The sequence below is a fragment of the Pygocentrus nattereri genome, chromosome 27 (assembly GCF_015220715.1).
Source record: "Pygocentrus nattereri isolate fPygNat1 chromosome 27, fPygNat1.pri, whole genome shotgun sequence".
NCBI lineage: Eukaryota > Metazoa > Chordata > Actinopteri > Characiformes > Serrasalmidae > Pygocentrus > Pygocentrus nattereri.
The window spans coordinates 18,970,001-19,090,000 of NC_051237.1; the positions used below are offsets into that span (position 1 = coordinate 18,970,001).

General features: G+C 39.1%; 5 protein-coding genes and 1 long non-coding RNA gene across 14 annotated transcripts in view; 4 read left to right on the forward strand and 2 right to left on the reverse strand.

The window, feature by feature from the left end:
* Nucleotides 1–16,873: 16,873 nt before the first annotated feature.
* Nucleotides 16,874–21,561, forward strand: npvf (neuropeptide VF precursor). The gene is made up of 3 exons (XM_017693608.2): nucleotides 16,874–17,005; nucleotides 18,582–18,976; nucleotides 20,196–21,561. Exons 1-3 carry the CDS (start codon nucleotides 16,874–16,876, stop codon nucleotides 20,272–20,274), a joined length of 606 nt encoding a protein of 201 aa, XP_017549097.1. The 3' UTR covers nucleotides 20,275–21,561.
* Nucleotides 21,562–44,225: 22,664 nt separating this feature from the next.
* On the reverse strand, nucleotides 44,226–46,701 carry LOC119262568. Its single transcript, XR_005129759.1, has 3 exons — nucleotides 46,662–46,701; nucleotides 45,822–45,915; nucleotides 44,226–44,555 (listed from the first exon to the last, which is right to left on the reverse strand). It is a non-coding gene; the product is annotated as an uncharacterized LOC119262568 (long non-coding RNA).
* A 793-nt stretch (nucleotides 46,702–47,494) lies between these two features.
* Nucleotides 47,495–51,378, forward strand: LOC108425131. 2 transcript variants are annotated; one of them, XR_005129758.1, is made up of 9 exons: nucleotides 47,495–48,086; nucleotides 48,623–48,663; nucleotides 48,790–48,849; nucleotides 48,962–49,039; nucleotides 49,145–49,246; nucleotides 49,351–49,398; nucleotides 49,492–49,572; nucleotides 49,687–50,054; nucleotides 50,539–51,378. XR_005129758.1 is itself a non-coding variant. In XM_017693568.2 (8 exons), the coding sequence occupies exons 1-8, from the start codon at nucleotides 47,888–47,890 to the stop codon at nucleotides 49,834–49,836; spliced, it is 759 nt and encodes a 252-aa protein (XP_017549057.2). In that variant the 5' UTR covers nucleotides 47,495–47,887; the 3' UTR covers nucleotides 49,837–50,277. The 2 variants fall into 2 exon arrangements, 1 of the variants encoding a protein (XP_017549057.2); XM_017693568.2 differs by lacking the exon at nucleotides 50,539–51,378 and having other exon boundaries at nucleotides 49,687–50,277.
* A 5,611-nt stretch (nucleotides 51,379–56,989) lies between these two features.
* osbpl3a (oxysterol binding protein-like 3a) lies at nucleotides 56,990–94,649 on the forward strand. Of its 2 annotated transcripts, none has more exons than XM_017693861.2 (22): nucleotides 56,990–57,204; nucleotides 70,025–70,226; nucleotides 72,195–72,314; nucleotides 72,617–72,670; nucleotides 73,610–73,723; nucleotides 75,378–75,506; nucleotides 75,700–75,784; nucleotides 76,965–77,068; nucleotides 77,161–77,244; nucleotides 77,529–77,679; nucleotides 79,586–79,677; nucleotides 80,033–80,164; nucleotides 80,414–80,507; nucleotides 82,060–82,295; nucleotides 83,094–83,231; nucleotides 83,315–83,378; nucleotides 83,455–83,533; nucleotides 84,669–84,819; nucleotides 85,759–85,903; nucleotides 86,689–86,815; nucleotides 89,282–89,404; nucleotides 89,499–94,649. In XM_017693861.2, exons 2-22 carry the CDS (start codon nucleotides 70,092–70,094, stop codon nucleotides 89,593–89,595), a joined length of 2,454 nt encoding a protein of 817 aa, XP_017549350.1. In that variant the 5' UTR covers nucleotides 56,990–57,204; nucleotides 70,025–70,091; the 3' UTR covers nucleotides 89,596–94,649. The 2 variants fall into 2 exon arrangements, with proteins under 2 accessions (XP_017549350.1, XP_037391326.1); XM_037535429.1 differs by lacking the exon at nucleotides 56,990–57,204 and adding an exon at nucleotides 61,261–61,394.
* Nucleotides 94,650–96,085: 1,436 nt separating this feature from the next.
* On the forward strand, nucleotides 96,086–110,677 carry gsdmea (gasdermin Ea). The gene is made up of 10 exons (XM_017693867.2): nucleotides 96,086–96,256; nucleotides 100,885–101,100; nucleotides 102,084–102,276; nucleotides 103,615–103,789; nucleotides 104,660–104,780; nucleotides 104,884–105,021; nucleotides 106,249–106,376; nucleotides 106,498–106,888; nucleotides 106,990–107,063; nucleotides 108,511–110,677. The coding sequence occupies exons 2-10, from the start codon at nucleotides 100,893–100,895 to the stop codon at nucleotides 108,733–108,735; spliced, it is 1,653 nt and encodes a 550-aa protein (XP_017549356.1). The 5' UTR covers nucleotides 96,086–96,256; nucleotides 100,885–100,892; the 3' UTR covers nucleotides 108,736–110,677.
* A 1,210-nt stretch (nucleotides 110,678–111,887) lies between these two features.
* The window catches only part of mpp6b (membrane protein, palmitoylated 6b (MAGUK p55 subfamily member 6)), a 35,654-nt gene continuing 27,541 nt past the window's right edge, over nucleotides 111,888–120,000 (reverse strand). For all 7 annotated transcript variants that reach the window (XM_017693865.2, XM_017693862.2, XM_017693864.2 and 4 more), the window contains 7 exons: nucleotides 117,706–117,837; nucleotides 117,529–117,625; nucleotides 117,140–117,208; nucleotides 116,863–117,024; nucleotides 114,812–115,014; nucleotides 113,214–113,342; nucleotides 111,888–112,064 (listed from right to left, as the gene is read on the reverse strand). In XM_017693865.2, coding sequence (XP_017549354.1) covers nucleotides 111,888–112,064; nucleotides 113,214–113,342; nucleotides 114,812–115,014; nucleotides 116,863–117,024; nucleotides 117,140–117,208; nucleotides 117,529–117,625; nucleotides 117,706–117,837 — 969 coding nt within the window. The remainder of the gene's footprint in view (nucleotides 112,065–113,213; nucleotides 113,343–114,811; nucleotides 115,015–116,862; nucleotides 117,025–117,139; nucleotides 117,209–117,528; nucleotides 117,626–117,705; nucleotides 117,838–120,000) is intronic.

The following is a 120,000-nucleotide window of genomic DNA, read 5'->3' on the forward strand; positions in this document are numbered from 1 at the left end:
AAACAACCACAGGTGATTCTACTACCTATTGGACTCCCTGAATGTCTCAAAATCAAATTATTGGGGGTCCCTGAAAATAAACGTATTATGTCATTATGCTGTCATTGTTTAGCTGCTTCACTCATGGTGCGCTTCTGTCTTTAGTATTCTTGACTAACTCAAGATGCGGCATTGGTCTGCCTCATGGTGGTGCAGTAGCAAACTTAGTCTTCCACAGCCTAGCAGCTGTAATTATGCCCGGGACACCTCTGAAATACTTTACAATATGCCGAAACATGAATATAAAAGAGGAGATGTATAAGAGTGTAATGTGTAAAGTTCATTATTTCATAAATATTGGGTAAAAAAATGCACAGTGTGCACCTACAAAGCATCTATACTGGACCATGAAACCAAAGCTATTTTTGGTGATGAATAGAATAAACATTAGTCTCTGTTATTTACCAAACATTTTATACTGCCGATTCAATTATATACATTACTTACGATTGATGGTTTGCTATTGTTAACTAATGCAAAATAAATGTCAATTAGATCCTAATGTATGGTGTAATTTTTATTTAGCAGGAAAGATCCTAATACAAGACCTAATCAGCCAGCACAGCCTTAATCAACACTAAAAGTTGCTCAAATTTAAAAAGACACAACAAGACTGGACATCATTATTGAGAACCAAGGCCACCAAAAGGGTGAATGGAGGTAGGAAAGTTGTAAAAGAGAGAGAGAGAGAGAGAGAGAGAGAGAGAGAGAGAGAAAGAGAGAGAGAGTTGATCTAATCTTGGCTTTTCCCGATAGCATCTACTGTTTCAGCCTGTAGACCCAACACATCATCAGTCATAGCTGTCAGCCACTGATTCCCTCTCTCTATGCTCACACACAGACACACACACACACAGTTGTCACACAGTGCTCTTAGCTCACATATGTGGCATATGAGCTGTTTCATGTTGTGGCATATACAGTACTTCTGTGCAGAAGTCAGAGACCACCATTCATTTGCTTAATTTCCAGTTAAAATGGCTACTAATTACAAGAACTTCATGAGGTCTGAGCACTCCAGACCTCACATCATTAAATGTGTTTGGGATTACTTGCATTGCAAGAAGCAGAAAATGCAAACAACTTCTAAGACTGAACTTTGGAGGTGTGGAAAAATCACACTGGAAAATATACTGAAAAAATTTATATTTTATTTAGCTGGTGAGCCTGAGGTGTTGAGTTTCTGTAATTTTCTGTTCAGTATATGTGCTCTGCTTTTTTCCTGACACTTAACAATGAATACCTTGTACTTAATCCACTTTGACTGGAAATGAAGTAAGTGAAGTGTGGTCTCAGACTGTACATGCGTAGAATCCTCTATAACAGAAATATGTTTAGAATGCTTTATATTATGAAGTTAAAATAATGAAACAAGAACTCCTAACTTTTCATCTGTTGTGTGTTTTACATGCCTGTGTGATTGTGTTTGATTAATATTCTTATATGACTGTGTAACTGTGTCCATGACTACGTTGAATTTTGTACCTCTATATGATATTCAAATTATAAAGCCCTCTGTCTTCTAACTGACAACAGTACATAGGGGTGCGAATCTCTTGGTACCTCATGATTTGATTCGATTTCGACGCAGAGGGCCACGATGCGATTATAAAACGATTATCGATGCATCTTTTTTCCCTACACATCTCTTTTTTTCTCACGATGTGATGACTTGGTACTTTTAAAGCAAAGTATTTGTAATGATCTATAATGAATTTACTTCCAATATCTTTAATAATTAATAAATCAAATGGAAGTGATGTGGCAAGTGAACTGGAAGACTCATTCACTGCTTTTGCTTGGAGCACATGAGATGCTGCTGCCACTCATCTGCGATAAAATGCGCTGTTACAGTGAAATAAGATCCAGTGATAATGGATGTCCACGCAGCACATGTTACAGCCGTCCTGCCCGTTTTCTTTAGTGATGTTATAACTCCGGATTTGGTCATGTTGTAGAGAGTCCGGGGCCACTGTGTCAGTAAAATATCTGCAAGACTGGACATGCGCAACACAGCGCGAAAGCCCTGTTTCTCAACGAGACTGCAGGTCACTTAGCAACACAGTCTGTCCTGGCTAGTAGCTACGACAAGGCCGAGAGAGATTTAGCTCAGACGAACATTTGGAGACTTATTCGCATTTATAAGCAGTGTAGTTGGTTTCCTGGAACGTTAAATCTGCAATGAGAGGCTGTCAAACACTAAAAAGTTGTGAAGTTGAAGTCACTTCTCTTTCGAATTTTCCCGTTCCACCTTAAATGGAACCACATTTACATTCATTGTCTGTCAGAATTTAAGGTGGAACGGAAAAATTCGAACAAGAAGCTGGAGAATAAGAAGCGACTTCAGCCTCGTAAAACAGCCGAATGATGAGAGACATTTTACAAATGAGCTAAAGCTTAAAGCGGAGCAAAGTCAGTCTGCGGTTTTCGTTCATAATGTTTTAGCCTATATTAGGACATCAGCACACATTGAGACATACTGGGCATTAAATGTTGTGGCTCTCCAGGTGGTCTGATTTTTGTGGAAAGCACAAAATGGCTCTTCTTGACATTTGGGTTGCGACTCCTGACCTAACTTGGCTTTAATGTAGAGGCTGTTTCTCGCTCATCCATGTGTGTTTTTGTTATGTGCCGCCAGAGACGGCCCATGCGCTGCACTTAGCCACTTCCAAGTTCCGCCCTTTGCGTTCAGTCAACATCTACCTTATAAATTAAGTATTTAGAGAATCGATTTTTGACATTTGTGAATCGATTCAGAATCGTTCACGTCCGCATCGCGATGCATCTAAGAATTGATTTTTTTCTCGCACACCTAACAGTACATATTATTTTTTTGACAAAGTCTAGTCCTAGGTCACAGACCATTTAATAGAAGGATCTTTTGGGCACTATATGGAGAGAGATGGGAGGTTAGAGCTCAGGGGAAGGCCAGAAAAGATGCCAGTGCTTCAGATCAACCCCAAAAAGGCCAAAGTGACAATCCAGGCAATATAGTGAAACTCTGGGAGGTTGCTTTCATTCCCCAAGTCAGACAGCATGGGAGGAAGCTAAAGAGAGAGAGAGGGAGAGAGAGAGAGAGAGAGAAAGAGAGAGAGAGAAAGAGAGAAAGAGAGAGAGAGAGACCTTAAATGTATTAGTGTCGTAAAACACATTTTACAAGCATGTCAGTCTACTGAGCCCTTTACAGTGTTCTTATATCTAACACTTTCTAATCCATACAAACTATATCTGACAGTCACTTGCATAACTATTATTATAATTCTGTTACCCGACGCAGCCCAGAGGAGTTTGTGTTTTATTTTTGAGTTTTGGCTCTTCTCAGAGCTTCTTCCTCATGTTCTTAGAGGGTTTTTCCATTTACTGTTACCATCCACTTGTTAGTTTCCCAGCTATGTGGAAGCTGCTTTGTGGCTATGTCAGTTGTAAGAGGTGTTGTTTATATAAACTTACATTGAATCAAACTGAATATATAATGGTTATTTTGCTGTTTGTTTAACTTGGTTAATATATGGTGATTTTATAATATGTGGTGATTTCACAAGCACACTCTCAGGATAAATGGCTTTGAATAATGTGTTTAATATGTTAAGACTGCTGCACAGTACTTTATATTTGGAAACAAGAACAAGGTGTCATTGTGGACCCATTATCATATATGATCCACCCTGATGTGTCATTCACATCACTAAAGTCTCTTCACCTCTGCATTCTATTGATAAACATCAAAACAGGCCAAAATATTAACAGAATCTTGAGACTCCAAATGTAAATGTTATATGATATTTGCTATTCTGTGTTATTTAATAAAGAAAGTGATGACATTTCAAGACTCATTTTGCACATGTAGAAGTTCTTATTAGTGACCATTGACATTTTCTGTGAAAATGTCCCTTTCTCTGACGCAGCTACCTGGACAGTGTGACTGGCAAAACAGTGGTCTGACTCCAGCATTGTCTTGCCTGTCTATCGTCTACTCATCTCAGCTTTCAGCATATCTTTCTGCAAGGATCTGACTGAAGAGAAACAGACAAGATGATGGACAATAAACGTGATCATGTTGTCATGGTGACAACAGAGGGAAGGTTTCAGGGTTAACTTTGAAGCAAAGACACACACTTTCATTACTCCAGAGCACGAGCGGACAGTGTTCATTCTGGAAACTCAGGAAACAATTTCATTAAAATGACTGCAACAGTGCTACATTTTACAAACGCTGCAAATACAGAAAACTGTGACGGAGATGGATCCATTGGCAGGTTTATTAAAAGAAAGGCAATCCAGAACATGTAGTCATAAAGGAAAAGCAAAGGGGTCATAACAGTGAAGCAGTCCAAAAAACACAGGTAGCAGTACCAAAGGGAGAAACGTACAAAGACGAAAGAGAGTCCAAAAACTCAGTAAAGGTTCAAAATACAAAAAGAAAAACCCACAAAGGAACTGGCAATACTTCGCACTGAAGTGCTGTGTTTGGGGAGTATTTGAGGTGAGGCGCACTGGGGCAGTAATGTGCAGATGACATGATCTTGGAGGCTGACTTGGAAATGGGGCTAGTACTCAAGGGAAAGAGACCACTGGTGGCCAGGTAGGGAATTACAGACAAAAACACATGAAGCTTCAGACAGGAACGCTGTCAAGTCAGTCACATCACAAAGGAAATGTTTCCAGAGAACGCTTAAATGGGATAGAGCCATTCAACCTTTTGTGTAGCATAAACATTCACCAGTAAAAGTAAGTTAACTTTTATTTGAACAAATATCATTATATCATGATTAGCTGAAGGGTGTAACTGTAAAATTTCAAAATGACAATAGCACATATGATAACTATTGTAGGAAAGCTATGACACGTCAGAAAGCTAACTAGCCAGCCATGTTCACCATGAACTTTATGGAACATAAATTTATGGTCTTATCATCTTATCAGATTTTTCAACCCCTCTTCTGGGTCTTATCAGCCACTGTACAAAAGAGACAAAGAGACTAAATGACAACAAAAGTTATATTTCTTTAAATCTGTGTAAGCAAAGAGTAAAATAAACTTACAAACTTCTAAACCTCTTGTTATTCAGTGCTTTTCTGTGGCGGTTTATCTGCTTCCAGTTGGCAGAGACCCTTTTTCCGAGTGGTGCTGCTCAGAGCTTCTCTCCTAGTATTTGCAGTCGCTTAGCCGGCTGCAATAGTGTTTATGACTATTGGATTATCCATATATTCCAACACACCCCTGGACAAAAGTACATTGCATGGGTAAAACAGTTGCGGCCATCGCAAAGCTGGAATTTTGCCTGTAATTCTGTTTATTTTTGTAGATAACTGCATGTCATGGCGTGTCAGAAACCAAAAAAGCAAGTCTGTTTCAGACTACTTAACAACTTTACACAGTTTAAGGCAAGAGTGTGATTATTTAGCCATGTTTACTGTAATAGCTTTCAATACTAAACTACATTAGTACCAACTCCAGTGGAAAACAAAAGAAGCAAATTCCAAACACCGGCTGATTGATTATGGTGAAGGGAAAATTGTGTACACTTGGCTTTGTATTACTTTTTAAAGCATTACGTTAAAAAGTCAGCCAATTACACACCTTTATCATTCTAAAGTGCTGAGTTAAGATTAGAATAACCTGCTTAGTCTGAAAAACAACAGGACAGAACAACAGTAACATTTCATTATATTCTTGACACCTTTGAGGACTTTTCCTACTTCGAAAGGTTTTATGATTGCCAGTTTGGTTTTATTTTCTTTGAATATTCACCAAGCTTATGGTCTATGATTTATTTGCACATTTTAAGTGGCGTTCAGATGTCAATCAGCACCAGGGTTTTTTCCCAGTGTGCTTTTTATTGGTCCCACTTGTTGGACCCCACCCCTGTTTCAACAGAGAGAGCAGAACTGTTTTCATTGGAGCGTTTGACAGGTGCCAAGAGTTGTGACTTGGCTTTTCAGCACCTTAACACACGGCAGTGTGTGTTATTCCTGCACTCTTCGCCTTCCCCCACACACAAACGCCTACACACACAGACATACACACACAGGTGTGGGAAATGCCAAGCAGAACCTTGGTTGAATGCACAGCCCAAACCTACAAAACATACACAGACACTCCTACTCTTTCAGAAAGCCTTGGTATTTGCTTAAAGGCCTGGTCACAAAAAAACCACTAAGCACTGTGTTCTAATCACAAGGATTTTGCACCATAGAGAAGATTAGTGTTCCATGAGGGGACTTTCTTTTCAAGTGTGGTGTGCATAAACAACGTGAATCATTGAACTTATTTGAGTCAAATGTGTACATCGCCTCTACAGGAATAAAAAGCATTAATCATTATTACCAGCAGTAAACTGAAAGACAAAAACATTTAAATGTCACACATTTTTAAATGAATTTTATGAAAGTAGAAATGTTATTCACATTTCAATCAAGCAAATTCAGTGCTCACTTTTTTCGCATTAAATTCTTGAGAGAATTTTCTGGCAGAAAGCAGCATCTTCTCTCTCTACTGCACTTTTCATAAACATGACTGTTTATTATGTTATCTTTATACACCCCTGTTGATTTCCTAAGGAAAATAGGTGAACACATCCTCTCCAGGGAACAAACCCTAAGCATTATTCTGCAAATGCCAGCACACAACTTCTGTTTTTTTGCTGAGTTTACCTAAAAAAATGATATATCCTCTGTAAAGGATGTGCTAACATATTTCTGCTCAGAAAATTATTAAAACGTACTTTTCCCAGGGATAACCAAAGTTCTGCATACCACTTTATAAACAAACAAACAAACAAATAAATCAATTATATTTATTATAGAGTTCAAGATTAAGTAGTCTGATTTTCCTATTTGCCTCTTAAAACCTGTAACCAAATAGCATACTTTCTATTCCTTTTGGATTAACTGTCTTTTTACGGTTGCATGTTAAAATAAACACCACTTTAAAAACAGTTTTAAAGAGTTTTTTAGGCTAACAGTGAATCTGTACTGTTTTAGATGAAAAAAATGACATGTACATCCACACACAGGGTCCAGTTTTACACTGTGCGAGCTGCTGCACTTTATGCGGTATTGCACGGTTTGTGTTGCATTAAATCATCCAATATTTAAATTTTGCTGTTCTGGAATATCGCGGGTAAAGTTGAACTGAACTGATCAGAATGCTCTCCTTCCTCTTTCTGTTGACTTATTTTATATGCTTTGTATCTTCAGCTCTGCTTTCAAGAGTCAGAATATCTTGTGCAAAGCTTTTGGTCCAGATTAGACATTTGATCTGCCTCTAGTGGCTGTATGTGGAAGCTTAGGGTGATATGGTTAGTTTGCGTCTCAGTCGACAAGAGTCTGCTTCCCTCTATGTTACGCTCTGTCGGCTTCTCACACACAGGAACACACACACACATCCCCTATTTTTACTGGCAGGAAAGTCATGATAGTTATGCTGAAGATGTCTTTATTGTGGAAAGTCCTGCAGTGTGTTTTCAAAGCCCCAAAGTGTGTGTTTGACTGTGTTGCCTGCTTCCAAGCAACAGAGAATCATTGCATAGCCCCTAACTCTGCCCTCTCTCTCTCTCTCTCTCTCTCTCTCTCTCTCTCTCTCTTACCTGAGTAGCACTCTCTGCTGTTACATAAGGAGAAGGAATCCAAGACCAAAGATTCTGTCCTCTGCTGACTTCACCTGTATTAAATCACAACTGTGCATGTGACAATGTGGGAGTGTTGTGTATTATCTGTGCTTGTGTTTTTCTGTGTCTAACTGTGCGCGTGTGTGACCGCAGTCAGAGTTATGCTTGATTCCCGGAACCCGTCTGGCTGGAGTGCATATCTCAGTTACAGGCAGCGGGCTAGAATCACACAGAGACAGCCAAACAAGCATGATGTCATGCACACACAACCCCACAGCTGTCAGCACCAATCCACACTGATCAAACTATCAGGCTGTGTGTGTTCACCAGTGTGTGTGTTTGTGTGTGTGTGTGTGTGTGTGTATGAAACCTGTATGTATGAGAGAACTGATATACATCAATGTTTGAGTGTGTGGGTGTACACATCACAGTGTGTTCAAGAGTGTGCACATCAGTGGTTGAGAGTGTGTTTACCATGCAGTCTTACTAGATTACTTACTAGATTACTTACAGTTTTGTGCCCAATTTAAAGATGACAATATACTGTTAACTACAACTTCTACTGCATTGCGCTTTTTTTCTTTCACAAAAATAAACTTTCAGTTTCATATTCTATCCTAGTTACTGTCACTGCTACAGTGGGTTTACATGCACTCAATAATCCGATAACTGCAGAAAATCAGATTTTGTCAGTAATCCGATCAATGCGTTAACATGCGCTTGGGTAATTAGATGATAGTAAATTCTGGGTCTATGTGAGTGAGGCAGTAATTCGATTTCTGCTTTGCAACGGGCCAATAAATTCACAGAAGAAGATGTGATGTAAACGTAAAACTCACACTTCATTTTTTTGAACATCATGGCACCTGAAAGTATGAACATATGAACATTATAATATGAAGAAAATTGAAATCCTTTATTTCATCAAGCATGTACTTGGTTTCAGTGTCGCTCCAAAAGTGTTTTGCTGCCATCTTGCTTATTTCCGGCACCGCTGTCCGCTTTCATTCATGTGCAGACTGAGAAATCTGAAAGAAATCCCAGTAAAAGTATACATGCACTGAGAAATCTGAGTACTGAGCTAAAATCCATCAGATTTTTTAATTGGATCTCTAGACCTTACTCCTTTATAAGGAATTGGAATATGCTGTTTACATGACCATTTATATAATCAAAAAACTGTTGAAATCTGATGAAAATAGGTAAGACAGCCCCATGTTTTTCTTTTTAGTACAGTAATGACGACTAGACGACTCTTAAAATGAATAGCCGGGCAACCCCTAATTTGTATGTGGGCTTCCTCATTAAGACCCTTATAGCTCAATATTATTGAAAACGTAGTATCTTCTCTGCATTTTGGCCTCTTGTTCACATGAAAATAGTGTTTTTGTTCACTATAAATCAAGATTTTTGAAAACTTGTTCCAGGGTGGAGATTTTTGAAAAGTAATTTTCATGCCTTCATGTGGACAGGCAAAACACACACACACAAGCCGCTTTTCTAAGCCACTTACCCTTCTGAGGGAGCAGTCACTGTGTGGTAGGCTGGGCAGAACACAGCTTTATGAAAATGTTTTTTGACTTCACCCTGTTAGCACATGTCTGTAGTTGTATACATTTATTAATATAAAAGCAATTTTAGGATGATTCGGGACTGATTGGTTAACTTGTTTATAATTCAATGTAGTGTTACTTTGAAACCCTAGTGTGGAAACATGAGATTGTACCAAGCCAAGATTTTATAAATGATGTCACCTCAAATGAAAATATTTAAAAAACATCTCATTGATTATAAAGATTCATGTATGACTTGATGATCATTAACCAAAGCCAGAATAGAATCCAAATTTCATAATTCAAATAAGGTAATAAGGTAGAAAAACTCAGCTTCTCTGCCTCATCAGCATTGTGTGAGCGTTTCAGAGATGGTGGAAGAACCATGGCAGAGCAAGCAATGATACGTTTTCTTTTGCTTTTCTAATCTTTGATTTTTTATTAAAAAACCGACATCGAATCTGCTGGACATGCTGAATTATGGAGGTCTGATGACCTAAAGTTTAATGTATTTGTAAGACATTGTAAGAAAATCTCTGCTTTAGCTCTGTGGCGCACTATATTTCATGCAGGGTACACACTCAAAACATTCTTCTAGAGTCACTTTACATCAGATTTTATGGTATATTATTAGCCCCTACAGGGCTAGCACGCTGAACACTGTGAGTGCTCTGCATGTGGTTTTTGAGATGTTATATGGATGTGGACAAAGATTTTTTTTTGGAAACGGGGGGAAAACTATGTTCTGTCAGACAAACATCTGAACATGTATGGACGAGGCCTTAGACGACTGAGAGCAGGGTTGTGTGTGCGTTAACGACAAGCAAAAACACTAAAAAAACATTTCCAGATCAAGAGATGGAGTTATGTAGGTATATTGAGAGAGAGAATTGGGAGGTCAGAGAGAGAGAGAGGGGAAACAGTGTTTTATTTGACTGGTTTTATTGGGTGTGGGGGGGGCGGGGTTGCTTTAGTAGGCCTCCTCCAGGCTGAGTGCAGCGGTCATAGTTCATCTCCTGAGAGAAGTCAAAGGTCACTCAGTCCTCCCACACTTACCCCACCCAAAATGCCCTGGGCTCTCAACTTTGACCCTTGAGGCTCTGTCGCCTACAGCCACGCCACAGAAATCTGAGGGAGATCTTTAAGGTTAAGGTTCAAAAGAAAGTGCTGGGCAGAGCTTCTCTCTCTTTCTCTTTTTCTCACTTGTGTTCCCCCCAATATCACTCTACACTTGTGCTCCTATAGAAGATTACAGTGCCAGTCCAGAAGTTCAAAGGTGCAGATAACGCACACAGATAAGTGTAAACATGCGTAGCAGGCTCAGCGCACAAATAGTAACAAACCAATCCAACGTACATCAACACACCCCTCTGTCATTAAGGGCAATTTTCTCGGCTTCCTGCTCCTTCATCAGCCCCTTCCTGTTTGCTCCCGATTGGCGGAAACACGCCAAACTCAGGAGCCAGCTCATTGGCTGGCAGCTGGGGTATCTAGAATATAGGCCCCTCCCCCCTGTCTGAGAGGGACTAGCTGTTTGCTCTGATCTTTGATCCACCAAGAGGTTGGGGTGAAAAATGGTTGCCGGAATGGAGTTGGGTTCACTGAGGGTTGGAAGGAAGATTGGGTTTAGCCATAAATAACACGTGCTTAAGGTTTTTGGGGGCAGTCACTCAGCGTTTGGATGAAAGACAATCAGTCTCCCCTCAGAGTCATAACTCTGAGCCCATCTTACATCAAACACTTAACAAAATGCTGAGAAGTGGCTTTTAGAAGCAGCGCACATGAAAATGTTGAATAAGTCATTGTAAAAAACTTCAATCTTATTCACTTATTCATCACAATGTACTGGAAGTATTTATGGAAAAAATGAAATACAGACCGGTCCATGAGCAAATGTAATATGTTTGTATTAAAATGTATTTTAGTGTAATACTCATAAAAGATTTAAATTATTTCCAAAAGTATGTAGTGGTATTTTACATAGCCTTAAATTATAGTGCTACTGTTACTGCTGCTACTGCAGAACTTCAGGTTTTAGACACCTAAGAAATAAAACACTGTTTATCTGGCAAAGTGTTTATTTGCTCGGAAATAAATACAAATAATATTGATACAATAAGCAGTGATTTTACGTCAGTCAGTGTGCTCTTTTAACCCTTTCCAAAACCCTCTATTACTTGTAGTGAATATTCAACGCCTGGTTCGGCTAATCAGTGACTCAGGTTACGTCAAGTTAAATCAAGCTTTGTGTTAAATTAAGTGTGCTGATGATGGAATTGAACACATCTATGCAATGGCTCTCAGGGGCATTGAGGAGACACCTGGAACCAAAAATTCGTCAGGCTAGCTCACAACATACCAATTACTTTTTAAAAAATAAGAAATTCTTGTTACTTTTTACTGTATTTATGTTTATTTCCACTTATTCTAATGGCATTCACAGTTCGTACCAGCAAAAACTCATATTGCCAAAATAAATAACTTCTGATAGGTGCCTAAGGCTTTTGCATAGTACATAGTAAAGATGGACTGGAAATGCTGAAATTTATAAAACAAGTTAATACAAGCTAATCTAGAATGTAATACTATTTTTAATACGATTATATAATGTATGTAAGCTATATGATATTATTTCTTATTTTACATTTTATGTTACTATAAGTTGTAACACTGTTATATTATCTAATATACTCTTCATTTGGATAACTACTGGCAATATTTCCTTTGTTGCAAATGACTATTTTTGTTATAGTCAGGTACAGAATAGCAAGCAGTACTGTTTCCCTCACATCCCACACAGCTGCTTGGAAAGTACTGGAGACCAGGATCAGACAAAAGTATATTGCTTCATTGGACTAATAAATCCAGATGGGCATTCCAACAAGCAATTGCTTGGCCATTTTGTTTCAATAAAAAAAGACTACAGTCTGAGTTTAAACATCTACTCTGTGTTTTATTAATGGCACATTTTTGTTATCAGATGTTTTCAGTTTACAGGTAGATTTTAAGGCATACTGGGAGGTAGAAAAAGACTTCACAAAGACAGGTTTGTAATGTGTCCATCTGGCAAGGAAAGCTTTTCTGTTTCAGATATCAGCATTGCACTGCCACCTGGTGGACAAGCAGATATGGTACAACATAAACCACATGATTGTTATGTCAGAAGTGACATTTAATTATAAGAGAAATCCGAGTGCAAAAGTACTTGACCATCAAAAATCATCACACATAAACAAATATAAACACAAACGTTGCAACAGTCAGAACGGCTGAATTAAGTTATTCGTTTGTTCACAGCATCAGGCAAAAGCATAAAGATATTTATCCACACATATTTTTCTCAGTATTTAGTGTGCCTACCTTCTGCTTTTATTATACCACTTCCCTCCCTTTTTTCTTCTTTTCATCTAATTCCTTTTCTCGGTACTGGCTTCTTGAGAGCTAGTGTTGAGCTCTCTTCTCAAAGTAGACGGATAGACAAAAGCACCTGTGGATTATTTTTTCAGGTCTGAAGCAAGAGTGGAGTGATTGCAACTAGTGGCATGTTAAGAGTTGGCTGCAACATAATTTCTTTGCACCTCGATGTAAGAAATTCAAATATAATGTTGTATGCAATCCAAGAATCTAACTACGTATGACATGTTAATCTTAAGTCAGTCAGGGGGGTCTCCTTTTTACCTGCCCCGTAAACCATCATCTGTTTTATTTTCCTGTCTACTCATTCATTGAAATGAATGGTTTGAAAATCTGCTCAAAGTGATTACATGACATATTACTGCCGTTTGAATCGGCTTTCTAAAAAAATGTTTTGCAACTGTTGCAGGATGCTTTACATTACGCAACTCAAGTGCAATTTAGTGTGAATACATATATACACATATATATGAAAACTGAACACGGTGATGCTAAAACTGAAGTGTCATTAATATATTGATACATTGCTTGTCAGTTGTGTTCACGCATATCAAAAATATCAAATGGTATGGTCATATGAAACTTGGCCAAAATGATGGAAGTTTCATGTTTACAAAATATTTTACAATCAAGTAAATTTTGCAACAACCACACAACACAACGGGTTAACTGGCATCTAATCTAGCCAAACTTTATTTTCTAAAGTACTCCACAATTCTACCTGAGAGGGTCCTGTAATGTAATCTGAGAAATATGTGACTGGGACAAAATATCTGTGTAAATTCCCCAAAATACCTCAGGTAGCCTAGATTGAAACATCATAGCTTGGACGCTCATGAAGATTAGAATTAAAAAGAATGAAACAAACAAACAATTAAAAATAACTTCCAGTTGATATTGATTGGAATAGCATTATGCTAATAGTGGCTCATTCGGGCTTAAATCTTGTGCAAAAGGATATAATTCACACTACCCTGTGAAGGCACACTACATGTGGATGTGTGTGATATTGGACGAGAAGTCCTGGCTCACAATCAGTGTTACAATTCATCGCAAAGGTGTTTAGTGAAGTAAAGCTCAGAGCAGTTTTTTACTTCAACTGCTTTTTAGTGATAAAAATGTGCTATGTAAAGATACCATTTTCACCAAAAATCATTATTTAGGTTTGTAAATAAATATAATTTCACACTTGTCACAGCTGCCATACTGTTGACAATACCACTGGTTAACATGACGACGACAACAGCGACAGCGATGTTTGTAGAAACACCATTTGTACAATGTAAGCTAATAAAGCGTACTGACAGATAAAATACAGCCATGTTGTGTTCAAGGAAAAACTCAATGTTTTTATAGGTTTTTGTAAGTGTTCATCCTGTTTATCATTGATTACTTCATCAAACCTGATTCACTCCATCAGACATACAGTCGCTGCTCACTTCTGTGACCAAAACAACATTTGATGGTGCAATTGATGGAAAAACACCAGATTATCGCTGACCCTTCCTCATAGAGTTTGCATGCTTTAAGCTCCTGCAGTGTGTGGCATGACTACTCTCCTTTAAAATCTGTTGGAACTTTTCCTGATGATTGGGCCCGTGCGAATGTTCAAAAATTCAAAACCGGACTTACATTAAAAGGAAAGAACATTTTACCATTTTGAAGATTTTTTGGGCAGTGGCAATTTACAAAGTCATTTGATGATTATAGATGCCTGGATATGTTATCATGTGCAATAACTGGGAAATAAATCAGAACTCAAAGATCATTTTAAGTGATAAGTGACTTATAATAACATTATGCTGACGGAACGTCAACAATACGGCCGCGGGACACTTCTTCCGGGTTTTGCAATTACTACCTACAGAGCAGATTGAGTGCTTTGTATTTTGAAGAGCTGTAGTCTTTTCTGGACATCTCTCTTCATAAGTGCTGAAAAGCGATGACATTCTTTTTAAAGGAAACTGACTGAGTCTCTGCTTTCGTAGCTTATACATTTTGTATCATTCCAAAGGAACACGTGTCTAATGTGTCCTTGTTTTCTCACAAAAGCAGACAGCAATTAATACGTTCTTTTACTTTAGAAGACATGAACAATCATTATAATTATTTCAATGTGATTTGTCACCTATAATAGCATATTTTAACATTCAGTGAACTACAGAAGTTGCTTCGGATCTAAAAATTACTGCTGAGAAATTTCGGCCTGCTGGTTAATTAAGACTTACTTTGAAAAATCTAAATCATTGACTCACAGGTCTGCTATTTATTTTCAGTATCTCTAATCATTAGTAATAAGCATTCAGAAATCTGTATTATGGCTCTGCTACATTGAATAAAGGAACAGGCAAGAGAATCATGGGCAAGCAGCACTGTCCACAGACTCAAACTATCTCTACAGAATGCATGGACTGATATTTATTTGAAACAAATTGCAATTAAAAAATAACTGGTGGGGGATGAAAATACCAGTCTGTTGAGAGGGCTGACTCAGTGAACTCTGCTGCCCCAACAGGGACTTCATTACTTGAAAGAAACATATTCATCTATTCCAGACTGAATGCTGCCAGGTTAATTGGACTGATGGTGTGAATGCCTTTCTCTTTCAGCAAATTTCAGCTGCTGATCAAAGGTCATCTGCCCTAATTAAAAACTGATTGCTTATTCTACGTGTGCATGCATGAAAGAGATAGGAGAGTGGGTAGCAGTCTGTTATATTCAGCCTTACACCCCCTCCTCTTTTTAATAGCTTCCATCTTCTCTCACCGACTGCTACTCCATTGCTACCTTTGTCTCCTCTAGTGCTGCTTGTGCTGAATTCTAGGCATGTTTTATCAGTCTTTTACAGTCTTTCCTGCTTTTGTCAAATATTCTCTTCTTTAAGGTACAACATTAAGTGCAAATAGGTATAGGACAAGCAAACGTTCCAACAGTTCTATCAATCTATCAATTAGGAGTGTTAAATTAATTTCAATTAGAAATATTTAGGAAATTATGAAGTGATTCATGAAATTTGAAATTTAACCATGGTTTTGATTCAGCTATTGCTATATAATAATTATTTTTACAGTACAACATATACAAGTGGGGAACTGTTTACACAATACTATACAATCATTGAGAGAGTATCAATAATGTAACTTTTTTTTCTTAAATTTTTAATCATAACTGCATCCATAATCGACAGGTCATAGAACACTCAGTATGCAACAAAAGGGGTTGACAATACTTTACAAAGTTCTAAGCTAAAGCCCGGGCTTTATATGACAACTGCCTAATACGGTATAATGAAAAACAGGTGTGACAGTTTAGAATTCTGGTGAAGATGAACGCTGAAATGAATGTTCATTGGTTTATGGCGATGGAGTAAGAGTCACATGGTCTCCCACTGATTCAAAGGAGTTAAAGTCCTGTGGTCCATTCAAGGACTCAAGAAACAGGTGGAGGAGGTATCCTCGGCAGAATGTGTGAAAATTCATTTATGGTTTTCAACCTTTTCCTTTATGCAGAGATTCAGGTGTAGAGATTTCTCTAGGTTCCTTGAATCAACTGATGGTATTATGCACCACAGAGGGTGAAATACCTAAAAAGCTTGAATGCTGAATGTTATTTGCTGGATTTGTTGCTGATGCATTTTGCTCATACATGACTTTCCTGGCTGTTCCTTTTATATCCAAGCATCCAATTGCATCCACCTATGTCACATTTCATAATGTTCCTGATCTTAAGTTTGCCCTATCCCACATTTTTTGAAAGTGCTGCAAGCATCAATTTCAGAAAAAGCATATATTTACAAAAACAATAAAGTTGACAAGATGAAACATATTTTCTCTTTGTATTCTCTTCATTCAAATAGAGGTCTAAGAAGATTTAAAAATCACTGTATTGTTTTTATTTGCATTTTACTTACTGTCCCAACTTTTTTGGAACATGGTTTGTATATTTCAACCATTAAATTATGCAGACATTTAGAGAAATTGGTGGAATTCCACTTTAAAAACAATACAGCTCCACATCACAGGACTTTTTAAATGTATTTCTTGCCAATATAATAAGAGATCCCTTACGAAACGTCTCCTGTCCCTCGTTGCTAAGACTCACCAAAAAATGCAATTAGTGACTGGAGAAAAAGGAGCTGCATTTGGAATTCCTGTATTAAGCATGTGCAGTTCAGTGAGGAATCTGTGTGCGTGGGGGGATGTGTGCATTTATGTATAAATACGGTTTAAAATGTCTCTGTGGACATGAAGATTGGAAGATGCCTTGCTCTACGCTTTCTCTAACACTAGGCATCCTGAGTAGTTTGCTGTTCCAGGATGTTGGTGCTGTCAGGCTGCCACTCACTGGCGACGACGACTCCAACAGAATCATAAACGGAATATTTTCAGAGGTAAGTCCAACTCTGCATCTCAGAGAAACACTCTCATACAGCTGTATTTGTTTGTTTCTGGAATTTTTCATGTATCACAGTGCATATTGCTAGATGCTTAATCATAAGGACTAGATTTTTACTCATAAAGAGGAATTTTGCAGATTTTTCAAAATTTCAAAATCAAAATATAAACAAAGTCATTCAGAGTGGTTTTATGTGAAGTGCTCCATCATAGAGAAACATGCAGAGTCAGAATTGTTCATAGAGTTGGGGTGATAGGAACCAGACACCTGAAGCATTTAATGCCATTAAAATCTCCCTCACAGAAAGCTATTACATGAAATGATTACAAATACACTGATGCTTGAGATATTTAATTACAATGGTTTTGTGATTAGTTTTTGGTCTTCAACATATTTTTAACCTTATTTTTATATGGAAAAGGTACATGCAGGGTGTTATAAGGCAAGTCTAGACAGGCAAGAGAGATCAGTCTGATCTCTGGTTCCAATAACCAGTGCTGTGGTGAGTTTCTTTCCAAGGCACCATTTCATATTAAATCACTCTGAATGTCTTTCTTTTCATCTCAGCAGTTGAATTCTGCAAAACAATTGAAAGGTATTGAGATTTTAATCAAATTTAAATGTAAATAATTTCTACAAGTATGAATAAGTTAGAAATAGTGCATTAAATCTTGGTTTGAAATACTAGTCAAATCTAAAGATTTTTCAACATTTTTCAAACATTTTCATATCTATCAATATTGATGTGATTCCAATTTTGCCATGCATCCCTAATAAAACTTTGTATCTTAACATTTCCCAAATATATCGCATTATATATCGCATTATTATGGTATCAAACTAAATTAAGTTGACTTCAATAAAGTAAATGCACACATACTTTAATGTAATGGTTAAGAAAAGTTTTAATACTCCCAGAATAATTCCATACAGTTTTGTTGATTTTCTCAGTAAATTCATCTTCTACAGGAAAGAAACTTATATATGTCATTTTCCTGCTAATGTAAGTACAAAAAATTCAACATGTTTGGAAATGGACTTCCACAGAGCAGGTATTATTTCAGTGGTGGATCATTTGTGGTGGTAGAGTCCAGACATAGCAGTGCTGATGGAGTTTTTAAACACTGTGTCCACTCACTGTCTATTCTATAGACATACTTATCTTGTTGGTTCACCTTATACATGTAAAGTTATTGATGATAGATCATCTAATGCTGCACAGTTTGTTTTAGTCATCCTCTGGTTTCTTATCAGTGATCACTGGACGCTGCCTACAGGATGCTGTTGGCCGGACACTTTTGATAGACCATGCTCCAGCAGTGACACTGATGTCTTTAAAAATTCCAGCAGTACTGCTGTATCTGAACCACTCTGTGCAGAACACATACACACTGATATGCCACTATCACATTCGTGTCACTGCATTGTTCAGAATGATCCACCAATCAAGTAATATCTGCTCACTGACCATTATGAATGGGGTAAAGGGGGCTAGCAAATGATGCAGAGAAAATGTATTTCATTTTACAGTGTCTATATCCATTATTAATCATCTTTTCCACTGTTTACAGAACAGTCAAGATATTCCACGGAGTTTAGAAATGGAGGAGTTCGCTTTCAATGTGGTCCCAACCAGTGGCAGAGCAAGTTCACCCACAATTCTGCGACTGCACCCAATATCAGCCAAACCATCACACCTGCACGCCAACCTGCCACTCCGCTTCGGCCGGGAAGCATACATCGAGCGAACACCCAAATCATCCATCAATCTTCCACAGAGGTTTGGCCGCTCTCAGGAGGGTGACCTGACCTCCGGGCAGCAGTGTAACGAGTGCCGGAGGGCTGAGTCCCCACCCTCTGCCACATTGCCACAGAGGTTTGGACGACGGAACATATTTGTTGAGGACCCTTTTCGTGCACTGGCCATATTCACACGCACCCTTGAATCACCTTTTCCTAGAGACAGGTAGGGGGTGGGTTTAGGGTTTAAAATCTGATGTACATGGTAGAAATGAGGAAACGTAACTTTAAAATGTTACATTAGTTGCCTTTTCTTCACTAAAGACCTACCAGTGGGTCCAGACTTTCATTTCTCACTTTCATAACGACATACCTTATATACTGCATTGCATTTAGTGATCTTAGGCTGCTTGGTCATGGAAACCCATTTCATGAAGTTCCCAACACATACTAGTCTAGTACTGATGTTGATTCCAAAGGCAGTTAGGAACTCAGTAGTAAGTGAGGCAACAAAGAATAGATGATTTTTATACACCACAAACCATGCAAAAATTCAAGTCTGTACAGTAGGCCATACATTACATCGAAAGTGAATTTGTCTGTATAAAATGGGCAGTTCTGGTCTTCTATCTGACTGAGCCAAGTTCTAAAATACTCGTGCCCATATTCAGATGTTCTGCTGAAATTTGAAGTGAAAATAACAGCGCAAACTTACATATTGCATTTTTCTGCACATTTTAGTGCACAGTTTGAAAAAAAAACTAAAAATATGTTGTTGTTTTATTTCAACATGTTAAAGTTAGTAAATAAGCAGTAACCATGCATTACATGTACAGTTTAATGTGCAGAAGTGTGTTCTCTGTAATGGAGGTGTTAACTTATTTTCACTTAGGACATCAATAAACATGTAATTTGACCAATGGGACCCAAACTTTCATATCCCACTATATGAACACCTCACAACAATTTAATTCTGTATTAATGTGCCAAGTCAATAAACACCACTGTGCTGTGAATGGACTGTTATGCTGCTCACATCGACCACTGATTGGAGAAATAGAGTAAGTATAAGGTATAGATGAAGTAAGGACCCAGTTTTAAACTGAACTCAGTATAAAAGTGGTAAAAACTCTTTCAGAATTAAAAAAAATGTTTTGTTTTGTTTTATGAACACTTTTTATGAATGTTTTAAAAACATTCTTTTATGAAAAGTGGTTGGTTATGTGGTTGGTGTAGTGTAGTGGGTAACACCTCTGCCTTCCACGTTGTAGACTAGGGTTCAAGCCCCCTACACTACACCAATAAGAGTCCTTGGGCAAGATTCCTAACACCACCTTCGCCTACTTGTGTAAAATGATCAAATTGTAAGCCGCTCTGGATAAGAGTGTCAGCCAAATGCCATAAATGTAATGAAGACTAATTGCTTTGTCTACTATCTTTTGCAGGACAGAAGACTATGACTACATGCTTGAAACGATACAAGAGGACGACAAAGCTTTAAAGAGCAAAAAATACATTGACTAAGACTAACAACACACAACATGTTCCTGCAAAATGTGTGTGCCTGTTTCATTCATTTTCTTACTCGCTGCATGTATTTGCATCTATACTTGTGTGCTTGTAATCTGCTGTGAGATTAGCCGTCTGTGTGAACATATATTTAGTACATCTTTTTTTCCTGAGCAGCTTTCAGCACCAAGGACAATTTAATGTGTCCTAATAACAACTATATTATACATATTAACAGTAATAATAACAACAAATCAGTAAATAGAAATAATAACAAAATGTAAATAAAACTAAATGTGTAAAGCTTGTCTTTGTGCATAAATGGGGACAGAAACATTTATTAGTGAAGTTCTGCAAACTAAAAGATCTTTGGTGAAGGTTCAGAGCTTTTCTCTTTTATACTGTTCGACCATCACATGTAACAGTAATTCAGCGAAAACGTTAACACATCCTCTACAGAGAACCCACTTCTGTACATTTTAATATACCATTATCGTTTATTTGCTGAATTTAGCACATTAGAATAAGAACCCATAAAATGTGGTCTGTGCAAAAGTTATAACATTTTATATTTAATGTTTTGTTTTTTTCCCAAAATATAAAGATCAGAAATGGTGCATTAACACATTAAAATGTGCAGAAACATACTAAGTAATATGCAAGTGTGTTTCCTGTGCAGGGAGCATTAACATAGTTTCCCTTAAAAAAAATCAGCAAAGCAGAATGAGACTCTGTGTGTTCACACTTTTGTATTTAACTGTACAAAGGTGACATTCAGGCCTGGGCCCAGACAATTTAAAGGGCAGAGGCTCTACAAAAAAACTCATTTACACCATATGGCAGATGCTCTTACCCAGAGATATAATGTAATCCTATGTCTCATCCAAGACAGACATAGACAGCTAATATCACTATTGCTAGATATTTGTTAAACGTTTTAGCAGGACCAGATAGATAAATAGACATGACCAATATTTCAATACGCATTTACTATGTACCAGAAGTGGTTGGATAGTGTAGTGGTTAACACCTCTGCCTTCTACACTGTAGACTGGGTTCGATCCCCACCAGGGTAAGCACCCTACACTATACCAATAAGAGTCCTTGGGCAAGGCTCCTAACACCACCTTGGCCTGCCTATGTAAAATGATCAAATTGTAAGTCGCTCTGGATAAGAGCATCAGCCAAATGCCGTGAATGTAAATGCAGAACAGCAAAATGTTTGTGACAGTGGTTACTGTGCTAAAAAGTCTGCATTTGACTTATTTTACTACATCCTCTACAGTTGTAATGCTCTACAAATAAACGGTATAAACGTTATTCTCTGTACTGTTATTCTACATTTAGAGAAAGAGAGAGAGAAAGAGAGAGAGATTGAAATCAGCTGAGAAATCTCATGTTTCTACCTAAAATGCTGAAATTTGAAATGGTAGAAGCAACATAAAACACAATTACTAAACATGCTGTAAACATGCTAAACTGTATGGTGACATACAGTCATATGAGCAAATTTAAACAGCCCCAGTCAAATGACATTTTGTTGATTTTTTAAGTGATAATAAGTAACATATCTTCTGTAGAAAACAAAGGTGGAGGATACTATTCTGGAGAAAGATTGTTGATATTTGAACTCAACAGTAAATCAAATACACCCCTCCCTTTAGTGCTCCTTCAGAAGCTCTGCCCCCAAATTCAGGACAGCACGTTACCAAAGTGAAAGTCATTAGGCTAGCAAACCTGTTTTCCAGACCTTCATGGCCCTAAACACTTTGCAAACACTGTACAGACAAATAACGTAACATTACATTAGAGTGAACAACGACACAGGAAGGACTGTAACTAATGTTAGCTAGGTTATGGGTTGGCAAACGTTTGCTACAGTTGCTGCTTTGAAGCTAAGAACTTCTTCCTCAATATTTGTTCTTCAGATCTTCTCTTCTTTGGCTCTTGTTCAGCCATCTCTTCTTATTGACAATGTTTAGCACACAGCCCCTTCCCTTGGCCCCACATCCTGGGCACAAGCACGAATGGTCCTTGTTGCTGATTGGCTGGAATACAGTGTTGTGCAAGTTATCCTAAACCACGGTGTTTGTTTCCCTTTTACATAACCAGGCCTGTCTATGAACACACACTCACATTTCTGCAAATATTTTATTATATCTTTTCATGGGACAACACAATAGAAATTAAACTTGGGCCCAATCCCATTTCTTATTTTTACCCCTACCCCTTGTTTTTGAGAGTAACCCTGCCCCTTGAAACTGAGTTACAAGGGGTAGTGGTGGAAATCTTCCCCCTACAGCGACTTTTAAGTAAACAGACGAGACGAGGTTTTCCAGCCATTTCCAATATGTTGCCTCCAGCTGTGGTGATCTCACTTGTGTCGGCTCTAGGCATCTATTTGTGATAGTTAGATGGTTGTATGCAGTGAAGCAGCTTTAAAACAAATGACTCACTCCCAAAGTGGTTTTGCAGCACTTTTTGATTTTATGCCTGATTTTATAATCAATACGGAATTTAACAGGCAGCCAATGAAGTGATGATAGCACTGGACTGATATGATCAGATTTTCTAGTTTCGTGAGGACCCTGGCTGCAGCGTTTTGGACTAGTTGGAGTTTGCTTAAATTCCTGCTCGTGCATCCTGACAGTAGCGCATTACAGTAGTCTAGCCTAGAAGTAATAAAGGCATGTACTAGTGTTTCTGCATCACGCAGGGACAGGGCATTTCTTATCTTGGCAATGTTGTGAAGATGTAGAAAAGCTGTCCTAGTGATGCCGCCTGTGTGTTGATCGAATGATAAATCTGACTCTATTATAACGCCAAGATTTTTTGCTGCTGATCCAGGTGTAACTGGAAAGTCAGAGAGATTTAAAATTAAATCATTTATTTCTTGCCAATTTTGGACGCAGAGGGAGAACCTCTGTTTTGTTACTGTTTAATAGGAGGAAGTTACGTAACATCCAGCATTTCATGTCATTTACACAGCCCTCCATTTTCTTTAACCTGTATTTGTCATCAGGCTTGGCTGATATGTACAGTTGAGTATCGTCTGCATAACAATGAAAGTTTATGCCATGGTTACTTATAACTGTGCCTAATGGTAACATGTATAGAGTAAATAATAATGGTCCTAAAATAGAACCTTGTGGAACTCCAAATCTCACTTTTGAATAAGTGGAAGATAAATTGTTTACCCTAACGAACTGATAACGTTCTGATAGGTAAGATCTGAACCATGATAGGGCCGTCCCTGTGACTCCAACCATGTTCTCTAACCTTCCTAGGAGAATATTGTGGTCTATTGTATCGAAAGCTGTGCTGAGGTCAAGTAGCACTAACAGGGATACATAACCTTGATCAGAGGCAAGAAGAAGATTATTAGTTATCTTAGATAGAGCCGTCTCAGTGCTGTGATGTGGCCTGAATCCAGATTGGAATTTTTCATATATATATGGTTCTTGTGTAGATATGAACCAAATTGTTGGGCCACAGCTTTTTCTAGGATCTTCGATATAAATGGTAGGTTAGAAATAGGCCTATAATTTGACAATATGCTAACATCAAGATTTGGTTTCTTGATCAGAGGTTTGATAACTGCTGGTTTAAAAGCTTTGGGTACACGGCCCAGACTAAGGGACGAGTTTACCATAGTTAAAAGAGGGTTTATAATAACTGACAGTAGTTCTTTGAGTAATATTTTGCATTGAGTGTGCAAGTTATGCAATTTGCAGAAGAGATAATCTTCTCTAGCTCTAGCTGTGGGAGTGGGTAAAAAGTTTCCAGCCTTTTTTCTACAACTGTGGTTTGTTTTATATCAGCCAAGTCACATGACAGACAAGTTGGATTAAATACTGTGGGTTGAATTTGTTGGCTAATATTTTAAATTTTATTATTAAAGAATTCCATAAAAACTTCACTGGTGAGAGTTGCCAGAATGTGTGGTTCAGTCCTGCCTGAATTTTTGTGATTAGGGAAATCACACTAAACAGTACTCTACCTCATTATTTGTAAGTCGCTTTGGATAAAAGCGTCTGCTAAATGTAATGTAATGTAATGTAATGTAAGGTAATCTCTAGGATTATATTTATTATTATATTATATTATTATTAAGCTTGTCTATGTTAAGACCTAGTGTGACAACAGTAGTGTGTAGACTGTGTTACATTTTGCGTAATACCAACAGGGTCTAGGATTGAAGTAAATGCCTTTTTTAGTGGGTCATCTGCCTTCTTAAAATAAATATTAAAATCTCCTACAATTATTACTTTATCATTGCACACAACCAGGTTTGCAGTGAAATCACTAAAATCTTTTAAATATTCAGAGTCGCCCCCTGGTGGTCTGTAAATGTTAAATAATGAAAATGCATTCTTTTTTGTGACCAGATTTGTAACGTGAATGGAAAGGACCTCAAAGTAAATGAAAGTGTCAGTTGTGTCAATTGTTTCTGACTAATATCTAGAGTATTTTTGTAGATTACACAGACTCCACCTCCCTTGCCTGATAATCTTGGCCTATGTGCATAATTATAGCCTACAGGCGTGGCTTCATTTAAAGCTGAATATTCATCTGGTCTAACCCACGTTTCAGTGAGATGTAAAATGTCAAATTTATGATCACTTATAATTTATGATGAGTCCTTTTGAGTTTAGTGATCTTATGTTGAGTAATCCAAATTTTAGATCTAAGGTGTTAGTGCTATCATCTGAATACGGATATATGTTGATTAGGTTGTTTAAACAGGCTGATTGAGTTTTTCTACGATTAAATTTAGTTTTAATTCGGGGCAAAGACACAGTCTCAATAAAGTTGAACCTAGGTGACGCCATTGGGATGGGGCCAGAGCAAATTACAGCATCAGACATTGTCTGGGCCTGTTTAATCACCTCTCTAATATTACCCTTAGTTATCTCAGACTGCCGCAGAGAAATGTCATTGGCCCCTACATGAATGACTATCCTCGAATATCTCTTATTACTAATGTCTGGCGCTCTGGCTCCCGATAAACATCTAACTGTTACTGCTGGTGCCCCTAAAGGAGTAGCTAATTTCACGTGTCAGACATACGAGTCTCCTATAACCAGGGCACTTTTAACAGGCTCCACAGCGGGTGCTTCACTGAGCGAGGCAAACCTGTTTGACACTGTGGACGCAACCAGTCCTGCGTGTTCGTTGATGCAAAAAATGAGACGAGTAGATCAGACTGAAGTGAAACAAATGAAGTTTTATTACAGAATTCTGGAGAGGTTACAAACAGAGAACATGCATCATGTGTCTCCCAAGTAACCTCTGACCTCCCAATGTGTTCTGACTCCTTTTATACCATGAAGCTGAATATGTGTGTGTGTATAAGCTGAACCTAAATGTGTACATGTTCCTGTTTAGTGGGTGCAATGGACATATGGTTTAATATATATGGATGTGAAAACCTCATGTTCTAACGAAAACCTCACGTTCTAACGGTTAAGCGCAGACCTTCTTCAGTTTTTGGCCTTGCCCGGTTTCCTGTTGTTGCGTACATCTCTGCATGTCATGTGAATGTCATAAAACAAAGCGCGAGTTAATCCCTTCTGATATTAATGCTTAAAAATATGCTACAAAAAATGTAAAAATCCACAACACGCGATTTGGAGGAGTATGGCGTTCTGGTGGGCTAGCTTTGGCCTCAGCGTTAGCATTAGCCTTAGCTTTCCGACTAGACCGCCAAGTCGTCACCCATTCACCCCGCTGTGAGGCCTCTAACGCTGTTTAGACATTAATGCATGTGTGTTGTATTATTTTCAGAGGACAGCAAATCTATACTGCTATACAAGCTGTACACTGACTACTTTCACTTATATCCAAATTTATATATACATATATGTTGCCCTGCAATGGACTGGCAACCTGTCCAGGGTGTATCCTGCCTTCCGCCCGATGACCGCTGGGATAGGCTCCAGCACCCCCCGCGACCCTGATGGAGAAGCGGCTTAGAAAATGGATGGATATACAGTGGGGAAAAAAAGTATTTAGTCAGTTACCAATTGTGCAAGTTCTCCCACTTAGAAAGATGAGAGAGGCCTGTTATTGACATCATAGGTAGACCTCAACTATGAGAGACAAAATGAGGAAACAAAATTCAGAAAATCCCATTGTCTGATTTTTAAAGAATTTATTTGCAAATTATGGTGGAAAATAAGTATTTGGTCACCTACAAACAAGCAAGATTTCTGGCTCTCACAGACCTGTAACTTCTTTAAGAGGCTCCTCTGTCCTCCACTCATTACCTGTATTAATGGAACCTGTTTGACCTCATTATCTGTATAAAAGACACCTGCCCACAACCTCAAACAGTCACACTCCAAACTCCACCATGGTGAAGACCAAAGAGCTGTCGAAGGACACCAGAAACAAGATTGTAGACCTGCACCAGGCTGGGAAGACTGAATCTGCAATAGGCGAACAGCTTGGTGTGAAGAAATCTACTGTGGGAGCAATAATCAGAAAATGGAAGACCTACAGGACCACTGCTAATCTGCCTCGATCAGGGGCTCCACGCAAGATCTCAGCCTGTGGGGTCAAAATGATCACAAGAACGGTGAGCAGAAATCCCAGAACCACACGGGGGGACCTAGTGAATGACCTGCAGAGAGCTGGGACCAACGTTACAAAGGCTACTGTCAGTAACACACTACGCTGCCAGGGATTCAGATCTTGCAGTGCCAGACGGGCACTTCAAACTTCAGACAAGCGCATCTGAAGTTTGCCAGAGAGCATATGGATGTTCCAGAAGAGTATTGGGAGAATGTCAGATGAAACCAAAGTAGAACTGTTTGGTACAAACACAACTTGTCGTGTTTGGAGGAGAGTGAATGCTGAATTGCATCCAAAGAACACCATACCAACTGTGAAGCATGGGGGTGGCAACATCATGCTTTGGGGCTGTTTCTCTGCAAAGGGACCAGGACGACTGGTCCGTGTACATGAAAGAATGAATGGGGCCATGAATTGTGAGATTTTGCGTGCAAACCTCCTTCCATCAGCAAGGGCATTGAAGATGGCTGGGTCTTTCAGCATGACAATGATCCCAAGCACACTGCCAGGGCAACAAAGGAGTGGCTTCGTAAGAAGCATTTCAAGGTCCTGGAGTGGCCTAGCAGGTCTCCAGATCTCAACCCCATAGAAAACCTTTGGAGGGAGTTGAAAGTCCATGTTGCCCACCAACAGCCCCAAAACATCACTGCTCTAGAGGAGATCTGCATGGAGGAATGGGCCAACATACCAGCAGCGGTGTGTGCCAACCTTGTAAAGACTTACAGAAAACGTTTGACCTCTGTCATTGCCAACAAAGAATATATAACAAAGTATTGAGATTAACTTCTGTTATTGACCAAATACTTATTTTCCACCATAATTTGCAAATAAATTCTTTAAAAATCAGACAATGTGATTTTCTGAATTTTTTTTCCTCATTTTGTCTCTCATAGTTGAGGTCTACCTATGATGTCAATTACAGGCCTCTCTCATCTTTTTAACCCTAGAACACTAACGGTATAAAGTTCCAGATAAAATATAGTTTTCATCAATTTATTTTAAAAGTACAACACTGTATGACAAGTTTTGGAACCCTTCTTTAATTTTGCAACATACAACATCGCATAAAAAAAAAAAGGTACCATGGATGACCCTATAAAAAAACAGAAAAATTATTGGAAAATCGGGTAATCCTTAACAGGTAATGTCCTAGCAAAAAAAATAATGCTGCTGAGAATTTGGTCTTTGGTCCCCCTATTCCTGGGACATGTGAGCCCTGTCTGCTAAAGGCACAGTCTTCCTGCATCACTGATAACTGTGGGACAGAGAGACAAAAAAGGGCATTTTTTGAGAAGGGAAAAAATGACCAAATTCTTTTGATTATATGAATATTCTTGGAAAATACCATTAATTGATATTTATTCATTGTCATTATACTAATTAAGGATTATATGCAAATTCTGGGACAACTCTAACTTACCTAATGCCTTACATGCAGTCAGTACAGGCAGGGTAGTAATGGCGAGGGCACACTGGTCGACGGCAGACATGACACCTGTGTCGTGTCTTCCTGTCCGAGCCTGTGGGGCAGTCAGCACACCTCACTAAGGGACCTCCGCTTTCTGCTGCCACTGGTCCAACCTCTCTAGCAGTAGTGCCAGGTGTAGGGATGTTGCACACAGTGCAGATGAGGATTCTGAGCTGACGGGACAGACTTGAAGAGGGGAGTCTCTGCTCTGCCCATGGCTTGATAAGTGCCATTGCCAAAGCCTGCATATACTGCTTCCTCCTCATTGGTGTGTCACCTCTCCTTAAGGCATTCTCCTTGTGAATGATCCATGAGTTTATCACACCAGCGTTCATCATGCCATATAGCACACACAGTGGCCACCTCTTGGTTTTTCTTGAACAGCTGTAGTGAGCACACATCTGGTCAAACGTATCAACACCACCCTTCGTTTGGTTGTAAAATTAAATCACTTCAGGCTTGTGAGTGGATCCAATACTAGCTTGTGTGTGCATGGATGACAAGAGTAGGACAAGCTACTTTTGTAGCTTGTGTCAGGGAGGAATGACACCAAGGTTAGTTCTTTGGTGAAAAGAAAAGCGCTGGCGCCTGGCGTGCGATTTTCTTTATCTTTCATCACATGTGGGATCTCTCTTTTGTTTGCTTTCACCGTTCCCACAATGGTCATGCCACAGTTCTCCAGCAGGTTTGTTGGGGATGTACATCCTTAATGGACACCTCCCTCTGAATGCCAGCAGCTGTTCATCCACAGTTATGTTTTCCCCAGGCACATACAACTTTTTACAGTTGTTGAAAAATATGTCCCATATTTTTCTAATGGGAGCAAATTTGTCCATGGCCTTTCTTTCCTGTCTTGTGTCAGGGTCATCAAATCGCAGACAGGCAAGGAGGAATGAAAAGCGACCCTCAGACATAGCAGCATGGTACACAGGTGCCCCAATACTAGGGTTCCACATCTCTTTAGTTGACAGATGATTGTCCTTCTGACAGCCACTAAATATAAAAATTCCAAGCATTGCACGCACCTCTGCTGTTGTTGTTCTCTGAATTGTAGCTGTTCTCTTCAAATATTTTGCAGCAACAGCATCAATACGGATGTTTGTCCATGTCACGATTTCGTCAATGATTTGGTCCTCAACAAATAATGTGAAGCTCTTCTCAGGGGTGTCAGCATTTGATGCTTCGGGTGTTGGACCTGGTGTAAAAGAAGGCATAACGTTCCGTGCCGCTGTCCTGGTTGTAGCTGATGTCTGAGGTACCAGACAAACCAGGGGTACTCCTGTAGGAGCTGTTTTCAAATCTCACAACAGATGACACGCCATCATCCTTATCCTCATGACGTCGTCTTCTTCCTCTGCGACCAGCATGAGGTGTGGCAGGGATAGCTTGAGTTGCAGCAGGGAAAGTAGGATGGGCGGTAGAGGTAGAGGCAACAGGTCCTGGGGTGGCCATTTGTCTGGTAGGGCTACCACAATCACGGTGTTGTATTTTTTTTCTCTTATGACTTGAAGTGCTGGGCTCAGTGCCATCACTATCATCCTCATCATCATCATCATCACTTGGTTCTGGTATGTAGTCTTTATCACTGTTACTGTCATACATCACTTCTGCTTCCACATGATCAACATCTTCATCATTGTTTTCCCTGAACAGAAGCTCTTGTATTTCCTTCTCAGTCAGGTATTTCACTGATTTTCTGGACATTTTTTCCTCTCTCTGAGTGCTACACCTTAACTTGTAGCTAGCTAGCTAAAAAAGAAGTCTCCGTAGCTAACAATTGTATATGTAAATTAACACTAGCTACATGTTACTCACTTGTTAGCATGCCATAGTAAAAATGCCTGATACAGGATGACAGCTGTGGATGAAATGGGGCAGAGAATGTGGCCGGTCTGAATGTTGTTTCCCTTGAAAAGTGCAAAGAGCGCCTGATTTAAACACACAAACACTAACATCGGGTAAATTCCACCCATAAGATATATTACTCTCTATCACTAACGCTGGGTGAAAATCACCCAAACGCATGCCCCTTGAAGAAAAAAAAAGATGGGAGGAGGGAATCAACCATACCATTAATGACATCAATGAGTGCCCTGAAGCTACCCAAAGTCCCATGTAACTCAAACAGCAGCAACACAATGAAAATCACATGACAAAAATTGTGTGGGTGAAAATCACCCGGCGTTAGCGTTCTAGGGTTAAGTGGGAGAACTTGCACAATTGGTGACTGACTAAATAAAGAGCAGGTACTAGTGGATCACTCTCAGCACTGCAGTAACACGTTGTAATGGTTGGGAGCGAGGAGGTGGACACATATGTCGGAGATAATCGAGATTTATTAAGGGCAAATCCAGGGTCATGGTCTAAATGGTCCAGGGTCATAGAGCCAACACGGATAGAACGGGGGGCAGACATGACAGACAAACCAGAATCAAACAAACACGATCAAACATCAAACAGGTCAAACACAAACAGTACAACCATAACAAACAACAGTACAAACAAAGACCAGTAGTCAGACAGGGGAAAACACAGGTTTAAATATAAGGGTAAATGAGGAACAGGCGGGAACACAGGTGGAAATAATCAGGGGTGGAGTCATGAAACGAGGGGGCTGGACTAAAAAACCAAAACAAAGAAAACACAACACGAACCCATGGATAAGACTGGGAGGGGCCAATCGTGACAGACATGGTGGTGTTGTTTTAGTATGTGCGATGTGCTGGTCTGAGTGGATCAGACACAGCAGGGCTGCTGGAGTTTTTAAAACACTGTGTCCACTCACTGTCCACTCTATTAGACACTCCTACCTTCTCAGTCCACCTTGTAGACACACAGTAACACACCACTACCACATCAGTTTTACTCAGTAGTGCTGAGAATTATCTTCCACCCAAATAGTACCTGCTCTGTGAGGGTTCATGAGGGTCCTGACCACTGAAGAACAGGGTAACAGAGTATCAGAGAAACAGATGGACTACAGTCTGTAACTGTAGAACTACAGAGTGCAGCTATACAGTAAGTGGAGCTGATGAAACAGACAATGGGCGTAGAAACAAGGAGGTAGTCATAATGTTATGCCTGATTGGTGTATAAATAAATTAAATAAAAGTGACAAAATATAAAAAAAACATGGGAGGCCTAAAGCAAAAAACATTAGAGCTAGTCTGTGTGCATTAGCAGAAAAGCAGCCCTGATAGCCGTGTAGTTGGAGGTGCAGATAGATGATGTTCTATGGTTTTCCCAAGCAATTTAGACCATCCATCCATCCATCCATCCATCCATTATCTTCCGCTTGTCCGGGGTTCGGGTCGCGGGGGCAGCATCCTAAGCAATGAAGCCCAGACCTCCCTTTCCCCAGCCACTTCCACCAGCTCTCCAAGGGGGATTCCGAGGCGCTCCCAGACCAGCTGGGCGATATAGTCGCGCCAGCGTGTCCTGGGTCTTCCCCGGGGTCTCCTCCCAGGTGGACTCGCCTGTGACACCTCCCGAGGGAGGCGTCCAGGAGGCATCCTAACCAGATGCCCGAACCACCTCAGCTGGCTCCTCTCGACGTGAAGAAGCAGCGGCTCTACTCCGAGTCCCTCCCGGATGACTGAACTTCTCACCCTATCTCTAAGGGAGAGTCCTGACACCCTGCGGAGGAAACTCATTTCGGCCGCTTGTATTCGCGATCTTATTCTTTCGGTCATTACCCAAAGCTCATGACCATAGGTGAGGGTGGGAACATAGATCGACCGGTAAATCGAGAGCCTTGCCTTATGGCTCAGCTCTTTCTTTACCACAACAGACCGGTAAAGAGCCCGCATCACTGCTGACCCAGCACCAATCCGCCTGTCAATCTCCCGCTCCCTTGTACCATCACTCGTGAACAAGACCCCGAGATACTTGAACTCCTCCACTTGAGGCAAGAGCCTATCCCCGACCAAGAGAGGGCTCTCCACCCTTTTCCGCCTGAGAACCATGGTCTCGGATTTAGAGGTACTGATTCTCATCCCAGCCGCTTCACACTCGGCTGCAAACCGATCCAGCGAAAGCTGAAGTTCGCGGCCTGATGTCCCCAATAGGACCACATCATCTGCAAACAGCAGTGATGTGACCCTGAGGTCACCAAACCGGACACCCTCCATCCCTTGACTGCGCCTAGAAATTCTATCCATAAAAATTATGAATAGAATCGGTGACAAAGGGCAGCCCTGACGGAGTCCAACTCTCACTGGGAACGAGTCTGACTTACTGCCGGCTATGCGAACCAAACTCCAGCTTTGTTTGTACAGGGCCTGAATGGCTCGTAGCAAAGAGCCATGTACCCCGTACTCCCGAAGCACCTCCCACAGAATACCCCGGGGAACACAGTCGAATGCCTTCTCCAGATCCACAAAGCACATGTGGACTGGTTGGGCAAACTCCCATGAACCCTCCAGAATCCTGGAGAGGGTGAAGAGTTGGTCCAGTGTTCCACGACCAGGGCGGAACCCGCACTGTTCCTCCTGGATCCGAGGTTCGACTATAAGCCAGACTCTCTTCTCCAGTACCCCTGCATAGACCTTGCCAGGGAGGCTGAGGAGTGTGATTCCCCTGTAGTTGGAACACACCCTCCGGTCCCCTTTTTTAAAAAGAGGCACCACCACCCCAGTCTGCCAATCCAGTGGCACCGCCCCCGATGTCCACGCAATGTTGAAAAGGCGTGTCAGCCAAGACAGCCCCACAACATCCAGAGCCTTGAGGAACTCAGGGCGGATCTCATCCACCCCTGGAGCCTTGCCACCAAGGAGCTTCTTAACTACCTTAGCGACTTCGGCCTCAGTAATGGACAAGCCTATTTCCATGTCCCCAGACTCAGCCTCCTCACTGGAGAACGTGTCGGTGGGATTGAGAAGGTCCTCAAAGTATTCCTTCCACCGCCCAATGACGTCTTCAGTCGAAGTCAGCAGCACACCATCTCCACTATATACAGTGCTAGTGGCACACTGCTTTCCCCTTCTGAGTCGCCTGACGGTTTGCCAGAATCTTTTCGGAGCCGACTTAAAGTCAGTTTCCAAGGCCTCACCAAACTCCTCCCATACACGGGTTTTTGCCTTGGCAACAACTGAAGCCGCAGATCGCTTGGCCTGTCGATACCTGCCAGCTGCCTCTGGTGTCCCACAGGCCAACCATGCCCGGTAAGACTCCTTCTTCAGCTTGACGGCATCTCTCACCTGGGGTGTCCACCACCGGGTTCGAGGATTACCGCCCCGACAGGCACCAACTACCTTACGGCCACAGCTACAGTCAGCCGCTTCAGCAATGGAGGAACGGAACATGGCCCATTCTGAGTCAATGTCCCCCACCTCCCCCGATATCTGGTCAAAGTTCTGACGGAGGTGTGAGTTGAAGATCAATCTGACAGGTTCTTCTGCTAGACGTTCCCAGCAAACCCTCACTAAACATGGTGTTCGTGATGGACAAACTGTGGTTTGCGCAGAAGTCCAAAAACTGAACACCACTCGGGTTCAGATCAGAGAGGCCATTCCTCCCAATCACACCCCTCCAGGTCTCACTGTCATTGCCCACGTGAGCGTTGAAGTCCCCCAGTAGGACAATAGAGTCTCCAGGAGGAGCACTTTCAAGCACCCTTCCCAAGGACTCTAAGAAGGCTGGGTACTCTGAACTGCTGTTCGGTGCATAAGCACAGACAACAGTCAGGACCCGTTCCCCAACCCGAAGGCGTAGGGAAGCTACCCTCTCGTCCACCGGAGAAAACCCCAACATACAGGCACCGAGTTGAGGGGCTATGAGAAAGCCCACACCTGCCCGCCGCCTCTCACCATGGGCAACTCCAGAAAAGAATAAAGTCCAGCCCCTCTCAAGGAGATTGGACCCAGAGCCCAAGCTGTGTGTTGAGGTGAGCCCGACTATATATACCCGGTATCTCTCAACCTCGCGCACCAACTCAGGCTCCTTCCCCGCCAGTGAGGTAACGTTCCAAGTTCCAAAAGCCAGTTTCAGCAACCAAGGATCAGAACGCCAAGGCCCACGCCTTCGGACACTGCCCGATCCACAACGCACCGAACCCCTACTACTGCCCCTCCCATTGGTGGTGGGTCGATGGGAGGGGGGACTCATGTAACTCCTTCGGGCTGGGCCCGGCCGGGCACCATGAGTAAATGCCCGGCCACCAGACGCTCGCTGGCGAGCCCCTCCCCCAGGCCTGGCTCCAGGGTGGGGCCCCGGTAACCCTGTTCCGGGCAGGGTACGCAAGTCCTGTTTTTGTGTCTTCATAAGGGTTATTATGGATCACACTTTGTCTGACCTGTCACCTAGGACCAGTTTGCCATGGGAGACCCTACCAGGAGCTTTTGCTCCAGACAACATAGCTCCTAAGATCATTCAAGCACGCAAACCCCTCCACCACGATAAGGTGGTGATCCAAGGAGAGGCAATTTAGACCAACAGTGTCAAAATGCAGTGCATCCTTTCATCCAGTGCTGCTTGTCTATGTGCTAAACTAAAACAGAATTAGCTCAAAAGCAGACAGGGGTGCATCATGTTTTACGTTTTATATGACTTCTGCAGTGGAAATATATTCTCTGTCACGCTTGCATCTGACAATACCACTGCTTTCCTGCTGAACTGAATTTACTATTTTCTCTTGAGATTATAAAGATGAGAAAAAGGACTAATTTATAGAAAAGTTATAGCTTATGGACTAATAGTGCTATCGTTACAGCTTCTGAGATAGTCGATGTTATCACGGAATGATATTTCTAAAAATAGCAATTGCCAAATAAAATACTATTCCTGTTAATATTTTGGTGAAATTACTGGTCATATACTAGAGCTTTATCCTCACCTAATAGAGTGAATCACTGCTAAATAAAACTCCTTTTACTGTAAGGTGAGAATTTTCAATTGAAGTCAGATACAGCCCAAGCTCACACAAACACACAGTACTCACCAACGTGTTACTGAACCCATTATTACATAGATTGATTTCTGTTGTTTTTGGAAGACCTAAGATTTGTTTCAATGAATGTCTCTACTTTCTTTCATCATTTGTATGTTAGCTTTATATTTGTATCCTTAGTAAGCAACCAAGTCATTTCATCTTGTTAGGTGCATACCGCCACCTACTAGTTGTCTCAGGTAATGCTTGAACACACGTTTCAAGTGACTGAATAGTATGTATGTCACGCAGTCACTCAGTCAGTCACACAGGCAGAGACGGCAACATGCATTGGGTAGTCCAGCAAAAAATGTACTCATTAACTTCAATAATTCAAAAAAATTAATAAAATCCACTTCAACTTAAACAAAAACTACCATTATACTAAAACTAAAACTGAATCTGATAAAACTAAACTGTTACTGCACTCTTGTATTGAACAAATAAACTAAAAAACAACATAAAATTAAACATTGAAAAAAAAATGTAAACCACAATAAACCTGCTTCAGAGTGGACCTAAAGGTCATATACAACATTTCTTAAGGCTCTTACACCACTGATGAAAGGTCCAGCCACTGACATGATGTCAATGAACAGCCCTCAATAGTGAAAAGCACTTGCTGCCATAACAGCACCTAATTACCTACAAAAATACTATAGCTAGTTGCCCCAATTTCTTTTTACTGGCTCAGTTGTTATGACCAGATTTATAATAAGGAGAAAGGATGGTTGCAAATATATAACACAATACCTGAAAGTATTTCTACAATACATGATATATAGCATGACATGGTGCTAATTGTTGTTTCACATTCAAAGTTCTCAAGTCAACTGTCTCACAACTGCATCCTATTCAGCCACATGACAGACTCTGCTGGCCCTTGATAAATATTAGTCCTTCACACTTTAAGTAGCACTGTGTTTAAGATTGATCAGATTGACTGAAGCAACAGGCTGCTAGACTGCACCTCTCTTTATTGTAGCTGTGACTTATACTGTGTGTGCATTGTTAACTGGTTTATTCGTATCATATTGGTGAAATTAACAGCTCAGGAAGAATTTCAGCTGGTATATCACCCAATACTATTGCTGTCCCACAATAAACTGGCGTTACAGATTTTGCCATGAGCTTTTATTACTGCTGCTTATCATCCTACATGGCTGACGTGTTGATAAGTTACGTCTACTGGCACACACTTACGCATCGGAAATTGCTTCATGGTACTCGTCACAGACATTGGTTTCCCGATCACATATAGCGATACTGCGTTTAAGTGCCAGTACGATGCAACCCTAATTTCAAGAAACACAGTCTGAAGCTTTAAGAATGGTTCTCATGGTTCCCTGACTTGAACACTATTAAAATCACATTATTATATTTTAAGACATGTTCATGACCACACAATATCCAACCAGTACCACGGTATTCTGACACAATGCACTAATAGTTTCACATTTGAAAAAAATGCCATCAACCCTTATCTTTTCACATACTGTCTTCTTCTTCTTCTTCTTTCGGCTGCTCCCTTTAGGGGTCGCCACAGCAGATCATCTGCCTCCATCTTGCCCTATCCACTGCCTCCTCTACTTTTACACCAACCATGTCTCCATGTCCACCTTCACTACATCCATAAACCTTCTCTGAGGTCTACCTCTTCTCCTTCTACCCGGCAGCTCCATCTCCATCATTCTTTACCCAATATATCCACTATTCCTCCTCAACACATGTCCAAACCATCTCAACCTGGCCTCTCTGGCTTTATCTCCAAACTGCTCCACCTTCACTGTCCCTCTGATCTGCTCATTTCTAATCTTGTCCAGCCTTGCTCCCAACTGCAATTTCTTTTTTTAACGTTAATCAAATAATTGTTGGTTTTCATAGCCTTTTTAAAACGTGAATACTTTTTGCAGGTTCATGATACATACTGTGTTTTGTGAAAATGTCTTAAAATATCATGATATTATCATTTTTGCTTTCTCACCCATTCTTCATTTGCAATAACATTAAAAACTAAATCTGAGAAGCAGCCAGTTCATGGATCCCTGACATAAACATTCTGCAATATTTTGATTCAACCAGCAGATGGAGATGTTACCGGAGGTTTGATTAGGCTTTGTTCAACAGTAGCAATGACTCTTCTTAGATGGTAAAGAAAAACACAGTGATTTTGTGTGAAATAATGCATTGTAGAGAAGTGGATCAACTCAGATTTATTAGTAGTGGTTTCAGGAAACACAGGTCACTATACCTACAGCACAAATATTCTTCTTCTTCTTCCGGCTGCTCCCTTTAGGGGTCGCCCCAGCGGATCATCTGCCTCCATCTTGCCCTATCCACTGCCTCCTCTACTTTCACACCAACCATCTCCATGTCCACCTTCACTACTTCCATAAACCTTCTCTGAGGTCTACCTCTTCTCCTTCTACCCGGCAGCTCCATCTCCAACATTCTACCTACAGCACAAATATTGACATTGAATATTTCCTTTACTTTCCAAAATGACCAGTCAACCTACATGTCTCATGACTTTTTCCATGTAATGTTAATTAAAATGATTATCTTTAGAGATTATTTTGCCTTACAACTCCCTGAATGTGCCTTTCCCCCATTAATGACTTTTAAAAATAAATTTTTGACCAAAAGCTTACCTCAAAAATCATAAAAGAATATCTCAAGCATCACTCAACACATAACCATTTCATGTAATAACTGTCTGTGAAGGAGATTTTAGGGGCATTAAAAACATCAGATGTCTGGTTTCCTTTCACCACCATTGTGAACAATTCTAACACTATTTTTTTGTTTATAAAGGAATGCTTAATTTCACATCAAACTACTCTAAATGAGTTTTAATTATGCCAATATGATGTAAAATTGGTGGAATTCCCATTTAACTTCAATTAACAGCTTGCTATAAAATTTTATTTTAACTCCCTGGTCTTATAATACAAATTACAGAGACTTGTTACTGTTGTTATATATAATACCTTCACCTTAAGTAAACTTAACTTACTTTTATGGGGCCCAAATCTTTGTTTAAGACCGGTATACAGGCTGAAATATTCTTTCTTCACTGTGAATAAGTGAGGCTTTAAGATGAACAGGTGGACATCCATCCATCCATCCATCGTCATCTGCTTATTGGGTATCCGTAATGTAGATTGACCGGTAAATTGACAGCTTTGCCTTCTGGCTCAGCTCTCTCTTCACCATGACAGACCGGTATAGGGTCCGCATTACTGCAGACGCCACACCAATCCACCTGTCAACCTCTCGCTCCATCCTTCCTTCACTCATGAACAAAATCCCAAGATATTTAAACTCCTCCACTTGAGGCAAGAATTCACTCCCGACCTGGACAGAGCATTCCACCCTTTTCCGACTGAGGACCATGGTCTCAGATTTAGAGGTGCTGATTTTCATCCCACTTGGCTACAAACTGGCCCAGAGAAATCCTGAGGCCACCATACCTCCACTTGGCTGTTCCGAGAAATTCTCTCCATAAAAGTTATGAACAGAATCGGTGACAAGAGAGAGTCTGCTCCAGAGCCCAAGCCAAGTGTTGAGGGGAGCCCAACTATATCTAGTTGGTATCTCTCAGCCTCATACACTAGCTCGGGCTCTATCCCTGCCAGAGAGGTTTCGTTCCAAGTGTTCCAAGGATTGGAACATTAAGGCCCCCGCCTTTATCCGTCACCCGATCCATTGCACCGGACCCCTATAAGCGCCTCTCCCACAGGTGGTGGGTCCATGGGATAGTGGTCCCATGTAGCTCATTCGGGCTGAACCCGGCAAGGACCCATAGGTAAAGGCCCGGCCAGCAGGCGCTCACCGAGGATCCCCTCCCCCAGGCCTGTCTCCAGGGTGAGGCCTCGGTAACCCTAATTCAGGCGATGGAAACTGGATCCTGATGGTTTCCATCATATGGGGTTTTTGGATCACCCTTTGTCTGGCCCATCACCTAGGACCTGTTTGCCTTGGGAGACCCTACCAGGAGCTTTTGCCCCTGACAACATAGCTCATTGGATCATGTAGGCATGCAAACCTCTCCACCACAGTAAGGTGGTGATCCAAGGAGAGGAACAGGTGGACATATGTAAATGTATTGGTTTATGTGACATCATAAAACAGGTTCAAACAGATTGAAACTTTTGAGTCAAGAGTTTTTGCAGCTTAGTTCTTTATATGGACTGTAAGGTCTGGGGCATGAAGGTTTTGGATTGTTTTATCAACAAGAAATTATGAGTTTTATTTATAACACAAACATAAAACAAAGTGACTTCCAAAAAAAAAAGAACATCAACTTGTGAACTCTAGAAAAAAGGTCATGTTAGTCTCTGTTTGGGATGAACAAATCTAACATGACGTTGTTTCTGATGTCAGTATGGTGTGAAAAAAAAGAGAGAAGTGATATTTGATCATGACAGCATCTTATTACCAAATCAGTGAAATAGTGTTATTGCAAAATATTATTTGACAACACAGTAGTGCATTTCTTTCAAACTAAAATGTGAAACTTCCCTGTCTGTAGTGAATGTTGTTGTCAGCCAGATTTTGAGGAAGACGAAGTGTCAGATGTCAAGGCTTCCTTTCTTTCTTATTCACTGGTAATATGCTAGAAAATCTGCAGAAAATCTGCAAGAACAATATGACCAAAAGGTCAATACAATGTCCTTTGACAAGGGAGGAATGACCTGTACTATAATATGATGGAGAGGCTGCACTCTGTATTTGCGCAACTATATCATTGGTATAGTGGTATAGATGTACACTGTAACAAATTGTGAGCTTACAACAAAACAAATATCCACTACCTTTTCCCTGTTCACTAAACTGTAAATAGCTATTTACATTTGTATTTGGGGCGGCATGGTGGCGTGGTGGGTAGCGCTGTCGCCTCACAGCGAGGAGGGCCTGGGTTCGATTCCCCAGCCAGGTGATCAGGGTCCTCTCTGTGTGGAGTTTGCATGTTCTCCCCGTGTCTGTGTGGGTTCTCTGGTTTCCTTCTGCAGTCCAAAAACATGCAGTCAGGCCAATTGGACGTGTTAAATTGCCCCTAGGTGTGAGTGACTGTCTGTGTCTGTCTGCCTGCCCTGCAATGGGCTGGCGACCTGTCCAGGGTGTATCCTGCCTTTTGCCCGAGGACTGCTGGGATGGGCTCTGACGACCCTGACGGAGAAGCGGCTTAGAAAATGGATGGATAAAAACATTTGAACTTATATAATAATAAGAATATTTTAAGAATAATAATTTGTGTAAAAAGCACAACTAGTCAAAATTCTTTGACCTATAACAACTTTTCTTTTTTACATTTATGGCATTTGGCAGATTGTCTTATCAATAGCAACTTACAGTTTTAAATAGGTCATAGAGGTGAATGTAAGGTTAGCATCTTGCCCAAGGACTCTTACTCTGATTAGCCTGCCACACTGAAGGCAGTGCCATCACCCAAAAAATGTGTTTCGGAGTGTATCGTAAATATCATCAGTGTGCTTGACAACAAAGAGAATATAATTAGTTCTGTTTAATTAGATTAAGTGCAGCAAAGTATCTGAAATGTTGCATACAAATCACTGGATTCATAGCTTTTTAATAGAGTTTTTAACATGTTGCACATCTTCGTCTGTTCCAATGTATCACATAAGAAAAAAATAAATACTGTGACATACTGTGTATTGTGAAAACCTCCTGAAGTATCACGATATTTCTGCCATATCACCCAACTCTAGTAAAAGCCAAAAACAAACACCACTGAGTGATTTAAGGCAGTTTATATGGATCATTCTGCTGAACTGGTTCAAAGTCAGAGTTGAAAATACATTTCAGTTTTTAACTGACCTGGACTTTAGACTAAAATCTTTTGCTTTGAATGAACCTATACTTTAATTATGTTTACTTCAATAAAATAAATGACTGAGTAATCAAAACACTACCAAAACTTCACTTTATGTTTTGGTAACGAGTGTTTAGGTAGTGACAATTTTAGCCAATTTTCAGCATAACTCTAAAATGCTACCCAGCACACAAATAGCAAACATAGCTTCATAAAAATAAATAAATCTAAATCTTTCTTTCAAACTCAAAAGAAATGTAAAAACACTGTAAAATGTAAATATTAATGTATATGTGTAAATTTAAGGGTTATGTTTTTGGGACAGTCACTTCCTAACACGATGTGTCCTATAAACAATGATTTTGTATGTATTTAGCTAATTACTCAATTAATGCTTTGGGATTAAATAGATCACAACATAACTCTTGTACGCATCTATGGTCTGAATACTTTCCTTTTTTTAAGTATAATATTTATTTTATTAAACGATAGAATGGCCTATATATATATATTACACTCCATGTGCTAAGTATAGCTATTGACATAGCTGATATGATACAGAGAGGCCATGATAATTTTGATAGTTATACTTTATAAAGTTTTGAACTTTGCATGGTGGACAGATGGATTTTTGCAAAAAGGCAGATTTTTTATAAGTACTCCTTGGATGATGTGGCATGTCCTATTCTGTACCCACTGTTGTTGTTGGTATACAAAAAAGATATATTTAATCCATCTAACATGATCTAATCTAATATTACAATATTGTAACCAAAAAAATCACACAACTGACACAAATAATAATGATAAGATGGCTGAGGAATTTGGAATGAACTTATATTGCTGAACAAACTTGTTTATGAAGTAGTCTTAATATAGGTTCAAAGTATTTTAGGGTTTAAGGCATTTTGCACTGTCAAAAATTGTAATTGAAACTTGTTACGCTGTTTTTCTTGCATGAAGTGGCCAGTAAGTGGAAATACTTGGTGATTCTAATAAAGTAGGTGATGTGTATAATAGGCCTGAGGGTCATGTTGCTTTTGGGGTGTGCACAAAGAGATAAAGAGAGAGAGAGAGAGAGAGAGAGAGAGAGAGAGAGAGAGAGAAATTTAAGAAGCTGCCTGTTAGTTCTCTCTGCTACGCACTGTAACACTAGCTTTACTCCTCTGCTCCTCACCTTCTCCTTATTTTATTTTACGTTAAGTGTAGCTTAAGTGAACGAAATCAAAAAGAAATGCTAACATGTTTTCGAACTTCAGCTTGCATCAGCGTAACTCACTGCAGTAAAACAACCAAACTAAAGAGACTGCATACATTACCTAGAGCTGCAACATAGACAAAAGTTCTTCTGATGCCCGTCTAATAACATGCAAAAGAAAGGTCAGTCGTTAAATTTTGAATGTGGACACTTTGGATAAAAAGGTTTCCGGGAAACACTCACTAATAAACATCCTTAGTGTTAGGAGGCTTTTGGGAAACGCAGAGCCAGATGAACTGAATCAGGTGTGTTAGAAGAGTTGGAGTGATAAACCCTGCAGGGCTGTGTGCGGCCCTCTACGACAGAAATCTGATCTAAACCATTGATAGTGTGTGTCCCATGCTTCTGAGCATGTCGTTAAAACTAGGTTTTGGTTCAGTTTCCACAAAAGGGCTCAGTCATGGTATGAAACAAGATCAACAGCATCGTTTCTCATGCTCACCCTCCCTTATCACAACTGTTCATTACATCATTATCTTAGCCTTTGATTTATACAGCCTGTTCATACAGCTTTAACAAGACTCAGAGTCAGAAGATTCAAAGAACAATTTAGGTTAATAGAATAACATTCTTGTTTGCTTCTTTTTTTAGCCAACTTATACCCATTGATAACTTCACATGATCACACACATCACTACATATATTGTAGCCTAGATGTTCTATTATCAATTTTCATTCCTTGGACAAATTCTCCAATTGTTGCCAAGCAGTGTTAACTTGCTTGCCAAAGAAACACAGCTCGTTTAATAGTGGTTGGCTCTTATTTTAACTCAACAGGTTTGCAGTAAGTCACATGATCACACATCTTAATCAAAGGTGTGTAGTTAGCACTTCAACAATGTTCCTGCTTACCAATTAAAATAAAAAAAAAACATATATTTGTTTTGTAGACATGAACAAGACAAAGATAGTTTGGGCTAAAGTTTTATTTCTGTTCTCTTTGTTATAAACAAACAACAAGCCATTTTTTGTTTTTCTCACTTTCATTTCTGAATACATCTATTAAAATGCAGCTTCAGGGCACATCCATATTTTTAAAAAAAAGTCTGATTTTATGTTTTCATTTGTACGCTGAAAGCACAAAACTAAAGATGCAATTGTTTTCCCATTTTTTGTTTGTTTGGCACACATTGCCAGTCCATCGCAGGGCAGACTGACAGACACATTCACTCAGACCTAGGGACAATTTACTATGTCCGGAGTACCCGGATGAAACCCACACAGACACGGGGAGAACATTCAAACTCCACACAGAAAGGACCCTGGTGTAAGGCAACAGCACTACCCACCACACCACCATGCTGCCCTCATGTTACACAATATTCTCAATTCTGAATAGTGGACAATGTCTATGACAACATTTTTCCATCAGCAAGAGGCATTAATGTATCATTATAAGTCCAGAGGTGGGAACAAAAAGAAGTGGACGTAAAACCTTTCATTTGTACTGAGGTGACAGGAAAATCACCTGAAGTCTGATTTTAAATTTATTGGACTTTCAGTCTTAGATGTTTTAATAGCATGTTCTGTTTAAACTAGATGAGCTCTTAGAAAAAAAATGCTAAGATGTTGTGTGCATCTAAGTGACATAAATATACAGTGTTCTAATGAAGCCTTGGCATTGCCCATTCCTTATTTGAGTTTTTTCTAGAATGATTTAAATTGTTAATTTCAGCTATATTAAAACTGAGCAAAAGTCTACTGTTGTAAAAAATTACATTCAGATTGAAAACGTTTCCAAAAAAGTTAGGACACTGTGCACAATGTACATAAACAGAATCCAATGACATATAAATTATTTAAACCATATATTTATTTTAAAACAATACAAACACCACATATTAAATGTTAAAACTGAGAAATTGTATTGTTTTTTTTTTTAAATATTTATATATTCCTATTTTGAATTTGATGCCGGCAACATATTTAAAAAAGTAGGACAGGTTCATGTTTACTACTGCACTGCCTCTTCAATTACCAACAATCTGTAAGCGTTTGGGAACTGAAGAGACAAATTGCTGTATTTTTAAACACATATACGCTCATTGTTTAAATGAGTCTCTGGCTGGAGTCTCCGGGATGCTACAAAGTACTGACATGCAACGAGGTCCTCAACATGGTTCATCTCTAACGACCACCTCAGGAACAGCCGATGAACAGGATGAACAGAATTCGGGTGAAAGGCCCAAACTGTATCATCTTAAACAGTGGAGACACATTCTTGAATTCCTGCCTAAACAACAAAGAAATAGACACTGTAAAACTTTTGTTACTGTAATATATCATGGTGCTGTTAAAGGTTATGTACTGTTGATAGTGACTAACACAAAACTTGGTGCATGACAGAAATTATCACATTGTAATTGAACACAAAATGTCAATATTAAACCCATTTTAAAGACGAGTGTTAAAATGTTATAAATAGGTTAAATGTTTTAAGTGCTACCGAGCTAAGCCTTCGTGATTTTAATTACTAACCCAGTTAGAGAACGTAGAATGAAGAGAAAGAAGAAAAGGTTTGACTTGTAAGAACCATGAGCATCTTTGAACTACAGATTGGAGAAAGTTTAAGAGGCCAGTAATATAGCAAAGAATGAGGACTTAAATCAGACAGACCCAAACACCAAGCTAAACATTCAACGGGGCTTTCAGAATTAAGGAAACTATTAAAAATGCTGACAATGCAGGACGGAGACATGCATACAGGTCTATTTACTGTGGTTTTGTTAGTCGTATTTCAAAGTAATCAGAGCAACTGTCAAAAGGTCAAACATGAACTTCAAAACAACCTGAATCAGAAAGTAACTGAAACACAACAACATAACAGACAAGAACAGCGCTAGAAGAAATCCACTGTGTGAAGTCTGTTAGTAAGAGTTTAAAAGAGATTCAGACTGTGGAACAGACAGAATTAGAGAGTTGTCTTTCAGAAGTGTCCTTAGGTTTTGTAAAAGCAATCATTTTGTGACCCACAGAGCTGCAAAATAGCAGTAGCTACTTCTCTTTACTTGATTTGTGTTTTACTCCAGCGTAGCACAATCAAGTAACTTCTACACCTCTAAGCACATTAATAAAATCACTATGAACAGGACGTGGATTTCTGTTAAGACGTCTGATAAAGAGCTATAGAAAGAAAAGTGATTAAAAATTGAACTGAATTGAAATGATGAAGCAATTCCTGATTATAGCTCATATACCTGCATTCATGGGAGTTAAGATACTTTGTATGTTTACCTGAAACCAGTTTCATTGTCAACCCCAAATGTAAACAGTATTAGAGAGTAAAAATTAAAAATATTTATTCTATAGAAGATGGAAAACACGTGGCTAAATTGTTAAATTACAATTAGAGCAGAAGTAAGAAATAATGAGATACGAATAAACTAAAAAATACTAAATCACAACATTATCCACTACAGAGTTTCAATTTAAGCAGATTCTGTAAATGACTACAGGGACAAACGTCACGTTCATTTAAAAGCCTCCCACATTATCTTACCTGGGTAACAGAGTGGTGTCGAGATGGTTGATAGAAACGGTAGGCTGTGTAGAAACTGGGCCCAGTCACCCCGGGGGCTGGGACACCTTACTGCCTTTAACACAGAGGAGAGATTCTACTGTGACAAAAATATATTGTGAAAAACAGATACTATATACACAATGGATAGAATTAGATAAAGCACTTCTAAAATGTCTACTGGCTCTGAATGTTCCTGTCTGAGCCAAACACAGTGCACTGTGGAATTTGTAGTCCTTCACCAACCAGTGTAGTCTTAAAGAGGTGATCCCCTACACAGCCATGGATCTTTGACTTCTTTTATGCTTTCCTTACATTTTAAAATGTGTATCTGATACATTTCTTATGTTGTCACATCTAATATTGATGGAAGTGCAAATGGAAGCAATGGAAGCTTTATGCAATTAATCCAAAGTAAAACATACTCCTGAAACATTGGGAGTAGATTAATAACAGCATAATGTGTACGAAGTGTGTTCAAGTAATTCAAGTAATAAGGTAAAGTAATAAGCTGCTGCAGATCATGACCAAAGCGCAGTCAAAGTCTGATATGTTGACATGAATCGTATTCCTATAACAGAATAAGCTGATCTGCAATGTTTATTAGGAGCTGCAATTAAGTTCTATTTTCTACATGTCCTTACTGTGAAGAATATGACATGAATCTTGAAATAGACGTTAGAACTATTTCATAATCACGTTAAATTCAAATATTAGAAGTTGTCTACTAAAGCTAATGTAACAGGCCGCGTGCCATTGGCCATTGGTACTGAAAAACAGTAATTGTCTTTAGCACAAACTGTGACTGTGAAATGTTCTCACTGCAAAAGTCTGCTGGAGCCTATCCCAGCGGTCATCGGGCGGAAGGCAGGATACACCCTGGACAGGTCGCCAATCCATCGCAGCTCTGTAAGTAATGAAGATTTGTTGACTTATTTTTATTTTATTGGCTTTTTATTGATTTTTTTTCTGATTGGCTGCTCTCTATTGTGCCTCCTTCAAAAAGCAGTCCGGGCTGCAACGTTCCTTATAACTTCATCCATCCATCCATCCGTCCTCAACCGCTTATCCGGGTCCAGGTCGTGGGGGCAGCAGCCTAAGCAAAGAGGCCCAGGCCTCCCTCTCCCCCGCCACCTCCTCCAGCACTTCTGGAGGGATACCGAGGCGTTCCCAAGACAGTCCAGAGATATAATCCCTCCAACGTGTCCTAGGTCTTCCACAGGGGCTCCTCCCCATCGGACATGTCTGGAACACCTCCCTAGGGAGGCGTCCAGAGACCATCCTTGCCAGATGCCTGAACCACCTCAACTGCCTTCTCTCAACGTGGAGGAGCAGCGGCTCTACTCCGAGCCTCTCCCGAATCGCCAATCTTCTCACCCTGTCTCTAAGGGACAGCCTGGCGACCCTGTGGAGAAAGCACATTTCGGCCACTTCTATCCACGATCTCGATTTCGGTCACTACCCAAAGCTTGTGACCATAGGTGAGAGTCGGGACGTAGATTGACCTGTAAATTGACAGCTTCGCCTTCTGGCTCAGCTCTCTCTTCACCATGTTGGACCAGCATAGGTTCCGCATTACTGCAGACGCCGCTCCAATCTGCCTGTCAACCTCTCGCTCCAAGAAGATCCTTGAAGTATTCCTTCCACCGTCCAATGATAACTTATAATTCAGTGCAGCTAAACTCCTGAATTGGTGGATATATCAAAGATTGTGTTGCTTCTCGTGAAACCACAGAAACCGTTCATTAACACTGGGCTGAAGAGACTGTGGAGTGAACAGTATGTTAAGACAATTTTAACAGAAGGAAAATTCAGTTTTCCATGATGTGTCGCTTTTCAGCGTGTGACGTCTAGTGAATTCTACGACTCCAACATCACTGCATGTGTTTTGGAGTGAACGTGCGTTGTTAAGGAGAAAGAACGTTCTGTGGAACTTCAGCAGAGCTGAGACTCTAAAATCGCTCAGTCGTTTACCGACACCACCCGGCGAGCTGCTTTCTCTTGTGCTGCGACTTCCAGCGAACTAGCGGATCAATCCAGCTTCCCAGATGGACTTTCCTCGGTCTTTCTTCGGCTTCCGGCTGCGGCCGGTGGTGCTTTGCGCCGCTGGCATTTCAGCCGCAGCTGTAATGTCGTCTTTTCTCTTGTACAGGTGGCGAGTCCCGGACCAGCAGCGGAGAGGCGATGCTGCGACTCAGACGGACGATGGCGACCACAGACTCCTCCACACAGCCGGTGCTACCGACGGTCAGTTCAGCTGGAGAGTATTTAGCGACTGTTTTAGCGTTAGGAGTTCAGCTGCTTAACGCAATGGCTCAGATTAGCAGCGACAGAGCAGCACAGCTTGTTATCTGGCTTTGAAGCGACTAAAGCGGCCGCATTGTTTACATTTGGATTCTGACTTAATTCATTTTCTCTTACAGACGCATCTAAATTTGGTTCATTTGTCCACAATAAAGTCGCTCTTTCACAGGTTCCATTAAATCAGAGCCTCTAGGAGAAGCTTAGTGTCTAAGTTGACTGACTTTGCGGTAGATTGATGCTAAAGAGCCTCTTATTCAGTGAGTTTTGAGGTGAAACGTTATTTGTTTTCTTTTAAATCTCTTTGGACGGTTATCTGACTTTATCCTGATGCCAGGCTGATGCTGGGTTTGCTAAGCGGTTGCCAGAGTAACAGCGTCTCCAGCTGCTGTTCATTCAGGAGAATTTGGTTGAGTTTGTGCTGCAGCTGCTGTTTATGTTGAACGAGCTTTTCCTCAATATTATTCTCATCTTTTCTTTAGGAGTGGATCATCATCAGGACGCCGGTTCATCCGTCCCACAGGTAGTCTTTTTCACATAGCAGTGTCAAATGATTCAATATCATTCTAATACTAATTAAAACTGAGGACACTACACAGTTATCCCTGCTCTGTATTAATCATGTGTTCTTCTCTTGCTGTGTCTGCAGATCTGGCAGGAAGTGCCATTTATTCCTCCAACTCTGTGTGGACCATTGGCGAGAATTCAGGTAAGAGTCGACTTTGCACACGTTGTTTAAATGGAAGTGAGTTTAGTTAAACTGGAGTTATTAAATCAGCCTTCACTACACATTTTATTCCTTCTTTCATTCATCCCTGTAGGAGCTTCGCCAGGAATTGGACCGGAATGACAAGTTTTTTGCCTACACCTATGAGAACTGGTGTTCCGATGGATTGAAGGTTTCTTTCCGTTCTTCTTTTGCTCATAACGCCCCATATCAGTTATTAGTTGACTGTTGTAGGTGGTCTCTGTTCAACCTGACAGATGTTTTGTTTTTCATGCAGCTGGTGGAGGTGAAGCTCCAACACAAGTCCCTCTACAACGGGCTGGAGAGTGAGCACTGGTGGGTGCTCAACAACAACTTTTATAACGTCTCCACACAGGAGGTACGGCTGAGTTATTGGACTAGTTTCATGATTTTAATAAGAATAGATGTTCTACGCTCTCTTTCTTTCATTCTTTCATCCTTTCTTTTTCATTGTGTTTATAGCTTCCTCCCCAGTATTTTGCGTGTGCCAGTGCTGTGGCCTGCATCAAGGTAAAACTGCAGCCTCATTTGTTCAGTAAACGCCTTTGTAACTCGTTGCGATTCTGATTCCTTTTTTCATCTCCATGTCTTCTGTTCCTTCAGCGCATCGGAGCGTCCATCAGTGAGGTGAAGGTGTACCTGCGCACTGAGTCATCACACACATCAGTGCAGAATGTTACGCTGGTCAGTATCTCCTTGTGTCTTTTTGCAGTTAGAGTTACTAGTGATGTCAGGTTTTAAGTGTTCACTGGTAGTTTTACACATTTTCATTTATATTTCTCTGTGTGTGTTTTGCAGCAAACCAGAGTGAGCAGGGTGAACAAGTGTGTGTTCATTGACTCGGATGGCCATTTCTGGTCTCATGAGTCCAGTAACACACACATCCTGGAGACACCGGCACCTTTTGTTTGTCCTGCCAGACCAAGAGGACCCCCTCCAGGCTTTTAATCAGTTTTTTTATTATACATTCTTATTTCTTTTATACCCATTTTTCCCCAAATTTCTGTACCTTAACATTTTGTGTGTGTGTGTGTGTGTGCGTGCATGCGTGCGTGCGTGCGTGTGTGTTGCAGATGCAGTCGGTTTGCTGTCTGACCATGTGAGCTCCTATATGGTTACCTTTGGAAGTGTGGAAGTGCAGCATGATGTTGACTTATCACCAGAAGGTTAATTTTTATTTAAAAGCCACAGACCTGATGTTTCGCTCAGCGTCTGAATGTTCAAAATTCTTGTTTTTAATCAAGGTAGGGAAACCATTTCTGACATTCAGTGACTCTGAAACTTTTTTTTACATATGTTGAAAACAGTGAGTTTGTGAAAGAATACAAAACTGATGCTATTCTCTCTCTCTCTCTCTCTCTCTCTCTATCAATCTCTCTCTCTCTCTCTGTCTCTCTCTCTTTCTCTCTCTCCCTCTTTCTCTCTCTCTATCTCTCTCTCTTTCTCTCTCTCTCTCTGTCTCTCTTTCTCTCTCTCCCTCTTTCTCTCTCTCTCTTTCTCTCTCTCTCTTTCTCTCTCTCTCTCTCTCTCTCTGTCTCTTTCTCCCTCTTTCTTTCTCTCTCTCTCTCTCTCTCTCTCTCTCTCTCTCTCTCTCTCTCTCTCTCTCTCTCTCTCTCTCTCTCTCTCTCTCTCTCTCTGCCCTCCATGCAGGAACCCAGTTCAACACACCTCCTGGAGACTCCAGACAGCAGTGGTACTGAAGCTTCACCGAGACCCTCTTGGACTAGAGGACTGCTTCAGTTTGTGGATCGGAGGATATCCATCTTCTCGGAATAACAGTAAAGTTTTTCTCCATGGAAACTTTGAGATGAAGCACAGCAGGACTGTTAGAGACATCAGGAGATATGAAGAGAACCAGAGGAGGAGGTCCATGGACTCTAAGCATCATTGTTCAACATCACTTTTGTCATCATCATCATCATCATCATTACTGTTATCATCATCGCCGTTGAAGAAGAAGAAGTCTGGACAAAGTCCCCCATCCCTCCTGTAGTCAAAATCATCACTGTCATTTAGGACACTGATATCAACGAAGAACTTGGTTCTCATGAGGAGCAGCATCATCACTGATACTGACTTCATCACAGTCCTAATTATCATCATTATTATCTTTGAGCCGTGGACAGAGACAGTGGACGTCATTTCATCAGAAGACAAATTCCCAGCCAGCTCATCAGAGTTAAAGCTGTCAATCTGCTTTGTGAGAAACGCATGGACCTTTACTGAGAACCAGTCAGAAGGGCTTCCTAGCCTGAGTACTAGACTGTTGGTTGTAGTGTAGTTTAAGCTGTTTACCTACAACTAACTGTGGAGTATTTATGCTAGGACACTGCTATAATCATCATGGGATTTTCACTTGAAACAGAAATGAGCTGTAACTGACACTGGACAATCAGAAAAGGTTATTTTAATAATCTCAGCAAGATTCTGACAATTTTCTCTACATTTTTCTCTCTTTAATGTTCTGGAAAAAATTAGCACAACATTTTTAAATAAACTCTTATTTTCTAATGACAAAGAATTGCTTTTATCTGTTTCTGTGCAGCCATGCAAAATTCATAGTAAAAAAAATATTAATCCTATTTTAGCAACTGTATTTTTGTTATGAATGTACTTAAAACTAGTTGATTTACTCTTATTTATTCTGGGTGAACTAGATCATTACAGAAAGAAAAGTGCATACATTTCTTTAATGTAACATATTGCAAAGTGAGAACACCAGTCACTCTGTAAATAGTGTAGTAATCCTTTCAGGGCTGCCTCTAGTCTTTAAAATTAGAGGCTAACCAGTTACCACAAGGACTTGGGTATTGCTCATGATCAGATGCTAAAGATAACCTTCTCAGCCTTTTGGTTCTAGGGGTCCGTCTCACCACACAGTGTTTGTTTACCCAGCTAAATTTAAGCTTAGTTTAGTGTAACAGTGCAGGCTGTAGTGACCGTGTGGCTTTTTTACTGTTTCACTTTCTACATATTTAGTTAGTTTGATTCATTTTTCTGTTTTTCTGTATCTAAATCTGGATTGATCACATGCCTTTGTTGTTTATTAACAGGTGTTGCCTGGCACGCCAGCTGCTGGACTTTTTACTGTTTTCCTCTAACAGATTTGTTTTGTTCAGTGTGGGCTACTTAATAATGCCAAACACAGTAGTATTGTGTTGTTTTGGGCTGTTACAATTGATCAATTAAACTCAAATACAAAATATTACAGTAGAATTGTGCCTCCTTGATGAATTGGTGTGATAATGATGTGCACTTTAAATTCTGAGTAAGAAGCACCGTCTGATGGACCTGCTTATTTATATGCATTTTTATGTTATGTTTTTTAATGGCTTCAAAGTTTGTGTTATTCTGGGGAACAACTATTTTGGAATCTTTGAAAGCTGATACATGGCTTGTTACTGTTTAGAGTCAATGTTTATTGTTAGGTCTGTTTTTCAAATCTAAATTCCAAAACACTTGGGTAAATATGTTAAATGCTAATAAAAAGACAGCATGTTTACTTCATGTTAAACCACCTTTAACAACTTCAAACTACTTCAACAAGGCCTGAGCTAAGTTAAGTTAAGTGATACTTTTTTTGATCCCACAACTGGGGAAATTCCACCTCCGCATTCAACCCATCGGTGAAGTGAAACACCACATACACACTAGGGGGCAGTGAACACACTTGCCCAGAGCGGTGGGCAGCCCTGTCCATGGCGCCCGGGGAGCAGTTGGGGGTTAGGTGTCTTAAGAACACCTCAGTCGTGGACTGTCGGCCCTGGGGATCAAACCAGCAACCTTCCCGTCACAGGGCCAGCTCCCTAACCTCCAGCCCACGACTGCCCCAAAGCTGCACAAGTGTATGAGGCCTTTGTTGTATCTTGTGCTTAATAATGCTCTACACATTGTTTTAATGGGAGACAGGTCTGGACTGTTAATGGTGCTGCACTTTTGTTTGTCCAAATTAAAAAAAAATGTTTGAAGTATCAGAGCCTGTAATACAAATAAAAAGCCAAACAAAATTGAATATAATTTTACTGTGAATTGATTGTCTTTACAATTAATTTACCACCCTGTTTTTAACAAACTTGAGATGTTGTGCAAAACCTAAATTATAACAGTATCCATGCTTCCATTTTCTAAGCCGCTTCTCCGTCAGGGTTGCTGGAGCCTATCCCAGCAGTCATTGGGCGGAAGGCAGGATACACCCTGGACAGGTCGCCAGGGGCAATTTAGCATGTCCAACTGGCCTGACTGCATGCCTTTGGACTGTAGGAGGAAACCCACGCAAACATGGGGAGAACATGCAAACTCCACACAGAGAGGACCCCGGTCACCTGGCTGGGGAATCAAACCCAGGCCCTCCTCGCTGGGAGGCGACAGCGCTACCCACCGTGCCACCCAGTTGCAATGATCTGCAAATCATTTAAACTCTACATTTAATTGAAAGTGGTACAAAGTTTTTCCCCTTTGTGGATTTGATGCCAGCAACACGTTTCAATAGATTTGGGACAGGGTAACAAAAGGAAGTTGTGTAATGCGAAAAAAACTGATTAGAACATTGAAAACTAGTTAGGTTAAATGGCAGCGGGTTGCCATCATGACTGGGTATAAAAAGAGCATCTCAGGGTCTTTCAGGAGTAAAGATGGGGAGAGGTTCACCACTCCACCAAAGGCAATTGTAAAACAGCAAAGAACTTGGGGATTTCATCATTTACGGTACATAATATCATTAAAAGAGAAAAACTAATATTGGATGGCCATGATCTTTGGGCTCTCAGGCAGCACTGCTTTAAAAACACACAATTCTATAGTGGAAATCACTGCATGGGCTCAGGAACACTTCCAAAAACCTTTGTATGTGAACACAGTTTATTAATGCAGCCAGAACTGCAAGTTTAAACTCTACAATGCAAAGAAGAAACCAGATATGAACAGGATCCAGAAACGTTGCTGCCTTTTCTTGGCCTGGGCTAATTTCAAATGGGCTCTGGCAAATTGGAAATTCATCCCATGGTCTGACAAATCAAAATTTGAAACGCTTTTGGAAATCATGGACACTGTACAATTCAACATCTGGGATGGTTTGGTGATGCATTAGTGCACATGGCATGGATAACTTGCACATCTGTAAAGGCACCATTAATGCTGAATGATACATACAGATTTTGGAGCAACATATGCTGCCATCCAGACACCGTCTTTTTCATGCTTATTTCAGCAGCACAATGCCAAGCTACATTTTGCGTGTATTAAAGCAGCATGACTCTGTTTTAAAAATTCTGGGTGCCAAACTGGCCTGCCTGCAGCCCAGACCATCACCCATTAAAGACATTTGGCACATTATGAAACAAAAGGAGACCCTCGAACTGTTGAGCAGCTGAAATCCTGTATCAAGGATAAAAATGGGAAAACATTTCACTTTCAAAACTACAGCAACTGGACTCCTCAGTTCACAAACACTTACAAAGTGTTGTAAATAGAAGCAGTGATGCAACACAGTGGTAAACATGTCCCTGCCCCAACTTATTTTGGAATGTGTTGCTGGCATCATAGGATTTTTGTTTCCCAAAACTCAGTTTCAACATTATTTATACACCATTGGATTGTGTTTTCATTTGCATTTTGCAAACTTTTTGGAAATGGTTTTAATCTGAATGTAATTTTTTCTGACAGACGTTTGCAGTGAGAACATTTTCAGTCACAGGTTGTGCTAAAGACAATTTCACTGTTTCAGTACAAAGGCAAATAGCATGGCCTGTTATATTAACCTTAGGAGACAACTTCTAAAATTTGAATTTAGCATGAATATGTTAAAAAAAGTATTTATATATATATATATATAAACATTAAACATTTATATGTCATATGCGACAGAGTAAGGACATGTGGAAAATATTGAATATGAAAAGATAATATTCACTTTGCTTTTCTGTGAATCCTGGAACTTCTACATTAGGTATGTCTCTGTGTGCTCTTGAGCTATGTAATTATGATTCCATGGAAAGTAGGTTTTGTTTGGCTTTGGCTACCAACACAAAAACACAACATGAACACAGTGAACACTTTAAAACGCACTAGTTTTACTGAGAGCAAAATACAACAGAACCAATACATACACACAACTTAAACTCACAGACAACACGAACACAAAATGTGAACTAAATAAAGGCTGCAAAGGTGCATGGCATTCTGGGAGTCTTTACTACTGTCTTCCCTCCATATTGACTCAAACCACAACATCCAGGCAAGTTCCGAAAGCAGCTCCTGTTGTACAACAAATAAAGCAAAATATGTAAGAACCGGCTTCAGTAACGTGTTGTTTTCTCCACTTTCTCCATATATTTTCTACTGAATGTGACAGATAGGAAAATATTTTAAAGGTAAATTGTATGATTCTAGGGAACGATTGTTTTATTTGAAGTCAACTGCAAAACAAATACACCCTTCCCTTCAGGTCTCCTTCAGAAGCTCCGCCCCCTTGCATTTCAGGGACACGCTTTGTCAAGACAAACAACAATGGGCTAGCAAACTTTTTAGACCTCATGGCTGTAAAACCTTTGTATGTTAATATTGCACAGACAAATACCGCGACATCTTTAGAGCAAAGAACCACACAGCAAGTAATGTGACCAACATTAGCTTGGTTGAAGTTTAGCAAACTGTCGCTATGTTTGCTGCTGTAAAGCTAACCAGTTGCTTTCACAAACATCAGCAAATGGGACAAACCAACACTGACCTACTGGTTCCATGAAACAGCAAGAATTAGTAAATGTTTCCTCCCTGTCCAGCAGAAACAGGGCAACCTGCTCATCCCTTTTCACGCTGTTCACCTCTCAGTGAAGCTGAATCCACCTCAAATGATGTGGCAGTTATATTCAGGCACTAGAATGGAACTGCCGCACAATTTAAGGTGCAACTGGAAAATGCAAATAGGAGGTCAACTTTAGCCTCATCAACTTTCAGAGGTCTCTCCACAGCTGAAACACCACTGCCTGAAAAAAAATCTACCACCTCAATCTTTGTTCTTCAGATTGTCTCCGCTTTGGTTGTTTCTCAGCCATCTCTCCTTCTAGACGCTGTTCCCTCTGCCCTGTGCACGAGCACGAATGCCCCCTGTTGCTGTTTGGCTGGAATGATATTGTGCAGCTCACCTCAAACCACTGTGTTCATTTCCTTTTTTACAGAGTCAGGATTGTGTACGGACACAGAACGGATAGCTAGTGGGCCATGAGGAGACATTCTGTGAATGTGACACAAAGTGAAATCGTATACTCCACCTTTAGTGCTTTAGAGGCCGAAGTCACTCCATGAGGTTTTTAAGAAACAATGGGGGAAAAAAAACGAACAGAATAATTATATGAGATTAAAAGCCTAATGAGAAGCCTCATTTGGCAAGATCAAGTTGTTGATGTTTATTTCTTCTTCTCCTTCTCATAATACTGTTGTAATAATGTAATAAGGTGTGGTTTGCTTGGATTAATAATCAGGTTTTAAACCCTTATATTCCGCTCTGTAAATTTTATATGTTAGTATGTTTTGGTGTTGGCTGAAACGACAGTCAGGCACATGAGTTTCAGGTGAATTTCTAGGAAGGAAAGAACATACCATTCCACTCTATCTGCTGGCATGGTGCCCTGGAACAAGATATCTTTGTTGGTTGAGGTTTTTTTTGCAGCATGTCTGACGTTTACATTTATTTTTGCCAGTTTGATCATTCAAATATAACAATAGGTCAAATAACACAGTGAGCAATAAACCTAACGTAGCATTAGGCACAGATACCTAAATGTACAGGAAGTGAGTATATTCATACCTTTTTTATATATATATAAAATAAAGAATGAGAGGGAAACGTTTATGTTAGTATGATGTTTACTTTACTTACTTTACTGTGGCTTTTTTTTTTTTTTTAACGCTCAGTTCCTCTGTAACGTCTTTAAACTAGCCTGTCTGTCTCTCTACCTGTATTACGACCATCCTGAGCGCTGCAGATTGCTGACTTTTGATTGGTTGCTGCTGCTCTCCCTTTGTTTTTAATTGGTGGCTCAACATTCCTTTCGTCGTTAGTCCCGCCCGTCTCTCCGCCTGTGCGCTGCTCTGCTAAGCGCGAGCTCCGGTAACAGTAGCTTCTAAACTTTAGCTCTGAGGGCGCTGCTCGTTCGCGTTGTTATGTGAACGCAGTTCAGATTAAGTGTAACGTCTTAAACAAGCTGCAGTTTCATTTCGGAGTGCCCAGCTTTCGGCAGTTGGCCTAAAGGGCGACGGTGGGAACGTGAAAGTCACCGAAGGAGAGGTAAAGCTACAAGTGGCAGGAGTCTGACTGGGCAGGTAAGTCAGAGATATACTATACAATACAGTGGGGGCTTTTTCCTCTTTTTCACTTTCACATTCTTTCTCTTCAAACACTACCGCAATACTTCATACCCTGTTTTAGGTGAAAGAACTATGTGTGGCAGTTGACCTCGTGCTACACATGAATAAAAAAGCTGTTTTACCATCAGACACGTAGAGCAGATTTAGGTAGCCTGTCATGCCCCAGCAGGTGTGAAGGACACTACAGGAGACAAGTTTATTCCCGTTTCAACTGGTGCTTAGTAGGTGTTCCTTCTAAATGATAGTACTGTGTTAAGTAGGCTAAAATACTTTAATACTGTACAGGCAAAATAATGGCTTTATCCTTTAGGCCCTATGACGTGAGTCCCATATGACTTATCACACCATCCCTTCCATCCTTTATTACCTTTTCGCCCTATAATGCAGCGCTGTGCACCCTGTGGTTAAGTTAATGACCTTAGATGTAGCAGAAACAATAAGACTGACTAAACTGTAGTAGATGAAGGGTTGGTGTGCAGTGGGCATTGTTCCAGCCTTAGGGGTTTCCAGTTGTTTGGGTTGTTACAGCCGGTTGACTTTAGCCGGTCATGGAGCCACTTCAGTATATTAATGATTTTTGCTTCTATAATTAGACAGGACTTCTGCTATTTTCCTTAGAATCCAAACAGTGACTGCAAACTTCCTCTCTCATCTCACATGTTGTGGCCACTGTGAATACAGGCTGAGTCATGGCCCTGATGGGAAAAAGTTTGTGAAAACAAATCCAGAGCTTGGAGGCATCCTGTCAAGGCAATGCATGCTTTGATAGTTGCAGAAGTGTCAGTGTTGATCTGTTACTGCTGCAGCACCATGTTGGTTTGACAGACTTGCTGGAATGTGCTGTGTTGAGCTGAAGCTGGTATGAAGTCTGGCAGACCAGGCAAGCTTGTCTGGCATGGACAGGTCTGGAGAGCTTCATGGTACAATGGCCTGCAATTTTAGTACTGTACAATGTAATAATTGGAAAAGGGCAGAAGCTGATTTGAAGCTTGATAGACTGTTGTTTTTGTCTTATGTGTTGTTTTGCTTTGCTTCATTTTAGTCCTATTAGGCTTCTTGTTACCACACAAAGCACATTTTTAGGTTGAATGACAACATAATTTCAGACGTTGCCACTTCATTGTATTCCTGCTTCTCACGTCATTTCTTATATTTAGACAGAGCCTGTGCTAAGATTTTCCCTCAAACACTGGCTGCAAACTTCCCGTCTTAGTACTTATAGAGTTGAGAAGCTTTGGTGATTTCCCAGCTTAACACATCTGTGAAACCTGTTAATTTCCTGTTGAGGTGAATCAGGCATGCCTGAGCAGGGAATCACCAAAATGTTTGGACTTTGGTCCTTCAGGACCAGAAAGGGCACACCTATAATAACTTACTACTGAATTTCATTTCATTTGCCTGTGTGTATTGCTTAAAATCCTGCTAATTTCTTACATTAATCTACGCATGGGGAGCAGTTAATAGACTACTTATAGCATCACACACTACAGTTTGGCTGTATCACTGGTTCCCAATCCTGATCCTGGAGTACCTCTGTACAATTTGTAGTTTTCCGTGCTCTAACACACCTGATCAAATTTATCAGCTCATTAACAAACCCTTCCTAAACTGAAGGGGTGTGTTCGAGCAGGGAAAGATAAAATGTGCAGGATGAGGGTACTTCAGAATCAGTGTTGGAAACCTGTGAGTTATAGAAAGGTTTAAAAGCTGTGTAATGACAAAAATAACAATTAACTCGTGACAAGAAATATGTGATCAAAAAAGAGATCTCCCTAACCCCTTTACCCCTAAAAAGGCCTGCAAAGTTTTATTACAAACTTCTATAAACTAAAAGTAGCTCAGTGAGTCTCTGTAGTTACTGAACAGTAGTATGTAATAAACATGGGATTTTAAGGTGGTTAATGTTTCTGTAGCATCTCTCCCTGACTCCATATCAGACTATGAACACAGACCAATAATTGGTCAGTATTTCCCCAAATTGATATATAATCAATATTTTGATTAATATTTCATGTGAACACTGGCTCATATGGGTATAACAATACCATCAGCCCATGATTCAATTGGAGGGACTGGGTTTACGATTTCGTGCTCTCATGATATTTAGAGCAAAATTTGGGTAAAGAAAAATGATGATTGTGATCATGTTGTTGCGATCAGAACAAAACTTTGCATCTCTGAAGTGGTAAGTTGTGAAATCATGGCAATATTTAACCGTGTAGAACTGAAGTGTAGATATGTCTGTGGAAAGTTCAGTAAATGTAACAAACCTGTTAAAAATGGCAAATTTGGGATTCCTCTGAACCTCGTTACCATCTTGTGCAGTCAGTGTTATGTCCTTATTTTTACAGTAGGAAGCATAACTGAACATTTACACTATTATAATATTAGAATTAGCTACATACCAGACAAATAAACAAACTTAACTCAGAGCTGCCCTCTGCACATGATAGAGCCCTAAGTTAGAATTTAAAACCTTTTTGTTTCCATAAGCCCTGTAATGTTTAAATGAATGCATTTACTGCTTTCTTTTTATTTACATTCGCTTGCCTCAGCCCAGCAGAACCACACATTTTGCTCATTGCATTATGTTATGAAAGTTTACTCACGTAATGATTCTTTTATGTAATACTTTTTATCATTTATGTATTTATATAGAAATTATGCACACATTTGGATCAACTGAATTCAGTGCATCTCTTTTTTTTCAGTGGACTCCTATGTGTGAACTTGCATGACCCATGGACAGCAATTGAAACCTTTACTCTCTTTCCAAATGAAGTGTCTCTTATGTGCTCTTCTGTTAGAACTATATAGGGTAGTGTACTCCTTAATGCTATAATGCAGTGTTCTTGTAAAATATCTTGCAATGGCATGTAGCAATAAAGCAATGACACACTAATATTGTTAATGACTGACTATAGTTACACTCAGGCTTACACTGGGTGTGTGTGTGTCTGTGTGTGTGTGCAGGCTGTGCAATGTGAAGTTACGTAACAGTAAAAGTTCTGACCACACCTGAATACCTCACGTAATGTTCAACCATGCATATGCACTCACCACTACCTCTTTTCATGCCTTTTACCCATATCCACCCTTTTTCATTTGGCCTTGACTTAAAAGTGTTTTGGCCACTAAGGTTTGACAAGCAGGGCTGTAACTAGGATCACAATTTTAGTGAGACATCTCTCTCTCTCTCTCTCACCCTCTCAGTCTCTCTCTCTCTCCCTCTCTTTCTCTCTCGCTCTCGCTCTCTCTTCTCTCTATCTCTCTCTCTCTCACCCTCTCAGTCTCTCTCTCTCTCTCTCTCGCTTTCGCTCTCTTCTCTCTATCTCTCTCTCACCCTCTCAGTCTCTCTCTCTCTCTCTCTCTCTCGCTTTCGCTCTCTTCTCTCTATCTCTCTCTCACCCTCTCAGTCTCTCTCTCTCTCTCTCTCTCGCTCTCTCTTCTCTCTCTCTCTTTCTCTCTCTCTCTCTCTCACCTTCTCAGTCTCTCTCTCTCTCACCCTCTCAGTCTCTCTCTCTCTCTCTCTCGCTCTCTCTTCTCTATATCTCTCTCACCCTCTCAGTCTCTCTCTCTCTCTCTCTCTCGCTCTCTCTTCTCTCTCTCTCTCTCACCGTCTCAGTCTCTCTCTCTCTCTCAGTCTCTCTCTTTCTCTCTCTCTTTCTCTTTCTCTCTCTCTCTCTCTCTCTCTCGCTCTCTTCTCTCTCTCAGTCTCTCTCTTTCTCTCGCTTCTCTCGCTCTCACAGTCTCTCTCAGTCTCTCTCTCTCTCTCTCAGTCTCTCTCTCTCTCTTTCTCTCTCTCTCTCTCCCTCCTCTCTCTCTCTTCTCTCTCTCACTCTCTCTCAGTCTCTCTCTTTCTCTCTCCTCTCTCTCCTCTCTCTCTCTCTCTCCTCTCTCTCTCTCTCAGTGTCTCTCTCTCTCAGTCTCTCTTTCTCTCTCTCTCTCTCTTTCTCTCTCTCTCTTTCTCTCTCTCTTTCTCGCTCTCTCTCTCTCTCTCTCTTACTCTCTCTCTTGTTTCCTGGTCCTCAAAGAATAATGAATAAGCATACATCGAAAACACATCAGAAAATGCTGCCGATGCTAAACCCCAGCTATCAGGAAGGAAACTAGTCAATTGATACAGAGACGTAATACAAGCTAAGGTACCTGTTAATTTTTAATTATATTACAAAATACTATACAATCAATAAACAAGTAAACAGTGAGCTTTCTCATATATGTATTATGTTATGAGTACACTGTAATAAAAAAAGCTGTAAAAAAGGATCCGACAGCAGGGGTGCATACAAAACAGCAATGCTGCCTTTAACTCATCAGTTTCACTAGTTTAGCTAGTTCTTCTGACATACAGTATTTTACCTCAATAATAACAGTAACAACCACTAAAACAGTGATAATAAAGGTCATTTTTGTGAAATTACATTCTTTTTCTGTAAATTAACAACAGCAGTGATAAAATGCAGGATATGTGTGGATTTACATGCATTTACAATTTTTACTGCTTTGATATTGAAAATGTTTTTTTACGGTGTAGGTAAAACAGTACAGTAACTGTACATTACCAGTAAGTTTTCAGTTTATGTTAGACCTCATCTAGTGTAGTCATCTGAAGTTCAACTAAACCGCTTCGAGTGGTCTAAATAAAACAAATTAAGGTCTTTATGGATGAAAAAATTGCATTTCAAGTTTTGAAAACCAGCATGTGTGTATTCAAGGACATGTGGACAGTGAGTTCAAAACGGACGGACTGCGATACAGCATAAAAGTTTTAATCTGAGCCGGGCTGATTTTCTGCATCAACCTGGCTCAGATTAGCAGTTCAAATGGCAGCAGAAGAGCTCAGCTGGCTTATGGAAGAGCATAAAAAATGATGCAACAAGCTTACTATAAAAATGTGAAGGTTAAAGAAATGATATGTAGGACCACAGCTGAAAGACTGGGAATGACCGTGAGTAATACAACACAGAAAATGTCTATAATCATTTAATGTAGCTGTTTCATAGTCTATTCATGCTCATTCTTTTTTTTCTGTTGTGTGCACTAGTTGCAGCACTTAAAAGAAAAAGAACAAATTCATCATTGCTCATACCAAGGGATTCCTTTTCCCCTTCCTCCTCCATCTTTTTCCCGGAGTTTCCAGAGTGTTAAAAAAACAAAAAACATCAGATAAGATGTGAAGGTTCAGCATTTTACATAGTGGGAATAGGCCTTTATGAAATACTCTGTTCTAGAGAAATGAATAATTCAGAATTGTTCACAGTGGTGATGATAGGAAACAGACACCTGAAGCCATCAGTGTGTTTTAAAGCTCTGTCACAGAAAGTTATTACCGAAATCATTTCAAATACGCTGACTATTGCTTGTGTTTTACAATAGTTTTGAGGGAAGATGTATTTTTTTAAATCTATTAAGGGTGGAGAAGTACATGCAGCATGCTATGAAAAAACACAGTTCCCAAAGAAAACTTATTTTTTACAGATTTTCTATTATTTTACCATCATCAACATTACATATAAAAACTTTTGCAGACATTGTGACCCCTGGTTCCCACCAATGTCGATAAGTCTTGTTGATTGAGTTAAATAGAAATTTTGAATAATTGGAATTCCTACTTATGTGCCATAAAGTCTCACATTCATATCATGACTGTGTCACATGTTTGCCTGTAGTATATGTTTTGCATACCTGTGTGTCAACAACTTCAAGTTAGAGATAAATACAGTAGGCAGTCTATGGACACGCCAGTAGTACACTACTGTATTATTATATACTTTGTTTTTATTTATAACCTCAGAAAAACAAAATATTGTAATGCATATATCATGTACCGTGCCTTCAAGTATTGTAATGCTTTATTTTTGCCGTTTCCATTCCTTTAATACATCATTCCCTCAATAATATAATGTGTTGCATCAGCACATTTTTGTCGTTCCATTTACTTCCTTTTGGCAAAATCTGGGTAATTGTGATGTGTTTGGAATTACAAATGTCTATGTGAATATGAATCAGATCTGTGAATGTGAATCAGATCTGTGAATATGAATCAGATCTGTGAATGTGAATCAGATCTGTGAATATGAATCAGATCTGTGAATGTCATGAATCAGATCTGTGAATATGAATCAGATCTGTGAATATGAATCAGATCTGTGAATGTGAATCAGATCTGTGAATATGAATCAGATCTGTGAATGTCATGAATCAGATCTGTGAATATGAATCAGATCTGTGAATGTCATGAATCAGATCTGTGAATGTCATGAATCAGATCTGTGAATATGAATCAGATCTGTGAATATGAATCAGATCTGTGAATGTCATGAATCAGATCTGTGAATATGAATCAGATCTGTGAATGTGAATCAGATCTGTGAATATGAATCAGATCTGTGAACGTCATTGTTAATTTGAATCACATTTTCAGTGTAAATCTCATTTGAGTGTGTGCGTATTTAAATCACATTTAGCTCATTTATTTCTGTGTGTTTATGTGTGAGTGTGCTCTGAGTAACACACGCTCAGCTGCTTGTGATGTATTTGGCTTCAGTTGTTAATAGCTCTGTTGAAGTAAAGCAACTCAGATAGTTGTAAACAAATAGACCACTGACTTAGACATATCATCATTAGTGTCTGGACATTGCAAAAAATAGTAGATTTTCTTTTTTGCCATCTCTGACTTGTGTGTTTCATTAGCCAGCATTTAGATTTACTTGATGCACACACACCCACACCCAAACCCACACACACACATCTTGTTTATATAACATGTCCAGGCAATTTCACCTATTTAAAGCCTGCTCCTCTGGAATAATCTCTATTGCAGTAAGCGTTATGGGGGTACTGATTCAGGTATGCCTGACACATATTAAGGGAAGTATTTTACATTATTATTGTATCAAAGTTTTTAATGTATTATATTTATTCTTAAAGGTGCTTGAATTGCTGAATCAAATTGTTGGTTGATGTATTGAATTTTCAAAAATAGTTTTTTGAATCAAAGCAAAAAACAAAGTATGAATTGAATTGATTCACTGTCAGCTTAAAGATTTACGCCCCTAATAAATATTCAGCAAATGTGGAATGTAGAACGTTTAGATTAGCATTAGCATATTATTAAATATATTCGTTAATTTATTTCTAGAAAGACTTACAAATGCAGTAAAATGAATAAAATATAGACATTTTAGAACAGTAGCCCGTCTAATGAAATACTGAAATATTAGTCAAATTTTCTTTTAAGTAATTATCTGCTGATACCAGTATGATTCCAGAATCATTGTGAGTCTGTGCTATTAATAGTAAAAATTTTGAAAATTGAGTCAAATCAGTATTTAAGTCATCTGGCTTACCTTTTTCAGGTAATTATATCAAATCATTTCTTGAAAGTGCTGGCTGCTGTTTCTGTAAGTTTCTGTAGTTTTCATTTGTCCTTGTACCTTTCCAAGGTTCTTTGGGCTAATTTCTTCTGTTCTGTTTATTTGGATGTGAAAGAAACCAGGGTCCTCTGGAAAACCAAAAATATCTACACTCTGTCTGCAGGCTGTTAACTTGTCCACGTTGTTTATCCCCTTTTCAAATCCCCTGAGAGAACAAACCACAACAAGGGACTAGTCCCTGATCTGTGCCAACACAGCAACTTACACACATTTGACAAATGTGACTTTCCGTAAAAGTTCTTAAAGAAATCTTGAAAATGTTTAATTTGCAGCTAAAGTAGCGAGGCCTAGAAAACACACTGCTGTAAAATGCTCACAGTTGTAAAATGCTTATGAACTCGCCTGGCGTGTTCCATCGTGCAGGAAATTTGTGCAGGACTCCATCCAACCTGACGGGAAGGCATTCATTTTTCCTACACACACATACTCACATACCAGCACACAACCCCAGAGGTATGTTTTTTAATATGAGTTGGAACATTTGGTGGGCAGATGTTAAGCTTAGCATAAAGGTACTAATTTATTTATAATATATAAAACTACATAAACTGTTTATGAACTCTGGAAAATTAGATTTAAATTTGATCGAAAAGTTATGTATATCGTCAGTAAGCATTTTTTTGCTAAAAAAACAAACAAAGAAACTAAACGATATATAATAGTGATGCACTAATCCAGTAGTCATTGGATTGGCACTGATACTGACCTTATTAAACAAATCAGATATTGGGCAGACGTGTCTGACACACACTCAGTACTTCAATCTCGGATGCTGTGTTCACATGTTTGTGATAGACAGATGACATCTACTGGATGTAAAAAAAAAGTATTTTTATTTTTACCCAATTTAGTCGTTTCCAATTCCACCCGCTACTTAGGACTCCCCCAATCACACAATACTACCAATGCTAGGAGGATGAAGGCAGCACAGGCTTCCTCCAAGAACCTGTGAAATCAGCCACCACTTGTTTTCGAACTACCGCTCACGAAACGTTACAGGACAGCCGAACGCGCTTGGAGGAAAGCGCCAACCGCCAGATGTGTTACGTCAGCTAACAGACGCCTGCAGTGACTAGTATCGCGTTGAGTGATGGGTGGAGAAGGGGGGCCATTACCCACCCAGAGAGAGTGAGGCCAGTTGTGCTCTCTTGGACTCCCGGCTGTGGACGGCTGTAGCATCACCAGGGATCGAACTCGCGATCTCCTGATGATCCTGATGATAGAGCCAGGGCTTAGACGGTTGTGCCACTCGGCCGTGTGTTACATTGTTTTTTAATAAAGCTACAATGCAAAATTCTGCAACTTTAAGCCGACTGCAGCATTGTGTAAAACATTCTGTCAACATTCCCTCGATAAGCAACACCTTCTGTTTTTATGTATGTCCAGCCCTAAGGTCTCAAATGCAGGCACACCTCAGGGTTGTGTCCTGTCTCCTTTGCTTTTCATTATGTATACAGACAGCTGCAGGGGTTTTAGGGAGGGCAGCTGTCTTGTAAATTTTTCTGACGACGCTGTATTATTATCTTTTCTTCAGGGTTCAGAGTCAGATCATGGTTGTGCTCTTCCTGCTTTTGTTATGTGGAAACTAAGGAATTAATTATTGATTTCAGGCAAAATAAAAAGGAACCAAAAGCTAGTGTCATACATGGAAAAGAGGTACAAATTGTGGACACATATAAGTATTTAGGGACAGTGTTCGATTCCCAACTTAAATTTGATGCGAATACAGAGCTGGTTGTTAAGAAGGGTCAACAAAGAGCTCATTTATTGCGTAAACCGAATTCTTTTCACAGAAAGTTTGTCATAGTGTTGTGCAGTTTCTTCCAGGCTTTTATTGAAAGTGTTTTAACTTTCTCGTTTCTTTGTTGGTTTAATGGGCTGTCGGTGAGGGACAAGAATAGCCTGAAGGGCATTGTAAAAATTTGTTTAAAGATAATTGGAGTCTGACAGAGAGACCTGGTCTCCCTGTGGGAGAAACAAGTGGCTAAGAAAGCAAAAGGAATTATCACTCAATGTGATCACGTTTTGTCCAGTGAATTTACGGTAATGCCGTCAGGTGGCCGTTATATTACGCCCTTCAGTAGAACAAATCGCTATTCCAAGTCTTTTATTCCTTCTGCTATCAAGCTATTAAATGCGGATAATAGTCTTTTTAAATGATTTTTATTGTTAAAGTATGTGTGTGTGTGTGTGTGTGTGTGTGTGTGTGTGTGTGTGTGTGTGTGTGTGTAGTCGTGAGTATGGACGAGAAGAAGGCTCATCCATGTAATAATTGTGAACTGTTACATTACAGGCAAGATTCTTTGTTTAAGGAATTGAAACTGGCAAGCATGAAAACTGCTTTTGTTGTTTCCTTATGTGGCAGTGCATCAAAATGAAAGTGCAGAGCAGGTGTGCAAAATATTTAAGACGTTTAGTGTCGATCTAATAAAATTTGGTGCAGTGGGTAGTGCTGTTGCCTCACAGCAAAAAGGGCCTGGATTCAGTCCCACGGTTGGGCGTCCAGGGTCCTTTCAGTGTTTCTGTGTGTGTGTATGTAATGTGGTGAAATTAAAGGTGCCTGATTTTAAAAATCCTAATTTGAACATAAGCAAACAAGAGAAGCAGCGAGATTCATGTTGTCTAGTAACAAACATCTGTAATTTGGAGGTATTATATATTTGATGCAGCTGCTAGTAGAGCAACTTGTAACATTTGCAAAGCTAAAGTTTCGAAGGGGTAGACGCACAGGTTCTTTGATTGTTTAGATTCTACAACTTTATTGTTGAACTAAAAAGTTTAAACTGGAATAGTAATTACAGTTTATTTTGCTGTTGCATTGTCCAGAAGCATAATAACAACAATAACATAAGTTTTTTAAAGTTTTTTTTTTTGTAACACTTCGTTCTTGCTTTTCATTCTTTATCATTTTTCATTTTTATTACTTATTTGCTGTGGTTACTGCCTCATGTTAGACACAGTGAGATATACATTTGAATTAAATTGAAATTTGAATTCAATTGCATGATACCCAGAGATCCAGTATTGGATTCAGCATCAGAAGAGAAAACCTTGGATCGGTGCATCACTACAGTGCAGTGAAGAAGTATTTGTCCCTCACCCAATTTCTTCTATTTTTACTAATTTGCCATATTTAAATGTTTCAGATCATCCAACTAATTTTAATATAAGATAAAGAAGATACAAACTCAAAAAGCAGCTTTTAAATGCCCCCTTACTTGTGTGCTTTGGATCAGAGCAGAATTTATGGTTCCATCAATTGACAAGTTGTCCAGGTCTTGCAGAAGCAAAGCAGACTATCATGCTACCACCACCATGTTTGGCTGTTGGTATGATGTTCTTATGGTGGAATGTGGCTTTACGGCAGGATGTAACAGGACCCATGTCTTTTAAAAAGTGCCACTTGATATATCAATCCACAGAATGTTATCCCTAAAGTCTTGGGGGTCATCTAGATGTTTTTTAGCAAATGTGAAATGACCCTTTGAATTATTTTTGATCAGCAGTGGTTTGCGCCTTGCAGGTCTCCCATAGATGCCATTTTTGCTCTGTGTCTTTCTTATTATGAATTCATGTACACTGACCTTAACTGAGGCAAGTGAGGCCTGCAGTTCTTTAAATGTTTGTCTGGGTTCTTTTTTTGCCCTCCTGGATGAGTACTTGATGTGCACTTGGTGAAATTTTGGTAGGCTGGCCACTTCTGGGAAGGTTCATTCCTGTTCCAAGTTTTCTCCATTTGTGGATAATGGCTCTCACTCAGGTTTGCTTGAGTCCCACAGCCTTAGCAATGACTTTTCAGACTGGTAGAATGTGTCTCCATGTGCTGAGTTTTGAGATTTTCTAGTCTTAAAAGGAGGGCGTAAAAGATTTTTATGTTGTAATTATATTAGTTGCTCAAACAAAAAAGGCAGTAACATAGTAGCAGTAGCTTTCACATGGTTAAACCTAAGTTGTGTTATTTGACAAGAAATGATGGTTAGTGTAATGCAGAGCGAGGAGGCAGCCGCATATGCGGAGATAAGCGAGATTTATTAAGGGCAAATCCAGGGTCATGGTCAAGACGGTCCAAAGTCAGATGGCCAACACGGATAGTTTGGGGGGGCAGACATAACATAAACCAGAATCACAAACACAGCAGATAACAATTCAGACAAACATACAGCAAACAAAGCAAACACCAATACAGCAAACATCTCAAACAAAGACCAGTAAACACAAGGGGCAAACACAGGGCTTAAATACGCTGGGAAAACGAGGGACAGGTGGAAAACAGGTGGAGACAATCAGGGGCGGAGTCATGAAACAAGGGGGCTAAACCAAAACAAAAATGCACATGGGCTAAACCAAAACACGAACACATGAACTGGACTAGGAGGGGTCAATTGTGACAGCGCACAACCAGACAATGAAATATTACACATGATATCACAAACCAACAGTTAGGCCTTCAGTTTGGCCAAACACACCTCTATGATAATGCTGATTTCTGCTAACACCTTTGTGGAGTTCTACCAATATGTTAGCGCTATGCTGTTTACATACAACATTTTTTGACCATTCCAGATTAAACACAGACATTTAAAGCTTGTAACAGACATTCTATGTTTTATTTGAAACTTTGGAACAGATATATTAGCATGCATTTTTTACATTTTAGTAGTTTTACAGTGATTCAGTGAGGAACCCTGGCAAAAAAGAGCTAGTCCTGTTTTAAGTTTATAACATCTGACTGAAATGCACTGGCATGCTCCTACTCTTACTCATATATGGTGATATATCTTCTAGAAGGCCTAGAGTGATATTTGTTTCTCACAAAGTTGGTCCCACTCAAAAAAAGTTTAATATAATATCATCAGAAATCTCAAGGGGTATTCAAGGAAAATAACAAAAGGAAGGGGTTAGGAGAAGGTGTAGTGCTACTTTTACATTCTGCCATTGAGACAGGAAACCAAAAGTAAAAGTTGTATCTGAATGTTTTCAGTCATGCAGATCATTGTGTGTTCTATCAGCAGTAAGCCAAGGAGACTTGCAAAGAAAGAGTTTAGTAGCCAATGAAAGAGAAAGCTGTGGTATTCTGAGCATTTCCTCCATTTGTGTGTGTGTTTGTGGTTGAAAGTGGTTGGAGTGTAAAGAAGCTGTGTTTAAAATTGTAATGCTTTAGAGCACAGAGGCAAGGTTTCTTCAACAGAACTGTCAGGGAATACGACAGCTGTTCCTAAAAAGCTTTCTATACATTCTTACAATCACATCAGGTGTAACTAAAGAACAGCCTAACTGTGAGAGGAATTTTAAAAGCTGTCTTAACATTTGTGTCCTTTTCTTACTTCTGTCTCTAGCAGGTGCAGCAGTCATGGCAGTGTAGAGTCTTTCTCATTGTGGCCTCAACGCTGACTAGTTTGCAATATGAGCTCAGAGCAGCAAAGCGCATCATCAGTGTTGGAGATGACATCAACATCTTCACTCCTGCCTACATCTTCAAGTGCGACATCACTGCCACTTAGTGAAGAAAGCAATCCGTCAGCTCAAGTTGACAAACAGGCAAGATTAATTTTTCTCTACTGTAACTCTCTTTAGGGTATTCAGCCTCCACTGGCATTTACAGAGAGGATTGCCATATCCCTAATATGGTTTGGAAAAGTCTGCACTTTTGTCCTGTTCTGAACACTATTTTGGGATGCACCAGTTTATAGTTTAAAGGGCCCTTATCATCAGAAAACTTTTTTCCTCACTTTTTCTTGGCCTGCTCAGCAGTCCAGCCTATGAAAATCGTTTTCTGTTACTGAGTGATTGACAGAGTGACTGGTTAAAGTGTTCCTGATACTCATTGTTGAAACGTGCAAGCCATTGCACAAAGCAAACAGTAGGTAAAGCTATACACCCAATAAAGCAACATTGTTAACCTGCCCAACCCCAGTGTAGGACTAACATATATAATGAAAGAAAGAAAAAGAGATATATGGGTTTTATAAAAGCAACAAAAGCTCTTATAATGGGTTCAATATCACAGCGGTGTATATTCATTGAAGTTCAGGTTGCCAAATCTCACCTTAGAGTATGAGTAGTGTTATTTTTTACTTTTACTTTTTACTATTTATTAAGGCATTTTGCTGTGTTCCTCAGTGCTGCCAAACAAAAACATCCATACCTAGGATTTCATAAAGTTCTGACCAAACACACATTAAGATCCAAATGATCCAGTCAGTCCAAAGCATTTGTGTCTGTAGCTGACACTTTGCTGAAGCATTTGTGTCTGTAGCTGACACTTTGCTGAAGCATTTGTGTCTGTAGCTGACACTTTGCCAGGAGCAATTTTTGTAACTGCTCCATACAGGTGCTGTACTCTGCTGTGTCCTTTCAGGCTTTAAGAAAAACTTTAAAAAGAAAGATTAACTGTCTTACTAATGTCTATGCATAAACCCCAGTTTGTTATGTGGATTTCTAGAAATATAAAAAGCTTAGTCTGTTGTCGTATTTTTTTTTCTGTTTTTTGGTGAAACCTCAGTAGGCTTGACACCAAAAAGAAAAGGGTTGTAATGCCAAAAAAGGTTGAATATCTCTCTCTCTTACTCTCTTAAACACATTCCTAGATAGTATTGACAGTATTGACAAAAACGTGAAAGTGATGATGATGATGACTTCTCAGTTTTAAAGCTTTCATTTCCTCCTGTTAATATTAGCACTTCCTCAGTTTATACCCAGAAAAGAAACCCATGTAAGTAAAATTGTATACAGAGGTGGTAGAGGTGCAAGCACTTGATTGAAGGGAGCTGAATCCAGGATGTGATAGGGCAAGGAACATGTCATTTAAACATTTAAACAAAACGTTTTGAAACCTCAAACGTCCCGGATTGTCTCACTTTTTTTTTTTTTAACCATCATTAGAATTAACCCTAATATAAATTTAGACAAGACATTTTAGAAAACTCTGTTTTCAAAAATATGATCATATAAACATCTAATCAACTAAAATGCCTGCTCAGAGAGCGTTGCTTCAGAGACTGAGAGGGCTGGTAATTGATCCCAGAAAGATCCCATGTGAGTGTGAGATATTCTCTTGTCAGAACAGGCTGTCAGAAAAATACATCCTTCCACAACCCATATGTAGGCATTCCAGTTTTATTTAACTTAAGATAAAGTGGAAAACAAACTGAAGTGGAAAATTTGTAGTGAAATCAAAAACATCACTGTCAGGGCCATAACATCTATCCATCCGATAGAGGAGAATCAGGACAGGTTTAGTCAGTAAGTATTACTCAGCTGGAATTAGCTCAGATTTCCTATTCCATTTCATTTCATTCTATTTCTGGAGTTGAACAGCTCTAATGACAACAGAATCAGCTGAGCCGGCACTCTTGTTTGTGAGCGTGCCTTGACAGCACTTCCTGGAATCCAAGAGGTGGTGCTCTTTCCCAACCTGAACAAGACCGAAAGGCAGAACAATGGGTGTTTCCAAAGTGGATGGTGATTGTTGTTGTTTCAAAGCTTTCCTGGTTGTTGCTCTTACAGCAGGATGGCTGGGAGGTGGTTAAAGACTTGCAGGAAGCCCCAAACGACATGCAGAAACCAGGCAAGCAAGAGGGCTTTCTGCTCAAGAAGAAGAAATGGCCAATGAAAGGCTGGCACAAGGTGAGACCAAGATGTCTGACTCAAACACAAGAGTTTTTAAGTAGCCACAATGAGAAAAAAGAATCTAGCAGGTGTAGCGGTATCTAGAGTAGAAAGAAGGAGTTGACGTATTGGCACAAATCATCATTCTGTCAGTTGTAATGAGAACATTAACACAGTATTTTCTCGTTATTCTCTCAGTGTCTGGCTGATTACTGAAGATTTAATAGGGTTTCTGGTCAGTTTCTAAATAAAAACCTTTGATAAGAAAACAGACTGTCCTCTCTTTCTGAATTATGGCTGCTCTGTTTCTTGTTTGACAGAGGTACTTTCTTCTGGAGAAGGGCATTCTAATGTATGCCAAAACATTAGCAGATGTGAGTATACACTTAAACACACAAACACAAACAGTTGTATAAAAACCTTTACGCATCTCTGCCTAAATTACACCTTTTGTTGATTATTGAAATGAAAAGAAGTACACAATATATAAATAACATTATTAATCATTTACAATTGCTTTGTATTTGATTAGACACATAAAAAAAAAGTTGTGGCATGTGTAAATGTTTGGACACGCACTTAATTAGCTGACCCTTAATTGACAGGCCTGGTTAGGCAGGTTAAGAACTGTCATTAGGCATCATGATGATAATTCCAGAGTGTAATAAATTCTTCTTGAGGCTTCAAACCTTGTGGTAACACCAAGCACTTCTCTAAGCCACCAGCTGTGGATCCAAAGTTGATGCTAATTGATGCCTACAAAGCAGGAGAAGGCTTAAAAAAGATTTCACAGCACATCCAGCTTGAAATGGCATAGAGAAATGGCAGTTAAGTGGATCTGTGTAAGTCATGACAGCAAAATGCATGCAGAAAGGATTAGCTGGTACAGGAGTGGTGGTGCACCATCCTACTGTGCACCATTGCTTGCACAGACAGGATCTATACAAAAAAGAATCACCAGAGAAAAATCTTACCTGTAACCTCATTACAAAGGTTACAACAAAACATGAAAACAACATCTAGATAGACCAGAGACTTTCTGGAAATAAATGCTGTGAACTGTTGAAGTAATAATGGAAATCTTTATCCAGAGTTTTGCATATCAGTTTTATTTTGAGGAGCATTGCTTATGTCATGTATTTAACTATTTTAATTGCAGACCTATTATTCAGTAACTACTATGAAACTAATATGTTACGTTGGTATAAGAGTGAATAATTGAATTTTGGGCCCACATTGAAGCTTTTTATGTTTAAAGGATTAAACACACTTTCATTGTGTGTGTGTGTGTTTGTGTGTGTGTGTATTCTCAGCTGAAGAAAGGAAAGCTACGTGGCCGCATTGATATTGGCCTTTCTGTTATGTCCATCAAGAAGAAGGCCATGTGCATCGATCTGGATACAGAAGACAGCATCTACCACTTAAAGGTGGACACCACATATATAGCCAAACAAACCAGAACAAACAATTCTTGTGTGCATCCCACACTCGCTCCTAATCACACACAAACCTAAATGCAGTAATATACATAATGGCATGTATTTTTTTTAATACTGTATGTAAAGGAGCAATAAGGTAAATGCTAGAAAAGTGATGTGCAGCATTATGTTAATACCTGGCTTCCTCATCATTAAGAATTCTCTTTGTACTTTCTTTGATCTTACCTACTAAACCCAAAATGCCAGAGGGTAGACTTGCACAAAACACCTGAATAATGTTTAGATCATGTGACAACAGCCAGGCAAACCCACAGTAGAAGAAAAAGATTTGTATGCTCCTCTGTTAAAGCTGCTATGGCTTTTCCATCGTTTTGTCAATGCGGTACCTGACTGATGAGATGTGTGTTGTTAAAAGCTGAATAGAAAAAATGATCATGGAATATGATCACTACACTTTACAAGCAGAAATGAAATTGAAAAATGGAAGCCTTTCATGACTCTATTTTTTCTTGGTCCTCATAAGAAGGAGTAAATAATTCACTAAGCTCTGTTGCTGTCAGTCTAACAATTTGTCAGTTAACATCAGCTTCTACAGCAAGTGATAAAAAAGATTGGAAATCATGTACATTTGAAGTGAGAAGGAGCTTGATCTCTGGTCTGTGCATTCAGTAGCTGTCACGTGCGGACAGATAACTGCTACTGTCCAACCTGGTTATGCCAATACCTGTGTATCAAAAAACAAACATTTCTTTTAGTTACTAGTAGAGCAACACTGATAACACAGCTGTTGACTTTCGTTCTGCTATCAAATGAGGACGTGGCGAGTGCCTCTCCACAACACTGGGGGGCAGTATAGATGCTCTGTAACACCCACACTGATAGGTGTCGATATTCAGTTCCAAGTTGCATTATGGGCACTGCTCTGGCTGTTCACAAAAAACATTTACCCCTTCAACCCCAAGGGGCCTATATGTGGCCCACACAGTAGTTCTTCACTTTAATAACTGTTTTTATTAAATATTTATATTTATGATAATTAAATATGAGTTAGAGCTGGGCAATATGGCAAAAATGTAATATCTCAATACTTCAAGACGTTTTAACGATACACAGTATGTCAACATATCTTTTTTCAGACATCTGATCATTTGAAATAGATAAATTGTGACACATTAAAAAGAATATACCAAAAGCTATCAATACTGAGATTTATATTCAACATATTGTGCTGCATTATATCCAATTAAGTGTTTCCAAATGTTTAAGCAGGGCTGAAAGATCAAACTATTTTTAATCAAAATCACAATTTGAAAGAGCACAATTTTTAATATCACAGGACCTGCTATTTTAATTATAGCCTACACAATCATACCTGCTTTGATGCTTTGAAGTTTATCCTAATAATCCTGAGGTTGTGAATATCCTTTAGCTGAGTTTGACCAATCAGAACCACAACTAACTGGTATTCTGGAGTGCTAAAAGTGGCTATGTTGGGGTTCTTCTATGAATTAAGATGACTGTAACTGAGTATTCGTGTGTGTGTGTGTATGTCTGTGTGTGTGTGTGTGTGTGTGTGTGTGTGTGTGTGTGTGAGAGACTAGTAAAACACACATGCACAAACTAAGAACATATGTTTTGTTAGGTGAAATCACAGGACCTGTTTGATGAATGGGTGCGGCAGCTGCGGAATCATCGAGTGTTTCGTCAGAACGAGATTGTAATGGACCCTCAAGAGCGCCAGCAGCACTCAGACTCTGCCTCCATCCGCAGGGTATTTACTACATCATTAGCCCATCACTGTACTGCTGCAAGATCATTGCCTGATCACAACCTTTTAGGGCTACTTGAAACAGCTGCTATATAATAATAATTTAAATTAGCCGGCTACATATTTATAGTTTGGCTTGGTAATAGGCTTAGGCTTCTCTCTCTCTTTCTCTCTCTCTCTCTCTCTCTGTCTCCAGCGAGCTACTCTTTCGAAACAGCCATCTCTCTTGCTGAAGAACAGTTGGCTACAGAGCTCTGAAGATATGAGGAAATGCTGTAGAGGTAGGACCACACACACCTGCACATGCAAGTTTTTTTTTTATCAGAAAACAGGATCATACATATGTAGCTACTGTTGAATGCTAAAGTTACAGCACCCCTGGTCAAAAGACAGATTTTTATTATTTTCTAAGTGAAAATATGTTAAGACATCCTGTACTTAAATATGTATTTTTCCTGCAAATTTTAAGGCACAGTTTCTTTTTGCAAAACATCAAATATAAAATGTGCCATAACTACACGACACATTTTTAATTTCAGTAAATAAACAGTAATTGTACATTTAAAAAGAAAAATTAGCTTTTTAAATCACACAAGTTGTCTTTTTTTTAAGGTACCATTATCATCAGTTTTGTCTTCACAAGTTTCAAGTGGGAAAATATAATTTAATACTAATTAGACCAATAAATAGACCAATCAGAAGCAATCAAATGCATTCATGCTGTGTACATTGCAAGATAATTTAATAACTAACAAGTTCAGGATTCAAGCCTTAAGCAAGAAAAAGTGGATGTGCTAGTCATGGGCAAAAAAAGCCATTTATAGAAAATAATAAAAATGTATATCTTTATCTTTTATAGCTTTAATATTAGTTAATACAAGTTAGATATTTTCCTCAAATCGTTCAGCCTTAGGTGTGCCCAAATCTTACATATGAATGTGTATGTAATTACATTTTTCTAAGTCTGTTACTGAACTTAAGCCTAATCTTAACTTAAATAATGAAAAAAGTTTTATTCTCTCAGTTTTAAGTGAAACATTTACACTCACAAAGCGAAAAGAACTTTTTAAGGTCAGGAGCATTTCACTAGCCCTACTACTGTAAGTTACAGCTAGGTGCCAAATAGGGTTCTTTGTATGATGCTAAGAAGCATTTTTAAACAGTTAATGAACTTGCACATAATGTAAAGGTTCTAAGAATTGCCCTGAACTTAGAACCTTTACATCATATGAAGGTTATTTAAAACTTGAACAAGTTTTTTATGCTCACTCATCAAATGGTTCTTTAGAGAACTAAAAGCAGTTCTTCTATGGCATTGCTCCCCACAAAAAACCCATTGTGGCAGCTTTGGTGTTTAGTGTAGTCGGGATATTTTTAGATCTGGAAATGTGTAAAACACACATATAATCCTTGCTGCACCTCACACTTGTTTCTTAAACTTTTTTTGGTTTGCTTTGACAGATCTATCAGAGTGTGAGTTGTCTCTGCTGGAGCTGAATCTGCTGTTGAAGAATATGGAGGTCTTACATCGTACTTTCTCTGCCCCTGACATAAACACGCTGCAGGTTGTGCGCTCGTGTATCTGCCTCTTAGTGTGTATCTTTTTTTAACAGCGAGCATACGGTATACCTAATTTCATGTGTGCCTTATATCACAGAGCGACTGTTCTAAGAAGGACAAGAAAGGACCCAAGAGATGGAAGTCAAAAAATCATAGGAAACATGGCAAAAGCACACTGCAGGTAAAAAATACACTCATCCTTTACTATCATTACAATGAAATACATAGATTTCACTGGAAAGAAGTTCATGTCATCTACTTCAAATGTGTACATTATTTCTAGATAAGTGAAGTCTTTCTGTGTACTTACTTTTGGCACTGATTTGTGTTACATATTTTGTGCAGAAACAACACACATATGATTAAGCTCTTCCTATTTGCCAAACCAACACAAAGCTAATGTTCACTGAGTGAGTAGTCATTTTACACATGCACAAATAAGGTGTTGCTGTCTTTCTCTCTCAGGCTTCTGGCTCTAAATCATCTCGCCTGCATGTTTCAAACCCAAATCTGACCTATTCGGAGCCAAATAGCACAGATCCCCACCTAGAAACTCCAGACTCGCCCATTGATGCCTCACAGCTACAAGAAAAGTTCTGCAGACTGGCCAACACCAGTGAGTTCCTCTAAAAGTTGAGATTTTTCCCTCTTTTACTGAACACAGAAGATATTGAATACCGAATCTTACCTCATAGGGATGTAAATAATTAACTGATTAACAGGTAAACTTTAAATAATATTATTGGTTAAAAAGTATTTTATTTCATTGAGTAAATGGGTTCATCGCTCAGGTCAAGAAACATTTGTACACATTGTATGTAAGTCTGGGCACAATAGGCAGTTAGTTTCACTAGATAAGCCTGCCAGAAAATTAAGCAGACAGCTAAAAATAGTGTTCAGGGCCACTTTTGGAGAGCAAGAAAGCACAATTGCAATCATGTACCATATTCAAATATCAGCAAGAGATAAGGCACACAGCTATTTCATCCATGTATGTGTGATGCATGAAGGTATGAGGAAATGGGTGTGCAAAATTATAGAGAGGCTTATTTCTCGGTCTAGTAATAAGCAGTAAATATAACTTTATAACTTTAGAATGTTGAACTTTCAAAAGCCCATCACTGTATGTTTCAGTTATTTTGTCAACTTTTGGTCAGATAAATATGACACAAATTGGCACGTGGCAGAACAAGGATAAAGGATCTTGAAAAGATCTTAAAATGCAAATTTGTTTCCACAAATAAAGATTATATTCGTCCAGGCTGTGATCATCTCTGTGGTTCTTTATGAATGCAAAATCTGGACAATAAACAAGCGAGACAGGAAAAATATTTACATTTTTAAATAAACGTTGCTGTTAGCGAAGACTTTTGAGAGTATCTTAGATGGCAAAGAAGACAAAAAATGGATCATCAACAAAATCAAGTCTCACTTCTCACTTGAAACCCAGGTAAACAAACTAAAGATCTTATTTTGGACATATTCTGAGAACAACTACTTCAGTGGAAAAAACATTGTACTCGTAGCTGGAATCGACTTGACAACATATAATAATATTAATAATACTTTATATCCAATAGCTGAGTTTTCCCTCAATATTTGACACTGTTTTATGTTAATAAAAAAGTATTAAATTAGGTACTTACTAACTATGAACCATTGAGTTATTATTCAAAAAGGGCTCCACAGTCACTCACATAATCCCTGTTTTTACAAAAACTTGGCTTAGCAAGTTATTAGTGTCCCCTACTGCTTAACACTCTGGTTATGTGTTTTGCTTTTTAAAAGAGATTAGTGCTTCTTTGGCTGGATTTTTCTGTGGTGATACATGTATCCTAGCAGTTTAAGAACTTGTTCCTCAGCAAGGAATTGCAAGGATTTGAAGTATTTCAGCCTCTAAAACACATAATAATTTCAAAAAATTCAAGGAATCCAGGGAAAACTCTGTGTGTAAAGGACAAGGCTGAGAACCACAACTAATTGCCCTTGACCTTCAACCCCTCTGATAGCATTACATCAAAAAACTTTTGCAATGGAGATCACCACATGGGCTCAGGAATGACAAACCATTGTAAATAAACACCATCTGCCACTGCATCCACAAATGCACAGCCACATGTCAACAACGTTTAGAAACGCTGCTGACTTCTCTGGGCTCAACTCATCTAAAATGGACTGATGCACAGTGGAAATATGCGCTGTGGTCTTATAGGTCAGCCTTTCAAATAATTTAATGGGGACGTAACGGACATTGTGTTCTCTGGATCGAAGAAGAAAAGGAGCATCAAACTTTGGAATGTATGTGATGATTTAGGCACGAATGCTAATTGATGAATATAAGCTTCCATTATTTGTTGGCTTCATAAGCCTTGCATTCCAGTGCAAAATAAAGAAGCAGATGTTGAATACCAAATATATCTTGGCCGATTAACATGTTTTAGAAGGTTAAAGGTGTGTTTCTTTTCTCTCTTTCTCTTTATCTCCGCCTCTGCTTCTCTCTCTGTCTCTCTCTCTCTCTCTAGTCCATGCCACCCTGAAGTCTGCCTACACTTCTCTGTGTGGGGAGAGGGACAGAGTCAGAAACACTCTAGAATTAAAGAGCATTCATGAAGCGGTATGTGACTCATACTGTAATTTTTTAGTAGATGAAGTGTGAACTGCTGAGTCACCTGATTTTGTTTTGCATGTAATCATCCTCTTGTTTCTTTTAGTTGTTTATTCCACTTAATCTGCTTCACTCAACACTACCAGACATCTGTACTGGTTGGTGACCTAGCTACTTTTTCATTGTCCATTATTGTCTGGCGTACGGTCCCATATGTGTAGTGCTTTTTTCATATGTGCAGTACCCCCTCACTTGTTCTTTGTTGTATCTGTAGGTATGCACTACAGTAATGCAAGAATTTTATTGTATTATATGCTTTTTTTTTAACATACATGACAATAAAGCTTATGTTGAATCCAATCAGGATGTGATGGACGGGCATAGCCCCCTACTGCAGCAGGTGTCCAACGAGAGTCGAGGGTCAATCCCAGAGTCGCTGTCTGAGTTTTTTGATGCAAAAGAGTACCTGCTGTCTGCAAGCTCCTCTGAGAATGAGGTCAGTGTCACATACAAGCCCACTGAAGATTTTCATATGTGTACAGACACAAACACATGTATCTTACATCAAAGCATCGCCGGTGTCGTGACAAAACCACCTGTCTTCAAAGTGGAAACCTTATAGAAGAAGAAAGACATTGCTGCATTATCAGGTTTTAACACAATGTCAAGGGCAGCTGGTGTTAAATGGTGTAAAAAATCTCTTTTAAAAAACATATACAAGCAATGAATATTTGTGTGTGTTTAGGCCTCAGATAACGACTCCTGCTTAAGTGATGTCAGTGATAATGTCTCTGTGGACTTCTGCACCAGTGAGGCAGGGACCGAGAAGGATGACGAAGGTAAATTCTTCACACACACACACACACACACACACACAGAGGTGTAAGTGACAAAGTACATTTACTGTCTGTACTTACTGTAATTGAGCACTGTTTTACTTTTTTGAGTAGAATTAAGCTATAGTACTTTTACTCTTGAGTTCATTTGTAATAAAATACTTTTACTTTGCTACTTTCATTTTCATAATGTTACAGAGTAAAAATAAATTATGAGTGTATTATCTGCTTAGAAATCAATAAGAACGTAGTGGGCTTAAAATATTCACCAATTAAAAACAACAGCTCTGGCAGGAAAAAACACTACAGAGAGGTCCAGTTTAGAGGAGATGGACAGTGGAGAACTTAACCAGCACAAAGGAGGAACAGACCACATCCAAACGGTCATCTGCATTCATTTCCCTCATCTCTGTCTCCGTCTTCTCTCTCTCTGTTCCTCTCTCTTTCTCGCTCTCTTCCTCTCTTGCTCTCCCTCTGTCTCTTTGTCTTGCTCTCTGTTCTTCTCTCTTTCTCTCTTCCTGTCTCTTTCTCTCTCTCTTTCCCCTCTCTTCCTCCGTCTCTCTCTCCTTCTCTCTCTGTTCCTCTCTCTCTTCCTTTCTCTCTTCCTGTCTCTCTTCCTGTCTGTCTCTCTCTCTCTCTCTCTCTCTCTCTCTCTCTCTCTCTGCCTTGGTGTTTGTGTTTAACTGTGAGAGGCTGTGTAGCTGTTTAACTGTGTAATGCAGTCCGATTCTGTATGCAGTGATGCAGTGATCAGCACAATTACTAGTGAAATATATTAGAGTAAAAATCAAAGCTGGGTAAATTGCTGATGTTGCTGCTGATTTTAATGGTAGAAATGTGTTTACTGTCTGTAGAGGTTCACTCCTAAAGTGAGCTAGAGTCCAGGGAGCTGATGGGCAGCAGGACTCTCACTAACATTATTAATTAGCAATATACTTATAATTTTATTCAGTTTTTTTTTCTTTTAAATGAACTTAATTAAACAGTAACCATCTTTGCACAGTCTTTCAGGGATTCTGAAATAATTTACTGGAAACAAATAAACGAGGATGTCTTATATAATTATCTAACTATGAAATGCATGCAGTTTAATGTAAACTTTGTTCCTTACACAGTTCACAGAGAGGCGTGAAATGTACACTATCAGAGCACACTGTGATCAGTGTCAGCTCTAAGAAATTTTCCCATATATCATGTTTTGCTTTAGTATTTTGCTGTGATGAAGCCGAGACAGCTCAGAAATATGTTCAGGTTGTGACAGCGTAAATATGAAAAAATAACCAAGTAACTCGGGTCTTTGTTTTTTAATTAACTACCCATTTACTTGAGTAATTTTATTTACTAATACTTTTACTTTTGAGTAAACAGTACTTGTACTTAAGTAGGGATTTTCAGTACTCTTTTACACCCCTGCACACACACATTCACACAAGAAAAACATGCAACACACCAGAACATGTACTTACTCCAGGATTTATTAAGAAAGGTATAGTTCTTGTGTTTATCATTGAGTGTTCATCGTTTATTTCATCGTGTGTTGTGTGTGTGCATCCAGGCAGCAGCAATGTTACAATGGTGTCTCGGCGCTCTCAGCTGCCCAGTGTATGTGTGAGTGAGGGTGTGAATCTGTGGAGCATTCTCTACTCAAACATCGGTAAAGACCTCTCTAAGGTGTCCATGCCCATCCAGCTGAACGAGCCCGTCAACACATTACAGAGACTGTGTGAGGAGATGGAGTACTGCCACCTGCTGGACACTGCTGCACACACACACGATCCGCATATGCGCATGGTGAGAACACACAGCCACACATCAGTTTTTCTGCTAAATGCAAAGCCCAAAGTAGTATATGTATGTACTATAAGTATGGAAACACTACATGAGATGAAACCAATTCCACTGCTAACTGTGTAAAACTAAACTAAAATACTGAGGAGGTTCCAAAACCAGAATTTTTCACAGAGCTTCACTTATTTTCACATTCACTTATTTTTAATAAGCTAATAGTGACTACTCAGCTACTTCTTTGAATGACTGGTGAACTTGTATAAATTAATAGTTTTGCAACCCTTAACATACACACACACACACACACACACACACAGATAGAAAAGCCAAACACTACCAATCAAAGATTTTTGTAATTTATGTTTTATTTTATATGTTTTAATCATGTATGTATTATTAGGTGCTATACATGCTATATGTTATTAGGTAATAAGTAAGTATGCATTATTAGATTTATATAGATGTATATAGATAGATATATATTTGATATTAAGTCATTTTTAAATGTTTTATTCAAAACACAGTGTTTACAATACAGTGTATACTATAATCACCTTAGGCATTCTGCTTCTGGATGACAATATCATTCTAACTTCATTTTAAGATTATCTACATTTCAGTTCATCATTCATTTTTCTTATTATTTGCATTAGCCCGGTATCAAAGAGAATTAGCCCTGTAGAAAAGAACAGCATCGTCTACAACTATTGTCAGACTTTTTTCAATTGTGTGTGTGTGTGTGTGTGTGTGTGTGTGTGTGTGTGTGTGTGTGTGTGTGTGTGTGTGTGTTTGTGTCTGTAGGTGTATGTTGCAGCATTTGCAGTGTCAGCCTATGCGTGCACTTTCACCAGAGCAAAAATGAAACCTTTTAATCCTGTACTGGGGGAGACCTATGAGTGTGAGCGTTTGGATAAAGGCTTCCGCTTCATCTCTGAACAGGTACACATATTCACATGGTCATTATTACTCCACCTGTCTTTCACACACAAATACACACTCACTCACCGTTCTGTGTGCCTCAGGTCAGCCACCACCCTCCTGTGTCTACATGCCACTGCGAATCCAAAAACTTCACTCTGTGGCAGGGTGAGTGGAGAAAACACACACACAGTGTTTGTGTAAGATAAAATGTGTTTTGATGGAAAATATGACTGCATTGTAGATGTCCGATGGAAAAACAAGTTTTGGGGCAAGTCTATGGAAATCTTACCCATGGGAACCATCCACGTAGAGCTGCCACGGTAACCACCCTGCTTTTCTTTGTAATAAGATAAGATAAACTTCCAATTGTTCCACAGTGATCCAGTGTGTTTAATGCATTGTACAAGCTCAGTATAAAAGTATGTGCAATCCATGCAAAGTTCTGGAGCATCAAGGAGAAATCTAGAATCAAATCAAATCAGATTTATTTGTAGTGCTTTTTACAACTGATGTTGTCACAAAGCAGCTTCACAGAATTCCAGAAAAGTTTTAACAAGAATGTAAAAAAATGTAAAAAGAAGTGCTTTGAGGAACTTTTGTTCCTCAAAGTATCTTAAAAGATAAAAAAAAGATACAATTACTTTTTGAAAATGAGAAATTCTTATTAGTTTTATGCATTAACAGTTGCTTGCATTCATTTTAATATTATATGATGTCTTACAAGAAAAAACACAGATGACAACAAAACAATGGTGAAATAAATGATTTTAAACAATATGCGTAGGTGACTTAGACCTTTGAGCAATACTGTGTAAACAGTTTTATTAATTCTCTTGAGCCATTCTATGGCTTGCTGATTTATTACTGTCCAAGCATTTCATTTATTCATCGCTGTCCATCAGAAAAGCTTTAAAAACCAGAGATAATGACCAGATTTAAACTCAAAATGACCCTCGTAACTGAAAACTTATGTAAGGCAAGTAAAAGTATATTAATTGGTGAAAACATAGTGCCTCTTTTCTTTGTGTTGTTTAATACTTTGTTGTTTGTTTATTTTAGAGGTTTATTTATTCTGGTGCATATCTCTTTTTTGGATGACAGCTTGAAGTCCTCTTGATATTAAGTGCATAAGTTTGCACGAATTACCCTCAACCAGGCTTGTATTTTCTATTTTGGATAGCCTCTTTGGAGATCTCTAGCTTATGTATGATATGGACATTTGGATTGGGGTCCATACTATATTTTTTTAATATCTATGTGTATAAGAAGGTGGTCAGTTTCTTTTCACTTGTCATTAAAATAAAAGAAAGTTTGAAACTTTTATAATGTTTAGGTACAATGTTTGGCATATTTAATACTTAACAAATGTGTCCTATCATAGAAATGAGTGAATTAGGGATAAAAGGCATTTCACAACAAATTTTCTCCCTCTGTCTCTCTTTCTCTGTCTCTCAGGTTTGGAGATCATTATGAGCTGAACAGGGTTACGTCCTGCATCCACAACATCTTAAGTGGTCAGCGTTGGATAGAACATTACGGCGAGATGACCATCAAAAACACAGCTTCTGTAGAAAGCACTGGCGTTTGCAAAGTCACCTTCTTTAAGGTACACATAAACTCCCTTACCCATTCTCTAGAATAACACAGTACTATGCCAAAGTCTGCAAAACAATTGGGTGGTAGATGTAAAAAAGCACTATCTAAAATTAGCTTAAACACAAATACACATTAATATTGTTAAAACTGGTTAGCAGAACGCAGGTTTGGTTTGAGTTCTCCTCGATGCAGCCCAGCCAATTGCCCTACCTTTGTTGAGCTTCACCCCTGACACATTTAATTTACTAAGGTATAGATAAAACATGTATTAAAGGGCAACTACAAATACTAAGCTGTCTAGGGAAAAGGTTTGGAAATGGCTAAGCAAATACACTGATGGATGTTTGGAGGTTTATTGTACTAATGTTTATTTGCATTTATAATTTTCTTCTGAGTAAATAAACAGATAGGTTGTCTTAAGCCTGATTTTATCAAATGGCCAAAGACTTTTGCACAATACTGTACATATGGAGTTCTGAGCTGATATTTAAGCAGTCATGCTGGTCTTGTGTTTTAATCACTTAGAACTGTTTATAGACTACAGAGAAATTTCTGACCATCACTAAGTTCTTTACCTCTAGGAGACTTTTTAAACCAATTTACCAATTCTAGGATGAATTGGAATTCATCTTCATTTATTTTACATCTGTAAATTTGTGCTGTAACTTTTTTTGGCTATTTTGTTGGGCTTACAGTGCCTCTGTAAAAATGCCTTAGAGGTCATTTTTTTCTGAACCTTGAGCTCCCACAGGTGTAGTGTAGTAGAACTGACATTATGTTGGATAAATTCATTTTTATTTTATTATTTGTTTACGTGTCTTTTTTATTTCTCTGTTTTCTGTTGATTATTTACAACAGTTTTGTGCCTTTGTGTTTGCAATCATTTGTCCTTTTCATCTGTCCCTACTTTATTCGTTTATTGTTGTGACTTTGTATTTTTTTATCTCAGTCGAGTTCTAGAGGTCCAAACACTAACAAGGTGGAGGCAGTGGTTACAGATGCTGAGGGCTGTGTGGTTCATTCGATCTTTGGCAAATGGAATGAGGCTTTGTACCTTGGAGACCCTCCCTCAGCCATCTGCATCTGGAGAGCAAGTGAGTGTGCACCTATTAGGGATGGAGAATTTAACTGTTTTGCTGTTCAAATGTCTGTATTTTCAAATAGTATTCAAATATCCCAAAATGTTTTATGTTGTTGTGAATAAAAACTTAAATGCATAAGGTTTAACTTTTATTGATTGCTTACAGCTAACATAAGAGGTGATCTGGTTGTACTGATTTAGCATTTTATCTTTGTGTTTTGAGAATACACTACTGTTTAAAAATGATTAGATATTAGAATCACTTCATATATGCATCAGCAGGCAAACTGGCTTCATTAAATATTTTTATTGAAAACGTTGATTGAATTTTCAAACCATGATTCTAAACTATATTGTTGGAGTCACACAGCTTTACTTTGTACAAATATTTCTAAATACAACTCTGCTTAGATACATTATACCCCACATATGCCTTTTTGGAATTCTTAATTAACTGAATATTAAGTGCTAAGATGAGCTTCCTAGCCAGATGAAAATAACTCTAAATGCAAATGCTCACCCACAGGTCGTTCTTGGATAACAATTTCTCACTGTGTGATTTGCGGTTGGTTTAGTGTTTTGGGTAACACCTCTGCCCAACTACCCCTCCCACCCCCACAAGTTCTGCAGGCTGAGGTTTGATCCTCTGCCTGGAGATGTGCCAGCCTCTATACTGATAAGGGTCCTTTGGCAAGACTCCTAATGCTGTCTTTGCATACCTCTGTAAAATGATCAAACTGTATGTCACTTTGGATGAGAACAGATAAAAATGCTGTGTGTAAATGTTTATGTGTGTAGACCCCATGCCAGAAGACTACGAGCAATACTATGGATTCACTCATTTTGCAGTTGAGTTGAATGAGTTGGATGAGAGCATCAGACCTTTCTTACCTCAAACAGATACACGCTTCAGACCAGACCAGAGGTATAAAAACATGTAAACTGTACATATTGATTTGTTTTTTCACACTACAGTATAGTGCATACAGTACAGTGCAAAAGACCACACTTAAATTTTCAGTCAAAACCATTTAGTAGTACAAGTTATTAATTTTTTCATGAGATATTTTTGAGGAGATTAAACATAAGTTAATCCATCTGCATAAGAAATAGAGTTTAAAGAAAAGACAAAGAGGAAATGGGACTCTTGATAACCACCATCAGATAAGCTTTCATCTCGCTTTGATCTGAAAAAACCTGTTGTGTTTCTGTTCAATCTTCCATTATGAGAACACTAGGGATGTGTCAATACCCACCGATACTATACTCATTTGCTCATGTTCATACTCATAAAAATGCACTGATACTATCATCTGATTCCACCAGATACCCTCTGACAGAAGGTCAGTGTACACTTGTACACTGCCACACTAATTAACAAGTGAACAAGGGTCTGCTCACAGGACAAAGTGTTGCTGATGCTATGATAGTCAGACACATAGTTGTTGGTCACTTTAAACATTCCAACGTGGCCTATTCCCACTAGACAAACACTGTGCAATCATAGCCCATTTTTAAACACATACAAACACAATCACATCCACTTCCCTAATACCAGTGTGCACACAAAAAAACTTTACTCAGACTGAATAGAATTGCGTGGTCACATTGTCTTTGTAAAATAGGTGATAAATAGCCTGTGTCATCCTAACAATGTTTATCACCACCTAGTTTTAATTCAGTACACAGTGTGGAACAAGTTAGCAAAGCTGCTGTAGCACAGATTTTCAGTGTGTTTGCTCAGTACTCAGATGCACAGCATGCTATTTTGAATGAAACAGCTTACTTGACGAATGCCCATAGACAGAACTCTCTGTAGAGGCAGCATTTCACAGGGCATAAAGGACTTACAATGTACTCATACTTAAATACCCATACACTATGGGTCTAAAGGGTGCGTCGCTGTTAAGAAGCTGTTACTGAGAAAAAAAATAGAAGATTTAAAAATAAAGACAATTTGCAGATCAAAGAAAGGAGTTGATGTTCTAAGAATAATAAACTGACCACTGTCCACACCTCACCACCATTTAATGTGTTTGTTTGGTATTGCTTGGATCATGAGAAGCAAAAAATGCAACCAACTTCTAAGACTGAACTTTAGTGTAAAACATATCCCTGAAAAACTGAAAGCATGTCTCACAAAACAAATGGAAGGTAAAGAGAAAGGTGAATACACTAAATACTGAAACAAAATCATATTATAATTACTTGTTAAGGCTTCTTTATACATTTCTGTTTAATGTGTGTTTTCTGCTTTATGTTTTCTGCTTTATTCATGTCACTAAAAGTGATCACTTTTTAATTGATAAAAGAGTGTGTGGACTGGAAATGAAATGAAATGAAGGATGGTCTTTGACTTTTGCACAGTACTGTACTTGTATTGTCTTGTACCTGTACTGTATTGTCACTGCTGAAACAAAATCTTGTATGCACAAAAGAGTCATAGGAGAAGAGAAAAAATAATTCCTAACATTTTATGCAAGTTAATGTAAGGTATTTTGGCTTTCCTTTGGTCCATTCATCCTGAAATGTTTACAAAATGTAAAGGGCACCTGGCATTTTCAAATTACATGAAAAAAGACAACAATGTTTTTGTTACAAGGTTTTGTCAGGACAATTATGATACGTAATCACCTACAGTTGAAGTCATAGGTTTCCATACACCTAAGCCACATTCATTAAAACGTTTTTCACGATTCCTGACATTTTATCCCAGGATACATTCATTCTCTAAGTTCAGTTAAGATCACCACTATATTTTATGTATGTGAAATCTCAGAGTAATATTAGAGACAATGATTTATTTCAGACTGTAATTCTTTCATCACATTCCCAGTGGCTCAGAAGTACATAGACATGGTTGGTATTTGGTAGCATTGTCTTTAAATAGTTTAACTTGAGTCTTTCACAAGCTTCTCATAATAATTTGCTGTACTTTTGGATCATTCCTCTTGACAGAACTGGTGTAACTTAGGTTTATAGACCTCCTTGCTTGCACACATTTTTTCAGCTCTGCCCATAAATTTCTTGGTGTATGTAAACCTCTGACCCACTGGAATTGTGATATAGTGAATTATAAGTGAAATAATCCATTTGTAAACATTTGCTGGAAAAATTGCTTGTGTCATGTACAGATTGGATATTTAAACTTTAGATATTTTAACTTAGAAAGTTAAAGTTTGTAGACATGGAATCTGTGGTGGGGATAAATAAGAGTTTTTTGTTCTAAAAATGAATAAAAACTCACGTTCACACACATTCCTCCTCATTATAGATCATCTTCAGAGCATTTGCTGTTTGATCACAACAATAGTGTGCTGACAGTGTTTAGTTCAAATTAAATGCAAACTCGGTTTACATGCAGTGAATGCCACACCTGATACTACTGCAGGTTACTGGAGGAGGGGAACATCGCAGGAGCGGAAGAACAGAAAGAGAGGATTGAGGCGCTCCAGAGAGAGAGGAGGAAAATTCTACAGGAGAACAGCATGACACACACGCCTCGATTCTTCAAGTGCGTAACCACTGCAGACAAGTGCTGCTGTGTGTTTTCGTGGGCTTATTTTTCACAATTCTGTATTTTTCAAATCTTTTTTTCCTTTTGGCAGGCAAGCAGAAGATGACTCGTGGGTTAGCAATGGCACTTACTGGGAGTTAAGGAAAGATCCTGGCTTCAGCAAACTGGATTTTCCCTTGTTGTGGTGACCAAACAGGACTTCCCCCTGCGCTGCATTGTTCACCTCTGCTGAAACCAAATATGGGATTGTTTCCTCTAAGTGAGCTGGTACTTAAACACTGACTTTCAAAGGCTTTTCACTTATTCTGCAGGCCAGTATGGAAGCAAACAGTGACTTTTTCATATTTGACATAGATTTCACAATTAAGTCAATTTTCTTTCAGTAACATATGTTATTTGACCTCTAATTTAGCCCAAGAATTGCTTTTGAAACATTCCTTTGGTTTGCAGAGACGTCTTATTTTACTATAAGCTTTCAAATCAGTTAGCTGTTGATAACAGTTTCCTGCACTGACAGTGATTTAAAGCAAACTTTACAAAGCTAAGGCAAAACTAAAGCAAAACAAAATCTGGTAAAAAAGCTGCTATCCTGGATAAAATAAATCAACCAATCAGACCGTGAGGTCAGAACTAACTGTCATGTGAACTTTTGCATTGCATTTAACTCGACTCAGCAGTCCGAGCTCAGTTTCTACCTCTGCGTGTTTGATCTACAGTGGGGCAAAAACATGAGCACCTATATGAAAGTGAGTATTGTTGGCAGCAAGCTAGCCAGCTAACATTAGTGAAATGTATGATAACTTAATGTCCTGCTGTATTCACCTTCTCAAAAGCTTTATGGTCATTTAATAGATTTCATTTGTATTTGTTGTATTTCTGTAATAGATTTCATTAGTAAGTTGAATGATCTAAAGCAAATATTACCATAAACTCAATTAGAAGCAGAGACGTAGTGCTTCATTACTGTCGACAGAGCAGTCATGTTAATATGAAGTGTAACACTTGTGAGTGGTGCAGAGTGGGAGTGGAGCAGGGAGTGGAGCGTGATTTTGCCCAGAGTGTGGAGGGGCCTTTTAGAAAATTAGAGTGCTGGTGTTCTCTCTCACTCTGAAATCGCTTCAGTACCACTCTATCCTAGAAGCCAGTGCCAGTTTTTCCACACTTAGTACCTCTGCATGACATGAGTGATTGCTTCAGCTCGCACACGATGGCCATTCATGCACAACGTTGGCGCTGACGTTAAAGCACATGCATGTTATACAGTTTTCTGCCTTATGATTGGCTGTCATTTCAAGCCTATACCTGACAAAAAAACCTATGTACTGCAAAAATATATTTTTTTTACCTTCTTCAAGGCATCAAGAATCATTTGGAGCGAAGTTGGAGCAGTGTGTTTACAAAACACTTTAAGAAAAGAGTGGAAATGCTGGTCTGCTGGTCCACTCCACACATATACTCTGGTTGGAAATTCTGACTTATTATATATACAATATTTGCAAGCTCTAAATTTCACACACCAGATTGAGTTCATCAAGCCTGCAGGAGAATCTGAATGTGAGAATCAGCTTCATTTGATTACAGTTGATTAAACTCTGCAGTAGAATCACTAAAAGAAAAACTAATGAAGAATCATTTGTGTACTATTCCTGCAAACTATTTTTGATCTATGTTAAAGGTGTAGAAGGTGTTTTATTTCATTTTATGTATTAAGTTTTTGTTCATTTCTTGAAATACTCTTTCCATCCTGATAGCAATCAATAAGTCAAATGATCTGATAGTAAAAAATATTATCTGTGGAGGCCACAGGACTGTAAAAAATTTATTTAGACTCAGTGAAATGATTGGATGGCCTACCTGCCTGTCTACCTATCTACCTCATGACCTGCCCACATGCACATGAGCGGAGTCTGTCATACAGTCTAAACACACACACATACATACACACCTAAAAAGGAAGCAAGCTAGATTCATATACACAGACAGATACACAGGGACCTAAAAAAGCTTGCACTGTAATGAAAGAAAGAAGAGAAAGACAGAAGTAGAAAGTCTTCGAACAAAAATAGATTGGATAAAGCTAGAGGTCAAACCAGAGTGAACATCGGAGTGGCTTTCCAACAGCGCAGAACCTGGGGGAGTTGAAAGGGCTGGAAAGTGATGCCAAGGTTTACAGGTTTATCTGGTTTGTGTAACGCCGGGGAGCGAAGAGGCAGACGCACGTGCTGAGATAAGCGACTTTTATTGAGGGTCGTGGTCATGACAGTCCAGGTTCATATAACCAACATGGAGAGATCAACAGGTAGACATAAACCCAAACACTTCCAACAGGACATACAAACAATTCAAACATATTAAACAAAGACCAACACAGACCAGGGCAAACACAGGGCTTATAAAACAGGGATAACAAGGGACAGGCGGAAAACAGGTGGAAACAATCAGGGGAGGAGTCACGAAACAAGGGGGCAGGACTGTGAAAAACAAAACAAAAAAACGCAAGTGGACTAGACCAAAGCAACACGAACACATGGAGGGCTCAATCGTGACAGTTTGTTCTATTTATGGGGGAATTTGTTCTTTTTCTGAATTTTGTAGCTAGCACAGCCAGCTACTTACATTATGTATTAGTCCAGTGGTAATGTTAGGTAAGCTGAAGGTGTAAACTACCTAGCTATGTTTATCTTGTATGTAATGTGTGTGTGTATATGTTTGACAATGTCTGCTCTGTAGTGCACATTCACATGTTTTGGGGAAGTTGGCCTACAAAAGGGGGCAGGACTTTTTTCAAAAACTAACATACACTTCTCCTCCAGCCTTAATTAACATATTACTATCCTTTACCTCTTTTTTGTTTACTCCTCCAAAGTTAATGTTGCTTCTAAACCTTTGGCCTATAATGTATGCTGAAAAATTTTTGCACGGACTGTCACGGATTGTCTTTGCACGGACACTTAAAGAACATTCCTCAGCACAGTATACGCTGCCATCAAGAAGCCTTTTTGCTCATATATTTGCAAACTAGAGCTGTTCTCTGCACACAGGCCCGCAGGCAGGTTTATAGTTGTTTTATTTATATGAAAAGGGAGAACAAGTGCCATTAGCAGTGTGGTCTCAACATGAAACACCAACAGCATCCAGAGACAGAACAGATAAACAAAAAAGGTAAACATGCTTTGGTATTTACAGTAGAACAGAAATGATGGATTTGTGCTTTCTGTGTAGTATCTTTCATTTGGGAAAAATCACATTGTTTATTCTACAGATGCCTTTACGTCAGTTCTTGGTAAAGGGACTAATATTGATCGATTGATTATTATTAGAATGATTTCTGAAAAACAGATAATGAAACAAACACAAATAATAGACTTATACCATGTAAATACACAAAAAATACAGTTTTGAAAAGTGCAACATTAAATCTGCTTTTGTCTGATTTTGCAATACGATAACATAGGGATAGGCAATATGGCAAAAATATAATCTCGCAGTGCATGTCGCAACATTTTTTTCTGAGATTTGGAACAAGGAAAATAGATCTACATTGTAAAGGGGCTATGAACACAATGTTTTAAATACCGCACTATAATCTGATTAAACAGGACTAATTAAAGCCCCTGTCAACATGGTTTTGTTGGTTATGTTTTAATTGTTGTTTTAATAGTAAAGATATGCTGCAGTGTTTACCAGCATTATGTTCAAGAAATTTGAACGTTTTTTGAGCTGCTGCCTTCCTAAAATAAGCTATCCAGCTCTCATAAATACAGTATGATCCTGCAACAGGTGGCTAACGCAAGTTGGAAGTAGCATCTAGATACGCTACAAACAACGGTGTAAAAAACCTTCAGAACTGTTTAATGCAGAAAAGCTTAAATAACCTGCTTGCTTGGTGTTTTGTCTGGGATTCAGAGCAGCAGGAGTGGAACACGAGATGCTGATGTTTGCTTATTGCACACTCTTGACTGGCAAATCTGGCAGTCACCTGCACCAAACGTAGTCCCACCCAACTCAAATCAAACATAAGAAAATAGCAGAAAATGTAATTGCAAAAATCTCTCATCAGAAAAGACTCCTTTCTCTGCCAGCTCACTGTAAAAACATCAGATAAACTATAGATAATAGTGAGAAGAAATTTGTGAAAATGACAGGGGCTTTAAGCTCTCATTGTACCCATATGGAAAAATATATATATTTCAAATGTATTTATTAAATATATTTTTGCAATGTATAAAAATACCCAAAAATATATTTTAAAAATTCATTTTAAATGTATTTTATAATTGTGTTAATCAGATATATATTGCAATGTATGAAAATGGCCCAAATTGAAGTAATGGAATTTATTTTTTTAAATAAGCTTATTTATATTTGTTGTATGTAGTTTTAACAAAGGTTACCAGATATCGCTAAATACACATTGACTCAACGAACGGTACTAACTTCTGTGTTCTGCATTGTACTCTGCATTAACCATGTACATATGCAGTAAGACACTCAGACAGAATGTATTCCAAATAAACAAGATATCAAATCATAACTGCATGTTCAGTGTATCAGTACCTACAACTTTGCCTTCGCAAGGTTCATTAAAGGTTAAAGGTTCATTGGCAAGAAATTAAAATTAACATACTGGAATACAAATTTGTTTCAAAAGGTATTCTGATCAGTAAAGTGCATTAGAGAAGTATTTTGGCTATTTCCATACATTTTCAAATGTATTTGCCAAATACATTTGCATACATTTGTGGCTGTATGGTACATTTCTGTGTGTAATACTTGATGTTTTGAAACACGCCTGACTACGGTAACATAAAAGGGTCTTGTCAGTCTCGTCAGTGGCATCAGGGTTGTTGTGTTCCAAATCTGATTGGAGAGAAATACCAGCTAACTCCAAATACAGATCTGTTCTCTGCAAAAAGCTGTAAAACACTAGTCAGCATTTTTCCTTGCTCTCTTCTGTTTTAGAAAGAAATTCATTTTTTGCTTCAAAACTACCATCAGCATATTTGAACTATTTGCACATGTAATGCAAACATGTTATTTGCCGTCTCATCAAAACATCTGTTTGAGTCTGAATGTTTAGACGTCTGAAATAACTTCGCCTCCAACATATACCTATGGTGCCAAAGAGTTATGACAGTTTTTCTTATTTTCAAGAATGATCTGTGTGGCATGAATCACAATGAAATGAAATTGTAATGAAAACCGTTACAGAGTTTGGTATTAAACGTACTGTACCAGTTCACTGGTCTGATGTGGAATGGATGTGCATGTTTGTGTGTTATACATGTATTTAGCACTTGGTTGAGACCAAGTGTCCCCAGAAAGATGGAAAACATGGACATTCTGACATTTGTGAGGACGTTTGGTTGGACCACACAACAAAATAATGCAGCGTTTACTTGTAAAATATTAGAGATTATTGAGAGGTTACTTCACAGTCAATGGAAATACCCCACAAATGTAGCAGTACAAACAGGGTGTATATATCCCCGCATGCTTGTCATGCCTGGTAACAGTGCTGGCTCAGTGTTAGGTGGGTGGGGTGAGGGGTGTCGAGCTGTGTGTTCACCCCTTCTCATTGCTTCACTGTGAAACCTCTCGACGTGAATGATTATCGTGTAGTACGGTGTCACCTTACTATGTGACCTGTTTAGCGGTGTAACAGGGAAAAGCGTCTCAACCTTTAGAGTAACATCAATAGACGTCTGAGTGGCCTCACTGCGGTGCCATACTAACCACGTCATGAACAGCTAGAATAAATAGGAAAGCCCCTAATTTTGCTTAAACACAAACACAGACCTCCACTCCTCTGTCCTCTTCTCCTTTCTGATCCACCAAGCTGACCAAGTACCGTTCCGTACGTAAGCCGCGGTGTCTTTCTGGAGTTGTGAAATTATTTCCACATAAATGATTTCCTCATAAGGCCGCTGCCTCAAGAGCCGCCGAGCCAGACGCCTCTTCCACCAGCCAGTGGACGTGTGAGGCTGCTCGGCGGCGTGATGTTATAGTCCATGTTATAAAAGCCTTATAGTCCGTGTTTTGCGCTCGTAGCTACTAGCCTAGCTGTTTCTAGCTGTGCTTGGCAGCAGAAATAACAAACCACAGCTTCCTCTCCTCAGTCAGCCTCTCTCAGAGCGGCAAGCTCGCAGAGCTGCTATAAAGGGTCCTTCACTCTTCCGATGACAGTACTAGACACATCTCCCTGGGACGGAAACCCGCTCCCACACTCTTGAATTGTCTCACTTTATAAGGTGGTTAGTTGCTTGCACATGGTGGGCTGGCTAGGTCCTTCATAGTGGAAGACCACCGAGTCGTGTTTTACTGTCTACTGGTAAACATGCGCAGCTCTACAGAGCAGCAGAGACTCTGTTAGGGCACAAAGTGGATTTTATCTGTTTTTTGTTTTCCATTCCCACAACACGGCTCTGTTAGGAATGCTGGAGGCCAACGTCTCAGAACAAGTCCGCACATGACTCCCTTCATATGATTCGGATTAAGGACCAAAAAATAAAGCGAAAAACAGGCGCGCGAGAGGCCGAACTTAGCCGCCTCTGCGTTGACAGACAGCTCAAACGACCAATGACTGCAGGGAGAGGCGGCCTTTCCCCGCCTTCTCTCAGACAGTCCGACGCCCCCCGGGGTGGTGCTGCTCTTCGCTCGCACGCCGTTTTTCCGTCATTTGAGCAGCAGCCGCGCACTCCGCTTTCCCTGCCGGAGAAAGTGGCGGTTTGTCTGTGTTTGGTGCTCAGCGGCGCTTTGAGCCTTTGAGCTTTCAGTTCTCTATTATCGGCCGAGCGAAGAGCCCTCACCGTTTTCAGCACCGCGCCAGGACCTGAGCAGCACATCGAGGTAACTCGGCTATATAATCTTGTAACTGTAGCGGAGAGGGAGAGTAACTGTTGTCTAATAAAGTCTTGATGGATTTGTAGTTTTGATAGTTTAGAAGAGCTTATATTTGTGATGACAGGGGTCTAATTTTCAGCCTCTTCACTTGTTTTGTGTTCAGTTTAATTCTGTGATGCTGGGCTGCCTTTGCCGTTACTCAGTCCTCTCACTTTCGAGCTTCTTCATTCAATTTAAGGCCAAAATACCACGAAATGAGAAGAATGTAGCTTCCATGTCCAATAATAAGGTGTGTAATTCTGTTAAGGAACTGAAACCGCATAGCAAAAACGTTATTGGTATATAAAAGGAGTCAAATTTAACTTGACCAGAGTCAAAGTTATGAGGGCAACATCTTGAAAGATCTTGCTTGCTGTCTTCTGTAGATAAGGGCTTTAATAAAGAGAGCTGACAGCTTTAATATCTTCATGGCTGTCCATCACTTTTCCATGACTGTTAGGCTGGATAGTTAGATAGGATAAAATACATCATTAAAATACCACCTGGCCCATTTTTCACTACATCTAAGCTCAGACAACCCCTGACATGACTAAAGTGATAAATGTTGTTAAATATATATTTTTGTTGTGTGGGATTTTATGCAAGCTTTCTTTCCAACATTAGGTTGCTGTTTTTCACCCTATAGGATCTGTGGCCCCATAAGTCATTCAGATGCATCTGCCAGCCATAATCATTCAAGTGCACCTCATTTTTGCCCTATTGTGCTCAATAAGCAGATAGTTGATTAGAGCAATCAGCCTTCAAACAGATGTTGAGAAGTTACGCGAAACCTGAACATGTGTCCTAAATCAGTAGACAGCTTACCAGAATAATGCTGTAAGTGCCCTGAACGTCAGAGGGCAAGGGGAGTTCCAGAGCTTTCTCAAAACCCAACTGCACATAAAGGATTAGATAGCTGATGCTAGCCCACTTTTCCCTTATGATACCAGCACTCAGTTTCTTAATGATTCATCCAAATTTGTTCCTCATTGCTTGATTAGATTAGAATTAGGTTGATTAGAATGATTTGTAGGCAATCTGCAATAACCCATCTGCTTTCTTTCCCTCCGTGTTTGTTCTCACATGACCTCTTTCAGAGAAACTGTAATGGTTTGCTTATGACTGGTCAAATTAGCAGGTATAACCCTGAATGTGTGCGTCTGTGATTGTGCACACACAGGAACACGTTTTTGGGCGCAACTTGTTTTTTGCCATACTGTGCGGAAAAAGGAAATGTCACAGACTTTCTCAGACAAGGGACTTTACCCACAGAACCCGCTTAGGTCATAGCTGTCAGGATTTTGGTTTTCTTGATGATTGAAAGAACAGAAGAATTATATAATTATATTATTATAATATTATTTTGTTACTTCTTTCAAATGGTATATCAAATGGTGTGAACTACAGTGGCATTTTCTACAACCCCATTTCCAAAAAATAAATTGGGACATTGTGCAAAATATAAATAAAAACTAAATCCAATTATTTGCAAATAATTTAAACTGAGAAATTTCATTGGTTTTGAAAAATATATGCCCATTTTGAATTTGATGACAACAACACGTTCCAAAACAGGGGCATGCAATAATACTCTGTAACCGTTTGGGAACTGAGACGACCAACTGCTGTAGTTTTAAAAGTAAAATGTTTTTTTTTTTTCATTCTTGTTTAATATTTTTGTGTCATATTTTTAATTTCGACCTGTCCGGGGTGTATCCTGCCTTCCGCCCGATGACTGCTGGGATAGGCTCCAGCACCCCCCCGCGACCCTGACAGAGAAGCGGCTTGGAAAATGGATGGATGGATGGATATTTTTAATTTCATAATGCGCCAAATGTTTTCAGTGGGTGACAGATTTGGACTGCAGGCAAGCCACTTTAACAACCGGACTCTTTTAATACGGAGCAGTGCTGCTGTAATACATGCAGAATGCGGTTTGACATTATCTTGCTGAAATAAGCAAGGCCTTCTCTGAATAAGACATCGTCTGGATGGCAGCATATCTTGCCAAAACTTGTATATATCGTTCAGCATTCATGGATTCACAGATGTGCACATCATGAATGCCGTGTGCACTAATGCTCCCCTGTACCCTGATGAATACTGGCTTTTTAATCGTGCACTCATAACAAGCTCAATGGTTTTTAGCACAAAGTCCATGAATTCCAAAAAGAATTTCAAGTGTTGAATAATAAGACCACAGGATATTTTCCACTTCCCCTCACTCCATTTTAAATGAGCTTGGGCCCAGAGAAGGTGGTGGTGTTTCTGGATCCTGTTTATCTACAGTTTCTTTGCATTTTATAGTTTTAACTTGCATTTGTGGATGAAGCAATAAACCGTTTTCACAGAGAGTGGTTTTCAGAAGCGTTTCTAAGCTCACGCAGTACAACCCCAATTCCAGTGAAGTTGGGACGCTGTGTAAAACATAAATAAAAACAGAATACGATGATTTGCAAATCCATTTCAACCTACATTCAATTGAATACACTACAAAGACAAGACATTTAGTGTTCAAATGGACAAACTTAGTTTTTTGCAAATATTCACTCATTTTGCATTTGCTGTCTGCAACACGTTCCAAAGAAGTTGGGACAGGGGCAACAAAAGACTGGGAAAGTTGAGGAATGCTCAAACACCTGTGTGGAATATTCCACAGGTGAACAGGTTAATTGGAAACAGGTGAGTGTCATGATTGGGGATAAAGGGAGCGTCCCTGAAAGGCTCAGTCCTTCACAAGCAAGGACGGGGCGAGGTTCACCACTTTGTGAACAACTGCATGAGCAAATAGTCCAACAGTTTAAGAACAACATTTCTCAACATGCAACTGCAAGGAATTTATGGATTTCATCATCTACAGTCCATAATATCATCAAAAGATTCAGAGAATCTGGAGAAATCTCTGCAAGTAAGCGGCAGAAAACCAGCACTGAATGCCCGTGACCTTCGATCCCTCAGACGGCAGTGCATTAAAAACCCACATCATTCTGTAACGGATATTCCCACATGGGCTCAGGAACACTTCAGAAAACCACTGTCAGTGAACACAGTTCGTCGCTCCATCTACAAGTGCAAGTTAAAACTCTGCCATGCAAAGCGAAGCCACATATCAACACCACCCAGAAACGCCGCCGGCTTCTCTGGGCCTGAGCTCATCTGAGATGGACTGACGCAGAGTGGAAAAGTGTCCTGTGGTCTGTTTTTGGAAATCATGGACGTTGTGTCCTCCAGGCCAAAGAGGAAAAGGACTGTCCGGATTGTTATCAGCACAAAGTTCAAAAGCCAGCATCTCTGATGGTGTGGGGGGGTGTTAGTGCCCATGGCAGGGGTAACTTAATTAATGCTGAAAGGTACTTACAGGTTTTGGAGCAACATCTGCTGCCATCCAAGCAGCGTCTTTTTCAGGGACGTCCTGCTTATTTCAGCAAGACAACGCCAAGCCACATTCTGCACGTGTTACAACAGCGTGGCTTCGTAGTAAAAGAGTGCGGGTACTAGACTGACCTGCCTGCAGTCCAGACCGGTCTCACATTGAAAATGTGTGGCGCATCATGAAGCGCAAAATACGACAACGGAGACCCCGGACTGCTGAGCAACTGAAGCTGTACATCAAGCAAGAATGGGAAAGAATTCCACCTTCAAAGCTTCAACAATCAGTGTCCTCAGTTCCCAAACACTTATTGAGTGTTAAAAGGAAAGGTGATGTAACACAGTGGGAAACACGCCCCTGTCCCAACTTCTTTGGAACGTGTTGCAGGCATCAAATTCAAAATGAGGGAATATTTGCAAAAAACAATGAAGTTTATCCGTTTGAACATTAAATACCATGTCTTTGTAGTGTATTCAATTGAATATAGGTTGAAAAGGATTTGCAAATCAATAAAAAATTTGCAAAAAATTCTGTTTATTTATGTTTTACAAAACATCCCAACTTCATTGGAATTGGGGTTGTAGTTTCCACTACAGAATCATGACCTATAGATCACAACCAGCAAAAACCCTTTTTTGGTTTTTGGTCTTGTCCCTTACATTCACAGATTTCTTCAGATTGTCTGAATCATTTAGTGCTATTATGTACCATAGATGATGAAAAGCCAAAGTTCTTTGCTATTTTATGTTGAGAAGCATTGTTCTTGAATTGTTGTACTATTTGCCCACGTAATCTTTCACAGAGTGGTGAACCCCTCCTTATCTTTACTTCCGAAAGACTCTCTGAGATGTTTTTTCTATACCCAATCATGTTACTGATTTGTTGTCACTCAACTACCAAGTGTTTTTTAGCATTACACAACTTTACCAGCCTTTTTGTTGCCCCGTCCCAACTTTTTTGGAACATGTTGCTGGTATCAAATTCAAAATGGGCATATATTAAAAAAAAAAAATAGTTCTCAGTTTCAACATTTGATATGTTGTCTTTGAATCATGTTCAATGAAACATATGGTTTAAATGGTTTACACATCATTACAGTTTGTTTTTATTTACATTTTGCACAGCGTCTAAACTTTTTTGGAAATGGAGTTGTATATGCTTGTAAGGAAGATGTGAAAAAACACCAGAATAAGTGCAGTCCTCACAAAAAATCTCTGTCTGTTAGGGTGGAAGATGTTTGGAAAGGCCACACACACGCTGCTTCGCCAGACTGATGAAGGTAAAGGTCTGATCGCTGTTTCCCGAGTGAACGATTCTGAAAAGCTGAAGCCACTGGCTGTTGTTATAAAGCGACCGGCAGTGTGGTTCTGGCAGAGAACCAAATACAGACCCACAGCCTTCACCCTTAACGACCTGCTACAAGGGGAACGTATTGAACCAGGTACCTACACACATACTCTGCTATAGGATACTAAGTTTTGGCACCAAAGTGCTGAAGTTTTTTTTCAGGTGGAAGGTAGCATGTTCAGTAAAAGCTTTTTTTTATGGCGGGGGGACATGAGGTACTTGAAATTCTCTAGGAATAACATAATTCTCAAGTTTTCTAACACTATTCTCACAAAAATTTTATTTGTAGAATATCCTGACAGTAGACTGCTGTAATTAGGTTATTGTCAGAGTTTTGGAGTAACAAAGTAGACAGTGCTGAGAGAAAAAACAGAAAGACTGAAAAGTCAAAAGGTAATGCTAATAGTGGACAAGACAAACCTTTTACAACAAGAAAGTTACAAAACATTTTTACACAGTTAATATACTCTTTATCTTACTTCCAATGTGTTTGTCCCATGTAATGTTAGCACGGCTTGAATTCATAACACCAAAGACAATTTCAAATGGCTCACATGAATAGTTCAGCAAGGTTATGAATGACCAAGTTCAAGTATATCTTTGCTAATATGTAACCATGCATCTCTTGTTAGGCCTCTCACTTGCTTCAAGAATGTGTAAAGAACATCGTGCCTGTTAGTCATTTTGACATTGGCACCACTTTTTAAAAAAGGCCTACCCTTTTAAAGGTCTTATAACTTTTTGGAAATTAGTGTATTAATGGTTTTGAATTAGATCATAAATGTCTTAAAATCATTAATATGCAGTTACAACACAAATAAAAAGGGCAGCAGTGACCTTTTGCTTGTCAAATAGTGAGCCCACATGCTTACTCCTAAACTCATATTCATCAGACAGAATGGGTCAATGTTGGATAATAAAGACGTGTATTTATGTGTATTTGTGCATTGTCTGTATTTGAGCCAGCAGAAGACACATTCCATCTTCACTCTACTTAAGTAGTGTTCTCAAAGTAGAGTTTTCAGTAACATGATTGCTTGTGTTTTATCTCTGAATTTGCTTGCATGCATCTAACAGAGCTGGAGGGAGCAGAGTTCCTAAAGTACACAGCGAAGCATGGAAGTGTTGTGGGTGGATCGATGGACACTGGGGTAGCGGCATTTAATGTAAAAGCACAGGGGCACTGTGCATCCAAGCTTGCGTTATCTCTTGGGACGCTTCACAAAGAAAAAGTGAACATGCAAAGGCTCCTACAGGACTCCAGAAGCAGGTCAGGAAAAAACACTAAGCATGCAGCATGATGTGCATATTATGTCTTCACAGTTAATTACCTGGCAGTAATATACTACTAATAGTAGTATGTGGCAAATGTAACGTAAGAAATACAGTGCAGCATTTAAGAAGCTCTGTTCTAAGAATTTAAGTCTCCCATTTATGTTGGCCATAAGTAATTGGACAGACTAACATGATAATGAAGTAATTTTTTTGACTGCCAGCCCAGTGGTACAACTACTTTCAGTTCCTGTTTGTTTTAGTGGATCTCAGTGAATGAAATGATTAGTCAGCGTAGGTGAGTCAGGTGGTTGGCTTGACCAGTCAAGAAAGTTTTACTCTTGTTTTACAAGTCCCTAAAAATTCCACAATTTCTTTGAAAAAGTAGTTAATTGAAAAAAGTAGCATTATTGACTAACTGCAAGTTGAAAAGCCATCCCATGAGTTTTGTTTGGATCTGAGCAGTTAAGATGCTTTTGTACACTTGAGATTTCATTCTGCTGTATTATCAAAAAAGATAAGTGTGGTCTGGGCTTTCTGAGGGATATCAGTGGTTTACATATTGTGGTAAACCATCTGAGGTTAAACTAATCTAAATCAAAGTCAGAACAGTTAGAATGGCCAACCACTGAGGTAGTTGGGTTTTTTCAAAAACAAATATGTACTGATAAGGTGAAGTAGGATAGCAAAGGCAACATCTGGGAAACACTGATACCTACAAGGCTAATTTGTAATTTATGGTTCACTCAACATGGACATACCTACCCTCAAATTAAAGCATACACTTGCTAAGTTAGTAACAATTAAGTTAATCATTTTTCAAATCCAGTGTGACAAATAAAATTTGTCACCGTCAATTACATACAGACTGCAATGTATTTTGGATTTATTGTCATGTCGTTTTAACCTCAGCACAGTTTCCTTGCTTAAACACACCTGACTCAACAGGCACAGTAGAGTAGGGAAGTCACCAAACTGTGTTAGACATCTCAGTTTTATAGCTTCTGCTTAACCAATAATAAGTCCATGCACATATTATTGCCTGTGTTTAAGTGGTTTGCACAGATGCGTAGAACCTTGATTCATTGAATAGTGACAAATTCTATAACCTGTTACTTGCTGTGTTACACTTGTGCACAAACTGAGTGATTTGTATATTCCATTCTTTAATAAATTTGTCTGCTGTCACTGAAGATGCCACATTTAATAAGGCTAGCTTCATTTAAAAAAGATTTTGAACCTGCAGTAGTACCTTCACATAATTGCTAATTGCAAACATATTGAGGCTTTGTAAAGATGCTCAGTTTGTGATGGTTGTGTGGTTCTTGGCATATAGGAAGGTGGACCTTGAGCACAAACTCATTGAGCAGACATGGGACAAAACTCAGCAGGCCTTCACAGTAGTGATTGAACGGATCTTCACCACCTGTGATTGCACCATTGAGTACAGTGGTGTGGAAGAGGGCAGCTGCAGCACCATACTAAATGCCTTAGGCTTTTATCCAGCAGAGGTATGTCTTTGAAGGATGTCTGAGTGGATGGATCATTCATAACATAGACCACAGTTTACCACTCCACTTCCTACCCTGCCCATTTTTGTGATTTCACTACTCTAACCAAACTGATTCAACTTCATAGCTAATTAACAAAGCCTTCTTCAGGTGAAGTGAATGTGATTAGTCCAGAGGCATGGGAATGAACCTGAAGCCAAACCCATACCCAAACCTTTACCCATGAATTTAAGACATCAGCTGATCAGGCCAGACTAGTACAGCTAAAGCTGAAACCTGACCCAACCCCATTTGCATGCACTAATTCAGTTGTATGCAGCGCTTTGCTTGAATTGTGCTTGAATTCATTGATCAGCATGTGTCAACTTGTATAAAAAGTGTTTATTATCAGTATATCTTTCTTGGAATTGCTGATCATACAGAAGAACAACATTCACCCTCCTCTTATCAACTCCTCTTGTTCTTCTTGCTACTTGCAGAAATGCATAACGTTCTTCGGGCAAGCGTAACAAGCAAGGGGAAAGATCCGTTGTGGCTTTTTCACCAGCCTTACACATTTCATCATCCATGGAACTTCATCCCTGGTTTAATTTATGGGCACCCACTACTCAAATTCTGGCACTATTCCAAACTGTAGACTCTAACTGCTGTAGATAATAACTATAGACAGTAACAGAGCGAGCGAGAGAGATGAGAGTGCACAAGAGAAACCATGCCAATGTGTAAAAATTTATATTGGCATATTCTTTCAAATAAATAAAAAAAATGTATAAAAAAATGCTCATTAGAAAATAGATTATGTATATAAAAAGTTTGAGAACTTCTGTTTTTTTTAAGTCTGTCTGTGCTTGTGCATTTATGCTTTTTCAGGTGTGTCTGAAAGAGAGCAGCAATCTGCAGTATGATACAAATGTTGCCATTGAGATACCTCCACAGACTGTCTTGGCTTACAATGTCATAAGTCTGGACATTAAAAGTGATGGCCACTATGGTTAGTGGTGTGTCTATGTTCTTACTTTTAATATGGACTATCACAGGAAGGAACTGCACACCTCCAAATTCCTACATAATCTGTGTTTTGTTTGTGTGCTCAGAACTCTCTGCATACCCTGATGGATTTGAATCGGATGATGACTTTACTAAGCCTTCATTACACAGTGAGGATCAAGTGGATGGCTTACCGGCATTACCAAAAATACCAGAGGGGTCTTCCCTGAGTGTCCTGAGGGAAGGTGTGTGTTTGAAAAGTTGGGTTGCCAAACTGCCAAACTTCTTCCTTTTTTTCAGTACTAATTTCAGACTGTCTTTCAAATCTAAACCAACAAGTGCCTTTTCATGTAAAGAGCATATCCTATCTTTTTGACTTAAGTTACGATCTGACAGGCTAAGAGAAGTTTTTTTTTTCTTCACAAATTCATATTACAGAAGCAAATCTTACTTTAGGAATGTGGTCTTATTTCACTGCACCTTGTCTTAAGCTAGGAAACCTAATCTGCATACATGCACATCTGAAAACGTAACCACGTAATTAAAATAATCAAGTTTGTTAGCCAGACAGCTACCAGCTGTTACTGGTGTAAGCAATAAACAATATATTGTGGCAGCAGTTCGTACAGTTTGTCAGAGCATCACCGCTCCCCAGGTTTCAGTTTCACTTTCCCTAACGTGTAAGCCAACAGTGCTAACATTATCCCTTCTAATAAACAGGCATGCATTCAGCGCTACATCTTCATTGTTCATCACCATTACTGTAATATTTTATTTGATGAGTTTTCATTAACAAACCCACAAAGCTAATAAAAGGGGATGATGGAGAGTGGCCTGCAGCGTCTGAGATTTTTAAAATGCTGTTCTAAAAAAACCTCTTAAGTCAAAGCACCATTTTCAACGTAGAATATACAATGTAGCATCATTATACTAGTTATAGTGAACAATACTGCCTGTCGCTGCATGAAACAATAGAAACAGATGGTTACAATAGAGTTAAGACAGCTCTGGGGTTGTCTTAAGACAGAATATAGAAAAGTAAGCCTAGTTAGGATATTTCTGTAATGCTGTTTTTATCTGGAGTTAGGATAAGATGAACTTAAGAACTGTTGTTCTGTAATAGTAGCTACTGTACTAAGTTCAGTCCTACATGAAGTCATGGTGACTAAACAGATAAGATTAGAGACTTAAGAAGTTTCTGTAATACAGCCCCTGGGATTGTGATGTTTATGAATATAGCCATTTTATTTACAGTCCAAAATGACCAGTGAACCAACACATGGACACTGAGATTTTACATATTATGTATAAACAGTTCTGATCTAGGAAAAATAAGCATCTTGCTTCAAACCACTCTAAATGACTTTGTTTACATTTTAGTCTTTTAATTAGTCAAATTGTTTGAAAAATCATGTTGCATGTTCACATTACATATGTTTATATCTGTGTGTGTTGTTTTGTCTTTGCTACAGTGCTGTCAGGTGTAAAGGCTAGTATGCTTGACTTGGCTCATTTGCCAGCTCAGTCTCGCTTGTCCCTCCTGTTCATTTTCCGAAAGATTCTACTGAAGCGAGTACTTCTGTTAACTTTGGAGTACAAGGTGAGCAATAACCCAAGAAGAAAAAGTGGAAAACATTACTGAAGGCTCATGTGGAGGTATGTGCATGTTGGAAACACGAATAAAATTTTTGGCTAAATCTTTTTTCTCTTTTCTCTCCAAGCTGGACGACTTACTCTTCAAGTTACGAGCTGGCGAGGCTTCTTGCCTTGCTCAGGATGACGACTCAAATGAGCTTATTGACACTTTTTTGGACCAGCTACAGCCTCTGAGAAACAGTACAGATGGTCTGTCCACCACACCCATCAGCCAAATTGGATCTTCGTCTGCACTGTCACATCCTAATGGAGCTCAAACATCAGCCAAGAAGAACGAAACTAATTACAATGGAATGTCATCAGTGGCATCTTATTTGAATGGCTCATCCTCTGAAAGGACAGATCCAAATGGTCCTCACTTGGCTCAGTCCAGTCAAAATGGACCTTCGATAAAGCCAGCCAAGCACAGCCGGTCAGTCTTGACTGCAGTGCATATGCTCGTCACTGCTGCTGAGGGTGAGGGTGAATTTATGCATGTTATTACGTAAGAAGGATATTTTTAGATGTAGCCAGTGTCAATAAATTGTTTGTGTTATTTATTATGTCATTGTGTTTAGGACTGACCAACGATGGACTCATCTTGCTAGAAAGCCTCTGCTCTTCAGAAGTTCTCAATGGGTTAAATGATTTAGTAAGTCTGGTATCTACTTGATTAGCAATGCTTACTTATGATTTCTTCAGAAAGAGGTAGTGAAATTTCTTAAAGGTAAATTAATAGTCCAGTGTTTTTCCAGATTTTTTCAGACGTAGTTCAAAAATAGGCAACAGAACAAAATGTGCTTTCAGGGTCACAGAACAATGTTGTTGCCATGTTGTGGCAAAATCACATCTGAACACATTATCTAGTAATTCATCTGGGGTTATTTTACCACTCTTCAGTTGGGAATGGGAATGATGTGTTTCTTTACATCACCACTTTCCACATTATTCCCACTCAGGAACATGTATAACTGTAATGAATATTGATGAAATAATAAGATTATAACAAAGTAATTATGTGCTAATGGTTTCTGATAGTATGTTCAAATATTCACAGTTCACACTGGAAATGTTTAATTCATGGTTTTTATGCTTGTCAGCCTCTGAGTAGAAATCCTAGCCCAGGAAACAAGTAGGGATATGCACATGCAAACACAGGGAAGAAAATAAAGACATAAACTAAGAAAACATCATGTAACTATGATGAATATAACAGAGACAGGGCAGTGACAAGCAATGGAGTATAAATGTGGGAGGTAATGAGTCCAGAAATGCAGGTATGTGATAATGAGTGAGTGAAGCAAAGTTTGAGTTACAATAGAAAAACAAGCAGAAGCACATCGCCTAACCATGTGCACAACCACACAAGTCCAGGATGTGAAGTTTGTGACAACTACAAAGATTCTAAATAATTCAAAGTAAAGTTTGGTTATAGGCTGCACAAGACAATATCAATAAATAAAGAAGCCCATTTGCTTGTCTTCTGTGGATGAAGTTGAGGTTGTGCCTGATGTAAAAGTATAGTCACTCCTATAGTCTTGTCATTTTTGCACTGCATCTTAATTTAGAAGTATACACAATGTACCTAAAAGCAAACAAAGAAAACATACATATTGCACACACGTTGCTGTCTGAAGAAAACCTTGTATCTCAATTTTTGGCATTTTTCAGTTTTTGACATAATTTGAAAGTATTTGTTACTCTTTACATTGTTTGTAAATTTTATAATGAGTGGCCTAAAAGAAATGACCCAATATAACATGGGAAAAATTCTGGTTCCACTGACTTACATTGAAAGTGAAGTATTTTTTCTTTCTCCTATGAATTTACTATTTTGGAGATACAAGGTTTTCTTCCGACAGCAGCAATATATTATTTTGAGAGAAATTGCTGGACTGTTGCTTTGTGTGATCCATCCATCCATCCATCCATTTTCTAAGCCGCTTCTCCCTCAGGGTCGGGGTCTTTGTGTGATTTCAGGGTTATTTGTAAACAGGCAGTGGGGCTTCAATGTACAATATGCTCTCATGTTCCTCATAATTGCAGTTTGATCCAGCTTTAACACCTTAACTAAGACAAATTCTGCTTTGCTTTGTCAGGTGAATCTTTTGGCTCATGATTCACAGCCTCTCCCCGTTGACAGCCTGCCATCTCCCCTGCAGAATGAAGATGTGTTCCTGAAGGTGAAAACTCTGTTTAGCTTATCCAAAGTCACGCTGAAGAGAGAGAAAAAGCTCTGGGCAGAGACAGAAAGCTGCTGTGAACACTTCCCTCTAATGCTATGCATAGCCATCCATGGCCTTATGTACCTGAGTGAAACATAGATGCGTTATGAATGAACTTTATAAAGGTATTAAAGCACATTGCTTTTATTTTACACACATTTTAGGCTACTATCCTATACTTTTCTGTATGAGATATTAGCTTAAATTTGGTAATGATTTATACGCTTATGAAAACCAAATCTGTTTCCTACCTAGCAATGCTTTATATAATAAGATACTTATTAACTTTATATTTTCTTGCCTTTATATATTTTATGTGTATTTGTTTAGCTTTTTGTGAGTTTAAGGCTACACTTATTTGAGTCATTTAGTCACACTTTATAGTTAAGCTGCTGCTATATAAAAGCTTTTGACGAAACAGATATGCATGTAGAAGTCTACCTAAACTTTACCTGATGAATGTGTAGACAGACAGAGAGAGAGAGAGAGAGAGAGAGAACACTTGACCTAGAGAAGTGCGATTAGTGATTGACACTGTTTCTCTCTTCAGTAAGGATTCTGTCTCTGAGCATGATTTAGAATTTGTGCAGTCTTATCTTGACCAGACATGTTGACCACCATAGTATTGCTTGAATAACAGAAGCAGCAAGTAATGCAAGCACTGTAGACAGCACTGTCGCGAGAACTCATGTCTGATAGAATTGGTCTTGATAACGGCCAGAACAGACACTGATATGGTGGAGGTAGGACATGTTCTCCCAGATGGTGAGGATGAAAATATTAGAGAGCATGAAGAGACAGATCACATTTTGGCCTATATTTATAATCATACAGCTGCTCTGGCTACTAATAATGTTACATTATTAATACAGACTTAGAGATGTTTTGTCTCTCAATAGGAAATCTGCCACATGACATTTCAGTGTCTTTTTCAATATATTTATTAATCCTTTACTAAAAGCTGAAACAATAATTTTTAAAAATATATCTTGTGTCAGATGTTATAATGTAATACAGTTAGTTATCAAACCAAACAGTTCTCAAAATACAAAGACTAATAACAGTGCGGTCAATTCATTCCTAATTTCTAATTTCTGTTGTCTGAGTTTTAAATGATATGAATAAGTTCAAATGATTTGTCACTGATTTCTTAAGTGTAAACCTTAATATATTTAAGTTAAAATGTTTTATGCCAGATTTCTTTTTTTTTTTTTTTTTTTACTGAATGAAGTACAATGAAGCTTGACTGAGATATTTGAAATAAGGTGCCTTTGTACTGGGTGCTTCTGTAGTAATGTATTTATTGATATGTTATTGTAGATGCAGCCTAATAAAATTGACTTTGCCCATCTTTGCTTACTTGTGTCAAATATCATATTGTATCAATGTATTTTCTATCCTTTAGTGTTTATGTAATACTTATATTGTTTAAAATCTACAGTCAGGAATCAGTGTAGTGCAACAAGCAAACCTCTGCTAAAACATATAGAGTCATATGCAAAACTATAGCACCCCCTGTCAAATTAGGTTTTGGGTAGATTTTGAATTTTTTAAGTGAAAATTTGCTCATAAGGAACAAACATAAATGTGACATTTTTCTAACAGATTTTAGAGCACAATTTCTATTTGTTAATTGGACATGAGCCGTAACTTTTGCCCACATTTTACAGAGGCAGCCAAGCAACTTTTTGCATATGACTGTATGTAAGTGTTCCTTATTGTAGCTATAAACTAACCACTGCTTTTGTATCTCCTGAGACTGTAACTCAAATTTATTTCCCTTCACAGTTACATAGTATGACATTGAAATTCATTCGTGTGATTCATTTGTTTTTATTAATAGACCAAGAATATTATGCATGTAGCTTTTGTTATAGTGTACTAAGTGTCAGTGGTTACATGTTTATATATGGCCTATTTGAACTGTATTGATATTCATGTTCATTTATTCCTGTTAATTTTTGTGTTCACTCTTTGTTAGTTCATATCTTCATGCATGTGCAGCTTTTACAGCGAAAAAATTAAAATCAATTTACTGCCATTTACGATCGCAGTGTTTTGAATTAGTTGTAATTGATTTAGTAATTTACAGTAATTAATAGTAATACTCCAAGTAATTAATGTTCACGATCACTTTATACTGTATGAAAGCTCTTAAATGTCTGAACTTGTGTTAAGTTCTTGTTTTAATAAGGCACTAATAAGGGACCATTGAAAAAAAATCAGAGGTATTAAGACCAGTGTGGAAAAACAAATAAAATGTTCTGTATGTTTATTGCGTTCCCTCAGGGGTCTTGTTGACAAAGTTAAACACTAATGAAAAAACACGGACAGATTTTGCTAGACAGGTCATGTGGCATTTTATAACAGTAGCAAACACAATAAGTTTTTCTACAGATAAAAGACAAGGTTGTAACAAACCAATACTGCTTAAAAAACTACTTAACGGATATTAATAAAAAAATTAAATTGCAATGCAGACACAAAGTTGGTGTGTTACAATAGGCTGTATGTAGACAGTGATATCGGTTTTGTACAATGGATTTACATCTTTACAACACATTTATATTGTGGATATGTGGCAAAACACAATGTTTCTAGTGGAAACAAAGTTTAAAAGGTTCAGGTTTTTGTAAACAGGTTCTTGGTGTCAGGATCTATACTAGCCTCAATTTCTCAATGTCCATGCATTTGCACTTGGAGGCCTTTGTGTAGGAGTTGGTCTGATCTCTAAGTGCAAAAGTATAGAAATTAAACTACAACCATTGTGTTCTACTAAAGCCCTTGCCTACTACACTCATTACAAGCCTTTAACTGACTATAAAACAAAAGAAATAGTGTAGGAGCAACAACAAAAACAGCCAAACAGAACTGTGGGACAAAAATTGCACACAAAAATGAACCAAAACAATAAATTAAAAAACAATTTAAAATATGGCCTCCAAATCTTCATGGCCAGTTTTTTTTTCTACCTTTCTTTAAATTCAAAGATGGAGTGAATAGAAAGTTCTCCTTGAAAATGTACAAATATCAAAATAAATAGGTACTCTTCCCTTTGAGTTCGAGTAGAAAAAACTGCATTGTGTGCACAAAGAGAGAGCAGAGCTTGAAGGAAGCTGGAAAGAGGACGCAAGGTTGGTCAGTCCCTTACGTCCCTTAGCCCCACTCATATCACCTCTGTGACAGCTCACACAATCACACTCACTCAATCACGCACTCACACAAGTGCCCTGGTCTGGGCTAAGGTGTCTTCAGTATACCCAGTTGACAGGGACCCACTGTGGTTCCATACACAGCTTGTCTAAAGCAGCCTGCAGCTTTTCAAAAGCAGCATCTAAGTTGTCGTTGACGATGGTGAGGTCAAAATAGTGTCTGTATGCGCGCTGGATACGAGAGCTTTCATCCACCGTCTTCTTCAGGTCCACGTCCTGAAAGAGGAAAAAAAAAATCAGTGACTCAGTGTTTGTTCCACCCCTTGAATCACTTCAGTGGCTAATAGGACATATGAGATTCATATTAGTGGAACTGGTACATACATAAACGGACACTACAGAAGACATAGCATCAAAATTTCGTCTGTAATAGGTAATGGCCACATGCCTATACATGTCTGTCCTGATCAAATTTGCTTCTCCACATATTCATCTGGATGACTGTATTCCTTGGACCCCATGGGCCCTTTTCAGGGGTCCATTGATCTATTTTTTTGACACTAGAAAGTAGTGATTTGTGCATTTAAATTAAACTGTACAAGACGCTGACATACAGTGCTGTGAAAAAGTATTTGCCCCTTCCCAATTTCTTCTATTACTGCAGATATTTCACACTTGAATGTTACAGATCATCAAACTACTTTTAATAGTTGACAGAGATAACTTGAGTAAACACAAAATGTTTTTAACTTTTTAAATGATGATTAATTTATTGAAGGAAAAAAATCCTATGTGATCCTTAGCTACTAAATCACCAGTTTACAGACTAAACATTACTTAAAAATAACCTGTCTAGCAATGTGGAGCAGGCTAGAAGGTCTCAAAGAGCAGCACATGTTGCTATTTCCTAAAGAGATTCAAGTACATATGCAAATCAAAGTAATTGAAATGCACAAGTCTGGCAAGGGTTACAAAGCCATTGCTAAGTCTCTGAGACTCCAGCAAACCAAATTGACAGTCATTACCCACAGATAGAGAAGCTATTAGGTTTAGGGAGTAATTACTTTTTAAAATAAATCTTAATCTTAAATAAATGGAACAAGTATTCATTCTGTGTTGATTTGCAGTGTCTTTTTCTTAAAATTAGATATTAAATATTCAATTTAACTGGATTATCCGAAACATGTAAAGTTAGATCTTGACATGAGTCAAAGGCCCTCATATTGCTACAAATATATTATTTTAGTAAAACTTTCATCATTAAGACTCATTCATCATGTAGATGTTCTCAGACGTTCTATAAAACTTATATATGAGTGATGTATGAGAGTGAGGAGCTGAAATGTAGGCGTGTATATCTGATTCCAGGAAAGGATGAAATGAAAAGTTCAAGTGCTAGAATGATCAGTACTAATGTGGATTTACCGTGAGCTGTTTGGTGGTGATTCCAGCATCGACGACAGCTTTGTGCATGGCTTTCAGTGTTTCGAATTCAGGAGCTGCGATGAACACGACATATGGCATAAACTCTGCAGTTTTCAGCACTTTCAGAGCCTGCACAGAGAGACAGGAGGAAAACATTACAGCATATCTTATTTAGCCCCCCTAACTGGCAAAACAAGGGTAGTAGAGGCAGGAAAAACACTCTGAGAGCATGAGGAAAAAACACTAAAGCCTAAAGAGCACCACCCATCACGCACCAACAAACCCAAGCATTTGGTTGGTGTCATACATGTGTGATTGTAGGCAATCTTTAGAACAGGGCTGGAGAACCTTGGTTCTAAACTAACGCAGGGTAAAATGTCACTTGGATGTTTTAGTTAAATAAAGAAAAATACTATATATGGCCAAAAGTATGTGGACATCCCTCCTAGTTATTGAGCTCAGGTGTTTGAGCCACACCTGATAGCTAATAGGTGTATAAAATCTAGCACATTGTCATGCAAGTTCCACAGATGTAAACACTGGTAGTAGAATGGGTCATTCAGAAGAGCACAGAGACTTTATACTTGGCACTGTCATAGGATGCCACCTCTGCCATTAGTGAAATTTCTGTCCTGCTAGATCTGCCCCTGTCAACTGTTCGGGATATTACTGTGAAATAGAAGCATCTAGGAGCAACAACAGCTCAGCCAGGAAGCGGTAGACCGCACAAAAAAACAGAGCAAGCCTGCTTACTGGAGCACAAAGTGTGTTAAAATCATCTGTCCTCTGTTTCATCACTCACTACAGAATTTCAAAATGTCACTAAAAGCAACATCAGCACAATAACTGTGGGTGAGGGACTTCATGAAATGGTTTACATGAGCAAGCAGCTGCACACAAGATCACCATGTGCAACGGTGCCTGGTTTAAACAGCACTGAACTGTATTGAATTAAATGTTTTGTATTTTAGCATGTATTACAACTAGCCCCACCATCTGTTACAATAAACTCTATGGGTTAAGTTGTAATGTTTGCAATGCTGCCACTTTTGGCTGAATTGTTCACCATGGGCATCTGTTACAAACAAAGTTTGCATTTTCATTTGTGTAGATTGCATATAAAAATGGTTAATCGTGCTTAAATATTCTCATAATTATTACACAAAAAACTAAATGTCTTTGGTTGGCCTCACTCTCCCCTACAATCTTATTTTTTGTTGGAGAAAGCTGGGTCAACATGCAGCAACCTTGAGAGGAACCGAAACTCAGAAGAGGAACCCATCCTCTTGACAACAGGAATTATGACATGAGTGAGACAGTGGCACTCCAGATTGTAGAGATCAATTATCTGTGATATGAGCCAGTCAACAATGTTAAAAATCTGCCAAAGATCAGACTAGCTAATGATGACAGACATATATAGCAAATTGAACATAAGAACAGAAGTAAATCTATTTTGTTCAAGCTGATTATGCAAGATTTAAACATTAAAACAATAGATTTGCATATGTATAAAATTGGTACAAAGAATGTATTATAAGTATAAACGTTAAAAAGAGTGGCTGTTATCTATAAAGGATGAAGGTCGTCATTCGGACCTGAGGGTTGACATCCAGGATGCAGGTGCGGCCGGTGTTGACCACCTCATGTATGGACTCGATCTTGGTGCCATACAGGTTGCCGTCATACTCGCCGTGTTCCAAGAAACGTCCGGCCTTGATGTCCATCTCCATCTCCAGACGCGTCACAAACTGATAAGTTTGACCATCGCGCTCGTCCTCCCTTGGCCTCCGAGATGTCACTGAGACAATAATGGACATAAGCATTACATTACATTCAGTCTGTATTCTGCTGAATTCTTGTATTTTATTTTGTTCACTCAAGCCTGTTTCTAATGTTTGTGGGATTACATGCCAAAAACAGTCATCATTTATTTTTTACATTACCATTTTATCAACATCTCTTTAGCTGTTAGGATTAAGCTGTTCTGACTAGCTGCCCTCTTCAAACTTCATTCAAAAAGAGGTTTAGGCTAAAACACACATTATGAAATGTTTCTTTTTTTTCAACATATGAGGACATTTCAGTATTTGATCTTCAGTTAAATATTATGCATAGATAAACATTGTGTAACAGATCAAAAAATATGGAAAATTTGACTTTGCAATCATTTATTTTAAAAAGTAACTGAGGTCATTTTTGTCGGTAGAAAAAGTAAGTACACCCCTGTCTTAAGTAACTAGTGCTGCTCCCATGCAGAATTCTTTCAACCATGCAATGTTTGAGGGTTTTCTTGCACGTACAGCCTGGTTCAAATTTCTCCCACAGCATTTCAATGGGATTCAGATCTGGGTTACGACCAGGCCATTCCATAGCCCTCCATTTCTTCCGTTTACTTGTATGACTGGATTCATTATTCTGTTGAAGGTTCACTTCTTCAGCAGAATTCATGGTTGATTTTATAGATGCAAGTTGGCCAGGCCCTGAGTCTGAAAAGTAGCTACAAACCATAACATTTCCATCACCATGCTTTACAGTTGGCATGAGGTTCTTCTAATTAAATACTGTCTTTGGTTTTCATCAAACTTCTGGTACTGTGGCCAAACAACTCTATCTTTGACTTGTCTGTCCAAAGCACATTGCTCCAGATGTCCTGGTCTTTGTCTAAATATTCTTTAACAAACTTTAGTCTTGCCCTGATGTTCTTTTTAGACAGCAAAGGCTTCATCCTGGCGCACAGTCTGCTCTTAGGTTAAATTTGCTGGTGGCTGGCCTGGCCTGTGATGATTTTCTGGACAGTAGAATGATTGATTTCCAATATTCTGAATCTCTCTTATACCCCATTCCAGACTCATAGGCATCTACAACTTTCTCTGCAAAGGTCTCAGAGAAACCAGACTAGATGTCTGAGACTTAAATAAGGTAAGTTCTTTATATTTTGATATTTTGAATGGATATAATCATCACAGCCTGACTGGGTGCACCTGATTTCCATTTGACACATTTGAAGTAGTGATATAGGTAGAAGTGTATTTGCTTTTTCCACAAAATAAAATTGCATTACTGTTTATTTTAATTACATAAAGGATGATAAAAGTGTTAACTGTGTCACATGTTAAATTATACCACCTTTATCTATCAACAAGATTTCCAAAGGATGTATTTACTTCTTCATATGACTGTATAAAACAAACTATAGAGTTTGAGACTGAAATTGTCAAGCAATCCTCAGAAAAAATAAACTTCAGCTGCTCCTTTCGATGTCTGGGTCTCTCAAGGCTGCAATATTATACTCAAAGGGAATTTCCAACATTTTTTTACAAAAATTCTGCATAATTAAAGCATTAAGAAGTATACAAAGTTATTTAGAGTAGTCTGATGTGAAATGCTTCATTCTAGAAAAACTTAGTCAGAATTGTTCATACAAGTGGTTATAGGAACCAGACATCCATAGCCTCTAAAAGCTCAGTCATAGAAAATTATTTTTCTATGTATATTATTTAATTGTGAGTGTGTGTGTGTGTGAGTAGATATATATGTTGTGACATCACAGGTGAAAAAATGGGAATATGTACTTGCACTGTGGTATTTGTGAGGACCAAATGTCCTTATAAAAATATAGGTTTAGGTCTTGACTGTGCATACTCACATGGTACTGTGGTTCCATAGCGTGTGGGATGCAGCACCATCAGTCGGTTCTTCAGGCTGCGGCGGCCCACTCCCTGGGCTCCAATGAGAATCAGCGTTTTCCTCTGGAATGGGGGCATACATGCCACCTCCTCATAAATCTGCAGCTCATGCCGGTCAAACTCTGCACTCCAGCCACCAGGAACATGGACATCACAAGAGAAGATATTTACCCAATCAAAAAAGCAGGCGATAACACTGAGATTATAACTAGAGATCGCAATGTCGGGGCAGCTCACCTGCGTTCTTAGCAGTGAGGTACATCATCTTTTTCTTTTTTTTACCACTCACTGTTCCACACAAGATTCCTGACAGTGAAGGAGAAGGAAAAAAGGCTGTGATTCTTCTATTTGACCACTAGAGGGCATACAATGCATACAATGTGTACCTGAGCCTGTGATCTCTTAGCATTTGCAAGGTGTTTTACACATTCTGGGTGTGCATTTGTATATACTACTCTATATATTCCAATATAACCCACTATGTATGGGCACTAGAATGTGTATATGCACATTATTGCCCCAAATATAAATTAAACTGAAAATTCAATAAACATATTTCGTTTATATTTTGCAATATACTGATAACATATTCTAGTATATGACGTTTTCATGCAAGCTTACTGTACCTGTTCCATCAAAGTCCTTTGGAACAAAAGCTTTCCTCTTCTCTTCCAAAAACTGACTGGGAATGAGTCCTGTAGCTCCTCCCACCATGTGACATGCCTATCAATCATTACAGTCGTACAATAAAACATCATGACTTGAACCCAAATAAACAAGTCCAAATGAATGCAAAATCACACCTGCCACCAATTTGGGTCCTCTCTGTTCACTATCTGGAGAATGTCCCCCCTTTTGAAGGCAAGCCCTGCCTCTTTGCAGGGGATTAGATTGTCACTGGCTGGATTGTAGTCAAAGTGTGGCTGCACATAAACCTGTCAGACAGAAGCAGACGCATCATTAATCACTTAATACTGTCTATGTCTAACTCTCCAAACTCTAAAGGTCGTATGTGGGTTCATTTATTACATTTACAGACAAAATGGCCATTCAGTTATTTATCAGTTGAGGCTTCTGTTGAATTTTCTGTCCAATGTAAGTTTTCATACATTGGACAGAAAATTCAACAGAAGCCTCAACAACTAAATCAACTTTTTCAGTATGTAGTTTGTCTAATCTGGATTTATTTCTGAACTTTATTATAGCTTCCATTGTCCCATTGTTCCATTGGCAGAATTGCTTTCAGTGTTTCAAAAAACGTTTTTGCTTCACTGTATCATGCGATTACAAATTACAAATTTAGACTCATCAGTCCATAAAATCTTATTCCACTCCATTCTGCAGTTCTACATGAAGAATTTGAGAGGAACCGTGGGATACATTCACATTTTCTAGGTCTGGGTGACAGGTCAGTGTGAACACAAGCTGTTTGGGCAATTCAAGGGCTAAATTCCCCTCCCACACACACACACACACACACACACACACACACACCCTTGATCAGATGTTGTAACATCACAACTGCACAGCCAACATTCCATCTGCTTTATGCCATTTAGATGGAAAGGGCAAATGAAGAGGGTTCAACGAGACAGGTTTAAATGAGTTAAGGTTAGATTCATCAGCTAATAGATAAGAAGAATCTTGCTTCCATTAATGCAATATATCTGATACTCAGCCCTACATTCATATAAATTTAAGTTCAAAATCCAGGAGAACGAGAAGGTGAGCTAGAACAAGTAGGCGTGTGTGAGTCTGTCTGTGTCTGAGTGAGCGATAGCGTGTTCTGCCCCAGATAACATGTGGAGTGTTATTAATAGGGCTCACAGGGATCACTTTCGAGCACAAAGCATCCTGGGATATCACCAGCTGACCGGCTGTGTTGGCAGTACGCATGTGCACGGGTGAGTTCTGTGTTAGAATTTGAATATTGTTGTAGACCATTAGAGGTAACCCTAAGGCAAGGCTGAGACTTTGTAGGAATTGAATCTGTGTCGAGTCTGTGCACCGAGACCTAGATATTTTAAGAATGAACCAAGAGTTTGTAGTAGTCAACTCCAAGTTAAGACCAAGACTTAGGAGCAGTCTAGACTGAGACTTTGCAGTTGTCGAGTCCGAGTTAATACTGAGACTTTGTCGCAGTCGAGGCCGAGTTAAGACCGAGACTTTATAGTAGTCGAGGCCGAGTTAAGACCGAGACTTTATAGTAATCGAGTCTGAGTTAAGACCGAGACTTTATAGTAGTCGAGTCTGAGTTAAGACCGAGACTTTATAGTAGTCGAGTCTGAGTTAAGACCGAGACTTTATAGCAGTCGAGTCTGAGTTAAGACCGAGACTTTATAGCAGGCGAGTCTGAGTTAAGACCGAGACTTTATAGCAGTCGAGTCTGAGTTAAGACCGAGACTTTAAAGTAGTCGAGTCTGAGTTAAGACCGAGACTTTAAAGTAGTCGAGTCTGAGTTAAGACCGAGACTTTATAGTAGTCGAGTCTGAGTTAAGACCGAGACTTTATAGCAGTCGAGTCTGAGTTAAGACCGAGACTTTATAGTAATTGAGTCTGAGTTAAGACCGAGACTTTATAGCAATCGAGTCTGAGTTAAGACCAAGACTTTATAGTAATCGAGTCTGAGTTAAGACCGAGACTTTATAGTACTCGAGTCTGAGTTAAGACCGAGACTTTATAGTAATCGAGTCTGAGTTAAGACCGAGACTTTATAGTAATCGAGTCTGAGTTAAGACCGAGACTTTATAGTAATCGAGTCTGAGTTAAGACCGAGACTTTAAAGTAGTCGAGTCTGAGTTAAGACCGAGACTTTAAAGTAGTCGAGTCTGAGTTAAGACCGAGACTTTATAGTAGTCGAGTCTGAGTTAAGACCGAGACTTTATAGTAGTCGAGTCTGAGTTAAGACCGAGACTTTATAGCAGTCGAGTCTGAGTTAAGACCGAGACTTTATAGCAGTCGAGTCTGAGTTAAGACCGAGACTTTATAGTAATCGAGTCTGAGTTAAGACCGAGACTTTAAAGTAGTAGAGTCTGAGTTAAGACCGAGACTTTAAAGTAGTAGAGTCTGAGTTAAGACCGAGACTTTATAGTAATCGA

Bases quoted from the DNA above. Each gene is read 5' to 3' on its own strand.
- npvf (XM_017693608.2), top strand. From the start codon at position 16,874: ATGCCTTGCTCTACGCTTTCTCTAACACTAGGCATCCTGAGTAGTTTG. The intron at 17,006-18,581 runs GTAAGTCCAACT...CACTGTTTACAG, and splicing joins TAAACGGAATATTTTCAGAG to AACAGTCAAGATATTCCACG. The intron at 18,977-20,195 runs GTAGGGGGTGGG...TATCTTTTGCAG, and splicing joins TCACCTTTTCCTAGAGACAG to GACAGAAGACTATGACTACA.
- LOC108425131 (XM_017693568.2), top strand. From the start codon at position 47,888: ATGGACTTTCCTCGGTCTTTCTTCGGCTTCCGGCTGCGGCCGGTGGTG. The intron at 48,664-48,789 runs GTAGTCTTTTTC...CTGTGTCTGCAG, and splicing joins CCGGTTCATCCGTCCCACAG to ATCTGGCAGGAAGTGCCATT. The intron at 49,247-49,350 runs GTACGGCTGAGT...TTGTGTTTATAG, and splicing joins ATAACGTCTCCACACAGGAG to CTTCCTCCCCAGTATTTTGC.
- osbpl3a (XM_017693861.2), top strand. From the start codon at position 70,092: ATGAGCTCAGAGCAGCAAAGCGCATCATCAGTGTTGGAGATGACATCA. The intron at 75,785-76,964 runs GTAGGACCACAC...TTGCTTTGACAG, and splicing joins TATGAGGAAATGCTGTAGAG to ATCTATCAGAGTGTGAGTTG. The intron at 77,245-77,528 runs GTAAAAAATACA...TTTCTCTCTCAG, and splicing joins ATGGCAAAAGCACACTGCAG to GCTTCTGGCTCTAAATCATC.
- gsdmea (XM_017693867.2), top strand. From the start codon at position 100,893: ATGTTTGGAAAGGCCACACACACGCTGCTTCGCCAGACTGATGAAGGT. The intron at 104,781-104,883 runs GTTAGTGGTGTG...TTGTGTGCTCAG, and splicing joins TAAAAGTGATGGCCACTATG to AACTCTCTGCATACCCTGAT. The intron at 107,064-108,510 runs GTAAGTCTGGTA...TTGCTTTGTCAG, and splicing joins TCAATGGGTTAAATGATTTA to GTGAATCTTTTGGCTCATGA.